Source organism: Brassica napus, chromosome C5 (assembly GCF_020379485.1).
Source record: "Brassica napus cultivar Da-Ae chromosome C5, Da-Ae, whole genome shotgun sequence".
In the NCBI taxonomy this organism is placed as follows: Eukaryota; Viridiplantae; Streptophyta; class Magnoliopsida; order Brassicales; family Brassicaceae; genus Brassica; species Brassica napus.
The window spans coordinates 4038040-4157799 of NC_063448.1; the positions used below are offsets into that span (position 1 = coordinate 4038040).

Consider the following 119760-nt stretch of genomic DNA (forward strand, 5'->3'; position numbering starts at 1 on the left):
CGTACAGTATACTACCGAATATCATTAAACTATAATGTCCTCTTGATTACGACTCCCCCCGAGATGAATGTATGATGTTCTATTTTTTTATTTTGTATACGAATGTATGATGTTTTGAGATATAATTAATGTATTTATTTTTAAAATTTAAACATAAATTAAAAATTAAAATTATGAGTGTAAAATTTTATTGATATAACCAAAAAGTAACAATTAAAATAGTGTATTTATTATTTCTTAATATGTGTGTAAAACCTTAAACATCTCTATTACTAAAATAGAAGTACTCATTAAAAAATACCTCTAAGTTTTCTAACTTATTTACATTTCCATGCCACTGAGAATTAAATTAAACTACCTATTTTAATGTTTGTCTTTTACAGTTAAATTAATGAGTTTTCCTTGATCAAATTTAAACTTAATGTCATTAAATAAACCTACCTATTTTAATGCTTGTCTTTTCCAGTTAAATTAATTAGTTTTTCTTAATCAAATTTAAACTTAATGTCATAAAATGAACCTAAAAATACATCATATTTAACGTAGTTTATTACGTATGAGTACGGCCCAATAATGAACTTGAATTTTATTTTTACGAAAACGTGAATCATTTTATTTATGTAATATTTAAAATATATTAACTACAATATAACAAATGCATATAACCTACCTATACTTTAGTTTGGAATGATCATGTTCAAGTTTTATATAGTCAACTTACATCATGCATCGATCGATGTACAATATTCAAACCACCTATAGTTTTCGTTTTCTTTATAAGATGTATCAACCAATCAATTATCCCACTAATTTTCTAAGCTTTATAAAAAAACCAATCAATAAATACAAACTCAAAATCCAATATCTTCTATTAATCAAAACAGAATATCTTCAATGTCTTATATTTAATGTACCTATTAAATATAGAGACTGTAACCATAATTACCCTAATTATAAGAATAGATTTGATTCCAACCAATTGATCTATTACTTCGGTAATTGATTTGCTTGTAGAACAGGAAACAATAAATTTAAAATTTATAAGAATATAAAGATATAGAGATTCCAACCAATTGTCTATATTTGCGTATGATTTCCGCATAATAAGCTTCAAATTGAATATTGAAAAAGATAGAGATATTTTTTTTTAATCTTTCACCGACACAAACTTAAACAAAACGAAGAGTTAAATGTAATTTTTTTTTGTTACACTTCCCGGACATAATATGGTCTTTTAACATATTAATGTTATGAACATTTAATAATTATCTTAACGAAAAACAAAGATTATAAATAATTTATTATTAATAAAATTATGAAATTATTTACAATTTGATGACTAATTCATCGCCCTTTTTTATATGTTAAATTTTTCATAGAAGCTTAAAAATCATTTTATTTTCTTTAAACATGTATAACTAATTTATAATCTTTTATGTCATACTAAGTCATAATATAATATTTCTTCATATTTTACATTAATAACCATTGTTTTTATATATCGTCTACAATTCTCTAATTATGTCTATTTGTTCAATTTTTTATTTGATATCGAATATTCATCGTAAATAGATGGTTTAAGATGCCAAAAAAAATATTTACTTGGTGAATATAATACATCAAATATTACAAATACATTATTTAGTTAAATAAATAACCAAAAATCGAAAATTCAAATCAGCGCTGGTGCGCGGATCTTGGTCTAGTCTTACGTTTAAATCCGGAAGGAGTAAAATTTAATAATGTCACCGAATACTGTGACGCGCTGTTTTCAAACCAACCTACCTAATATAACCCCTGATATTCAAACTTTTGATTTACAACCTTATTTCAACTTTAGTTAGTTGTAGATACTTACAAATGAGAATATCATAAATTTCAGGTAAATTGAACATGCATTTACGTGGGAGATGTTCTAATGTATGCCTTGTGATATTTCTTAGATACGATGATAAAACAACAATAAATGTTCTTAGAATTGAAAAAATACTATTTTTTCAAAAGAGAAAAAAGGCACGTTCGTATTTGCTGATTATTATATAGTAAAAAGTAGCCTTTTGCTTGTCGACAGTTAGGCAAAGACTGAACGCCACGCCACACTATCTTCTTCTTTTCAACAGTGTGAAGATGTGTTTGTTTCTTTGTCACTCGTTCTATTCTATCATCATCATAATAAGTCACTAGCCACACTTATGTTTTTTTTTTTCTAAAGTATTCACTGGAAAGATTTGTAAATGTATTTGATAATAATGTATATATGTAATTAATGTAATATGAGTAATTCTGAAAACTAAAGCATATTTGCTTGGTTACTTACTAGTTACTACTACTCTTTGGTCTCCGCGTGATCTTATATCATACTAATTGAAATTAAAAAGTATAATACTAAAAAGGGCTAATGCCATAAAGTCGTAAGTAGGTCCAACAAGGAGTGGTCTTATAACCTAAAAAATGTTGAAAGTAGCTTTCTTTTTGCTTACAAAAGTATATGCTATGTTTACATTTAACAATGAATTTATTGTTGACCAAAAAAAAAAAAAAACAATGATTTCAGCTGATGCATTTGAATTTTGATTGTAATGGGCCCAGCCTGGCTGGCCCAATAATCCATAAACGGGTCTAATCATTGATAAAAAGCCCCTTCAGTTTTCAACGCTAAACGCTTATTACAAACGCCAGTCGCGCGTTCTGTAAACGTTGTTGCATACTGGCTAAAGTCTCCTTATTACTGGGACAAACCATCTGATCCACGACGACGACCAAACAAAAGCTCTTCTTGTTTCGGTTTCCCTGTAAGGAAAAGAAATGTCACCATCATCGTCTTCTTCCTTTGTCTCTATCACTTTCTTCTCCCTTCTTCTAGTTTCTTCTCTGAGCTTCCCATCATCATCTTCCGATGACATCTCCGAGCTGTTCGACGCTTGGTGCCAGAGACACGGCAAAACGTACGCTTCGGAAGAAGAGAGACAACACAGGATTGAAATCTTTAGAGACAATCACGACTTCGTCACACGACACAACGGCATCGCTAACTCTACTTACTCTCTCTCACTCAATGCCTTCGCGGATCTGACTCACCACGAGTTCAAGGCCTCTCGTCTTGGACTCTCTGCTTCTTCAGCTCCGTTGCTGGTGGCTAAGGGAGAAAGTGTTGAGAACGTTGGGGGCAAAGTTCCAGATTCTGTTGATTGGAGGAAGAAAGGAGCTGTTACTAATGTCAAAGATCAAGGAAGCTGCGGTATTTTGATTTTATCTATCTGCTCATCAGATTTGATTTGATAGGAGCTTTTGAGTTCAATGAGTTAGTGTGTGATTCAAAGATCAAGACTTTAGGATGGAACTTAGATCAGAGAAGTAACAAAAAAAATTGAAATCTAGGATCTTTGAGAATTGTGGACAAGGATGCTTGATTCATCTATGTTACATGAAGACCAATCATTATGACATAGTTTGGGACTGCAATGCATCTCTTTCACGCTTTTTAACTTTTAGGAGTATAATAAGTTTTTTTACTTTTCTTTTCATAATTATAAATAGATAGATTTATAAGTAGATGTCTTGTGGTATAACTGAAACCAATTAGGAAAGTCAAGAAGCAAATATCCTTGTTTCTTCTATTACATTCATTGCCTGGGAAAGCTGTTTATCTCAGGTAGAGTTTAGCAATTTATAGAACACTGTTACTGATTATTGTTTTGGTACATACATAGGAGCGTGTTGGTCTTTCTCGGCGACTGGAGCAATGGAAGGAATCAACCAGATTGTAACAGGAGATCTCATCAGCCTCTCTGAGCAGGAACTAATTGATTGTGACAAGTCCTACAACGATGGATGCAATGGTGGTCTCATGGACTACGCTTTTCAATTTGTCATTAAAAACCATGGAATCGACACAGAGAAAGATTATCCTTATCAAGAACGTGATGGCACCTGTAAAAAAGATAAGGTATCACTTTGGATTTTTCTTCCTCCCTGTTGGCTTCCTTGATATTTGACATCAAATAACTTACATATGTATCTTCTGTTCTGCAGTTGAAAAGAAAGGTTGTGACAATTGATAGCTATGCTGGCGTAAAATCAAACGACGAGAAAGCGTTACTGGAAGCTGTAGCGGCTCAGCCAGTTAGTGTTGGCATCTGTGGCAGCGAGAGAGCGTTTCAGCTATACTCTAAGGTACGTTTGGATGATATAAAGATACACCTACTCTTTTCTCTGGACGTTTAAAGTTTTAAAATCTTGCCATTTGATGCAGGGAATATTCTCTGGCCCATGTTCAACATCATTGGACCACGCAGTGCTCATCGTAGGATACGGTTCACAGAACGGTGTTGATTACTGGATCGTGAAGAACTCTTGGGGAAAGAGTTGGGGTATGGATGGGTTTATGCACATGCAGCGTAACACCGGCAACTCGGAAGGAGTATGTGGAATCAATATGCTCGCTTCGTATCCCATCAAGACACATCCAAACCCTCCTCCACCGTCCCCTTCCGGCCCCACGAAATGCAACCTTTTCACCTATTGTGCAGCTGATGAGACTTGTTGCTGTGCGAGAAACTTGTTTGGTTTGTGTTTCTCGTGGAAATGCTGCGAGCTAGAGTCTGCTGTGTGTTGTAAGGATGGTCGTCATTGTTGTCCTCGTGATTACCCCGTCTGTGATACAACCAGAAGTCTTTGCCTAAAGGTATTCTTCTAGCTGTGACCTAGGCCTGCGGGTTCAGTTTATTCAGGTAGTTTGGGTGGTTAGTTCGGAATTCGGTTAGTTGGCGTCGGTCAAAATCTCACCGAAAAAAGTTTGGTTCAGTTCGGTTTTCGGTTAGTTTGGTTTCAAAAAAAAAATACCGAAGTTTTCTGTTTTGTGGTTTGTTCGGTTAAATCATGGTTAATTTTGGTTAGTTCGGATTTTGGTTAGTGAGGTTCGGTTATTTCGATTCGGATTTTGGTTAGTTCGGTTCGGAAATTCGGTTAAGATCGGTACTGTTTGAATTTTTTTTTTTTGAGAAAATCAAACCGAACCAAAAACTGTTTTTAACTAACTGAACCGAACTAATCGAGAACCAAATTTTTCGGTTCGGTTCGGTTAAAAATGCCAGCCCTACTGTGACCCATGGATTGTATATACTGATCACAATGCTCTACCTCTACGCTTTTGTTGACTGATGAAGCTTATTCTTTACAGAAAACTGGCAATTTCACAGAGATCAAACCCTTCTGGAAGAAGAATGCGTCCAATAAACTTGGCAAGTTCGAGGAATGGGTTATGTAAGAGAAGTTTTTTAAACTCTTCCACACGGAAGCCTCTTTGGATTCGTTATGTATAAGCTGAGAGATGATTATTTTATAGCTGTTGTTGTGATATGTATTATTAGTATCTCATTTGGATGTATACAAACTTTTGAATCAATAAAGGGTATCTGCAGGACACATTAAATAAACAAGAGTTTCCTCATGTATACGTATAGTACACAAAAGAGCAGAGAGACTAAGCTTCTTCGCTGTTGTTGTCTCTTTTGTTCAGCTCTGCCATCTCCTTCTTCTTTGTTTTGTGCAGGTAATAGAAGTAACAAGCTAAAGCCAAGACTGATCCTAACAGAGCACCTCTTCTCTGCCAACCAAAGTCATCATCCTTGAAATCAAAAGCTAAAACAACAAGCAGAGCCACAACAGGTGAAGCGCACATGTGAACAACATCAGCGAATAAACCTGACACCGAGAGCACCAGACCTAACAGCCCCACCGCCCAAACCTGCCAAGAGAGAGCTAGCCCCACCAAACTCAGACTATAGTAAGTTCTCCCTTTCTTAAACCTCTCGCTCTCTCCCTTTAACTCCTTGAACTCACCGCTAACAAACAGCCCCACAAGGCAAATGAGCGTGGCAACGAAGGAAACAAAGATTTGCATCTCCAGCACCATCCGGAACACTTTCTTATTGCTACCACCATACCTCTTTGTCTTGGCCAGGACTCTCTCGAAGCCGAGCTGCGTTAGGGAAAGGGACAAGGAGAAGGCGAGAGTAGGGAATATGAGTATCAACCAAGCCTTGATGCCGTAAGTATAAGATTCATCTTCAGTAGGAGTCCCGGAAAACGCAGGTGCGCAGAAGAAGTCAGCTGCAAGAGTGAAGATGATTGATATGATGATCCATCTGTTGAACTTGAGACGGTTTATGAAAGCTGAGAAGAGGGAGGTTAGAATCAGCTGAGCAGGTACCAAGATACCCCAACCTACGTATAATCTGGCTAGTGCGTATAGCTTGCTGTAAACAGACACAAGAACACCGAGAGAAAGGTATAGCAAAAGAACACGAAGAAAGGGAGGATGGCGAGTGTTGGTTTGATCAGAGACTGTTTCCGGTTTTGGTAAGATGAAGAAGAGTGGAATCAGGATGGGGAAGGCGACGTTTTGAATGAGAGCTTGCGTCCATGTTCCTCTGTACTGTTGGTACTGGTCATTCTCTGAGCGATTGTTTTGGACGTAGTAGAAGTTCAAGAGAAGCATGACGAGAGAGTCTCCGGTTAAGACCAAGAAGCCGCAGAAGAAAACAGAGATCCACCATTTGCGTTGGGATCGAATCTCGCTCGTGTTGTGACGTCCTGGTTCTGGACCTTGAAACTCCTCCATGAGTCTTCTTCTTCTTGGATTTTGCAAATGCGCAGATATTAATGTTATAAACCGTGGCGTGGAGGTTGGACCTCATTCCTCATGAGTGGTTAAACGTGCAGACACACATTTCAATCAGTGGAAAGAGAAAGAAGAGAGAAGTATTGGTCACGAAATTGTCATATGCTTTTGACTCAAACTTGCTTTGAATAAGTATGATCCCATCAATTAGCTGTAAGATTGGTTTTTTTTTATTTATTTATTTATGTTATCAAAGGGGGCATATTGCCGGCAAAAGACAAGTCTAAAAGTCATCTTAACTCGTTCCCAGCTGTAATTAGCTCTCCCCTTCGAGAGGCGGTAATAGAATTAAGCTAGCTAATTTTTTTTGTGATTAGACGTGCATGTTTCTGAGGAATCTTTGTTTGATATTAGCATGGACATGAATGAGTAGCAGAAACAAATGAGTCTTGTTACGTATAACATTTTGTAAGCAAACTACGTGGTCTTGTAACCCTATATTACAATCAGTATGTTTCTTGTTGTTCAATCCATATTTCTTTTTTTTTTTTTGCTAAAAGTGTAAGTATAATTAACTTGAATGAAGGTCTGATCACAATACAAATTGAAATCTGATCTGTTCGAAAGCTAATTCAGATTCTATTGGCCGCAAAAATATAAAAAACCCATAGAACCTAGAGAGAACTAAGAGTGTTCAGAGGTGAACAACACGTAGAACTAAGATTATTGCAACAAACATTAGCTATTAAAACCTTACACAAGCATTTCTTGATACCTGAGGCTGAGCCTTAAGCATCGAAGAGTAGGCTAAAACGGTGTTGAAATGCCGACGACAAACCCGGAGATTCTCTCAAGCTGCGACGACGGAGGGCCGGCAACACCCAATCCGGTGCAAGCTGAGGTGGGCTTCGTTGAAGACAACACCAATAACCGCTCGGGAAGCTCACAACCTGACTATCAAAGCTGACCACACTTGTTTTGAAACTCAGGTATCATGGTCAAGCGCATGCGGTCTTAAGTCCGGCCACGTGACCCAGAGATTAAGTGCAGACAACAAATCAGTCAAGAGAAGCATCCCGGAGCATTGCGAAGGAGATGAAGATCTGGAGAAGTCAGTAGACACCTCAAAAACAGATGAATCCGAGTGTGAGCGAGGCTCTAGCATCATGACCTGGAGGGAACACGGCGGGACTGTCCTCGAAGAACCCTGAGTATTCAACCACCAAAGAACAATAGAAAGAGACACAAGCCACAACACAGAGACAAACCATGGAAGCTAACACTTGAAGCAAAGGAAAGAGGCCCTCAACGGAGAGCCACGGCTCCGCCGTACTCAGAGAAAACAAATTCTCGAGGAGAGGCTCTAAAGAACCTTGAAGCTACTAAACCCTTGAACCGTCGGGAGGCAAGGCAGCAATGAGAAGAGAGGTAGCTACGCTCTCGAAAAGTCACCACTCTTGAGATTAAGATCTGACCCATATCTTACGCCGACAGTCGGAGGAGGCAGAGAATCAAGGCCACCGAGAATCGCACCACCATCACACCCTCGTCTGTACTCCAGAGAAGAGAGGCACGCGCCTCTAGCTTCCGATTAGATCCACCGAAGAAGAAATCCAGAGTAGCTCGACAAAGAGGAGGTAACGGCGGTCGATGGGATCGATGAAAGTGGCTGAGACGAGCAAAATAGAGGCGGAGGAGGAGACCGGCGGCGACAAGTGCCTTCGATCCCCTCAAAAACAAGATCGATTTGGTGGGATTAGGGTTTGACGGCGTCTGGGTGGAGAGACACTCGAGAGAAAACCTTTCTCTCTCTCTTGTTTTTCTTTCTTTTCATATTTCTTTTTCAGGTTGTCATGGTTTCGACATGGAAGTTATGTAACTTATGTTTGCTTGATTTGATTTTCAGAGTAAGTTTTTTTTTTAGTTATCTGAATAACAATTTATTAATATTTTATATAAAGAAATAATAAAAAATAGAATTATTGTTTGTAAAATCGTTTTTGTAATATCCTTTATATAATAAATCACAAGTCACCTAACCAATCAAAATTTGACATATGAAAAATGCTTTAAAAATGAAAAAAAACAATTGATTTAAAAAATATTTCAATCCGTAATTTCTAGCAACTCAATCTTAAATTTTCTCTTGATACCACCACGTATAAAGCAATTTCCCACGTTTTTGACTGTTGTTTCTCATATTTATTTTAGATCTACTAAATTACTTGATGTTTTCTATCTTCTCCATTAGGCAAAACAACATATCATTTCTTATCTCCTATATTTTCAGTTCTGTTTTTAGTTCTTACTATTTTTCTACAAAATTATTCTCTTGGAAAATCCTATAACTACATTCACACACAGTGTTCTTCCTCTTGAGTAAAAGGAGGCTAAAGGGACAAGTATCAAGTTTTGTCTTTGACAAAAAGGTTTGCATGTTTTCTATTTTTACTACGTTTTCCTCCCAAATTTTGATTTGTTTGATTAATTTTTTCTTTGTTGAAACAATTATTTCTAAGTATTCACAATTGCAAACGAATTCGCCCATAATACTTTTACTGAACGTTTAAAGGAGTTTGCATATCTGAATCCAAAAGCAAATTTTACTTTATTCAAGCAAAGTTGACTATGCAATTTTAAATAAAGACATACTATTTCATTATAATGTAATAAAAAAGCAAACTAAAGTTGTAAATTTTAACCTTAGAAATTCAACAAACTATAAGTATTTTATTCAGCACAACAAACTATAAGTAACTGGGTTAATTTGTTTTGAATGTGTTCTTTTTCAGAAAAATATGTTATGTAAAATAACATAAAAATGTCAATGAATTTGTTAAAACTGTAAAAAATATTAAAACAATAAATTTATTTGATTCATCACATTCAAATTTTTTTTTTAAGATAAATAAAGTATTTGTTATATTGTACGAATCATTTAATCAAATGGATCAAATAAAGTATTTGAATGATAATTTTATATTTTGTATATATCTTTTTTTTATAAAAATACTACAAACATGTTTCACTTTTATAATAATACAAGATATTGTTTTATTTTATAAAACCGCTTTATTTGGACGCATGCATCTTTAATATTTTGTGCCACTGTTTATATAACATTTAAAATATATTTATTCACATTGAAAATTGTGAAACTGATCAAATCTATCTATATATAAAGTAGACATTTTCTCTTCTTCTTCTTCTGACAAGTGGCACATGCCTAAAGCCCCAAAAGCCCAGCCACCAGCTAAAAGGTAAGAAGCACCTCACAAACTAAAACAAGACGTCCATGTCAGCGAAGAACCACAAAACTCTAGATAAAAAGGACCAAATCTCCATGAGATTAACTCCGTACGCCTATACCAAGGGAAACATGGAAAGAAAAGAAACAACCTGAGGGATCGAGAATGGAAGCCAACCACTGAGAAACCAGAGCTCAAGCTTGATACCATAAACAACCTTCCTAGCCCACCGAACATACACGAAGGAAAACACTATCCAAACCTAGAGTGGCAAACATGGCTGAAATGAGAGCTGCTAGAGATGCGAGCAGCAATGAAAACTGCAACGAGATGAGAGAACAGCGAGAGAATGGAAAACAAAATGAAATTAGCAAACCGTAGAGCCGTACTCAAGCTATGAAAGAGATAAAAGAAGTTAGATCACGAAAAAAAACAAAATTTTAAAACCAAGATGAGCAGAGACCATCGACGTCAAGCCAACGACAAGGAAAAAATATCAACGACGCCTAATCTCTGACCCAACCCAAGAAGATGCAGTCTCCAACATCAGCCAAAATTTAAGGAAGAAGAGGAGCAATCAATATTGACCTAAACAACCTACAATGCAGTGAGAAACAACCGCACAACTTGGAACTCATAGACCCGACCTACAACAAATATGAGATAATCTCACAGGACAAGACGGACAATAAGAACTCTACTCCAAAACATAACAATCATTCCTGGGAAAAGCACCGGTGAGGTAAACAAAATACAAAGATGGTGATAGGTAAAGTCAAAATATAGAGATATGGCTAAAAACATCTCAAAAAAATAATGTTCAAAATTTTGAAAATACAATAAAATATAATTTTGACTCTGAAATCGTTAACCTTAGAATCAACAAATATATAAATACAAAGTTATTAAAATTAAATATGCTTTATATGAGAGGTTCACGTCACCACTAACAAATACTATTATATACACGACAACACGTTATTAAAAAAATAAACACAAAATATATTAACATATCATTTACTAATACATAAAACAGTAAAAATACAAATAATACTTTTAACAAATAAAGACGACTACGTAATTATATCATCCAGAAAACTCATACTTATTAACAATAAAACAATATTCCGCGCGGACACCCGCTAGAAATTTTTAAAACAGTAAATTGACCCGTGCGAGAGTGATACTGGTTTGTTTATAAATGGTAATACAAATGTTATTTTTTTCGGTACGAGAGTGACAAAAAAAAGATGTCGGTAAGAGAAAAATTGGTTTTCGCTATTAGAAGAGGCAAACCGGCGGACCAAACAAATTATAAAAAGCTTGGTTATCAAAAGACTTAAACCATGTCAGACGCTAAGAATGAACACGTGCCGTGCGTAGAAATAACACCGTGTGGTATTTCGTGTGAGCGTGTTATAAGGAAGACGGAAAGTTTCGAGACAAAGTGCAGAGGAAATAAGAAAGCGCTAGAGATGGCGATGAAGACGGTTTGGATCGTACTGCTGTGTTTGTTTGTTATTGCACAGGCAGATCAAGGTGGTTTCGATGTTCGCCATCACTTATCCACCGTCACCAGGTTCCTTCACTTCCGCTCTCATTATACACTCTCAGATTTTTTTCAATCGTTGCTCAGAAATTGAATCAGGAACAACACTTACTTCTCTAAGTCTGAAATTTGTTTAACCTAATTGGTCTGATCACTGTTCGCTTATCTACATTAGCCTCTGATTAGTAAGTTGTAAAATTATTTATTTTGGATTTGGAAATGCAGATACTCTGTTTCGAAAGATGTCACACAAAATTTGATGGAGGGGTCAAAAGTCCCTAGTGAGTGTACACCTATCCACCTCAACCTCGTGGTAAGCATTACCTTTATCTCGAGGGAAAATCTAAATGAGGATTGATAAATACTGAAATGGTTGTTTTTTTAACATGTTAGGCTAGGCATGGGACTCGTTCTCCTACTAAGAAAAGGTTGCGAGAACTGGAGAGTTTAGCTGGTAGGTTAAAGGAACTTGTAAGAGATGCAGAAGCTAGAAACTTGCCTTCGGACAAGATTCCTGGATGGTTAGGGAAGTGGGTTTCTCCTTGGCAAGGGAAAGTGAAAGGCGGGGAGCTGATAAGGCAAGGTGAGGATGAGTTGTACCAGCTTGGAGTCAGGGTTAGGGAACGGTTCCCCACTTTGTTCGAAGAGGATTATCACCCTGATGTTTATACCATTAGAGCCACGCAGGTTAGTTGGTGGTTGGTTTTGCTTTAGAGTTACAAAGCAAAGTTTTCTTTTTTTTTTTTTATTATGTGAAAAACGCTCATGAATTGGTTTAGATTCCTCGGGCGTCTGCGAGTGCTGTGGCATTTGGAATGGGGTTGTTCAGTGAGAAAGGAGACTTGGGACCAGGGCGTAATAGAGCGTTTGCTGTCACTAGTGAGAACCGTGCTAGTGATACCAAGCTGAGGTTTTTCGAATGTTGTCAAAACTACAAGGTTTAGTATTTGATTGACTCATCCTCAGTCTAGTAATTATTCAGGCTATTTGCTTCTGAGGTTTACCATTTTTTTTTTTTTTAACATGGTCTGTGAATGCAGAGTTATAGAAAAGCTAAAGAGCCTGCTGTGGATAAGCTCAAGGAACCTGTTCTGAACAAGATTACAGCTTCCGTTGTTAAGAGATATGGTTTGAGTTTCACGAAACAGGACGTTTCTTCTCTCTGGTTTCTGTGCAAGCAGGTGCTTCCTTCTTGCTTTTCGTCAAAATTTCATTACCTTCATTTCCTGCGGGCTATCACACTTACTTGTCTGTGATGAATAGATTGGAATGCTAAAAGTTTTTTTTTTCAAAATTTCAGGAAGCATCATTGCTTAATGTAACTAATCAAAGCTGTGAACTTTTCACTCCATCTGAGGTACAAGTTGAAAATTCTTTCTTTAACGTGTTTGAAGATTCTTTAGTTTATGGATTTAGTGCTAGTTATGTGTAACACACAGTCAACTTGTAGGTTGCTTTGCTCGAATGGGCAGATGACTTGGAAGTGTTTATTCTCAAAGGTTATGGAAATTCATTGAACTACAAAATGGGAGTTCCATTGCTCGAAGATGTTTTGCATTCCATGGAAGCAGCTATCAAGGCCCGAGAAGGTAATGCCAACTTGAAACCAGGAATAAAATTAACCATTTGCTTATCATCTTCATAACCTTTTTTTTTTTGATCAAATCATCTTCATAACCAGATTTAACTATTTTACCCCTTTTTTTTTTATCATGCAGAAAATCTCCCACCTGGAAGTTACGAAAAAGCAAGACTTAGGTTTGCACATGCAGAAACAATAGTTCCCTTCTCTTGCCTTCTTGGACTTTTCCTTGATGCATCTGGTTAGTCCAACAATTTTTCGCTTCTCAGATTCCTGCAATTGCATTTGTTATGAAATAGATAATTCTCCTTAAGGCTTGTTCTTATAAGGAGGTTTGAAATGTTTCAGAGTTTGAGAAAATACAGAAGGAGAAACCGTTGGAACTCCCTCCACAGCCTCCTAAAACCAGGGACTTTAAAGGCAGCACCATGGCTCCTTTTGGTGGGAACAACATGCTTGTCCTCTACAGCTGTCCTGCAGCTTCCTCCCCCAAGTACTTCGTCCAGGTTCTGCACAACGAGCATCCTATTGCAGTTCCTGTAAGTTTCCATCTGATTAATAAACGCAGACCCATCTTCAGCTCTATTATGACAAAACTTGTAAGCTTCCTAACATCTCCTTACAAGTTTATCCGTTTCTGCCAACAGGGTTGTGATGGAAAAGACTTCTGTCCTCTTGAAGATTTCAAGGTACTCTGCATCATTCCCTCTGAATTTTCCTACAAATATTTACATTTTTTTCCTTTAGACTACACATGCATGACTCTTTTTTGTTCTTGCAGGCCAAAGTGGTGACCCCTCACCTCAAGCATGCTTTTGACAACCTCTGCAATGCTAATCTAGATGACCCTAAACAGAACCATCCATCAGGTAAGTTATCTTTTTGGAGCTGGCTGCTTGGGTCGAGCCAAAAAACCGAGCTCTAATTACTTCATAACTTTTGTTCTTAAACTCTGGCTGTGTCCAGTTTCAAAACCTGAAATCAGATTGAGCATTATTGTCTGTTTTTTGTTTGTTTGTCCCCTTGCCACAGTTTAAGCTAAGTTCAATCCGCTAATCTGAAATGGTTCGCGAGGCATCTCACTCAAGCTTGATTTGATCTCTGTTTCTCTTTACATGCTTGGTAGAAACCAAAAGCTCTATATTACAGATCTTAAGGACGTGTAGTATGTGTGTTCATTTTGTATAACTGAGAAAAGAATATGTATATTAATCAACTTATAAGATAGAGACTGAAAACAAATCTAAGTGAGATGACTGATGGAATCAGGACACTCGAGACGAATATAGTCATACATGAGTCCTTGAAAAGGGCTTATGGCAAGCGGTTGGGTTAGATATATAGTGTTATTCCCATGGCGGAGAGAAGAAGCTGGAACATTCACACTGTATAGCCAATAGAGTCCATGTATACCATGTCTTGCAATCGTATTATCCTTTCCTATCTCCCCCGTTGTAAACAATGGTGGATCCACTGATAAATCATTCACCCGAACCTGCAAAAAACCGATAAACCAAAAAAATATCAAATGAATGTTTTCACTTCTGTAGTGTGAAAGAATAGTGTTCAAAACCCACCTGAAGTTCTGCTACATTTGATGTGGCTAGAGCGATCCTCAGTTTGAAATTTCCAGTAAAATTTTTCATTTTATCGTTGAGTTGAAACTTGATCTGCCATGTAGTACCATTGTATCCTCCATCTGCTTGCTTCCTGCACACACATTCTTTCACGTATTAACAAAGTTTTCATATTCGTATAGGGCAGCTTTTGAGTTTGAGTTTAGAAGGAGACTAACCTTGTAACTTGCATGTAGAACCAGTTTTTGGAGTAATCATCAACATCAACATTGTAAACCATATCTTCATGGGGGTACAGTTCGGCATACCGTTCCCATAATCCATATTGTCTGTATTTATCAGAACGGTTTAGGTATAGTTTGTTAGTAAACGTCGGGTTAGGGTCAGGAATGTAGAACTCTGCAGCGGTTCGGTCTGGTACACCGATCTCCCATAGAGTTACACCGTCTCTTGGAGGTTCATACACCAAGTCGCCTAGGCTAATATTCGTACCTGGTTCCAATATTTTACTCTTTGTTAGTAAAATATATATGGAACAGTCTCGTTGTTGTATTACAGTTTACTAGTGTTGGGACCTGGAGAGATGTCGAAAACCGTCTGGTTGTGGTAATCACCGATGAATCCAGGAACAAATGCATAGAGATTGTAACGACCAGTTCTCACATTGTTGATAGAAAAGTATCCCTTCTCGTCGGCCTTTGACCAGAACTGATAACCCTGTCAATGTAATGAAATATTTTATAATTACCGTTAAAACAAGAGGGAGAAGAAGGATTCATATATGAATAGGTTAAAACAATTTACTTTGTATTCTCTTTGCCATGAGCCAACATCTCCTGGTGCAGCCAAACCAACGTAGGACCCATTCGCAGGTATATCCTCACTCCTTATGTATCTGTTACATAACCAAACAACAGCTTAGGCATGCTTTATGTGACAATTACATAAAAAAAATTTCTTTTTTTGATGAACCGGAGATATCTGGCAGGCCGATGCCCAACCGACTAATCCCGGGACAATGACATAGTTTTAAAGGAAGAAAGAAGAAAATAGTGTACCGGTCTCGGACAAGTAATCGACCGGTAACAGATCCTCTTTGGTCAGATGAAGGGTAGTCACTTGACCCTGTGAAGTTATAAGGCCATTTCTCTTCTTCAATCTTTGTCTGAAACAAACAGCCCATTCAGCTCAGCTATTTTTATTCTTACATGTGATTATCTCTATGTATGTGTGACAGACCTGGTTCTTGGCCTGAGTCCATAGCAAGAGAGGATCAACTCCTTTAGGAAACGAGTTCATATAAATAAAGACAGGTCCAAACACTTTCTTCCATGCTTCACCTTCTTCAAAACTCATGATGAGTTCTGCTCCAACATAGTGAGTGCTGTGGAATACCTGTTTCCATTTCACACACACACATCAATTATCAACCATCTTTATATGCTAACTTCCTAATGTAGAAAAAACCTATGCTCACCGCGAGGTTGGTTGGACCGACATGGGAGCCTAGGAACTGCTTGAGAGGACCAGCAGATCGGAACTCGTTGCTCGGAGTGATTTGCCAGAAACCAACCGAGTCATTTGTGCTTATCCATCCATGAACTTTTATGTCTTTACTCTCCATTGAGTATTCATACTTGTCATCCACCTGTAAGGTCAGAATCAAGATTAATAATCCTCTGTTTCCTCTGATTTTACTGCTATGGTTTCTAGAAAGAAATGAATTTTAAACCTCTCCTTTAAACTCAGGCTCGATAGGGTCGAGAAGTTGAACGGCCTCGGGGTAAGCAAGAGGTTTACCTCGAGGAGGAATCCGATCTTCTGGTAGTGGCATGTACCTTTGCCTCTCATCTGAAATCGCCATGTAATGAAACCTACACAAAATAACAAGTGTAACATAGTTATAATCAATCACTATCATAATAACAAAGTACTTCTACTATAGGAGAATCATTACTTGTCCTGGTTTAGCTTAAATACTAATCGAATATTATCGAGTTCAACAGCAGGCCACCCTTTTAGCCTCTCGAAGATGGCGTAACTGTAGAACCCTGACGAGTTTCGCAGCATTACAAACCTGAAAATAAACTCAAAATTCCATGAATATTGATTACAAAACACTAAAGCTTTTTGTTTACTTAGATGTATATACTAATTTTAACTACCTCTTGTCTATATTCAGAGGAAGAGCCGTCGTTGAAGAAGCATTCCATGTCCTTGAAAACGATAGCTCTATCTTTTCATCGCTCTGCGTTATCACTTCCATCTTTGTTGCTTCAATCCTGTACATTAGTCCAAGTAAGTTTTATACTGGAGGATTATTGGTATACATATAGATAATTATAAACAGAGAGTTATCTACCGGTCTAATGTGCCTTTGGACTTCTTAACTTTTTTCCCTGGAAAGTTCCACACTAAGTCCCAGTAACTGCAGTAATCATATCAATTGAATTTCAGTATCATGGAGTTTAGACATTCAAATTAGGGCAGTGACCGAGTCACATACATAGACTTACCCTCTATCATGTTCATTGCCGGTGTAGGCAAGTACATTTTCGATACCATTGTACCGTATTCCGGTTACAAATCCCTCAGGATTTGACAAAGTTAATTGTAAAATGCCATTGTCCACCACCACCTGTAATCAATCACATATATTAGGGTTTTAAAACGCTCTACATGACTTGCATATCAAGAAAGCTAATGAAGAAGCTAGAAACAATTTTTTTTTCATTTCCAAAGGGTGTCTCTAATAGTCAAAAGCTAATGAAGTATATTGATTAGTGGAAAAGAACATACATGTCCATCTTGGTAATGTAACTGCAAGACTTGTGTTGATTCTGGATCAGAACTTTGGTTTTGGGAGATTGCAATTTCAAACAAAGACAAGAACATGATCAAAGAAATGATCCATCCTCCCTGTTTCAATAAGTGTCTCCGGTAACCTTTTTGTCACCAAACACGTACACACACATGTTAACGTTTCGTTAAGAGTTTAGTTCTTATATGTTAAAAAGGAAATGTTGATTATATAATTCCAAAAAGAATTGTAATGATGTTTCTTTTCTGATGCGCGCTTACCTATGGTCGCCACGAGCTGGTAAACATGTGAAGACAACTTAAACATGATAAAATCAGCGGATTTGTCTTGGAGCTTTCTCGAAATGCTGTCCACAAAAATAATCAGACATGTGAAGTTATTGAGACGAGGCAAGTAAGAATTAGAAGAAGCGTCGTTTTATATTTAGGACAAGTTGAAAACATTATATAGGTTCTCTTGTAACAAGAATCTATTACCCATACAAAACCTTTGAAGTAGGACAAAGACAAAAGACAAGAGGTAACACAAAGGTGCATGTGAACCAAGAGAAAATGAAAAACAGAAAAAGGGAGGAAAAAAAAAGGGAAGTTAAGTGGTTAAGGCAACAACAAAGACTTTTCTTCTGCTATAAACAAAGAATTTCTTTTATATATAATAGCAAGAATGCATTTTAAGACTTTATTGATAATTATACACATACATTAGTTATCGTATTATATTTATAAACAATGCTAAGATTCATAAAAGGTAACCACTCCCAATAACCCTTCTAATTTTTTCTTTTTCCCCAACAATACTTAACCTACTCGGTAGATTTCTAAGGAAACTACAAACCTAATCATAACATGACATCCAGTTCACTTGAAAGTGGTTCGGCTTCTTGACGGTGACACCACTTTTTAATTATTCATTATATTCTCTAAAGTTTACTGTTGTAGAGAAAGATGTATACGATTATTCATTTCAGAGAAACATATCTACAAGAACTCTAAAGTTTAAAACATGCGGTTAAAGACATAAATATATACAACTAACTACCTTTGGATTTACAAAAATCTATCTCATGCTTATTACCTTGAATACGTACCGTATGCGACGTGACGCCCATATAAAAGCCAATATATTTTAAAGATGTATAATATGCACACGAACAAGAGAAGAAATATAAAGAATGCTGATGCTTGACGCAAAAATGTTGTTATGCGGCTTGGGTGGTTGATTTGGAGTTAGGGAAAGCACATGCATATGCAATCGATATATCATATGCAAACACATACAATATAGATTATATACGCAAAGACTTTTAACAGGTTGTTGGGCAAATGCTTCACCAAAACTTTTCACGGGTTTGTTTTTTTATATATTATCATGTTTAACAGAAATGTCTTTTTCAATGAGAAAATAAATCAAATTGATGAATAATACCAACAAATCTTTCCTCAACTACATCCCTCTATCATATCTATACCAAAAATGAACCATAACGTCACTAACCAGACAATAGTTGATCTGTGAGTCTGGATCATTGACAATACAACAAGGAAACAAGATTCTATTTAATCACAACATTGAGATGTGGTTAACAGAGAAAAATTCCAAATTTATAAAAAGGGAGTAAGATAACTTTGTTAGTACTAAATCAATGATATCTACCCATTAAATAGTCTTCCTTTTCAAGATAAATTTATAGACACATTGCCTAAAAATAATCAAAAGAAATGAATGACAAAATATAATTGTTCAAAAACATTAATATTGTTACAATCCTAATAAAAAATTACTGGAAAATCAAATTTTAGTCTTCTGATTTAAATATGATCATCATACTTTTTACATATTTGAGATTCCTCCTTGTTTTGTTCTCAATTAATTAGATTCACAAGATTGAATTGAAAAATAGTCAAATACATTTACTAATCAATGAAAATGAAGATATTGTACAACTTGTGTCACTATTGTTAGTATCTTAAAATGGATTCAAAAGAAATAAAATTTCACCAAAAAAGGTTACAAAATCGTGATAATTATGTTATTTTGATCAAGTTTTATGGCTAAACTATTTCTATTTTCCATTTACGATACCACACAACCAATAACGTATTCGATAAATACCAAAATGGATGTAAGAGTTTGTTTTAAAAATGGCTTAAATGTTGGTAAATCCCACTATAATTAAAGAACAAATGTGTAAAACTTAAAGTGGATCGTATTCGTATCTTCATACGCTGATATATATTGCCCAGACTTGTTACCATCTTTCTTTTTTTACCAGTTCTATCGAGACAACCACTTCAGAAAAGTGAATACAACCATCTGATTCGCAAATGATCACGACTGTAAAAATAACGCTACATGGTATTTTTTTTTCTCATGCAAGAACACATCTAAATTCGATGTGAGTCAGTGAGAGGAAACACTTAAAATAGCCACACAAATTTAACATAGCTTTGTCATAAAAAGACTAACCAAAAAATGTTTTGCAAACTTTAGATATACTCTTTCTCATCATGAAAATGAAAACGTTCTTAAAAAAATCTTGAAAATGAAAAAAGGATAATAATATAAAATAATTGTACGTACCTAGCGTAACGATTTAGTTTCTCAGGACTACTTGGATTGTTTGCAGTAGTTTTTTTTCTCGTCTCTTGTGTGAACAACCATCTTCACTGTTGCACATTATATGTGAGAATGTCATAAACTGAAAGATATATTTCCAGATGGGTTGATTTGGTCTACGAACTTTTTATAGAAGAAAATAAAATTTTAAGATTACTTTCTTCCTTCTCTCTTTAACAAAAAAAAAGATTACTTTCTTCTCGTCAAACTAAACTTGTATATGAGCCTAATCAATGTTATGTGAATTAGCGAGTTTCTTAAAATAATCTCAAAAACACTCTAAGCAAAACCAATATTGTTGTTACACACACTCTGTTTATCATCATAGAGAACAACAATTATCGAAATTAGAAAATTTGAAATTCAAACGCATATTAAAAAAAAAAGAATCAAATCAATCAACAAAGATTTTTGAATCAAATTGCTTAAATTTTCTGAAGAATCTTGCATGAAAATCTGATTAGCTGGGAGCTTCGAATCGGATGTAGTCATACATAATCCCTTGGAAAGGACTTACGGACCTTGGCTGCGTGAGAAACAATGTATTCTCGCCTTCTACAAGCTTAGAGCCAGCCACGTCAACATTGAACAACCAGTACAATCCATGTATTCCATGTCTTGCTATCGAGTTGTCTCTCCCGATCAATCCGCTCGTGAACAACGGGCTTGCAGTCGCATCATTTACACGTACTTGGAGTTCGGCAAAAGTAGCCGATGCGATGGCTGCTCGTAAAGTATATGTGTGATCCTTATCAATGTCTTTGAGTTCGAATTTGATTTGCCACGTTGTTCCTTGATATGTTTTGCTATCCTTTTTTCTACAAAAATAAAACCTAACAATATAATGTGCTTAGAATAGAGCGTAATAAATTGAAGAAATAAAAAATGACTGAGATGCTGAGGAAAACCTAGTGACTTGAGCATAAAACCAGTCTTTACTATAGTCGCTAGAGCCAACAACATATACCAAGTCTTTATCGGGGTATAGTTCGGCGTATCTTTCCCATAATCCATATTGTCTGAACCTGCAAGATATTAATTAAAATCAGTAATTAAAAAGAGATTATTTGTAGAAACTCTAGCTAGAAACTTTATTGGTAGATTTAAATAGTCTACAAAATGTAATAATATTTGTATGTATGTAAAAAAACCTGTCAGGGTGATTTTGATAAAGTTTGTTGATATATTTTGGATTCGGATCAGGAGCATAAAACTCCGCGGCTGATCGATCTGGAAAGCCAATCTCCCACAAGGTTGCACCATTTCTTGGAGGCTGATATACAAGATCTTCCATATACATGTAACAACCTGCACATAGTGAATTATACTAATTACAGTAATATATTTGGTTTAATTATTAATAAAAAAAAACAAATGTTTTGGGGAGTTTATAGAAAGCAAGAAGGAGAGAGGACCTGGAGTGATGGTGATGATGTCATCGTATTTATAGTCGCCAATAAAACCAGGAATCCATGCATAGAGATTGTATTGGCCTGGTCGTACTCCATTTATGTAAAAGAACCCTTCTTCATCTGTTCTTGTCCAAAATTGATAATCCTGCAAGAATTAAATTACACGTACATAGAATTATATATTATTTTAATTATAATTATTTTCCATTAAGTTCTTTTTTTACTTATAAGGATGGGGACATGTGGCTAATTTACGTCAAATGCTGAACCTTAAAACTTAAAATCTCACTTTGCATTCTCTTTGCCATGAACCAGCAGCTCCAGGCAGAGCCAAACCAACATAACCTCTATTTGCTGCAATGAAATCTCTATCTACATACCTTCAAAACATAAAATATATATCTTTTAGATGATTGGATACATGTACTTTTGTCATGTAAAGTTACTTGTCTTGAGCAAGAATTTAATATTTAAAGGTAAAAGCAAACGCAAATGCAAGAAACACAACAATGATGCTCTCTGTTGTAGTTTGTTTACCTGTCTTGAACGAGAAGTCTGCCAACAACGTTACCACGTTGCTCTGCTTTCACATAATCATCCGAAGCTGGAAAACTGTAAGGCCAGCTTTCTACTTCCACATTCATCTAAAAAAATTCAAATTTATCAATAATTTGAAATGAAGATATAATATTAGATTTGCTCTTCTAGCTATGTATATAAAGAAGAACCTGAGATTTAGCATCTTGCCAGAGCCAAAGAGGGTCATTATCATCATCAGTAGAGGAGTTTAAATAGACAAAGACCGGTCCAAACACCTTCTTCCATGCCTCTCCTTCACTGAACTTTGGCACTAAATCTTCCCCTGTGTAGTGTGCACTCATAAACACCTGAAGGATCCCACTCTAGGTTACACGACATTCATAAAAAAATTTAGAGAAAAACGTTGGAGCAGAAGAGATGTGTATTCTTACAGCAAGAGCAGTGGGTCCAACGTGAGATGTCAAGTTCTGTTTTTGGGGTCCACCGGTTCGGTACTCATGGCTAGGAGTTATGAGCCAGAAACCAACTGATGGTTGCTCCGTGCATATCCATCCATGGACAGTAATGTCTTTGTTTTCACATGAATATTGGTACTTATCATCAACCTAAAACCCCAAAGAAGTACCAATAATTAGTACAAGAAAGAAGTTAACCTCTCTTAGTTAGTACTTTACCTCTCCTTTAAATTGAGGCTCAACAGGATTAACAAGTAGAACAGCTTCAGGGTAAGCCAGAGCTTGGCCTCTATCCGGTAACCGGTCATCAGGCAATGGCATGAACCTCTGCCTATCATCAGTTATTGCCATGTAATGAAACCTACATTTTCCGCTAATATTAATGAAAAACTTAAGTGGTAAAAGATGTGTTAGGAAGTGAAGGAGTGATTTTTTTGTAGTTACTTCTCCTTTCTGAGCTTGAAGGCAATTCTAGTTTCAGCTATTGAGAAAGCAGGCCATTCTTTCAAGTGCTCGTAGATGGCGTAAGTGTAGAATCCTGACGACCCACGAAGCATAACAAATCTGTTTCCACAGTGTTTTCATGTCATAATCTGAAAAAAGTGTAATATGAAAGTTCATGCATGTCAAAGATAGTAAGGACCTTTTGTCAATGTTTAAAGGGACAGCTTTGCCTTCTTGCGATGGATCCCATTTTCTTGTGAAAGAAATCTCAATCTGTTCTTCGTTTTCTATTATTACCTCAAACTTTGTTCCTTTTATTCTGTTACAAAAAGAAAATAGTCATTAAGTAACGGTTGCTTTGAACTTCTTTGAACTTCAATTTTGTAAGCTTATGAAGAAGACTTAACACATCAAATGTACCAGCGGTTCCTGGTCCACTCCAAACGAGGTCCCAATACCTGAAGAAATGTATAGTCTTTATATCCATAGGAGAAAACAGAGAGAAGCATGCAAAAAACTATTATTACAAACATAAAGGATCATATATGTTTAAACAAAAAAAGAGGATCATATATATCACATTACCCTCTGTTGGATTCTTCATTAAGAACCTCGAGCAAGTTATCAATGCCATTATACTCGATACCTGTAACAATTCCATCAGGCTTTGATAATGTAACACGAGCAATGCCATTATCCATCACCACCTGATCAGAGCCATTAATACACCATCAATATAGAAATATTTCATCAAAAACGTTACACTCTTGTTTAGTATCTGCAGGTAAATGAACGCATAGATAAGAACATGAGAAGAAGAGTTCAAGTAAACCAACATGATTGCCCTTATCTTGCAACTGGAGTTTAACAGAAGACATTGTCAAAATGTCTTTCTCCGCTTTGGTCTGAACCTAAAAGTACATGTACACCCTTTCCTATACGTATATGTGCATATATATGGATCAAAATTAAAGAACTTATGTTGCCTTAAACGTGAGATAAAGCAAGTTGGGTATAGTGGAGATAATCTCTTGACTTCGTCGTCAAAACAGTTTGGTTAGTTTACAACAAAATGCTTAAAATAGCCGCAATGATCATCACAGTGACATTCGTGTCGTGTGTGTCTCAAGGCTATCTATCACTTACGTCTCTTCTAAAAACAATACCATTTTTGTGTGCTTCATTTAGGTTAGGTAAACTTTTCCCTCTCCCCCTTAAAAAGTCAACCTTCACTAACAAGACACAAAAGTCCAGGCCCAAGCCCAACTCTACGAGGCCCAAATTCACAAAAGTCAGAGCATCGCCATATCCTTTCGGTTTCACTCACTTGCCCCGCCTCCTCCTCTGTTCCTTCTTCTTCCCCCATTCTCACTGTCCTCCTTAAACCTTATCTCAGACAGAACTAAAGTCAGTTACTTTATCTAATGTTCTGAACTTGCTATATCGTTATCTCCATGGATTTGATGGTGTCCACAAGCAGTGTACAAGAAGGGCTCTCCTTGATTCAACAATTTCATCGCGAGTACAGTAAGCTTGATGTCCTCGGTCGTACCTCTCGTAACGTCAACTCCAGACTCTCTCTCGGGTCACGAAAAAGGAACCGACTTGTTCTCGCCTCCGCATCCTCTGGTCTCAACGGCAGAGCTCAAAAGTTCGAAACTTTGGCTTCTGGGGTTAACGGCAACGGTCACTACAGCTCTCCCAACTCCTCTTTCGCCTTGGAAGACGCGGAGAGCAACAACCATTTGCGTCAGCTCGTCAGAGCCGGCGAGTTGGAGGAAGGGTTCAAGTTCCTCGAGAACATGGTCTACCACGGGAACGTCCCCGACATCATCCCTTGCACGACGCTGATCCGCGGCTTCTGCAGGATGGGGAAGACCAAGAGAGCCGCCAAGATCCTGGAGATTCTTGAAGGCTCTGGTGCTGTCCCCGATGTGATAACTTACAACGTGATGATCAGCGGTTACTGCAAAGCCGGGGAGATCAACAGCGCTTTGTCTCTTCTCGATAGGATGAGTGTTTCTCCCGATGTAGTCACTTACAACACCATCTTGCGTTCTCTTTGCGATAGCGGGAAGCTGAAGCAGGCCATGGAGGTTCTCGATAGGCAGCTTAAGAGAGACTGTTATCCTGATGTGATTACTTACACTATATTGATTGAAGCTACTTGTAAAGAGAGTGGTGTTGGTGAGGCGATGAAGCTTTTGGATGAGATGAGGGTTAAAGGGTGTACCCCTGACGTTGTGACTTATAATGTTTTGGTGAATGGGATATGTAAAGAAGGGAGGTTGGATGAAGCGATTAAGTTCTTGAATGATATGCCGTCTTATGGTTGTCAGCCGAATGTGATTACGCATAACATTATCCTTAGGAGTATGTGTAGCACGGGGAGGTGGATGGATGCTGAGAAGCTTCTTGCTGATATGCTGCGTAAAGGCTTTTCGCCGAGTGTTGTCACTTTCAACATCTTGATTAACTTCTTGTGCAGGAAAGGCTTGCTTGGACGAGCGATTGATATCTTGGAGAAGATGCCTAAGCATGGATGCCAGCCGAACTCCTTGAGTTACAACCCGTTGCTTCACGGGTTCTGCAAGGAGAAGAAGATGGATAGGGCGATCGAGTATCTGGAGAGGATGGTCTCTCGTGGCTGTTACCCGGACATTGTGACTTATAACACTATGTTAACGGCTTTGTGTAAAGATGGAAAAGTTGAAGATGCGGTTGAGATACTTAACCAGCTTAGTAGCAAGGGGTGTTCGCCTGTGCTGATCACTTATAATACTGTTATCGACGGGCTTGCGAAAGCTGGGAAGACAGGGAAGGCGATAAAGCTGCTGGACGAGATGCGTGCGAAGGATCTGAGGCCTGATACCATCACCTACTCCTCTCTTGTTGGGGGGTTGAGCAGGGAAGGGAAAGTAGATGAAGCTATCAAGTTTTTCCATGAGTTTGAGCGGATGGGCGTTAGGCCGAACGCGGTTACTTTCAACTCTATAATTCTGGGGCTCTGCAAGACTCGGCAGACGGACCGTGCCATCGACTTCTTGGTTTATATGATCAACAGAGGGTGTAAACCGACTGAGACATCGTACACTATTCTGATAGAAGGCATAGCTTATGAAGGTATGGCGAAGGAAGCTCTGGAGCTGCTCAATGAGCTTTGTAACAAGGGGCTGATGAAGAGAAGCTCAGCAGAGCAAGTTGCAGGGAAATGTAGCAGTAAGTAGTTCAATCACTAAGAGAACGTTTCACTTGGTTCATTTCTATTTGTTATGTCTTAGGTTCACTTTTGATTTGTCAGAATTTTGGTTTTTGGAGTTTGCATATCAAATATGAAACAGCTGTTACCACTATCATTTGGTCTTATTTATATATATTCAAACACATACTATCTATCATACTGTTAAGGAGAGCCTTCAAGACGAATGTAGTCATACATAATCCCTTGAAAGGGGCCATTGCATCTTGGCTGTTTCAGGAATATCGTGTTATCACCTTGCACAAACCTGTTTCCCGGTATGTTCACCGTGTACTGTTACCACTATCATTTGGTCTTATTTATATATATTCAAACACATGCTATCTATCATACTGTTAAGGAGAGCCTTCAAGACGAATGTAGTCATACATAATCCCTTGAAAGGGGCCATTGCATCTTGGCTGTTTCAGGAATATCGTGTTATCACCTTGCACAAACCTGTTTCCCGGTATGTTCACCGTGTACAGCATGTAAACCCCGTGGATACCGTGCCTTGCAATCGAGTTGTCTCTCCCTATAAGTCCGGTTGTGAACAAAGGACGTGTTGCTTCAGCATCATTGAGTCTCACCTGGAGATAGAACAAATCTTTAATAAACAACTTGTTTATCCCTGTAGACATATGAGTTTTCTATTCTTACCTGCAACTCTGCTAAGGTTGCAGATGCTATGGCTACTCGCAGTTTGTAATTCGCCTTTTGATCAATGTTTTCGAGTTTAAACCTAATCTGCCAAGTTGTTCCTTCGTGCCCATCTCCTTTCTTCCTAGGCACATGAGCAAAGAACCAGTCTCTGCGGTAATCGCTTACACCAATTGTGTAAACAAGGTCATTATTTGGATACAAATCTGTGTATCTCTTCCACAAACCATATTGCCTGAACCTGCAAAAGTCAAGAGAGGGTGGTGCTCAGTTTGCCTAATTGCACATTCAAGCAGTAAGGTTGACAAAAGTGTAGCTCATAAAACCTGTCTTGAGGCTGGACTAAAACTCTGTTTACGAGAGTGGGATCAGGATCTGGGATAAAGAACTCGGAAGCTTTTCGGTCGGGGATGCCGATTTCCCACAAGGTAGGTCCATCTCTTGGAGGTTCATAGACGATATCACCCATTTCAATCTTGCACCCTGTGGTGTTATGTCCATCAAGAATTGGCTGATATTATAAGAGATTATAGTAATTGATAGAACAAGCTTACCTGAAGTCACAGAAACAACAATGTTGTTATGATAATCTCCAATGAAGCCAGGGACCCATGCATAGAGATTGTACTCGCCAGGACGCACATTGTCTATCGAAAAGTAGCCAGCCTCATCTGCTATCGCCCAAAATTGGTATCCCTGGTAAGATATTAAAAGTTAAAAGAATCCAAAAGGTATTGAGAATGTTGATAACTGAGAATGTTTGAGGGAAGAAGATCACCTTGCATTCTATTTGCCAGGAACCAGCATCACCAGGTGGAGCCAAACCCACATAAGCACCTTGTGCTGAAATCAAATCATTGCTTACGAACCTATACAACAATCAAGGCGATAGTGTGGAATGTTAAACCGGTAAGAAATAAATAACAGAAACAATGCAAACTAAAGGAAGTAATCTAATACCTATCGCAAACAAGTAATCTACCACGGGCAGTGCCACGTTCTTCAGACTTTGGGTAGTCCTCAGATGCCACAAAGCTATAAGGCCAACTTTCAACCTCAGCCATCATCTGCAGATTAACTCGTTTAAGTTAACCCTTCACTATAACAAGTCTATTTTTTTCTATTAAAATGCTTAGAAATGAGATTCTGAGCTGCTTCCCGCGTACCTTTATCTTAGCATCATCCCACAAGAAGAGTGAATCATCTCTAGCAGCTGTGGAGTTTAAGTAAATGAAGACAGGGCCATAGACTTTCTTCCAAGGCTCACCACATTCAAAGCGAGGCATCATTGTTTTCCCCGCATAATGTGTACTGTGAAACACCTGATATATTCACAATCACAATGGAAAATCAAGATCAAGAGTGTGCTAATAAACAGTCACCACATTGGTCATAGGGGACACTTACTGCAAGGGTGGTTGGGCCAACATGTGAGGTAAGGTTTTGTTTGAGTGGTCCGCCAGATCGGAACTCATTACTGGGCGTAATTTGCCAGAATCCTACTGGCGGATCAAAGGATATCCATCCATGTACTCTCAGATCTTTATTCTCACATGAGTATTGGTACTTGTCATCTACCTGTAAGAGAGTTTACGGATTCATGTTTTAGTAGAAAGGAGACTAAACAGTTCAAACAACTCATGGGATAATACACAAATGTACTTCTAACTTGTAAATGATTGAAACAATGTTATGGAACTCATACTTCGCCTTGTAGGTGTGGATCACAAGGAGCAGTGAGCAAGGAAGCTTCCTGGTAATCTAGAGTTTGGCATCTTCCTTTGCATAGATCATCTGGAAAAGGCATTATCCTTTTTCTGTCATCTGCCACCGCCATGTAATGGAATCTGTATAAAACAATCACCAATGAAGATATAAATATATATATAGATGAGATATCAAACAACTATTTTAATTCATATCAGACAAATATTACTTGTCTTTTCTGAGCTTGAAGGCGATTCTTGTTTCCCCAAGCTCAAACCCAGGCCACTCTTTAAGGTGTTCATAAATGCCGTATGTGTAAACTCCAGAAGAGCCACGAAGCATTATAAACCTGAAAGTCAAGAACATCATGTCAATAAATGTCTCTTCTCTACTTCTGTTTCCCGTCAAAAGGGAAACTACATAACGAAAAATGATAGACCTTTTATCGATATTCAGAGGAATGTACTTCCCCTCAAGGGATGGATTCCATGTTCTTAGAAATGAGATCTCGACCTGTTCTTCAGTCTCGACTATCACCCTGAAACTCTCTCCACTGATGCTGTATAGATACAATCAAATGATTCACCAAACACATTTCAAGGTGCATGTGCTTCTAATGCTAAAGAATGTTAAGGGTAAATGCTTTGAGGACATACACATCAAATATTCCCTTGCCTCCAGGTTCATTCCAGTGCAGGTCCCAGTACCTATACATTCAGATAACAACTTGACTTCTCCATCGAAGAAAACAGTATAAACCATCAAACATGAGTCATACATACCCTCTATTGGTCTCCTTGTTACGAATCTCAAGCACATTGTCAACACCGTTATACTTTATGCCGGTGATGATACCACCTGGATTTGAAAGTGTAACTTGGAGGATTCCATTGTCCATCACAACCTGAAACATGTTTGTCTTCAGTTTGTAATGAAAGAAAGATAAAAAAAAAAGGAAACATTAACAGACTGAGAAAGTTGCATTACATAACGGTCACTGATATAAAGCCGGACACCTTGAGAAGGCATCCTGCGATCCTGTCTATGTCTAAGACCACTTGTACCTTCACCTGTCCCTGTTGAGCCTAGTATTAGTGTAAGAACAAAAATCTCAACGCTTTTTGGCTTGTAGAAAAATTAATTACACGAACATGAGCATTCCTTCTTTACAAAGCAGAAAGCAGCAACATGAGATGATCAAAGAAGAGAAGTGTTTTGTCTAAAAATAAGGCTTTTGTAGCGGCCGTAAATATAGGATCTTTAGAACTGGTCTTTAAAACAATATGCTATACCAAATATTCTTATTAAATATTATAACTCTCTGATCGTTTAAAGTCTCTGCCTTTTTGGATTCATACGCATAGCCACTAAAGGGGAAACCTTTCTACAAAGAAACGAATCTGGTTTGATGAAGGAGAAGGAAAAACAGTTAAGAATGTCATTAGGAACTAAAGTAAAGGGACAAAACGATTAAAAAGCAGACAACAAAGTAAACTTGTTCTTTCATCTAGGCTAAAAATACAAACTTTTCTGTCGTAATTTCGTTGAACAGAGTTAATAATCTTTCTTTGTGAAGCGAGGTTAGAACAGAGGATCAAGAAGCCATTAGCAGAGAAAGAAGGGAAGAGGGAGCAATACAGTGGTGGTCGGCGTTGGAAGCGGTTTCATGGTTGGTGAAACGATGCAAGAGCCGATCAGCCAGTTTCTTCATCACTACTTGGCGCAAGCGATCACTACCGAAGCCTATCTGCGCTCACAAGTGTACGTGTTACCGATCTACAGAGAGACTGCTTTAGTGTTTGATCAAACCAAAGCGCATGCGTGTCTTTTGCTTCAGTTGCGTCAGCGTTTGTCTGAGCGTTATAACGCTCGAGTGTATGTATCTATCCCGGTTTTATCGGAATCTCAAGTTCAATTATACTTCCGGTTCAATTTCTTCAGACCGGAATTGGACCGGGTTTAGAAACCAAACCGATTACTCATATGGCAGAAGTCTTCCTTTCAGTTTTTTTGTTCCTGAAAACTCTTTTATTGAAACCAAATATAAAAGAAAGTCTCATGGTAATCAGCTTAAACAATCTTTAGGGAAGAACATCTCTGTCTCAGTAAGCATTTCAAATGTGGAGTTTGAGCAGATTTACAGAAGTACACACGAGCTATGTCTCTCTCTCTGCTTAGCTCCCCTCAGGCTTCCTCTGGAAGAAGAGCGATCCTATTAAGACAGCTATTCCCGTTATTGCTATCGTGAAGAACAGCCTTTTGTTAGAAACACCATTATCTCTTCTCCTCCTGCCGTTTCCATCTCCTTCTGCTGCTCTTGGGATCCTTCTACACATTAGAAACCATTACACGACATGAGTTTAACCAAGAGATTAAGCCTTTTGAATCAGAGTTTCAAAAAGAAAAAGAGAATGTACCTGGATGATTCAACAGTGTTGAGAACAGACCCAGGGCACTTGGTTTCATGGTTATATGTTTCCCGCAATCTAACATAGCTGTTGCATTGATAACAGAGTTCCGTGCGGTTGCCACATACTTCCTGAGTTTATGAAACCCGAGAGAATCAAAGATTAATCACTTCATTGGAGAGAAAAAAAGAGTGAAACGAGTGAAAGCTGCTAAAGTGATTACCTGATGCTCGGCAAGATCAACAGCAGGCAATGGAAACTCACAGAACTCACACGTTACCATCCTCTTGGGGCAGATTTCTTCTGTGTGACTATTAAAAACCTCACGGTCTATGGTTTCTTTGCACATCGAGCATGGTACCTTCTCATTCAATGCAGTTCAATAAGAGAAAGTAGATCATTTCGAAAATCCAGCAGCATCTCAAAACCAATATGCAGATAACAGATGATACTATAGCCACCATATGAAACTATGGAAACCATACAGTTCTCATGGATATTACTAAGAAAAAATCCTTAGATCAAAGATGATAGATGTGGAAACCAATCAAACAGAATACAATTTAGAGACTGGTAAAAAAAAAAAAAAAAAAAAAAAAAAGAAAAACCAGCGTACGTACGGGAGCATGTGTGTTCAAGAAGTGTTCCTCAGCATGCTTTTTAGGAACCATATCACCACAAATCTTACATTTTTCTAGATTCCGAGCACAATGTACACGATGCAGATCGATATTTGGAGCTGGAATGTCTCTGTCACTGAAAACATTAGGATTGTGAGTAGGCTCAAGGAGGGATCAACCATCCAAGTAAAACAACGCCCAAGAAGAACTATGGAGGAAAAACTTGACGTTAAACAAGATTCAAACAGAACATAACCAAAGTAAAGGTAAACAAAAGTTGTAGCAATGATCATCATTAATATAGCACAACCCATCCATCGAATCCCTAGGCTATATATATATAACTAGTAATCACCGATACAGACCTAGCAGGCTCATAAGTGTCTTCAATCCAATTCCCACACAAACAATTTGCAATCAATCACCGAACAATTTTCATGACTTGCGAGAGAGTCCACGCTGATTTTTTCCTTTACGGTTCGAAACGAATTACACAAAGTCAAAAATTGAAATTCGCAAATCCGATCAAATTAGAAGAAAATCAATACCAGTGGTTGCATACGATGGTGATTTCTCCGGTCTCGGTGGCCATCGTCTAGCTTACCGGAACGAAGTAAGAGATCAGATGACGATCAGAGGAAAGCGATCGCCCGATGATATGATGCTTCAAGCACCGATCTTTTTTTTTTATTTATTTATTAATTATAGAGTAATTATAGAGTATGGTTCAACCAAACTTTTAGATTAATTAATTAATTTATGTAATGAACTACTACTACTTATTTAGCGTCAAATCCAAATTGATAAGTTGATAACCTCTCAGACACTATTAACGCGCCACGCTCCTTTGTTCGCACTGAAGTGCACGCGGCTCATAATCACATGGTAGATACTTGGTAAGTATTTTTATAATAAAATCGACAACAGCCACAACGCACAGACAGACCTTGTTTGTTAAAATACGCAACAACAATTTAAGTAAAAAATTATGAATACAGAGAAATTCGCAAGAAGTAAACCTTTTTTTAATGAAAACAAAACAGAAATAACAAAAGAAAGAGTTTCACACGCATGGCATATGCCCATCCACGTTAGACGAAATGATGATAGCTACGTAATGCTTTAGTGGTTCCAATATTCAAGCGTTATGTGCATATATATATATTACATGACAACATAAACACACGAAATTCACATGCGCATGCCTTCTATTCAAACGTGTGAATGGAGGTTGAAGGTGGAGTAGCGTATTTTCTACTATTGTAAGTCGTTAATGTATATGCTTCCATGTCACTGCGCTTAAAAAATTAAGAACAAATATTTAGAAATAGCATTATACTTCAAATCTCCTTTCTTAAATCTCCTTTCTTAACGTCTTAACTTTAGTTACCTCTTCTCGAGCCGAATTGACCGTAGTTCACAATTGGCAAACCTAAACAAAAGAAAATAGATCAATGATATATCAATTCAGAAAATATCTTAGAGCACGTGAATAAACAAGAGAGTGGGAGTAGTATAATTACCTTTTAAGGTGATTATCTTCAACAGGTGTGCCAATTTTTTCATGCAGCGCACGTAGTGTTTGTTGCAAAAATATCCCATGGCTAACAACTGCAATGTCTTTCTCCGGCCTCTCCCATAACCTACATTTTTTTTAATTATTAGACTGTTACAGTAATGTTGGGAAATACATAAATATTACCTGATTTTACAATGTGTACTTGCAATTATTATGTACGTTTATAAAATTGTAGAAACTAACTCCACGGAGTTGTACCTAAATTTTGAATCGTATGTCGACTTGTTAATTATAAGCAGAACGACTATGTGGAGTTATTAATTTTGATATATGAAAATGGGTACTAATTAACTAATGACAGTTTTTGTTTAGTTTAATGTTACTTTTGTGTTTTGTTTCACGCCAACTAGTTTTGTGCTTAACAGAAAGGCAAATGAGAAAGTCAAAAGAAAAGAAAGGTATGGTGGTCACCATTTGAGAAAGTGAAGGCCTCTAGCAGAAACATCTTCCATGTCTTCCCTCTCCTCTGCTTGCCATAGAGTATCTTCACCACTCTCTATCTATAACCAAATGGATAATTAATTAATTTCTTAAGATTTGAAAATGAAAACAAGATCATTTCGAACTTCTAGAAATTCGGTGAGAGATTTAACTACCATTGTAAAGTCGATCTCTGAGAAACAAGTGCGATAGGTACCTATACTTTCTCTTTTATCACACGGATATAATCCCTGCGGATATCGAACAATGGATCAAAGTGCATAGTTATATATTTTGATTCCTTACTGGAACATATGTGGCAATCATTCATTATATATTGATTCTTTTTATTAATAACGAAGCTGTGATTCTATTAACGAGCGAGATATGTTAAGGACGATTCTATTGATTCTTCTCCATGAAAATCTGAGTGCTCAAGTTCATAGTCAATTATATAGCATTGTTCCGCTATATCTTCTTATATAATTAAAAGAAAAGTAATTCATATTTATTTCCTGGTTAAAAGAATTAATATTACCATGCGTTCTCTACAAATCTCAAGTGCTACAATTGGAGGGGAGTTGTTAGCTTTTGGAAAGATATCGGATTGATTCATATCTTCTTGTCCCCTAAATATTCCAACTGAAGTTTGCATTGCCCTGAAATTGTATCGACAGTGTTACTATCAGGGTATCGAGGAATCCTAACCCATCCAATTTTTTTTTTCTTTGCTAAAAAAAAAGATTAAACCCGAGTCTATTAAAAACACAGACCTAACCTCTGGGTGGGAGGTGTAACCCATGGATGGATCCTCTCTTGGATATTCAAATGGACCGTAAGCATGGATCCATATCCGCATGACCACATGTGAAACTAATAATTTCGCACTAGAGGAGAGTCGATCCCTAGTCTAGACCAACAAGGTAACTCTTACTCTAGTGTAAATCACCAGGCTACCCATCCAAATTTGTCGTGGGATAATATATTTTTGCGGTCGTTGACCGGTCAGCTCACCAAAGAACCACGGTGATAGAGACACCAACGTTAACCCGCCATGTTTTATGATGCGAGTCTCACGGATCAAACCACAGTTTTCTTAAAATATAACTATTTTCTTCTTGTTTCATTGAAAAAGTAAACGAACTATCTTTTACGTTTAATTTTATACACAATAAAATATCAATATGATGGATCATAGGCTTATAGTTACTTAATCAATTAAATAAAAATAGTTAGATATTTTTTTTTTAAATACAGGCAATTTTAGTTTATTTAAAACAAAACTATTAGTGAACCATCTATGAATTTAAACTACCAAATGGATAAATAATTAATCATCGTTGACAGATGTAAATGTTAGATATACCTTATCTTAGACCTGCACGTCATTTATTTCACTAATAATAATGTCTATGGTTTCCCAATTTTTTTAACTAAAATCTAAGTTTTGGAAGCTCTACCTAAAATTTCCTGACCAAATTAAGAAAAAGTGGTAGGTAGGTGCAGTACCTGCGCAATGGAGAGGTAATCACCAACTGGACAGTGTTTAGTAATCCTGATTTACTGATTTCTTTCCTCATGTCAGAAACCTACAAAATTATATCGAGAATTTCAGAAATTAACATTGATAAGGAACCTTTTAAAATTCTTAATATGAATATAATATTAAGCTCTAAAGTTTTGATAAATGTCTAAAGAATCTCAAACTAGTATATTTTTCAAAGAAGAGACTTTCACTCTTTTTTTCCTTTTTTTTGTAACACTCTTTTCGCTTTTTGTATTCCGCTTTTTGTAACACAAAAAGAATAAAATAAATAAGTTTTTTTCCCCTTTTTGTAACACTCTTTTTTTTTCCTATTTTCTATTTTTCTCATGAAAGATTCTTTTAAAATACTACTAAATTAAGACTCTCATACTTATATGCAGGAGGCCATTTCGCAATCTTCAGTAATAAAACAACAGATGCTAAAAAAATACAGGAGGGCATCTCAATTTCTTATATATATCTCCTTCTCACCTGTTGAATACCCGTTTGAGAGAGACGGGCATCGAACAGCTTGCCAGATAAACCAGTCAATTCTCCTTTCTCTATTGCTACATTGTGGATTCCTTGTGCATGTCTCACCTTTCATCCATTTCCGGTCCAACACACGATATTAGAATCTATCACATGTACCCTTTACCTTTACGTACTACATATCTCAAAATCAAGCCATGAGAATTTCTGTAAACGATGTAATTCACCTTTTATCAAAATGTGAAATTTCAAAATTCAATCTGTTGACGTCATATGACATAGGCCAACTGATGGAAGGTGAATATTGTTACCATTACTTGGTGATATCTTGTAGGTCAGTATGTTCTGACTGTTTTTTTGGGCTTACGTTTGAGTATACGGTATACCTTATTGTAAATGTGTACTTTTTTGCAACTTCCAATTTTGTTAATTGTAAACATAGACGTTAATCGCAAAGGTAAGAAATTTTAATTTTGTGTTCGCCTTTTTGTTATAGTATTTTATGCAAGCAAACAAATTGTTTAATATTTTTGAAACGTGAGTTTTTAAAAACTTCTTCTCTCAGGGAATGTAAACGCAAAAGAAAAACTATGATTGGAAAGATCGAAACAAAAGGTCCCAATCAAACATAGAAGAAAAACTACGTCAAAAATTTATGTACATTTTTCTAAAAAGGTCTCCTGGTGAAGAAGATTAACCAGTAGTTGCGTATATTTTCCATACGATTGAGACTGAAATGAAATAAATAAATGGTCAGACTAACCAAACGAAGGGTTTTGAAGTTAGGCGATGAGAAGCACAGCGTCTGAACTCCACACAATTCCATATATATATACGTGCTCACCTCTAGCAATATATACCAAATGAATATCGTTGTTTTTTTTCTTCTTCTTCTTCCTTACACATTCATATTATCATATATATAATATACCACGTACAGATCCAATTCCTTCTACTCACTTTCATGGAACGATGTCAAAAGAAAAAAAAAACTCATTTTCCTGGAACCAGCACGGAAACTTCTTCGAAATTGTAAATTTAATGGACTCCCTTTTTAGTTTTTAAGTATTGACGTAGGTCAAATGACTTGACTAAAGTCAATGCCGTGTCGACTGGAAGTGGATGGAATGTTCTTTTTTTTTTTGATAAATTATTGACCGGGTAGAATATTTCTCTAAAATTTATACCGTTCGTTTTTATTCCCCATTTTCCGTATATTATATTTTCTATTCTATTTTATAATTTTACGGATAATAAGTTAAACTTTAGGAAAATATATAAGTTATTATTCTTGTATTTATTATATCAATAATGGCTTCATAATGAATAAAAATATAAGCACATAAAAAATCTTGTAGAAATAGTCACAAAAAGCAAATAAATTTAATTTTGACATAGAAGCTTGTAAAATATTTTATTAAATGAAACAAAAAAAACTGAAACATTTTTTATAATGTAACAAATCGAGTATATATAAAATAAACATTATTTTTGGTAAAATAAATTAACACTATTTGTAGAAAAATAACATATTACTCTGAGAATCCATTTTCGGTTTTCTTCTCTCACATCTACTTGCAATAGTTAATATACTCTTTTCTTACAAGTTACAAACAACTCGAGACATTATAGTACAAAACCGGCCGTATTCCACACTCCATTGACAACATCTCACACACGCTGCAAACTCGAAAAGAAACGCAAGGACTACATGTCTGTTGAAAAAAAAAAAGGACTACATGTCTTTGCAGGCAGTAGATCTCTTTATTTTATTATCATATCCTGTGAGAGAGCAGGGCCGGCTCTGAGAGTTTGGAGGCCCAAGACCATTTACTAAAGACTTCAAAAATTTGGGAGCCTAAAAAATTTTTTTTTACAAATTGGAGGTCTATTTACATATAAAAATTTTTAAAAATTTTGGGCGCCCAAAACGAATGTTTCATTGGATTTGGCCCGGGACCGGCCCCGTGTGAGAGTGAGATTAATTTCATACTGTGTATATTAACCGAAAATGTCTATTTATTCAATACAATTTCTAAAAATGCAGAAGACGGAAAATGGATAAGCGAGGGGGCTCAGGCAAATAGAAGAAGCTCAACAATACTGAACTTCAAGAATAAAATATTAAATAAATATTAAATAACTTCTTCAACAATGGTTTTAATAAAGGTTCTGTAAACTCTTTGAAATTTCTCCTTGGAATCAATTCTCCGTAGAAGAACAAAGGCTGAAAAGTAAAGATATACTGTAAGAAATAAAATCAAAGGTCAAGAAATGGATAATTATTATTAATTATTCGAAATTAGATTAATTAAAGATCATATTAACCTTTTGTCTACAATCACAACAGTGCGAATTTCGCAATTAGCAAACCTGTAAGAAACATATAACATATTAGTTAAAAGTACACAAAGAATTAATAAGTTGGTCACTGCAAAGGATAACATATTTTTTGTATGACCTCTTGCAAAGTTCATGTCTAACTGACACGTCACAATCGTTTGCGAACACATACAACATATGCTGCAAAACTATGCCATGGCTGACAACCGCAACCTCCTTCTCTGGTCTCTTCCATAACCTAATAAAAGAAAATTCATCTTTATTTTACAGTATATGCCAATGTTATTTATAATTCGATCGAAAAGTCGATTACCATTTCATGAATTGTAACGCTCTTGCCAAAATCTCTTCCTCAGATTCTCGGACATCGGGCCTCCACAGATTGTCTTCTTCACTTTCAATCTATAATATCATCCAGAACATATGTGTTAGAGTAGAGAAATCATCATGTGTAACGTTGATAATATATTGAGAAAGCTTTATATGTAATATAGCTTTCCAAGAATAAGATTTATAAATGAAGGAAAAGTGAAAGAAGATATATGCCTGAGAGAAATCAATGGTGGGAAAAATAGTTTGATACTCGCTCACGTTTCTTCTCATATCAGGAGGGCGAACTCCCTGCGTGCATACACATATCATTTATATATTATTTACTTTAGATTTTCGATGTTTTGTTCACATGAGTTTGTTTCAAGTGTTGATTAATGTACGAGACATTTCTCAACGTATTAGTCATACATTACGGTCTCGAGCAACCTCAAGTGCCAAAATGGAAGGTTTGCTTATCATATTTGGTTGGTTATCTTCATTTCCAAAAACTCCAACCGCAGTTTGCATAGTTCTATATTACAACGAGATTTTAGTTAATCCAAGTCACTATAAAACAAAAAGGAATACAATACAAATAAAATAATCAACTTTAAAGTCTTCATTACTTCTATGCAAATACTATATTTTACCTCAACAAAGGAGAAGTTACAACTAGCTCAACCCTCTTTAGTAGCCCACTTGAAACAACACGTTCGCGGAGGTTCTCAACCTTTAGAGAAGCATTAACCGATTAGAAATAATATAACACCAATAATTTTTGTAACGATTTATTCCTCTACATGAGAGTTATGTCCACTTTCAGTTATGGATTTTACTCGATTAAAAACTTGGCAGTTACAGTTTTTTTTCACTCACTCTACTATACAGAAAAACAACGAAAAAATGAACTAAATAAAGAGCGACTAAGATAAACCTTAGAACATTTCCTACATATTTCATTTCAAAATAGAGTTTGAAGTAAAAAAAAATACTTCAATTTCACTTCATCTTTGGAATAAATCCACTTTTATTTCATTACATTATAGAATATCAAGTAGGATTAATTGAAACAATTTTTATTTCACACTCCAACATATGAAACGAAGTCGGAGATGCTCTTAGCTAGTCAATCAGTATGAACGGTCTTGATTCTATTCAGAACCATCTCGATAGTCAGTATGTCACGCGTCACACTGAACTCGATCGATTACGATCGATCCACGACTCATCAACAAAATGCAAATGTGCATGAAGATGTATAAAGGTCTAATGTTTTAGTATTTATTCCTTTACCTGTTGGTGACCATGATCAGTAAGTGGAGCGTCAAAAAGATGAGGAGACAACAACGCATTCCTATCCTTTTCGGCTTCTACATTGTGCTCCGCTTGTCCATGTCTCAACTTGAATAAACGAAAGAATAAGCATATGATCAGTACGTATTAACAAAAGTCATGTCAAAAGTTAGGTGTGTGTAGTTAATCAGTCTTGTTAATAATTTGTGATTTACCAAGTGGATGATTTTACAGCTTTCCAAGGGGTACAAGAATCTTGTATCCATTCCTAAAACATCAAATGAATAACAATATCTAATGATTTTCATTATAACTAGGTACATATATATATGTGCATGCACACATTAATGAAAACATCATTGATTATTAATAACGAGAACTTACCAACTAAAGGATACAAATTTGTAATTACAAATACCAGACCTTTCAGAGAGAAGGTATTTTGGAAGAAAAGATATAGATCTCAATGGTTTTCTTTGATCTCAATGTTATAGTTAAATGATGATATTGTTAGGCAAAATGATGGGTTTCTTTGGTTTGTTTATATACTCGAATATTCAAAGACCACACATGTGAACGTGGATTTGTACGTAAAATTTCATGCAATTATAAGTCAAAGTTTTGACTCATTCGTCACTTGGTATTGCTAAAAGCGTCTCTATCCTTAAAGATTTTTACTTTAAAAATAAAATATAACTAATTATAGAATTAAATTTTATTTAAAAAAGATATTAAACTATCAATTCAAACTCTAGTTTCTTAAGTATTTCATTAGATTATAATTAAACATTCGTTTCTTTTACCTTTTCACTATTTTTATTTTTGAAATATTCACCCAAATCCTATAAAGAATTTATTATAGATAACAACAAGCTATATTTCAAATGATATTATACTAAGAACTCTATAAATTAACAAACATGATAAATTAATAAATTTAACTAGTGTTAAGTTGGATTAGTGTAAATACACAGTTTAATAAGATAATTTTTTTTTGAAAAATCTTATGTAAATATATGATGCAGTCTAAACATAAATTAATAATTAATGTATATAAAGTTTATATAAATATAAACAATATATCTTATTGTTTTTTATGCATAGTGAAGTCTATTTTTATTTTTTAATATTTCTAAATGTATTGATGCTATTTTGTCATTTTACACTTAAAATGCATTTACATTTACAGTACATATTTTTATACACCAAATAACTGAATAACAATAATATTAAATTTTATATTTCTAAAATTTAACCGATACATATATATAGTAAAAATATCGTAAAATCAAGTATTTTCTTATTTTTACTCAAAAACTTACTTTGAAATATGTAAATCTAAAAATGAAAATTTTCTGTATATAAATAAATTTATAAATTAATAAAATATTAAAGTCTCTGAATTATTAATATACAGATTTTTTACTATAAAAATCATATAAGTAATAAACTGGAATAAAAAACATGTAATCACGAGAAATGTAATAAATTAGTCGAAATTGTTCTGTACATAAAAGTATATGGATTCGAAGAAACCATATGATTATTAAAATTTTCGGTATCTCATGACTAGTTAAAATTCTATGCGTAGCAATATAGTTTTTTTTACTTACGTAGCAATATAATTGTTCATTTATCAAAAAAAAAAATAATATATGTATATATATATATATATGTAGTTATTTTGTTCATTCAATTTTTCAATTTGGGGTCATAGAGCCAAAAAAGGTTCAAATCACGCAAAAAAGGAGACAAATAAATAAATATCGTTACTCGCTTTTTTTTTGAACTTTTACTAGAGAGATAAATAAAGATCGTTGTCGTGAAATACATGTCGAGATATTTTTCTTTTTCTTCATCACATGTCAAAATTGTTGGGATAAGCTTGAAAGAAGATGAGAGAAAAGACAATCCTAATCCTATTTGTGTTGAGATTATAAAGAGATAAAGATAAAAAGATTGTGATATATCTAGATATGATATTACTTATAGGAAAAGGATTGTAAACATCTATATATAAAGATGTCGAGAGAGAGATGAGATTTGTGAGGAATATTGTGATTGTGAGAGCTTAAGTTTTTGAGCTAGTTTTCTTAAGCTAATAAGAAGAGATACATTCTTATAATCTGTGTGTTCTTTACAAAGGTTTACAACAATATTTGGTATCAGAGCTATGGGTGATATAGTAGTCGCAAAACCAAAGGATAGAGGCTCTTCATCGATCAAGTGCCCTACTCTTACTGCAACTAACTATACCGTGTGGGCCATGAGGATGAAAATTCTACTCAAGGTTCACAAGGTGTGGGAAGTTGTCGAAACCGAGGGTACAGACGACGAGAAGAACAATATGGCTGTGGCACTTATCTTTCAGTCAATACCAGAGGCGTTGATACTACAGGTTGGAGACCTAAACAATGCAAAGAAAGTATGGGAGGCAATTCGAACGAGACATGTGGGAGCTGAGCGTGTCAGAGAGGCGAGATTACAAACGTTGATGGCTGATTTCGATCGACTTAAGATGAAAGAGACAGAGACGATTGATGATTTTGTTGGCAAACTATCAGAGTTATCGTCAAAGTCAATGGCACTAGGAAAGGAAATCGAAGAAACCAAGCTGGTTAAGAAGTTTCTCAAGTGTTTGCCTCGGAAGAAGTATATACACATCGTAGCTTCCTTAGAGCAAGTCCTAGATCTCAAGACCACAAGTTTTGAGGACATTATAGGACGTCTGAAAGCCTATGAGGAGCGTGTTGCCGAAGATGAGGATAATCAAGAAGATCAAAGTAAGTTGATGTATGCGAACATGGAGCCCCAACAACAGCAAGCTCGTGACTACAACAACAACAATTTTAGAGGCAGAGGTCGTGGAGGACGCTTCTTCAATAGGGGACGTGGTCGTGGAAGATTCAATGGACCAAGAGATGCATCAAGGCTCACTTGCTTTCGTTGTGACAAAACAGGGCATGTCGCGTATGACTCTCCGGATCGGTTACTTAAGCTCCAAGAAACACAAGAAATAGACAACTCGTCGACTCAAGAGGCAGATGAACTGATGATGCATGAGTTAGTATACTTAAATGAAGAGAAGATAGTTCCAAGCAACTACGATGGAAGAGATGGAGATGACAACATCTGGTACCTAGACAATGGGGCCAGTAATCACATGAGTGGTGATCGAAGATACTTCTCCCATGTCGATGATTCTGTGAGCGGTAAAGTCAGGTTCGGTGATGATTCTAAAATCGACATCAAAGGGAAATGATCAATAGAATTTATAGACAGAAACGGAGAACAGAGGAAAATCACAGATGTGTACTTCATTCCCGATCTCAAGAGCAATATAATCAGTCTGGGGCAAGCAACTGAAGCGGGATGTGATGTGAGAATGAAAGGAGAGTACTTGATAATGCGAGATCTCCATGGGAAACTTATTGCTAAAGCAGCAAGATCCAAAAACAGGTTGTATAAAGTTCGTATGGGGATTAAGGAGGATCTATCATTTCTGACTACAACAACATCAGAGTCAATTAAGTGGCATTCAAGGTTGGGTCACATAAACATGGAGACCATGAAATCTATGGTGCAACGAGAGCTGGTCATGGGGATTCCAAAGTTTGACATTGAGAAGAAAGTGTGTGGATCGTGCTTATTGGGAAAACAAGCACGGCAATCTTTTCCACAGTCTACCGCATACAGAGCTACAAAGAAACTCGAGTTGATTCACGGTGACCTATGTGGACCAGTTAATCCAAGCACAAGTGCAGGGAACAGATACGTTTTTGTCCTCATCGATGACTACTCGAGATACATGTGGACCATACTACTTAAGGAGAAAGGAGATGCATTTGGAAAATTCAAAATCTTCAAGAAACTTGTAGAGCAAGAAACAGGAGAACACATTCAAACTCTCAGAACAGATCGGGGAGGAGAATTCGTTTCAAAAGAGTTTAATCTGTTCTGTGATGAGTGTGGAATTAAACGACATCTTACCGCTCCGTACACTCCTCAACAGAAGAGTGGTGGAAAGACGCAATAGGACACTGATGGAGATGTCCAGGAGCATTATGAAGCATATGTCAGTCCCTAACCGACTATGGGGAGAAGCAATCAGACACTCTACCTATCTCCTAAACCGCATAGCCACAAGAGCATTAAAGGATCAGATGCCATACGATCTTTACCGTGGGAGAAAACCAAATGTGAGTCATCTGAGGGTTTTCGGATGCATAGGGTATGCAAAAGTGGACTCGAAGCTCTTGAAGAAGCTAGATGATAGGTCTCGGATGCTTGTCCATCTTGGGACAGAGCCAGGATCTAAGGCATATCGCCTCCTTGACCCACAGACAAGCAAGATAGTGGTAAGCCGAGATGTGATTTTTGATGAGACAAAGGGATGGAACTGGAAACGAGATAAGATAGAAGAAAGTAGTGATGGAGGTTTTGAAGTCACGGTCGGAGTGTTTGGAAATCATGGGATCACAGAACAGAACAATGTACACAATGAAGAAGAAAAGAAGCCAACTGTTAATGGTGATGAGACAATTACCGCTAGTGATCAAGAAAGTAATGTAGAGAGCGAAGAAGATCAACCTCAGTTAAGAAGATCACAACGCGAGACCTCGAAGCCGAAGTACCTTGATGACTACGTCTTGTTCATGGAGGAAGCTGGAGAAATACTGTTGATGTGCGTAAACAACGAGCCCTATGATTATAATGAAGCAAAAGGTAGCAAAGAATGGATACGGGCTTGCGAAGACGAGATTCATTCTATTACCATACTGGAGTGCTGGACCCTAGTAGACTTACCGCAAGGTGTAAAACCTATTGGTTTGAAATGGATCTTCAAGATCAAGAGGAACTCCGACGGAAGCATTAACAAGTATAAGGCTCGGCTCGTGGCAAAGGGCTACGTTCAACAATATGGGGTTGACTATGATGAAGTTTTTGCTCCTGTTGCAAGAATCGAAACAATACGGTTGCTGATCAGTCTTGCAGCGTCCCACGGTTGGGAGATACATCACTTGGACGTTAAAACGGCCTTCTTACACGGAGAGTTGAAAGAGACAGTGTATGTTAATCAACCAGAAGGATTCGAGATAGAGGGACAAGAAAGGCAAGGTATATAAATTAAAGAAGGCGTTGTATGGTCTAAAGCAAGCGCCTAGAGCTTGGAATGATAAGCTCAACAGGATCTTACTTGAGTTGAAATTTGAGCGCTGTCTAAAAGAGCCATCCGTCTATCCGAGAGCTGAAGGTAATAGTCTACTTGTCATTGCAGTCTACGTAGATGACTTGTTCGTTACAGGAACAAACATGAGAGCTGTAAACGAGTTCAAACTAGAGATGGGGAGAAAATTTGAGATGAGTGATTTAGGTAAGCTATCCTATTACCTTGGGATTGAAGTATGTCAACATGACAAGGGGATAACCCTGAACCAACATTGGTACGCCTTGAAGATCTTAGAGGAAACAGGTATGAAGGATTGTAATCCAGTGTTGATACCGATGGATGCTGGCATTAGATTGGCAAAGTCAGAGCAAGAGAGGGAGATTGAAGCAACGTTATTCAGGAAGACAGTAGGTTGTTTTCGATATTTACTTCACACCAGACCTGATCTAGCATATTGTGTTGGAGTTCTAAGCAGGTTTATGCAAAGCCCTAGGGAGTCGCATGGCGTGGCGTTGAAGCAATGTCTTAGATACTTGAAAGGAACAGCCTCGTATGGTTTAACGTTCGAGCGGTCGGCTTCTCACACAAGAAAGATAGTGGGCTACAGTGACAGTAGTTACAATGTAGACCCAGATGATGGAAGGAGCACAACGGGACACATCTTCTACCTTGGTAAAAGCCCCATCACTTGGTGCTCACAGAAACAGGAGACGGTCGCGTTATCATCGTGTGAAGCCGAGTTCATGGCGGGGACTGAAGCATCACGTCAAGCAATATGGCTCCAAGACTTACTCGCGGAGATCATGAGCATGTCGAGTGAAAGAGTGGTGATTAAGATCGACAATCAGTCAGCTATTGCTCTCACTAGAAACCCGGTGTTTCACGGTCGAAGCAAACATATCCACACACGGTATCATTTCATTAGAGAGTGTGTAGAGAAAGGTTTGATCGAAGTTGAACATGTTCCTGGCACTGAGCAAAGGGCGGATATACTAACGAAGGCTCTTGCGAGAATCAAGTTCAGAGAGATGAGAGAACTCATTGGAGTTCATGAAGTGAAGGAAGGACATTTCAAGCTTAGAGAGGAGACTGTTGGGATAAGCTTGAAAGAAGATTGAGAGAAAAGACAATCCTAATCCTATTTGTGTTGAGATTATAAAGAGATAAAGATAAAGAGATTGTGATATATCTAGATATGTTATTACTTATAGGAAAAGGATTGTAAACATCTATATATAAAGATGTCGAGAGAGAGATGAGATTTGTGAGGAATATTGTGATTGTGAGAGCTTAAGTTTTTGAGCTAGTTTTCTTAAGCTAATAAGAAGAGATACATTCTTATAATCTGTGTGTTCTTTACAAAGGTTTACAACAATAAAAATATTCTAGTTAGAAACTCTAACACATTTAAACATCTATGAGTAATCTAGAACCTTTGAATTTATAAACACGTTACTAATAGCTCTTCTAGTAACCAATATAAATTTACTAAATTACTTCAATACAATTGATTTTGATCAAATCTTAATCTACTAGATATATTATGGGCATTTCCTCCACGCAAGCGAGGAGTTGTGGACAGAGTTCTTGTTTTATCTCAATATTTGTTAGGGTTCTGTGAATTTTGCGTTTTGGATTGATTATTGTTTTTCAAGTTTTTTATTGTTATAGGGTTAGAGTTATGAAGATGAATTGTGTATGCACTGTTCTCCACTAATGAAAGACTAACTGTGTTAGTAATGTGATTGATATAGTTTGTGGTGTTGCTTGTTGTGTCACTGAGACTTATTCACTACAAGAGAACGTGGGAGTAGCGACTACGATTTACGACTACAAATGTGTAGTCGTAAATTAACTTCGATTTTACGTCTAAGTTACGACTAGGGTAAAGTTCGTCGTAACTTAGACATAATTTTGCTACTAATCGGGTTAGTCGTAAAATGGTCGTAAATTAACTTCACATTCTACACTTTCAGGTAGTCGTAATGTAGTCGTAAATTTACGACTAAATGACATCAAAGATCTACCATCTGATTGACGGCCAATTTACGAGAAACGTAGTTGCACATTGGTGGTTAAGTTATTATCAAATGTAAATTCGTTGTAACATTGTTACCTACCAAAATCGAAATTTCCCTATAAATATGATCTTCTCCCTCATTCTTAAGATGCACAAAAAAAAACGAAAAAGAGTAAAAAAAAATGCCTAGAAATATCTATGAGCTTCGGAGTTGGATGTATGCGCATAAAGATTCAAGGGGGAGAGTAACAGAAGAATTTCTCAACGGAGCAGAGATGTTCATGTACCAGGCCGGACATACGTCTCTCACACTGGAAACGGGTAAAATGTTATGTCCCTGTCGTAAATGCAATAATCCCAAGTTTGCTGCTAGTGAAACGGTTTGGAAACATATAGTAAATAGATGATTTACTCCACATTACTATATTTGGTTTAACCACAGAGAAGGTGATAATAGAAACGAAGCTAGTAGTAGTAATCATGTTGAAAATGTTCGTAACATAGATGAACCACATTTGCCTTCTGAAAGTTGTAACCTTCAAGAGGATCATATGGTAGATCATGATAGGATGCACGATATGGTTACAGATGCATTTCGTGAAACAAGATCAGTAATAGAGGAGGTAGAAAATGTAGAGAGGCCTAACTTGGATGCAAAAAGATTTTATGAAATGCTAGCAGCAGCTAGTGAGCCAATTTATGAAGGTTGTAGAGAAGGTCTTTCTAAATTATCATTGGCAGATATGATGATGAATATCAAAACTGATCATAACTTACCTGAAGTTTGTATGGATGCATGGGCTCAGTTGTTTAAAGAGTATTTGCCTGAAGATAATATGTGTGCTTAATCTTATTATGAGATTCAGAAACTGGTCCATAGCCTTGGCTTACCTTCGGAGATGATTGATGTGTGTATAGACAACTGTATGATATACTGGGGAGAAAATGCAGAATTGTTAGAGTGTAAATTTTGCAAGAAGCCACGATATAAACCGCAAGGACGTGGGCGAAATAGGGTGTCATACCAACGGATGTAGTACTTACATATTAAGGATAGACTGAAGAGATTATATCAATCTGAAAAGACGGCAGCAGCGATGAGATGACATGCATAACATACTCAGAAAGAAGGCGAGATCAATCATCCCTATGATGCAAAAGCGTGGAAACACATGAATTCGGTGTACCCTGATTTTGCAAGCAACCCCCGCAACGTTTATCTTGGGCTATGCACATATGGCTTTAGTCCATTTGGAATGTCTGGAAGACAATATTCGCTTTGGCCAGTCTTCTTGACGCCGTACAACCTTCCACCAGAGATGTGTGTGGAAAAAGAATTGCTTTTCATGAGTATATTGATACCTGGGCCAAAACATCTGAAGAGGTCCCTTGATGTTTTTCTACAGCCTTTGATAGAAGAATTGAAGAAATTTGTACTCCTTGACATTAATCGGAAGAACATCTTCTTCCTCAGAAGCTACCTTGACACTCTATTATGTATATTACAAATACATCTTCGGATTCGCTTAGTCTCCTGGAGCAATATAGACGATTGTAGTGCTATTTTCTTTCGTATAATGGGTTCGTTAGCCTTAATCACTTTCCCAGCCTTCTTCCAACCATTTTCGCTATGGTATTTCAACATCTTTTCAAACTATTTGAAATTCTTTTGAATTATGGTTTCGCGGATTCAAGTGAAGATTAACTGTAGATCTCTATACTTCAAAGCTAATTTCTCTTTTTAATATTTTTATCTTATATTTTATTTTATTTTATTATTGTTATTTATTTTACCGTCGAACATACTTCCAGTGGTACTTAATGAAATTTGTGCCGAGAAAAAAAAACAAATACGCGTCGTTTGACCTATACTAACCTAAAAGTGGATGCAGCAAATGTTGTTTACTTTTATTCCACCTTTTCTCTAATCTCATCCTCGAGTAACTGGAAAACAACTATTGAATAAGAGGGCTGAGGAGGTGTATTTTATGGTATTGCTCTGATTCAGAGGTTGAATGTTTTAATATTTTACTATATTCTTATTTTTAATTTGGTGATAGCATATGTGTTTACTGCGGTTTCTGGAGGTTGAACTGAAACTATCATATCCAGATATTTTTTGAAACCATGGATATACTTACATAGTGATTGATACCCATATTTATTCCCGTCCATTCTTCTCAGAAGATTAGACTTTTGCATCATTGTTTTGTGTGGATAATGAGCATTGTCTGTTCATTTTCACAGGCTTATGAAAAAAGCCCATCAAATTAACTTCCTGGGAAAACTGGGCTGCCAGAAAGTTGACGCAGGCCTAAACTTGACCAGATTTTTGAAGTCGGAAACGAAAATTCAAAACGCGTGACTTTTAAATTTAAAAAAAAAATACACGTCTCGTATCGAACAAATTAACATGTCAGCATTTAAGTAAACTTTTTAGCATTGACATGGCCAACCAAGCTACGTAGGATTTTGGAAGCTAATTTTGGAAGCAAACTATATTATTGACTTTCTGTCGATTGTGTAATTTCAAATAACTGATAACTGATGAAAATTTGGGAATCTCGGAAAAAAGAAAAAACAAAGCCAAACATATAACATCACTTCAAAGACTTGTAAGATAAAAAACAGTGAATGTTTTTTAAAATCCGAAACAGACCCAAATGAAATATTAGGGAAGAAGCAGAGCAAACTCATCGTTGTATCTGAAAAAGAAAGGAAGAAGCTCATTGGTGGTCTCTCTCCAAACCCACTAACTCCCTCAACCGAAAATGAAGCTCACCGATCGTCCTCAACACCTTAACCGCCTGCGACGAAGTAAGAATCTCCACCACTTTCCCCACCGTCGAACACCTCAGCTCATCCGCGCTGTTCATCGCCCTCGCCATCCCTCTCCTAAGCACGTCCATCGCCTCCTCCAAATCCGACTCCTCCCCGTCCACCATCCCCCTCGCCCCCACTCGCCTCGCCGCGAGCATCACCGGCGGATCCGCCACGCTCTGCTGCACCAGCGCGAAATCCCTCATCACGTCCCTCTCCCTCCTCCTCGTCTCCGACCGGAGGCTCGAGAGCCGGTCTCGCTGGTGGCGCGTGAGGTCGTCGACGGTGGAGTCCGTGAGTTTGAAGACGAGAGAAGGCTTGAAATCGCCGACCCAGAGGATGAGCCTGGCGTAGGGGGTGAACCACGGCGGGCAGAAGAAAGTGAAAATGTTGTCTCCGGCGAGGGAGACGGCGGAGGATTTCTCTTGGTAGTATTGGAGACAGTGAGATAGAAACTGGGTCACGAGAGATTGTTGCTGCTCTTGGTTGGTTTCGTCGAAGGAGGAAGCGCACGTGAGCTGTTCGACGAAATACCTGTGGCGGATCAGCCAACCGTTAACGAAGCTGCTGAAGCTTTGGGAGCTGCTGGTGACTGGCATGTTTTGTCTAATTTGGAGTAGTCACTAAGGACTGAGTGAATGAATATGTGTATTTGGAACGTGCTTTGTGTACAAAGATTTATATACTCTTTTTGGACTTGACCAGCTAAAATCTTTTTTTTCTTTCTACAATTTAATTATTATTTATATAATATATGTCGGTTCTTGGATGGAAATTATATATTCTGTCGGCCGGCCAAATGGAGTTTTTTTTTTTTTTTTTCCACTGGTGCACAAAAATCCAAATGGAGTTTTGTGACCTTTTTTTTTTGTCTTGTGGGAGTGAAGTATGGTGAGACAAGCAGAGCAACTTGAAAACATTCATTAAATAATTCGTATTGGAATCAAGTTCCGGTACATGTGTGATAACACTGTTAAGAAATCAATAAGATTAAGAATCTGAAATCCCTGTTACCATGTAATTTCCAATTAGATACTGATTAATCATGTGGTTTTAGCTACCAAAACTAAAACAGAGTATAGTTTTCAGATCTTACAAAATATTTTCGTAGTTATCGTTTATTGAATTTCAGGTTAAAATAGTGTAACTGTTAATCTGGCTGCTGTTAACAGTTCTGGTTGGAATTTTTTATTTGGGATTCTCCTATCCTAACTGGAACTGTGTCAGGGTTGCATCACAATTTTATGGCATTATATCAAAATGCATCTGAAAAGGTACCGACATATGTTGCTAAAAGAAGAAGGCACATTTCATATAAGAAAGACGGCAAATGTAAGCAGAGAAACACAGTTTTCTGACAATACTTTCTTAGAATTCAATTATTTATAGTTTTATGTGTTTTTAGTTTATTGTGCGGATTTTTTGTTGGACTAAACGAAAAGAACAAATGGTTCATCAATGCTCCAGCTAGGTCTCGCGCCATCTTTTTCTTCTTTACTAAGAAATATATACATTTTTTTTTTTGATCAAACTAAGAAATATACACATTAGTTTTAGACTTTTAGTACTATAGTTGTCTGTTGCCAAAAAAAAGTATTCTAGTAGTTTTCTTGTCTGACACTTTTTTTGGGTACGAGTCTTGTCTGACACTTAATTCTAGGAAAATATATCTACCTCCATCAACGTTGGTGTCGATAAACCAAAAACTATTCTATTAACCAGATAATTTATTGGAGAAAAGATGGTCTAGTCTCAGATTTTCAACGTATTATATAATGACTAACACAATTAACAAGTTAATCTAAAATCTAAAAGATTAATATAACCGAGCATTACTTTGTGTATGTGTTTTCTTGTATGCGAGTAAGAAGACAATGCAATGGCTGAGAATTCAGTAAAATCTAGGATACCTATGGAGTATTAATTATTATGTGTGTATGTCCGAGTAATTCACTTAATTATGTATAGTTATGTGTGGATACGCAGAGTTGGTACAGTGATGATTCTGATGAATGATGATGCTTCAATGATATTAATGCTTCCAAAGATGTAAAAATAAAAAAGGTACAAGTTGAATAAGAATGCCTGACACTTGACAGACAAAAACATATGTAAGATAAATACAGCATTCAGTAAAAAACATAGTAAAAGATTGTAAAACGTGACGACAAAGAAGTGAAAACGTTGTATACGTTTTATTCATTCAAAAAAAGAGAATATACGTTTTATTCATTCAAAAAAAGAGAATATACGTTTTGGGAAAAAAGTGAAAACGTTTGGATGGCACATGTTGGCTACTCGACGGACGGGCGTGGATCTTACTCAACTCGTTCCTTACGCGGTCATGTGCTCGTCACTCGCCACGTTTCTTTTTGCGGCCTTTTAATCTCTCTCCGCGTTTTAATTTATCTGTTCTTTCCTTAATTATTAAACCTGTTAAAGTCGGTTGCTAAGAATATTTTAAAGAAGATAAAAGGGCCCGTCTTGTGTATGGTTTCGTATTCCTTTTTGGGTTATTTAAAAGCTCATCGGTAAACCCCAGCAGAGTTTTGTTGACATAATATTGGGCCTCAATTATATGCGACCTTCGTTTGCTTTTTATAAAATGACTAGATCCTTTTTCGTATATTTAAATTGGTTACATTTATCATTTTTATTTGTATTTGAATTTTTATATATTAAATTACATATAACAAATTTTTAAATTTGATTTTTTATATTTTTAGTTTGGAGTAAATATTTCTATTATATGTAACACAATTAACTAATAAAATATGAAGAATCAAGTCCGAGATTTTAGAGTTATGTAAAAAAATATAATTATGTATAGAACATAAATGATCTTAGTTTAAAAGATCGGAATCTCATCTCGAATAAATTCACGAGAAAAAGTACTCCATTAACCTAATTAAAATATAAAACCCATTTTTCAAAATAAGCGTACTTAATAATATTTTTTTACGTGTAATAGTTGAAAACTAACAATTGAATATCGATCTAGAATATTATTTTAATATATCTAATGGTAAAATATTAATTGTAATAATTTTTTTTGAATTTTGCAATATTACATGAATTAGAAGTCTTTAAAATCTAAAATCTATTTTATTAACATAATATATTTTTTATTCATTTATTATTTTGACGTTACAGAATATTGCTTTATTTTTATTTGTATATTATTTTTTTAATAATTTAGTTTCTTTTTACGTAATTTTAAATTATCAATAATATAATATATTTAAAATTATTTATTTAAATATATCCAAATATGATGTCTCATTTTTATGTGTGTTTGCGTTGAGCATATTTAATTTGTAGTTTGTGTATTTAATAACACCTTGTTGCGTACTATTCTATGGTTTTAATAAATGTGTTGTCATTTCATTTTTATTACTACTAACATTATTTTTTAGTGATCAGTGATAATGTATTTTTAACGTTATGTATATTTAATCGTATATTTTCTAACTCTTCATGCTGAAACTTTTTTTAGAATTATTTTAATTAGATAATAGGTAAAAAGATGTAAATGAAACTGTGTATGATGTAAATTTAGAATTTTTAGTGTAACTGAGCACTATCAGTTATGAAAATTATATTATGATTTTATTTTACTAAATCTTTCTTTCTGTGTATATTTTTTGTTTTATTTTGTATTTTTACAATTTTATTGCCTTATTCTTTAATTACAGAGAATTGCTATTTCTAATTTTTGTTTCATATACCTTAAAAGTCTTCGGTTGATTTTTGTTTGTTTTCTTTCACCAATTACAATGTACAGTTCGACAGTTTTTTTTTTGGGATCAAACTACTAATATCATCAGATAGAAAAGCTTAAACTCCAAGAATAGAGTGAGTATTTGTGCTAGAGAAAACTGATTTAGCCACTAATATATTGAGATATTATAATATTAGAAGGTATGGAAACTCTTTTTTGTTATCTTACGCTGGACATAATTAAGTTGTTGTCAATTGATTCTATATTTGTGATAACAAGAAATACATCTTTATGTCTACATCATCCTTAATTGGTTTACGGTTCGACCATTTCTAATATAATGAGAGTAACATAATATTAGATGTTGATTATCTTTTTCCAATTAGGAATGCACAGAATGAGAGAAATTCAAGGTGAGACAACTTTACAATTTTGTCCTCATATCTATATAAAGTTAGTTTATAGATTACTCTATCTATTTCAAAATGTAATCAGTTTTAATTAAAATCTGTAATATTTAAAAGTTATTACGTTAGAGAACTGTCATTTAATATATAAATTTAATCAATCACACAGTAAGTTACATAATTTAATTAGCCACACAATATCCAATAAATATAAAGTTATATTGAAATATAAAAAAAATTTATATAGTGAAACAAAAAATAATTTTAAACCATTATATTATAGAACAAAGGGAATATTCAAATTATATTAAAACAATAGAATAGTAAGAATCATAAAAGCTGAAATCTCAACGTCGATCATTTACGTCGGTCATGCTTTAGACCATCTCCAATGTATTCTTCTATTTTTTCCCTAAAATAGAGAAATTTCATAATAGAGATGGATTTATGTATCTTATAACTATTTATAGTTTCATTTCCAAATTTATTAAAATGTAAGCCATTAATTAAATTCTCATGTTTTATAGTGACATCTCCCGTGCATCACATTCCTCAAAGAATCCACCAACTTCAAGAAGAGATATCAGTGCGTCCTATAACAGTATGTATAAGGTATTTGGGACATCAAAAATCACCAAACAGACAATCCCCAAATTTGCATCGGCTTCATCTGCTACGACCACCACGTAAGCCCTATATTAAAACTTTAACATATATATTTTTTTTTTCCAATTCGGCATATTTGGTTTAAACTAATCAATATTCACTTGATTGGTTCGAGACAAAAAAAATTGTTCACAACCAGGGAAAACTATTGGAAAGTCGGCTCACCAGAAACATTCAGCTAAATGACCCAAAATATATAACCGGGGGAGATATATATGAATTTTCAGGATTTTTCGTCCTACACAATTCACGACAACGAAAACTCACCCAACTCACGTATTACATTCAGATCGACCAAGAGACAAAAATGTCGAAAGTTACGGACATAGGTCAATCTTTCCAATTCACAATTTCTCTCCTCAGAATTACAAAAGTCTACTGCGCTTAGCCACTACACCTACCTACTTACCAGGTAAATCACTCAGCACAATTTTGATTAACAAACATGAATTGTTTTTTATAAATCAAAAACAATGCGCAAATGTCGTTGGCCAAATACGCATGATGCAAAAAACAAATCCATACCAACCAGAAGTAAATACAGAGGTCACAGTTGGTCTTTTGCTGAACATGTAATTCTAACACAAGAGAAAGAAACGAAATCACAATTTTCTTCACACATACGACTCTATTTCAGGTTGACAATGGTTAAGCTTATGTTGTGCGATAAGCAAGCAGCAGAATTCAGCATCCTACAAAGCAAGAAGAATACGAAATTTAAAGTTGTCATCTTCACAAGCATAGTTCCTAAACTTTTAAAAGGTAAACAATTTTTTTAAACACATAAAAAGAAACAAATCAATATTTGTTTTCCTCAACAGAAAAATAATATACAGTATTTTTGCAGGCAAACTACAACTCAATTCATCACCAGCAAAGAAATTCTACTTCAAGAAATCAATCAAATACATCAAACATTTCAAAGGACGAATAAGAGATCAAATAGAACCATAAAGTGAAGAGGGACATTGTGAAAGTCAATGTTTCTAATTCTCTTATCGGCTTAGAGTAAATCTGATGGATTTTAGCATTAAAAGATGGGTTATTTTAGATGTGGAATTGATTTCACTTGGGTTAAAACTTAAAAGAAAAATTTGCCAAAATGGAACAAAAATTGACCTTTTTGTCCCTTTAGTATAAACTTTTTTTTGTATTTTTACCTTTTCCATTTCTAAAACATAATAAAATAAATAGTTTTAAGAATAAAAAAATATGAAAAATAGAAACAATTGATGAAATACCTATATACACACACTGATATTTTTTGGGTTGAAAAACTTGTTAAATTAATTTTATAAAATTATGTTTTACGAAATGTAGATTTTTTATTCTACAAAAAAGCATAATATAAATTGAATTTCAGGTTAAACAAGTTAATCTACTTTCTTTAAAACCAATATTCTACTTTAAAATAAAATTTCAAAGTCTACACATTGTAAAGGTAGCCACATTTTGTTCTAAATGCAGCATCTACTTTCATGAGCTATTCTAAAATTCTAGGAATACAAAATTTAGACACAATTCAAAAGGGTACATATAGTAGAATCTGCTTATGAAATTGTTTTATGGTTTCTATGCAGTGTAGAAAGTCCATTCTACGGATAAGAAAACTTAATTTCTGAATATTTTGGAAGTTCAGTTGTGAAAATATTCCAAGAATATTTGTAATCTTATAACTTTCCTAAAACGTGTAGAAGCCGTTTTCCTTGTAAAAAAATTTAAAAAAAAACTTGATTTAACCTCTTCTTCTTCATCAAACCATGATTTCTCTATAGTTTTTTTTTTTGTGATTTCACAAACTCTTCTTTTATGATGCATATCTATACTCATGCGGTGTATGAGAATTAGGTGGAACAATGGGATGGTTTAGGGTTCGAAAGGGATTTGGGGCTTTTAGTTTCTAATTGTTTTTAAATTCAATTTCCTTTTAGTTTCTTATTGTTTTTAATTAAGTATAATAAAATAAAAATGAGTAATTGTATTTTATTTGATTTAAGTGTACTGATTAATATATGGTTAATTTTGAGATTATCAAAAATATTATATTAAAGAGATAACTTAAGGGCGGTATTATACTAAGGGAAAACATGCTAAATTTTGGTTCCGTTTTGGCAAATTTTTCCTTCATAAAAGGATGTTTTATGCCTTTCCCTAAACCTTCGTCAAGAAGAACATAAACATACAACTTTGTTGAATGGAGGGGGAAAATGCTAACAACAAAATGTTGATTTGGCCGAGTTGGGCCTAAGGGCGTGGTTCAAATGCCACTGTCAACACTTAGATTATTTTGATAGATTATAAAACAGTGAGGCGCCTATTGTAAAAACGTTTTTGACTTGAATTAATTTTACCTTAAGTATATATTTTAAAATAAAAGTAAGGAGTATCATGCCTTATAATTATTTACTAAACTAAACCTATTTTAAATGGAATATAAGAAGGCTGGTAGTGGTCAATCTAGCAGAGGAGAACAATAGTTCACGTTGAACAGACAATAACGATAATGTTAAGAATATTTCAAGAAAAGACATTAAAGGCCTAACCGCTTCTAGCAACCTTAATGAAGACATCTTCAAGGGTTGTGTCCGCAAGTCCCCAAGCAAACACCTTGAAACTGCTCTTGGCCTTCTCCACCGCCTGAAACACTTCTGAGATCCGAACTTCTTCCTTTGGGATCTCAAATTTCTGTGTCCCAGCAATGTTATATATCTTCTTGGCGTTTGGAGAAACATCTTGAACCAAAACCTCCACATCTTTCTCGTGTTCTGATGCTGTTGTCATAGTTAACACATAAGATCCACCATACCTTCCCTTTAGCTCTTTCGGGTTGCCTATGCATTGTAACCTTCCGTCTACAAATATTCCCAAACGGTCACAGAGAAACTCTGCCTCTTCCATCGAATGAGTCGCACTACTAAAAAATTTGTGTTTAGCTACAAATTAGTTACAAAGGAACATTCGCGGCTGTTTTTTTACCACAGATTGCTACAAAGTAGCCACATTTTTTTTTTAAAATGTATAGTTTGTAACTTAGTGGATTTTTATGGCTAAATAGCTACAAAATATAATTTGTGGATATTTGAAGAAATTGAATTACAATTAGCTACAAAATAAATCGTAGAAATCAAAACCAACTATTAGCCGCAAGATTTTCCTATAAATATATAGCCACAACATGTTTTGTAGCTATTCGTAGAAAATTTTAATCCCTAAATATACCCTAAACCATAATATTCAGTAAATTAAAATCTTAAATCCTAAACTTTTTAAAGTAAATTATAGTAATATGTCAAAAGAAAATTTAACACATATAATGAATTTTAAATAAAATAAATTTCTATCACATTTTGAACCCTAAATATATCTCAAACTATAACCATATTATAACCCCAAACCTTTAATCTTTAATAATAAACTTTAAATCTTAAATTCCACATCCCTAAAAATAAACAAAAATACAGTTGTTCTTGAATGAGCTATCAAAACATATATTGATAAATTTTATATGTTTGTATGAAATAAGATCAATGTTTCTTGGATAATATCTTTATATATAAAGTAAGCTTTGGATCCCTCCTGATGATGCCAACAAGGACGCCACGTCATCAATTCGAGGGCTCCTGTTGCGACACGTCAGAAACGCACCGTTTCATTAAAGCGTGATTCTATTGATACGGGCTTGGCGTTTGGGCTTCATGTTGCGTTCGTATGCGGCCCGACGACCACAATCTTCTGCTGGAACCCTAATCAGCCTCTACGCTCTCCTTCTTGCTCTCCGCTCTCCTTCGATCGGCGCAGATGCGATCTAGCATCTGTAACGGTTCTTCGATAATTAATGGTCTTAAATCGTCTTTAATCACCATCCCACTACGAAGCTCCCTCTCCTGCGCTGTTCACCGTCTTTGCCACCATTGACTTTTAGGGTTCTTCCTGTTCTTCGAGCTCTGAGTAGATAAACCGACATTAGAGTTTGGAAGGGTTATGTGAGACAAATCGTTATGACAAATCTCTAGATCAAGCTGTCAGACGCGTCGTTTCTTCCGGTAAACATCATCCTCACAAGTCTTAATAACGCTTGAAACTTCTTTTTCGTTGGAATGTCGAACTCATCTATCCTCCTCGCTGTTGTTTAGAATCAATCTAGATCTGAAACTCTCAAGCGTCTCCTCACAGGTTGTTTTGCTCTTCAATTATCTCATAATCTTCAGTTTGATCTATGTTTCAATATTTGATCTCTGTTTCAATAGATTTAACGATTGAAGAAACACTCGATGATGTTTTATGGACAGTTTTGTTTTTATCACATAACCCAAGCTGCAAGCTTGTGTTTTTGTTTGCATCTTTTGCAGTTACCATCACGTATCTCCTCTTGGGTTATATGCTTAGATGGGTTCTTCTCTTGCAGATTTTGAAGGCTTTAAGATCACATGAGAGCCTGAGGTTGTGATTGCACCAAGTTAGCAGCTTTACATGATCGATGTATCTGTTCTTTTAAACATGGGAGATTGTGCCATCGGAGCTTTCATCAGTATTTTTGAAAGCGTTGCTATTAATTTTGGAACAAACCTTCTCAAATTGAGACATAATAAGGTAAGCATTTGCGTCTGGCCGTACCGCTTGGTTTCATTTGTCCTCATGTGCTTACTTTGTTGGTTTGTGTATTATCAGAGAAAGAAGTTAGCTTTACATGCAAGATAATGGTCGAGAAAAGACGTCATTGAAGCCTCTTATACAGTTCAGACATGGATAGTTGATGCAACTGTTGATCAATAGAAAATGCCACAAAAAAAATAAAAATATAAAGGTGCCAACACGTCACTTCAATGATTTTAGTAATTACCTTTAGATCAAGCTCTATTTTCTTTTTTTTAAATGATTGTCTTTCAAGTGTTTCTCCTTCGTTCTGCAGGATGAAAGGAAGGATACAACCGGCAGTATGTGTGACATGCTTACCTACTACCTAGAAGAATGGTCTCTTCTCGACAGAGATCATTCAAATTCTTTGTAAGAGCAACTGAAGCCTCGCAAGCCAGCATGCTTCGTTTTCCAATTATTGAAAAAGCTGTGGTAAGTGTTTGTTTTGGCTTACTTTGTATCAGTAGAGTCTATTTTCTGAATGCTTTTTTTTTATGATTTTTGTATTGTTAGGTTGATATTCTATCCCAAGCATATTGTTAGTTCAGCTGTTGATGTCGCGGTCTGGCATCTTCCATATTCTCGTCGATATCCAAGGTGAATTTCTTTTTCTCAGGAATTTCTAATGATCTTATGAAGCTTATCCCCTTATCGTTTCTCTGTGCAACGTACTGCAGATGAGGTGGTTTTATGAGAGTTCAGAGATGCATACAATTATCATCATAGTTATTATTGGATATAAAGTGGAAACTAGCTGTTATTCGTTTTTATATGCGTATGTCCAGAAGCTGAAGGCTGAATTGTTTATTAGTTACTCGGTGTTTTTGTGGACCTTATCTAAATGCAGATTTCTTTTTATTGTTTGCTGCCATTGGTAGGTAGATGAAATGAATTCAGTAATGGCGGAATGATGAATATCACTGCACAAGAAGCAGTCTTGCGCAGGTTAAAGAGTAACAGCTATGCAGGTTAAAGAGTCATCTCTCTGCTCTCTCGGCTTTTTTTCTTCCCTTTTACATTTTTCTTCTTGATCAAGCTTTTATAAGAAAATCAATTCGTCTTGATATGTTAAGGACTGTAGCATGAATACGCACATAATACAACTAAGCTGGAAACTGACTTCACAACTGTAGAAACTGATGGGTTTTCCATGACTTTTGATGTTCTAAGATTTGTTTCAAGTTTCTCAATTTCAATACTTAATACGGTTACCACAAGTAGCCTGCTTTTTTTTTGTGCACACAAGGAGCCTGCTTAGCTTAGCTTAGCTTTTAAAAGCTTAAACATAAGAGCCTCATCAGATATACCTTCTTAAATATTATAACTACTAAATTGTAACACAAATACGAACATATGTATATTCTAAAGTAACAGGCTTATATATCTGGTATTGAACAGCATATCTCCGCAACAAAATAAGTTAATCAGTTCATTGATTACTTGACTAACAAGCTATTACTAACACCCTTCGAACGTTAAAAATATCATTCAACGACCTAAGTTTCCTCTACAAACAGTGTGTAGTACAAAAAGGTTCACACACGATTCACAAACCCCAAATAATAACTACCTTAACAAAGTACAAAACATAGTGTTACAAAAAAAAGAAATGCCGAAACAAAGAACATACCGTCTTCGTTGAGCTTGTGGAAACGAGGGAGCCGATCCCATGGATTGATTGGCGAATTCAGGTTCAGGAGCATTTAAACGATTTACAACGAAGAGACTCAGAGTACTCAACGTCTCATGACAACCACAATGCTTAATAGGTATATGACAGCTCTGCTGTTTTTTTAATTACCACCGTTACACACATTTGTGACTTGCATGTTTGTTCAAGGTTAGAAGCAACGAATGCATCTTAGGCAACACTCTTAACCAATACTCATAACCTAACCAAAACTTATATATAAGGAAGCCATTGTTAAAAACTATTCTAAAATTTAACGAGTGAATTTTATTTTAGAAAACCTAATAAGTTATTGGGATAATATTGTCTATTTAGTCTTCAAATATAGTAATATATAAAATATTCAGTTATATATTTATTTAAATATTGATGATTAATATTATGTTTTGATTCAGTTTTTAACAAATAATTTCCTATTGTAGTGAATTATATATTCATGTTCAATTATTTAAATTATTAATTTTAAAATAAAATATGCAAAAGAAATAAAAAATACAAGTACATTCAATATATACGAAATATAAAATAATCAATGTTTTGAGTATTAAACCTAACCATAACAATAAAAACTCAAATCTACTTACTATATATAAAAAAAGTTGAGCAAACATTTAACAAAATGTATACCATTTCAATCATGAAAATCATGTCATGCTAATACAAACTTATAATCTCTAACAGCAACAATAAAAATAAAAAATAAAGAAGTTTAGTTAGACATGCGAATACGATATAAAAACGTGTGCTCATTGTAAAAAAACATAACAAGAAAGAAAGATAATAACTAAAATAGTATAATGTCAGAAAATGTATTTGAAAACAAATTAAAAACAAAAACAAGTTAGAAAAATAAATGAATATCAAACGTTAAGTAAAATAATGTAATATCCCTCATCACTTATTTTTTTTTGTTAAAGAGAAAAATCATTATTATACACATCTCTTGAAAATGCAAACCTAAAACAGAAACCACAAAATCATACAAAAAATAAAATCTAGATCACAAATAAAGTATATCTTACTCTACCCTATCTAATTATACAAAGGAGTGTTTAACTTCCTCCTACGCTGTCCACATAGGATTCCAGCTAGGAAATTCGCTTCATATAATCGTGACACGTGTCTTCCCTAAACAAAACTCAGCGTTCAGTAAGCGCTTTCTTAAACTCTGCTTTTCACGAACAGCCAGACCAGCCGTAAATTTTTTTTGGGGTTTGGCGTTCTTCTTCCACAATGAATCCAAGAGTCTTTTTCTTCTTCGATCTCTGCAAGGCGGTGTCTATATTCCTCTAAAATCACTAATTCATCGATCTTTTTTTTAGAATAGAAGTCAGCCCTATTTTTTCAACCGTGGAGGTGAGATTCAAACGCGGTGGAAAGACTTTCCGTCACCGGCTGATCCGGAAATCAAGTGATTGAATCAAGAGCAGAGACAGATGGGTTTGGGTTTGATCTTGGACTCAACGAAGGATGATGAACCAGATCCATATACTCGCGGATATGGTGGGTACTTAGTCTCGGACCCGATATGCTTCTTTTTAAAGATCACTTTCTCCTCAATTTTGTTCGTTTATGTCCTCAACTTCTATAAAGGTTAGCGTTCTTTACTAAAAGATAATTTAATCTATTTTCTGTGATATACTCCTACTGGATTCAAATGTGTATTTCTTCAACTATGTTAAGAGATTAAAGACTGTGATGCATGTGTTTCTCACTTAGTTTCGTATGTTTGCATTTGGCTTTAATGCAGCATGAGCTTGATACTGAACGCATCAAGCTCCAGATTTGGGATACTGCTGGTCAAGAACGTTTTCGAACCATCACCACTGGTCAGTGTACTTTCGTTCTAATAGTGTTCTTAGCATACGTTGTCCCACTGAAAACTGAATTAGAGAGGATTAAAAGTCACTATCAGAAAGGATCTCTTTATTTTTATTTTTCTGTGCAGTCTACTTAATACTATGGATGATGCTTTGAGGATATTTAGTTTTTTTTTTAAACTGATAAGTTCCTTTGCAGCTTTATTACCGAGGGGCAATTGGCATTTTGCTGGTGTATGATGTAACAGACGAGTAATCCTTTAACAGTAACTTTTGCTTCTGTCTAAGCATAACATCTTTGATTTTTACATTTTTGCTCTGTTCTGGACCTGTTTTCTTGACCTTATTGCAGATATTAGGAACTGGATTCGTAATATCGAACAGCACGCTTCGGAAAATGTCAACAAGATCTTGGTAGGGAACAAAGCCGATATGGACGAGAGCAAGAGGGTACAGTGCACAGGAGTTTCATTTACACTTACCTTACCACTTCCTGATTCACGACTAATCATATTAATAGCGTTTACATTTTTTTGTTTCAGGCTGTTCCAACATCAAAGGGTCAAGCACTTGCTGATGAATATGGAATCAAGTTCTTTGAAACAGTAAGCCAAACATGTATCATGAAAACTTATAAAACTCCATTGGTTATTTGTTTGCTTGCGTGGCTAATAAGTCATTTCACATGACAGAGTGCCAAAACAAATTTAAATGTGGAAGAGGTTTTCTTCTCGATAGCAAAGGACATTAAGCAGAGACTCACAGATACTGACTCGAGAGCAGAGGTAAGAATAAATAAAAATGTAAAGGTGACAACACGTCACTCTAATGTTTTAGTAATTACCTTTAGATCAGGCTCTGTTTTCTTAAATGATTGTCTTTCAAGTGCTTTTCTTTATTTCTGCAGGATGAAAAGAAGTGTAACCAGCAGTTTTTGTGACATGCTCTTCGTAGCACCGTCAGACAGGAGCTAAGGTTCATAATTTAAAATAAACAAAACTTTCTCATATTTTTTTACTTCATAGTGGATGAGTATTAAGTTAGCTGGTAAGTTTTATTTTATACTTGCAACTCTTATATTCTCCCCAATCTGTTTCATGATGTTCTTGGAACTGCTTGCAGTGATGGTATGTAGGGTTACTTGACTCCATGTTCAGGGGAGACTCGCCTGCCTATATTCAAGCCCCCCAATGGAGGGTCTGGAGGACATCTTGACCAACCAAGTCATGTGAGATCACTGACCTAGATCACAGGTTTCTTCTAATGGAAAGAATGTACTCAACTCATCGAATGATACTTTGAAGATATAAGAAAAACAACATCTAATAGTGTACTTGAAGATCATAATACTCCGGAGAAGATGTTATTTCTTATGTTTATATTTTATTTTTTCTGACATTATATATTACATTAAATTCTTTAGATCAATCTATTGAACCATTACTTTATAAGGTAATAAAATAGTTCAATACTCAAACAAAAAAAAGTTTAGTTACACCAAACTTTGTAGATAAATTCTTATTATTATTCTCATATCAAATATCAGAAACGTATATTATTATCTTATATCCAACTTAAAAAGTTAAAAAAAATTAAAATTGAATAGTATATTCTAGATACTATTAAAATTATCTGATTTATCAATAATATATAAAAATAAAAATACTATTTAAATAATTGGTATGTAATCACTCATTTGTTAATAAATTCAGAAAATAGTCATTTATGGTATCTTTGAATTGGAAAAAAATTGTAAATTTAGAAAAAATATTTACCAAAAACAATATGAACATTGATTATTTTCATGAAAATGTATAGACATCAACCAAATTAAATTCTAAAAACAGACTATAATCTCACCGAAGAAAAAGGTTGTGAGAACATGTTAGAGAAGGCTATAAATCTACAAACTCACTACTTATTACATCTATCTATTTTACTACTTTCATAAAACATAAAGAATGGTATTATTTTTTGAAAAGGATATTATAGTATGAGTATCAACTAAACAACTTGACAAAAACATGTAAACAGAAATAAAAGTAGATAACCTAAAATAAAAAAAAACATATGAAAGATATACACTGTCAATTTAGAGTATAACATAGCCCAGATATACAACGCAATGAAATTTAGGTTGGATATCATGACCTCAAAAAATTTAATCGTAAAATATTAAAGATCAATAAAAAAATGATTCATACATAATATATAAGCATTTATTATTTAAAAATATATAATAAATTTTAAACAAAATATATGAATTCTCTGCATTACTCACAATAAAGCATATTATAGTTAAAGTTCTCTCTCATAATAGTAAAATCAATAGATTTTTTTTTTAAAAGTATGTTAACAGTAAATCCAAAAGAAAATGTATAAGAAAAGAATAATTCATATTTTATGTGCTGAAATTTAATCATAATTTTGATTAGTTTTGTTTATTTATTATTATAATTATAAAATAGTTACATGATTAAAAGTAAAATTTATTTTTAAGTCTATGATTTGTAAAAAGGTAACAAAATAATTTGTGAATGTTAACATTACTTTAAGAGTAAAAAATATTTTAAATATGTCTCAGAATTTAAAATATTTTTATATTTTAAGAACTAACTCTCATTAAAAAGTTAATAAGTTTATAAAAAAGTTTAAATAATAACTTTAAATTTTAAGCTAAACGATCTAACTCTTTAAGTCTCAAACTCTAAATTCCACATGTTCATGGCTTAACTTTAAACTACTTTAAATAAAAACGTACAAATGTTATAACTTACCAATCCTAAATTTTGAGACTTTAAACCTAAACCCTTTAGTCATATACCATTATATCTTAAACTCTAAACCCTAACTATACCATAAATCCAACCATTAAACTTTTAAATATTGAAATTAAATAATAAATCATAAAACTAAAATATATAGTGTTAATAGTAAAGTAAATAGTATTGTATGAAATATAGTAAAATTTTAAAGTATTTTACTGATATATATATAATTAAATGTGCATAAAGCATAATAAAAAACTATTAGTTTTTTTTTAAAAATTTCTTAGTGGCTAATATAATATTGCAAGGCTTGCTATCTCCACCATTGATTACATTAATCTAATGGTTCAATATTTCAAATCCCCACCATTTTTCCTCATTGGCTAATCCAGGACTACCAAGATTGCCATCTCAGCCATTAATTTCATTTTAATCTAAAATGCTTAAGTAGGAGTCCTTAGGGAAAAATGTGGAGATTTGAAATAATTAGGAAAATAATTAGAGCATCTGCAATGTGAGTCCTTAAATGAGAGTCTTTAGGGAAAAAATAATTAAATAATCAGTGGACCTTCTCAGAAGCTAATGATTCGATTTTTAAAATTCTTAAATAATGACTTTTTTTTAGTGAATCTTTGCACTATTTGCGGGTCCCCACGACATGTGGCGATCCGCGATTAGTTGATATATTATTTTTTATCTGAAAAAAAAATAATACTTAAAAAATTAAAATACACTTTTTCTAAGGATTTATGTTTGGATAACACCATTGCGGCTACTCTGAGGTCAAAAATTCTTTGGTTTTCTCTCCTCTCTCCTCCGACATATTCTTTCTTCTTTCTCCTCTTTCATTTCTTCTGCAAACAGAAGATATCTCTCATTCAATTGTTTCTTTCTCTTCCTCTCTCAAACACAAATGGACGAGTGGAGATTAATTGGAGAATGATTATTGTATACAAACAGTAGTATTTAACTTCAGCATTCCAACGTCTCAAGAACTGGATTAATTGGAGAATCCAGTCACACATACGTCTCAAGAACTGGATTCCGGCGGAGAAGCGGTGCCATATGCGGTGGAGGAATTGAGATCCAGGCGAGTCATCCGATAGACTTGGCGCCGTTGCCTGTAGGTAAGACCAAGAGGCTTGCTTAACCCTCTTCTCTGTTTCTTGTCATGAACTGACTAAGCCAGTATCTCTAAGGTCTTTGTCTTTGGTTATTTTTTCTCAGGATGAAGAAATGAAGAAGGAGAAGCAGAAGGTGGAAGAGGAGGAACAAGAAGAAGAAGACTACGGCGTGACATAGTGTGAATGTGTGATGGTGTACGAGCGCGACGGCGCGCTTAGGGAAATTGAGCAACACGACGGCCCTTCAGCTCCAGCCATATACTTCCTCGTGGCGGCGTTAGAGACTATCCAAGACATAGATTTAGGTTATCTTTAAAACAATTTGTAAACCAATATAAATTTGTAAACCATAATTACCATTGTTTATAAAATAAAACAATTTCTTTTGTCTAGATATTGCTGATATATATATATATATATATATATATATATATATATATATATATATATTACAAAAATGTATAATGAAAAATTGGTTTAAAATTGTATTATTATCACAAATTAATATCCATATATTTGCTCTGCTACGACTTAGTATGTTGTAAGTTGTGGTTAACATAAGAAACTCTTTCGGTGTAAACGGGTTTAGATTGCAATCAACAAGAGACAGGTTAGAGAGAGAAAAAAAGAAAAAGTTGTATTGTGTTTCTGGCCGACGGCGAGGCTTCTTAAGCCACTGTCGGTCCGATTGATGTTCTTTCTCTTTTAGTCTCGTCTGGATGCTCTAGTGTTTGGTTTTGAATAGCTTTGATCGGAGTTGTAGATTCCGATGGTTTTGGGTTCAGAGGCACGCCATATCTACGGTGGTCGTCTGATTTTGTCTCTGGGAAGCGGACGGTCTGTTCTGCATCTGCTTCGCCGGCTAAAGACTCCGGGAGACTGTAGCTTCTTAAGCATCGCCATCGCCGGCTTTTCTTCGCGTTTATCCCGATCTTTTTCAATCTATGAAATTGATATGCTACTCTGCCTCTCGATCTGAATCCTGTTACCGCATGTTGTTATGTCGGAGATAGAGGATCAATAGTAGGTGTTCGATCTTCTGCGATGATTTCATAGATCCGATGGAGTACGAAGGCTCGCTGTTGAGCTTTCGATGTTTGGGTGGTGGTTTCGTCCCGGACCTGATTACGCTGTTGACGGGTGCTGTTGAGTCGTTTGTTTTCTGGTTCCGGAGGAAGGCGTAGGAGCGGTAGGTGATGGGTTCGTTTGACCTCGTGTGTGGTAGCTTTGGTTTTTGGATGAGATCTAGATAGGTCGATGGATGCTCTCCAAAGGATTGAAGCTAGGGTGTTGCAGGTGATGCCTTGAAGGGGTGGTTATTTGATAAGTGGTCATGGTTCCTGGTGGTTTCGGTTAGTTTTTCCGGCAACGATTTCGAAATCGGTGAAGATAGGGATGGCTCTGCTTTTCCGACATGTGGTCTCTTTTCCGACACGTGGTCTCTTTTCGCGTGCGTTTTGACGCGTCTTCATGAGCTGTCGTGACTCGTGTCAGTCTCTATCTTTTGGGTTTATGTTAATGGGCTTTACGGCTGGCCCTTTAAGACTTATACTTTCGGCCCTGTTCTTTGGGCTTTATCTTTTAAGTTTGTGTACTATGTTTGTCTTTGGCATGTTAATAGTAGGGAAATTGAGTTGTATGACAAGGAAAAAAGCATAATTCACCGAGTAACCAATTTCCCTAACAGTCCTATACACGCCGTTATATTTATATAATAATACAATGTTACCCTTTCCATCAACCGGCGCAACCTGTTGAAAAATAATTAAAATTCTTAATTATTAACCTCAAAAAATAAATCGTGGTTTACTCGACTTCACATCTTCCCTTTTTACTTCTTTCGGTAACTTCTTCGCATTCGACGGTTCTCCAGCACCGATTTGCTCCAGAGCGACACCTCTGCCTGATTTCCAAATCTTTGTTGACTTCCTCTTCACTATTTTCACTCGCGTCATCTTCTACTCTTGTGACATCGTCCCCCACCGGACGGCGTTGAAGTTGCATCGGCGGATACTAACAAACCGTTCCTATTCCATAAGATCCATCTTCTTCTCTGTTGCCGTCAGACTCATTTATTTTTTCATCACCATCAGTTACTACTTACTAAAATTTGATCGGGGAAGATAATCTTTTTTTTTCTATTCTACATTACACATAATAGAAATGAAATGATATATGTTTTGAAATTATATCATTGATATTAATATTGGTTTATACGTTAACAACACTGACACAAGTGGTGTTTTGCTAAATAAATAAAACACAAGTGATTTACTAACTCAATTTTAACATTTCGTTAACCACATCCACACAAATGATTTTGGTTCACAAGTCCATTCCACTTTTGATTTTTATATGGTATAGTTAACATTATAAAATAATATATACTATTTCAGATTTTAATTTTATTCAAAATATTATAACTATATATATATTGTAGTTTACATTTGAGTTTGAGTTTAGTGATTGGATTTTAGGGTTTATTATTTAGGAATTGGGGTAATGTTCAATATTTAGGAGTTGTGAATGGAGTCATAATCTAACTTCGACCATGTGGAATAGAACATTCAATGTATATGTATGTGGTCAATAATATATACTATTTCAGATTTTAATTTTATTCAAAATATTATAACTATATATTATAGTTTACATTTGGGTTTGGGTTTAGTGATTGGAATTTAGGGTTTAGTATTTAGGAGTTGAGGTAATGTTTAATATTTAGGAGTTGTGTATGGAGTTATAATCCTATACTATTTTGGCCATATAGAATAAAATATTCAGTGCATATGTATGTGGTCAACGTGTGACGTCCATGACTCCTTCTCTTTCATGTGAAATAGTTTCTAGGCACACTTAGCCATATATTATATGGATTACGTGGATACATAAAAAACTTTTTTACCGAGTAATGGCGAAGAGAAAGGGTATAACCGGATGAATTAGGATGTAAATGTTAGTTTCTTCATTATGTCAAAATCATTGTTATTTACCTAATTTGTCTTCTAAATATGGCTGATACACAAATAAGCCCTTAATAATAATAAGATGGGAAAAAAAAAGTTGTGGTTAACATAGCCACAAATATATTTCTTACTATCTGTGGCAATTAGCCACAAAATAACGTTGCGGTTCAATCGTAGAAAAGTTGCCACGAATAGCCGCACTTGATCGATAACCACAAGCCCGACGCTACAAATTTTCTTTCGTGGCTATTTGCGGCTATTACAAATAGCCACGAAAACTTAACATTAGCTACAAAAAAAAATTATAGCTAAAAACAGATTTTCTTGTAGTCACGGCCGACCCTCAGATTTAGGGGGCTGCAGGCGGTTTTTAAAAGATTTCAGCTAAAAAAAATTTTTGGTAAATTTAGGGGCCTAAAAATAAAATTTTGTGGGCTTTTTTGATGTAATTTTTTCCAAAATTTTTGGGGCCTAAGGCCAATGTTTCGTTAGGCTTTGCCCAGGACCGGCCCTGCTTGTAGTGTCGTGAGGATTATCGCAGTGTTTGTTTTTGCGCGATTGATGACTGTCCATAGGTTCATTCTTGAAGCAGGATCAAGTCCTGTGCTCGGCTCATCCATATAGACCACCTTTTAAGTAAAGATAACAACCAGATTAAAAAAAATGGAATAGTTACAGCTCTAAACTCAAGGCACCAAAATCAGCAAACCAAATGCATTTATACCTTAGGACTTCCTATAAGTGAAATGGCTACACTTAGCCGTCTTTTCATTCCTCCGCTGTATTTTCCAGCAGGTTTGTCAGCAACTCCTCCGTGCAATAGGTTTACACTCTTAAGAGATTCTTGTACAGCCTAACATGGGTGATCAGTCATTTACGCTTTAATACTTTTTGGACTTATACAGATTGATAACATACTTGGTCAAGTTCAGCAGATGCTTCCTTCCTGACAGTGTTTCCCAGAGTAAGCTGGTTTACAACACAAAACAAAGCAATGATATAACAACAATACGATATTTCTGTATAGTTTTTTAACATAATAAAAAATGTTACTAAGATTTATTTACTCGTGTTGTGGACATACACCCATGCTGGTGTAGACTCTGTCCATATCTGTGCATATGTCCAGACCTTGAACAAACGCTGAGCCTGATGTTGGTTTGACAAGAACAGTCATCTGGACACAAAAGTACAATACTAAAACTCTATTATTCAAGTCAAGAAGCTAACCTCAAAATATTTTCTGTCCATTTGGGTACTGACCATGTTGATGAATGAGGTCTTTCCGGCACCATTGGGCCCTAACATACCGAAGCACTCTCCCGAAGGAACAGCCAGAGATAACCCTCGGACCCCATTTTTGGCGGGTTTCCATCCCTACCTGGATACACCTTCTTCATTTTGTTGCATACAATCGCATGGCTTGTGCTCTGCTCACGCATCAGCTTCTGGACTTTTTCGCTCGGATTGGAATAAAGTTTTAATGAGAGAGAGAACAAAAGAACATGGAATGTGTTGTGACTTATTCTGCGAAATACCTCCTGAGTGGCAAAAACTCATCATTTGCTAACAACAATTAAATATCTAGAGGAAAGGGTTTCACGAACGATCTAAAATTAGGGTTTGGAGAAAATAAGGAAGAGGGATCTCGCGTCGTTGAAGTGAAGGTTACGATGCTTAGAGCATCATTAACCCAAAAACTCATTTTGGGTCTCTTAATAATTTTAAAGTATTAAATGTTGTTTAAGAGATCTAATTAAGAGACACCAACATTTTTATGTTCCAATGGGAATTTTTTATTTAGGGATTCTTAAAAAAAAAATAAACTTTGTTTAATGAGATGAACATGTTACTCCATGAGATGATTCTTCTTAAGGTGTGACAAGAAGAACAAATTGAGAGCTAAAGATACAAATGAGTTGCAGGTCAATCAAGAAGAAGGTATCATGAAAAATGTATTCACGTCATTCTCTAAAACTGCTATACTTGTAATATATATAGATCATTGAGCTTCACATAATCAGGTATCCAGTGTGTCTGTTTATTGTTTTCTAGCAACAGCTCCTTCAACAGCTCCACTTGCAAAAACCTAACAGGACAAACACAAACAAACTTCAGCCTCCTAACAACGCAAAAGAATGAAACAACAAGCTCCATATGATCTTTGCTAATTCTACGTGCCATACAAATCTGATGTTCACTACTTACTGAAATAAATACAGTATGGAAATGAAAACATGGAAATCAAGATAAAGCGCCTCACTGGAACTAGCACTGAATGATGCAACAACTAAGACCTTAGCTCAAGCTCATATTAAGCAAGAAGCATACCAACTGGGAACAACTCTATATATGAGAGGAGTGTCTGATCGCCAGCAAAATGGATATGAGTGAACAAAGCTCCCCGGTTTAACAAGCCTGCCTTTGGCCTGAGATAACAAGAAATATTATTTGACAATAAGAAGCCGCCAAGAATTAACAATCCAATGGTCCAAAATGCACATAGATCCTCAGACACTTGAAAAATCATCCAGGCCTGTTAGAATTTAGGCATCAATAATTACCTTCACGGCTTCAATTATATCCTTGTCTGCATCTTTGACATACCGGTACTGAAATGGGTAATTCTCTCAGTGAACAACCCATCGTCATCAACAGCCACAACTAGATTCTCATCCTGAAAGAGAGTATCAAAACATATAGAACATTTACATTATGAGATAAAGGGAGCTCAGTAGAACAGATCAATAGAGACAAGCATTCGTACTTCTTCCCTACCAGGGAATCTCCATTGTACGATTTGATAAAGGTACGATCGCGTCTCCGGAGCCAAGATCCGAGCCGTTCTAGACAGGGATCGCCGTCGTCTTCAAGCAGCGATCGATCTCTGAAATCTCCGTTCTCCGTCACGCGTTCGCCGTTCTCCGTTACGCCTTCCCCGCCGAACTCGCCGTCGTCTGTGCACGGGAGATACATGAACCATTGCCATCAGAAGCCTTCCGTTTCGATTCCGCATCATGGGGAGTTGATGCCCAGCCCTCGGTTTCTCCTCCCTTTCCTCCATCAAGTGACGCGTGTCCAAGAAGAACCGTCTCTTGTGACGCTTAATTAGGAGACGTTGCTTAAGGTAAATAATTTTTTCCTTTTATTTTTAATCATAATTATACCTAAATATTCACATAAGAGACACCGATAATCGTGCTCTTAGGCTTGCTGTGCCATCTATATCTATATTATTATTATTAAAAAGAAAGTATCCATTAAAAATATCCATAAGTTTTATTCACATTTCTATGTCAGAATTAAATTAAACTACCTATTTTAATGCTTGTTTTTTCCAGTTAAATTAATGAGTTTTCTTTAATCAAATTTAAACTTAATGTCATTAAATGAATCTACTTATTTTGATGTTTGTCTTTTCTAATTAAATTAATGAGTTTTCGTTAATCAAATTTAAACTTAATGTCATTAAATGAACCTAAAAATACATCATATTTAACGTAGCTTATTACGGACGAATACGGCCCAATAATGAACTTGAATTTTATTTTTACGAAAACGTGTATCACTTGACTTATGTAATATTTAAAATATATTAACTACAATATAACAAATGCATATAACCTACCTATACTTTAGTTTGAAATGATCATGTTCAAGTTTTATATAGTCAACTTACATCATGCATGGATCGATGTACAATATTCAAACCACCTATAGCTTTCGTTTTCTTTATAGGATGTATCAACAAACCAATCATCTCATTGATTTCTAAGCTTTATAAAAAAACAAATCAATAAATACAAATTCAAAATCCAATATCTTCTATTAATCAAAACAAAATATCTTTGATGTCGTATCTTTAATGTACCTATTAAATATAGAAACTCTAACCATAATTACACTAATTATAAGAATAGATTTGATTCCAACCAATTGATCTATTACTTCAGTAATTGATTTGGTTGCAGAAGATGAAACAATAAATTTAAAATTTATTAGAATATAAAGATATAGAGATTCCAACCAATTGCTTATATTTGCGTATGATTTTCGCATAATAAGCTTCAAATTGAACATTGAAAAAGATAGAGAGATTTTTTTTAATCTTTTACCGACACAGAACTTAAACAAAACGAAGAGTTAAAGGTAATTTTTTTTTGTTACACTTTCCGGAAAAAAAACGGGTACAACATGGGCTTTCATAATATGGTCTTTTAACATATTAACGTTATGGACATTTAATAACCATCTTGACGGAAAAACAAAGAATATAAATAATTTATTATTAATAAAATTATGAAATTATTTACAATTTGATGACTAATTCATCGCCCTTTTTTATATGTTAAATTTTTCATAGAAGTTTAAAAATCATTTTATTTTATTTAAACATGTATAACTAATTTATAATCTTTTATGTCATACTAAGTCATAATATAATATTTCTTCATATTTTACATTAATAACCATTTTTTTTATATATCGTCTACAATTCTCTAATTATGTCTATTTGTTCAATTTTTTATATGATATCGAATATTCGTCATATATGGATGGTTTAAGATACCAAAAAATTATTTACTTGGTGAATATAATACATCAAATATTACAAATATATCATTTAGTTAAATAAATAACCAAAAACCAAAAATTCATATCCGCGCTGACGCGCGGGTGAAGGTCTAGTTAAGATTATCTTGACAGATCAGAAGTTATTCGAAGCCTAATATCCAAAATCAGTTATGACGTGGCAAAACATTGAATCATGATTGGTTGATTTTTCAATCCCATGTGGACGGCTCATATTCAACTTTTAATATTTGTTTGATTTTGATTTTTTTTTTTGGGAAGTGAAGAATATACATCTAAAGCCCAACACTGTTTAAGAAGACAAAAGGGCATTCTTGTGTATGGTTTTGTATTTCTTATCTGAGTTATGGAAGCTCACCAGTAAGGCTCAGAAGAGTTTTGTTCACATATTGTTGGCCCTTCATTGTATGCTACCTTCATTTTTTTTATAACCGAGTATGCACCGAAATGGGCCGGACTACAAACCGAAGCGACCAAAGACCTAGCTTGCACTGGTCACCATATGGGTCTCCGTGAACAATTTTCGGTTTCGGACACTGAGGTTCCGCATGTAAATTTTTCAGTGGCCGAAATTCAAACCTGGGTGACGAAACTCACAACTGTAAACTTTTTACCGTCAAAACTAGAAGTCTCGGTTATCCTTCATTTTTCTTGTAAAAAAAAGAACTGAATAATTTAAAAAAAAAAGTATTTAGCAAATGGAGAATATAAGTTTGGTATTTTTTGTAAGATCCATATTTCTCGAGTAAAATTGCTCAACTCGTTGATTTATTTTGAACCAGTACAACCATAAAATTTCCCCTAACTTAAGTAAAAGTAGGATACTCACGTAAAGCTATTAAAGTATTAAAACGAAATCTCTATGATATTATTTGACAAGTCAATTTTCTATGTGTCACTCTCACGTTAACTCTCACGGTAGTTGATTACATTAATACTATTAATGAATTAAAATATTACATTTAAAATACTATTATTTTTTTTAATTAATTTCCTTTTTAAAATTTTCCAAAAAACATATACATATAATAAAAAAATAATTTTTTTACAAAGTTAAAAAAAAAACAAATTGAAAAAAATATGTATATATAATATGATTTCATAAAAAGGGAAGTTCACAAAATAGTAATATTACATTTAAAAAATATTTTTAAATAACATAAAATATACTTTTGAAGTAATAAAATACTTTCTTTATATCTATATTTTCTTAGATGAAAATATAAATTTGTACATAATGTGATTTCATTAAAAATAATTTACACATATAATCTTGATATTAGAAAAATAAATATTATTTCTTTTAAAAAAATTTTAAACAATACAAAAACATTCAAAGTACTAGAAATATTTTAATATATCTATCTATTTTCTTAGATGATTACATAAAATAATTAAGTAACATAAACTTATATATGTTTAATTGACTAAAAATAGTTTATAATTAGTATTATTTAAATGTTTTATTTATTTTTCACATATTTAGTTTACTATAATATATTTCAATTACAGCAAAACAATATCGATAAATTATATTTTACTTATATAATATTATTTTCAAATACAATCATAATTTTGTTTACTGCTTATTTTTAAGAGATATTAAAAAAAAAACTAAAAAATAATTTAAAAATAAATATCGTTTGATCAAATAGTTACAAAATAGTTTAATGAGGTACATATATTATATTTTATCATTATTAAAGTTATTTATTTTCTTAATATTAAATTTTCTTTCATATTTTATATTTTTATGTTTGTGAAACTTAATATAAACATAATCAAAACACCAAAACAAATCAGAATTCTCATTTTTAAGATTACTTAAAATAAATTTCAGTTTCCATTCAATAAATCATAGCCATAGAGTTATTTAGAATTTATAAAATATTTTAATTATTGTAACTTCCTATTGATCATCGCTTTATTTTCTTTTTTTTTTTTAAACATCAACATATAATTTGATAAAAATTATGAAAATACATGCACATTTAAATGATAAACAAAATTTATTTGATTTGAATTAATTATAATAAAAAATAATTATACTTCATTTTGAATTTTAAAGAATATATGTAATTCAATATACTCACAAAATGAATGACTCGACTAATCAAACTTATATCTAAAATCATAGATTTAACTATGATAGAATATATAATTTTATAAGAATAGTAATTTATTTTATAAATATAAATCATAGGACAACTCAAAAAATATTAAAAATAAAAATAAAATATTAACCAACTGTTACAATTTAGTTCTTTTGTAAAATTTATATATATGCATGAAACTTTAGGATATTATCATTATATTAATTTATGTACTTTGGAATCATACACTTTAGTTTATTTTTATTTCATTTTAAGAACAGTATATCTTAAATTATGCATAATATTCATAAAATATATTTACATATCTAAGACAACAACCACCTAAATGCAAATAAAAAATTAGTCAAAAAATTTAATATATTTAGGATAAAAAATATTACAGATGAATTTAGAGATGCAATCCAATTTATCCAATGATAACTAAATTGACTATAAAAACAACAAAACTGATTAGATATAACATATATAAAATCATATGTATAATTAAAATAATATAATATTATTAATATAAATGATGCATATAAATTAAAAATTAATTTAAAATTAAAAGTAAATAGCAATCAATTATTATTATAGCATATGTATGCATGAGCAACGAAAAATAACGTAGTCTAAAGATAAAAAAGATGTTGCTATGTTAGAGTGGGGATTGGTTAAATGTTGCACCCTCTCGTGTTATACGCTTAAGCCGTAACGTAAAGCCGTAAAGGGATAAATCATGCACGTGTACGGTTCACACTGCCACTTACGTAAAGCCGTCAAGGGATAAATCATGCACGTGTACGGTTCACACTGCCACCTCGAACTCAATCGTTTGGTTCAGCTTTTGCACAAAAAAGAGAAATAAACAGAATACTTGACGTCGCTCTTGTGCCTACGTATAGTGAACGCCGAAAGTGGAAACTGACGAATGCCATTTTCCTCTTTTTGCGTGCCTTCTTTCAGGATAATACTTTTATTATTTACAAAATGGCCTCACTAAATTTAAAATAATTGAAAAACGAACCTAATTTTAGAAGTAGATTCTAAGACAACCCCAGACCACATGATGTTTATTAGTCCAATGATAGTTTAGTTGCCACCTTTTTCTCCACCACTTAGCTTTACTCTCAAACAAGTGTGAGATTCGGTTGAAAAAAGAAACAGAGAGAGAGAGAGTGTGTGTGTGTGTGAGATGTCTACTTCCGATCAACCTCGCCACCACCGACCGACACGCAACCGCCCACCTCTGCCACGACCGCCTAATCCTTCTCGTCCCGCCGTGGCACCTCGATCAAAGGTCTCGAAGCGTGTGCTTCTCCGCGTAGCTTCCGTCGCGTGCGGGATCCAGTTCGGCTGGGCGCTTCAGCTCTCGCTCCTCACTCCTTACGTGCAGGAGCTAGGGATCCCGCACGCTTGGGCCAGCGTGATCTGGCTCTGCGGTCCGCTCTCTGGCTTGTTCGTGCAACCTCTCGTTGGCCACAGTAGCGACAGGTGTAAGAGCAAGTACGGTCGCCGGAGACCGTTTATCGTCGCCGGAGCTGTGGCGATCGCGATCTCGGTTTTGATTATTGGACACGCGGCGGATATCGGGTGGGCGTTTGGGGATAGAGAAGGGAGGATTAAGCCGAGGGCGATTGTTGCTTTCGTGTTAGGGTTTTGGATCCTTGATGTTGCTAATAACATGACTCAGGGTCCTTGTAGAGCCCTCCTCGCTGATCTTACTGGTAATCTCTGCCTCTTTGTGTTCTAATTAACCTGTGTGATTTTGGAGATTCTTGTCACATGCAAAACATGGAATGTGCACAACTTTATGATTCTAGGACACTATTAGGTATTAATGTTATTATTATATACTTATCAAAAAAAAATTTATTACAAAAAAACAGTGTTCTAAAAATTGGTTTAAGCTGCTAATTATCGGATTTAGGTCAAAACTCAGTCTGTACGTTCAAAAAAATAGGTTCAGGCGCCCGCATAATCAATAATCACCTATATAATGCTTAATTACTGCCTAGGGATTTCTTGGACATTGCAAAAAAAAAAAAAAAAAACTCTGTTTTGGTTTACTTCTTGTCTAATCTGTTTATTTTTGAAAGATAATTAAAAAAATTATCAGTTATGCATTCAAAAAATAGGTATAATCAATAAAACGGTTAATTACTGTCTAGCATTTTTTTGAACATTGCAAAAATGTCCTCTGTTTTGGTTTACTTCTTGTCTAATCTGTTTCTTTTCAGAGAATGATAATCGCAGAACACGAGTAGCAAACGGCTACTTCTCTCTCTTCATGGCTGTTGGCAATATTCTTGGCTACGCTACTGGATCATACAATGGTTGGTACAAGGTCTTCCCTTTCACCAAGACCGTTGCATGCAATGTGGAATGCGCCAATCTCAAGTCTGCGTTCTACATAGACGTGGTCTTTATCGCAATAACTACCATCTTGAGTATCTCAGCGGCTCATGAGGTGCCTCTTGGGGCACAGGCCTCTGACGCACATGGGCAATCCAGTGGAACAGATGAAGCTTTCCTTACTGAGATACTAGGCACTTTCAAATATTTTCCAGGAAGTGTTTGGATAATTTTGCTTGTTACAGCTCTGACGTGGATTGGTTGGTTTCCGTTTATTTTGTTTGATACTGATTGGATGGGTAGAGAGATCTACGGTGGTGAACCGAACCAAGGCGCTTCGTATAGTGCTGGTGTGAGTATGGGTGCGCTTGGTTTGATGTTGAATTCTGTTTTTCTTGGGATCACTTCGGTGCTCATGGAGAAACTTTGCAGAAAGTGGGGAGCTGGTTTTATTTGGGGGATATCGAACATCATTATGGCTATTTGCTTTCTTGCGATGATCGCTACCTCGTTTGTTGCGTATCATATTGGCTACATTGGCCATGAACAACCGCCTGCTGGGATCGTAATTGCTGCTGTATTGATCTTTACAATTTTGGGCATCCCGTTGGCAGTAAGTTATTCCTGCAATGCATGACACTTTTACATTGATATTTTTCCTGCTCCTCCTTGTCCACATTGTGGAATTTATTTATTCTTATAGCTTTTACTGATGCTATTGTTACTCTTACGCAGATAACGTACAGTGTTCCATATGCGTTGATTTCCATACGTATTGAGTCCTTGGGCCTAGGTCAAGGTGTGCATCATTTTAATGTTCTTATCATTACTTCAATTCTACAAATGAGTGGTGTTTCTTATCGAACGCTGTTGTGTCAGGCTTATCCTTGGGTGTACTGAATTTGGCTATAGTCATCCCACAGGTATGCTCCGTTCAACCATCCTTTTAAATTTATTTGACACAAGTATATTCTTGTTTGAAGGGAGTCCATAAGGACCATAACCATGCATTAGTGAAGCAAATGGATTCTTTCTTTAGTTGTCATTAGTAAAAATCCATTTATTTGTTTTAGTTAGTTATGACAAGTAATAGGATATTTTTTTGTTTACTTTCCTAGTGCTGCCGACTGATGCATGTATTTCCTATGTTGTTTATGATTTTTTGACATCAAACTTAGTTCTATTGTTTAAATCACTGTGGTTAACTAACAATGGGATGTGTATGCAGGTGATTGTGTCTGTTGGCAGTGGCCCATGGGACCAACTATTTGGCGGTGGGAACTCACCAGCACTTGCAGTTGGAGCAGCTGCAGGTTTCATTGGCGGAATTGTAGCCATCTTGGCTATTCCCCGAACAAGGATTCAGAAGCCCATCCCTCTCCCATAACATCCTCTCTTTTTTTGCTATAAAGTATGTCGCAGTTCCCCCTTTTTCTTGTGTTACCAAACGTATAGCCAAGCACTTAAAAATTGTCACTGATTAATAAATCTTGTTAATGCAAAATAGACGAGACTTAGCGAAGGAACGCATAAAGAGTGGTGTGTGAAGGCATGGTGGAAGATTGGCAAGGAGATGCACCACTTATTGTGTGATCCTTGCTGAATTCGTGCAGTGGCCTTCTTCTCGTGTGACTAACTTAGCTGCAGCGTCTAGGACCTAACTCCCTCTGCTTCAGGGCTATGATCCTTGTGTCCACGAGGAGCAATAGAAGTTTACCCAACGAAATAATAACACATCATTCAGTTTGTTGTGAGGTATATGTTGGAACCCCCCAAATCGGGTTCTTCTCTGTTTCTTTGTTGTCTACCTAAGGTTTTACCACTTAACCACGTACTTGTAAATTAAAGTGATACCATGTCTACCAATGGAGAGTTTGTAACGGATGCTGAAATTTCTGAAAATTTTACAAGTTCTTTTTCCTGAAATAGTTCAAGAGAAGGCATCAGAGTAGGATATATAATAAACTATAGTAATAGGCATGATATGATATATCATTAGCAAGATTGATCATACTTTTGTGTGTACAATAGTACAAGTAATTGTTTTTCTGGTGTCGTCAAATCTGTAAACAAATGGATTATAAGCAAAAACTGAAAACTTATTCAAGCATGACTAAACTTTGTTGAGCTAGAGGGAATATTAAAAACACGTTGGTGTAATTTCATAACAAAAAAAATACAAATACATATGGGACCTCAGTATCTGTTGGATTTGGAGAGATCGGTCTTATCTTGTGATATAAAAGAAGTAAAAAAAACGTGGTGTTGCCAACTCAACGGAAAGAACTCTCTCATTCACAGTCAAATATGGCGGGTTTCGCACTTCAATATATAGTTCAATCCTTTCTAGAAGAAGGATACATTTTACACCTCCTACTCATTAATTAATAAATGTGACCTGCTATTACGAAAAAGATTTACGTCTATAAAATACTGTCGAATTTAACCATTTTTATACAACCATGAAATAAGTTTCGATTACACTATTACAGTACCGAAATTGTTAAGTATAATGTGTTGATGTCTTGTTCAAAACACTACGAGAATGAGAATTGGGGATATACTCTCAACGACGGTAAGAAATTAAATCCCAATAAATCACATAAGTTATGTCAATGATTGCAGTTAGCCCGGTATCGCAAGCACTACATTTTGGATATGTTAAAAATCCCATAATGTGTTATCCTTTTTTTTTTTGTAACACTTGCTCATTAATTAGAAAAAGAAGATCTCGGGCCCAAAGTATTTTAACCCAATAACGGGTCTGTTACAAGAGAAGAACGCAGAGATAGTTTTGCTAAACGATCCGCTTCGACATTTAGCGATCGGGAAAGATGAGAGAATGATATCTCGACAAAAACAGAAGAGATCCTTTGGATATCGTTAACAATACCAAATATCTCTTTTACCTGCATGTCGTTGTTGATAGTTCCGATGAGCGTTAAATTGTCAGAGAAAGCTTTGAATTTTTGATGCCCAAGTTCCACTACAGAGAGGAGACCAGATCGGAGAGCAATTGCTTCCGCTACTAGTGGTGAGGTGATCGATGCGAGGTTAGAAGATCCTTGATTGAGTTGCGTTCCGTTCCCGTCCGAGATGATCCAAGCGATTCCAGCCTTTTGTGCTCTCTTATCATAATGTGTTATCCTCATATGTGATAAAATCTTTTTGACGAGAAAAGAAAGACGACTCTCCACTTTATGTCATGTTTACATTGCATTCCTTTTTGATAAGAATTGGGTTGTTGTAAGCATTCACTATTGGCCATTGCTTCTACTTTAGTCGCCTTCGGATTACATAAGTGGGGAGTTTTTCTTTAAGTCATAACCTTTCTAGCTTTAGCTAAAAGAAATAAAGTAATTACTTTTTTGAATGAAACAAAACAATTAGCTTATATATATATATATATTTCAAGATTTTTACTTTAAAAAGGTACTTCAAAAATTTTATATCACAAAAAGTTATGTGACGTCCACCTTGTATTTGTTGATAAGTACATTTTCTCGTAATGTGCGTGCACACTGGCCCCAAAAAGTAATATATGCGCATGGTATCACAGTTCATTAATTCCAGACGGTATACACATGTGTTCGTGCAACTACCCAATAACCCAAACCAAACTTATTCGAACGTGCCGGTTACACACATTATATAAACACCACCTTGAGAACATTAGTCATTAGACTGCGATAGTCAAAACCATCCTTTTACTCTATTATATCATAGGTCCTTTTAGTATTTAGCTTAAGCGCTAGTTTGACACCTAAATTATACTATCTTATAATATCCATCCCTAGTTACATCACTTACACTTAAGTCACATAAACTCAATAATGGCATAGAAAACAATAGCAGAAAAAGTTTTCCCTTGCAAATTTTCAAAGATTTGAAACACATGTTCTTGTTTGCACTCACTGGTGTCTGCTGGCGTGGAATCAATCATTAATTGTCTTCAACTTGATCAGAATATGACCAATTTAATCAATCTCTCATTTTCTTACTCGTCCATATATTAACAAAAATATATAATTACTATTTATTTTAGTGTTTTATGTCGGAAAAGGAAGAGCACCAAAAAGAGTCCGTCAAGACTATATATATGAACATGAAATTATGAAGCAGCATAATTAAATTACTAGGTATATAGTACTTTTAGTACATTTGTTATATAATATAAATATATTTTCTGATTGTGAATTTTTGGACAAAAGTTATATATATATATATTTCCTAAATATTGAATCAAAAAATGTTATATGATTCCGTCTTAAGTACTAATTTGCAAATTCTATTATGTGTAACTTATAAAGTTGGTTTAAATTTGGTGATCTAATCTAAAGTTCTAGAATGAAATTTCATTTCAAATAAAATATAGTCATTTGGTTTAAGTAAAGGATTATAAGTCTTGCGACATTGTAACTACTTCCTAATTAACTTTGCAAAAGGCATGTAGTTGCAACTGGTGTAAATGGCGATGCATTAACAGTTGATTAAAGTTAATCCTACATGCTTTCTAGAATAACTAAATACTTAATTAACCTAAAACAAATCAACAAACCAAAATAATTGGGAAACAATGGCCCATGGACGAATTTGTCTATACAATACAAATTAGTATAGGAGACTCTTGAATGTAATTTTGGTTCCATTTGGTTTTGTTTATAGTTAAGTTTTCATTTTGTTAATATATATTTGGCATAATGTTTTTTAGTTTAGTTTTGTCAGTTGACGTTGCTTCATTATGAAAAACACTAATACATTAATACTGGTCTCCATTTCCATAACATATTATAGGTGTTTCTGAACAAGATTTTCAAAATAAACTATAACAAAATGTTTGCTTAGTCAATAGTCTATTGAGTAGAATATGATCCTACTCCCATGAACATGGGTTTCAGTTTTGTATATGAATTTCGTTAATATTTTTAAATTTCGTTCAATTTAAAGATTTCAACGAAATCCAAAACAATATATATCCCATAACAAATATGAACTTAAAGCATCTTCAGAAGAAACTCTATAACTTTAAATATAGAGTTTTTAATGAACTTCAAAACTTCAAATTTAGAGTTTTGATGAGTAAAATTTCAAATTTGAAGTTTTGAGAAGTGAAACTTCAAATTTGAAGTTTCATCTTTTCATTTGCATTTTGGAACTTATAATTAATTACACATCTCATTTATGGTTATTAAGTATTTTCTCTTTTATCGTTTTAATCTTTAAAAATTTTATTTCTCATAGTTATTTTAAATTTATTTTTATAAATTCAAGTTTTACTCATAAAATTAAATAAAAAATTTAAAATAAGATATATAATAATTTTAAACTATAATTAGAAAAAAAATACTACAAAAGAAACCTAATAAAAACAATTTTAAAAAGATACATGAATACATAATTATTACACAAATTTCAATATTACAACACCTCTAATAGTCTGTTAAATTTGTTCAGGAACCTCTAGAATCTCCAAAATATTGTCCAAATTTTTTTTTTGTAACCGAAGATGAAGCATTACGGAAATAATTTTATGGAATAATATGGTATTTGCTTGTAGTTTAATATTTAATTATGTATTCTATTTATAATTTTATATTTTACTGTAAGATTTTATTAATTAATATTGCTGTAATATTTTTATATGTGTGTTAGTTATTTATAAACGTTTTATGGATTTACATTAATTATGATAAATATAAGGATCATAATGCAAAATACAAATAATTTTGAAGTTAATTTTGAAATTTTACTTTTGGATAAGAATACTTAGAAATTTTTATATTTTTATTTTTTTTTGATGACAAAAAAAAGTTTTTTTTAGATGCTCTTACAAAGTATCTATCAAAATGCCTATTAATTCCACACATTTACTGTGACAGCGGCACAGCGCCATATATTATTACAAATTTACCATGACGCCATTGTTAAGTAAACAAATCTATATTATAATAGATGAGTTTTTGCTCACTCCTCAACGCTACACTCCTCAACGCGACACATCAGCATTTTGTGGATCCCACTTTTAAAAAGTATGAAAAAATATCAAGTTCATGGCTCAAACCCGGGTTATTGAAATATAAACACCAACATTTATACCACTAAGCTAAATGATACTTTGTACATTGATGGTCGAATCTAATATATATGTATGAAGGTCGGAAGCTCTTGCTTCTTCGGCTTCCTCTGAGGGTCGGGCCTACAAGTGCGTTATGGGTTTCATTTTTAAATAAGATTCATCACGTTATATGGAAAAAAACTCAAGTTTGCAACAATTATAGTTTTCTCATATTGTAAACTGTTGTCGTTTAACATGAGTTTGGGTTCTTTTCATCACTATCTCAAACAAGTCTGAGTTACAGAGTTGCGCCATGTGTCTGTTCGTAATCTATTTTTTCACCGGTGAACTCTTCATGTCCACATCTTAAATCGCTTGATCATAAATGTTCCTAATTTGTAGCCCCTATATAAATCCTATATATATGATTCTCATCTTTGATGAACCCAATCTGCATCTCCACAAAACTCATTGATTCCTCTTAGATTTAACCAACTTCTAGAAAATGTTTCTATCTGCCTCTCAAATTCGTCAAACCGGCGTCCCGGCGTCACTCAACCTTCGAATCTCTCCGTCTTGGTCGTAGTAGTCAAAGCATAGCATGTGGCTTCCTCGCTTCTGGGATTCCCTGAACTTCAAGAAAGACATGGAGTTTGTGGGAATCACGGTTCTCTTCCTTGATGAAAAGGTAAGTTAATCTTCGATCTATAACACTTATTTAACATAATTGTTTTAATTTATTTCCTGATTCTTTGTTGAATAATATTATTTGCAGATTCCGTGATTCATGGGTTTACTCTCGTCGGACGTGCTAATCATTATATGCCATCTTTGAAAGCTGGTTCCATTGTGAAAGTCGATCGTTTTGAGGTTTCTAGGTGCTCAAGCATGTACAAGATAACTGATCATCCATTCTTCATTCGTTTCATCTCACTAACCATTATTGATGAAGTCATCACGGGTGCTCCTGAGATCAATCTTCAGTCAATATTAGACTGTTCGACAATCTCCAAGTGATTGCGAACACAAACCTAAAACTCCCATGTATATTATCATATTGCATCTGAGTTTATATTATGTTTTGATATCATAACTGATATTTAAACTCACAGATGTGGTTAGGCAAATCCGTTCTGTCCAGGGCTCTGGCTTCACCAAAGAAACAACTCGAGTCGTTATCCGTCTCCTCATTGATCCGTAAGAAACAATCAACACATAATTTCCTTTATATTACTGTCTATATTGTGCTAACATCAATAAACAAAAATATTTCATACCCAAGATTTGTAGTCGTCTATTTATCTCCCTTACTTATCAATCTAATTTTACACAAATATTTATTTTACTGTTTAAAAGAAATCACAATAACCCAAACAATCAAAACACCAAAAACTAGAATCCCAAAAAAAGACGAATCATTAATGATCACCTCTCTTTTTGTCTAATCTTACAAATAAACTTCAAAACAAATATACCAAACCCATCAACTCAAACAAATATACCAAACCAATCAACTCAACTAAAACTCAACGACTCATACATTGAGCCAGCTAAACAAATATAAACTACACGGCCAAATATTTAACAATTTACAAACTTATTTTCACAGATGTTTACGAAGAAGATGAAGACGACAACCAAGATCAGTGAAATTACCTAAACAAAAAAGCAGAGTAAGTTACAAACTCTGATAAATACAACTAACAATGATTTTTTTTTACATATTACCCATCAAATCAAAGAGAAACAAACACAGCCACACCAGGAGATATATGAGACAATCCCAACAGACACAAAGACGTCAACAACATCTCCACCTGTTCATTCCTATTGTTTTATAAAAATAGCTTATGTGCTCAATGTCAACATGCCAACGCTATTGTCTTCTTATGAGAAATACATATATTCGTTTAAAACCCATTAAGACCTAAATACTAATTGTCACTCATTTTATAGTTATTTCTACAAGTCTTCATATATTTGTTTTAAAGGTCCGGTAAAAACAACAAGTTTAAAAGTAAAAAAACATATAACCAACCTAATAAGAATAAAAAATTATTATTTAATACACACAACTTACACAACTAAACTGGAGAAAAAATATCCAGAAACAAAAAGTGCTCTCAACAACCTTAATATAATTTATGTAATCTCATTAGTACAAGTAACAAATTAAAAAGACAAACAAACAATAAGTCTCAGTGACACAACAAGCAACAACAAGCAACAACACGAACTATATCAATCACATTACTAACACAATTTAGTCCTTCATGAGTAAAGAACAGTGCATACACAGTACATCATTACAACTCTAACTCTATAACAATAAAAAACTTAAAAAGCAATGATCAATCCAAAACGCAAAATTCACAGCTATAATAACCCTAACAAATATTGAGATAAAACAAGAAATATGTCTTGCAACTCCGCGCTCAATGCCCCTAGTATAAAAGGAAAGGAAAAAAAAATGATTTACAAATGACACGGTAAGGCAAAATTTGAATATTTAATGGTTACCACATACCAGCATCAGATAACAACTTTACTTCAAAGCGGCAAAGTCATTCTCGCGCTCTTCGCTCTCTCTCTCTCTCTCTCTCTCTCTCTCTCTCGCCGGCCAAAATTTTCCGATGTGAAAAACAAGCTTCCACTTAACTCAACCACCGTCACGCCTTATCTCCGGCTAAAACTCACAGATATGTCTCGGAGTTTCGGATTCTTCTCCTTCCTCGTCTTCTCTCTGTTCTCCTTCGTCTCCTCCAACGATCTCCAAGTCTTACTCAACATCAAATCATCGCTCCTGGACTCAAACCCCGGCGTTCTAGATTCATGGAAGCTGAACTCTGTCTCCGGTCACTGTAGCTTCACAGGAGTAACCTGCGATTCCACAAGCTCCGTTACAGAGATTGACCTCTCACGCCAAGGCTTATCCGGACAATTCCCGTTCGCTTCTCTCTGCGATCTCAAGAGCCTCGAGAAGCTCTCTCTCGGATTCAACTCACTCTCAGGAACCATCCCCAGTGATATGAACAACTGCACGAATCTCACGTACTTGGATCTCGGCAACAATCTCTTCTCCGGAACTTTCCCTGAGTTCTCCTCTCTGAGCCACTTACAGCATCTGTACCTAAACAACAGTGCGTTCTCGGGCGTTTTCCCATGGAAATCGCTACGAAACGCGAAAGGACTTGTCGTTTTGAGCCTAGGCGACAATCCCTTCGATACGACGCCGTTTCCGGAAGAGGTTGTTTCTCTGAATAGTCTGACGTGGCTCTACTTATCCAACTGCAGCATCACGGGGCAAATTCCTCCGGCGATCGGAGACTTGACGGAGCTTCGGAACTTGGAGATCTCCGATAGCGATCTCACCGGAGAGATCCCTCCCGAGATCGTGAAACTCACAAAACTCCGGCAGTTAGAGCTTTACAACAACAGCTTGACCGGGAAGTTTCCTCGCGGATTCGGCAGCTTGACGAATCTGACTCGCTTGGATGCTTCCATGAACTATCTAGAAGGCGATTTAACGGAGCTCCGTTCTCTAACCAACCTCGTCTCGCTACAGCTCTTCGAAAACAAACTCTCCGGCGAGATTCCGCACGAGTTCGGCGAGTTCGAAGATCTCGTTAACCTCTCTCTGTATACCAACAACTTAACCGGTCCTCTCCCTCAAAAACTCGGTTCAGTTTCTGATTTTGATTTCATCGATGCATCTGAGAATCAGTTAACCGGACCGATTCCTCCGGATATGTGCAAGAGAGGGAAGATGAAAGATCTTCTCCTCCTCCAAAACAATCTCACAGGCTCCATCCCTGAGTCATACTCCAACTGTTTGACTCTCGAACGTTTTAGAGTTAGTGACAACTCGCTCAACGGAACAGTTCCAGCTGGACTCTGGGGCTTACCGAAGGTCGAGATCATCGACTTAGCCGTTAACAACTTCGAAGGTCCGATCACCGTTGATATTAAAAACGCGAAAATGCTCGGAACGTTGTATCTAGCGTTCAATAAGTTCTCTGATGAGTTGCCTGAAGAGATAGGTGACGCTGAAGCTTTGACTAAGGTTGAGCTTAACGATAACAGGTTTTCCGGGAAGATTCCGAGCTCTATTGGGAAGCTTAAGAGACTTAGCAGTTTAAAGATGCAGAGTAATGGCTTCTCTGGTAACATACCGGCCTCGATCGGATCGTGTTCGATGCTCAGTGATCTTAACATGGCGCAAAACTCGCTGTCGGGAGAGATCCCGCACACACTTGGATCTCTCCCGACGCTCAACGCTTTGAATCTTTCGGACAACAAGCTCTCTGGGAGAATACCAGAGAGTTTGTCGTCTCTAAGACTTAGCCTTCTTGATCTCTCGAAAAACATGTTATCAGGTCGTGTCCCTCAGAGTTTGTCATCGTATAAAGGTAGCTTCGATGGTAATCCTGGACTCTGCAGCATGACGATCAAATCGTTTAACCGGTGCATCAACTCTTCAGGCTCGCATCGAGATACGCGCGTCTTTGTGCTGTGTATAGTCTTCGTTTTATTGATCTTGCTTGCGTCTCTTGTGTTTTACTTGTACCTCAAGAAAAGCGAGAAGAAGGAAAAAAGAACTCTAAGACGTGAATCTTGGAGTATAAAGTCGTTCCGTAGGATGAGTTTTACCGAAGACGATATCATCGATTCGATCAAAGAAGAGAACTTAATCGGTAGAGGAGGATGTGGCGATGTGTACAGAGTAGTACTCGGTGATGGTAAAGAACTAGCTGTCAAACACATTCGACGTAGTAGCACAGACTCATTTACTCAGAAGAATTTTAGCAGCGCGATGCCTATTCTCGACGAAAAGGAAGGCGGATCGAAAGAGTTTGAAACAGAGGTGCAAACACTAAGCTCAATACGTCACTTAAACGTGGTGAAACTCTATTGTAGCATCACGAGCGATGACTCGAGCTTGCTGGTATACGAGTATTTGCCTAATGGGAGCTTATGGGACAAGCTCCACTCGTGCAAGAAGTCCAATCTCGGTTGGGAAACACGGTACGATATCGCTCTTGGTGCAGCGAAAGGACTCGAGTACTTGCATCACGGATACGAGCGGCCGGTGATTCACCGTGATGTAAAATCAAGTAACATATTGCTAGATGAGTCCTTTAAGCCTAGGATTGCTGATTTCGGTCTTGCCAAGATTCTTCAGACCAACAATGGTGGTCTAGATTCCACTCATGTCGTTGCGGGAACGTACGGTTACATAGCTCCAGGTAAAGAGACTTATTAAACTCTTATTGATCAGTTTGTTATGGTGTTACATTTTTTTAACATCAAAGCCCTTCTTGTTGCAGAGTATGGATACGCGTCGAAAGTGAATGAGAAATGCGATGTGTATAGCTTCGGAGTTGTGTTAATGGAGCTAGTCACGGGGAAAAAACCGATAGAGGCGGAGTTTGGAGAGAGCAAAGACATAGTGAATTGGGTTAGTAACAATCTGAAGAGCAAAGAGAGTGTGATGGAGATTGTGGACAAGAAGATAGGAGAAATGTATAGAGAAGATGCGATCAAGATGCTGAGGGTTGCAATCCTCTGCACCGCGAGACAACCTGGACTTAGGCCGACGATGAGGAGTGTGGTTCAGATGATCGAAGACGCGGAACCGTGTAGACTGATGGGCATTGTGATTAGTAAAGAGAGTGATGTGAAGAGCAAATAAATAATTTGAGGACTGAGGACCAAATCTCTCCCTCACTGGTACTGGTTATGAAATCTTAGGTAATGTAATGTTCTCTGATGTAAACTATATGTAATTGTAGTTGCTATATCATAGTAGTTGCCCTTCCCAAAATTCTACAATTAGAATTAAACTATATCTTGTAATTGTAGAATTTTGGGAAGGGCGACTACTATGAAATCTTTTAGCGGCTAGTTGCACTATGCTTGGCTAAAAGAAATGCATATTCGGCTTATAAAATAATGACTACCAAACACTGCAAGCAATCAGTTTGTTATGACTTCTCAAAACGAAACCAAATCCAAATTGAGTTCTTGTGATGATGAAATGAAAACTATTATCGTGTAGCGGTTTAAAATAATGAAAGGATAACACCGTCACCCGTGATTCTTAAAAGTTTGTCAAATGTACGTGGGCTCAAGAATTATAGTTGCCGACTTTGACCAACATATAAAAAAGGAATTAAGGAAAAAGAGACGTATATATATGAGATATTCTCTAATTATGACACTCTATTCCTTTACTATCAGACAATAAGGCAGTGTATCAAAAGTTTCTTATACAAGAGCATAAAACATATAGTTTACATTTGAATTTTCTAGTAGATGGAGGAAATAACGTAGTCAAAAAACAAGTGTTGCACAATACCCGTAATAGAACAACCTTAATGCAGAAACCTTAATGCAGACAAACATCATAATTCCATCAGTTTATAATTGCATTATTTACAAAATATGGATAAGAAACTAATTCATCATATACCTAACACATTGCCACAAGACTGATCTTACAACTTCATATTTAAAAAGCTGTTTCCCCCACACCCATCTTTTTTGTTCCCTTGGTTTGCATTTCAATCCAAAGAATGCATCAACACAATAAGCCAATATTTAATGGAAAACTCAAAAGCATTTAACAATGTAATGCGATTAGTGTAGTGAAACACTAAAAAAAGAATATGCATTCATGAGAGTTTGTGGTTAAAAAAAAAAGAGTTAGTGGTTGACCAAAGCATGGCATAACCTTTGTTAGTGGTTTAACTTGATTTTTGTAAGCAATCATTACCATTAACGATCCAGAAGAGAATCTAGAAGCTATAATAAAGTTGAAACAATACAGAGACCAGAGTTGTGGTAAGCAACATACAAGATAACATAAAGCTAACCAAAGAACTGTCTCCTACTACTATACAACAGGTTTTAAATCTTTCTCTATCCCCAAAAATAAGAAACAACTATCCGTAAGCAAGATTTTGTCAGCGGAATAGATCTTGGAATGACCACATTACGAATCTTGCAAAGATATCAGACTCCAGGAACTCGATATGAGCAGCTCGACCGATAAACGAGTTGAGGTTACGACCATACAAGGTTGTGTCGAAGTTGACGTCGCAGCGCATGAACACTCTCTGGTGGTGAGAAGCTTTTAGTGTCGGCCCACGTATTTGGTCCATACAGTTATTAAGCATCTCCAAGAAAGCAACGCCTCTTTTTGAGTTGTCGGAAGAAGCTGGTTGGCACGACTCGATCCTAGCTGAGTGATATGGAACATACCCATCCTGTTATTATGAAAAAAAAGTATCGTTAGTTAGGAATAAATCTAGCAAGATATTTGTATTAAAAATTTCAACTAATTTTTTTTTTTCACAAATTTGGGAGTCTAAAAACTTTTTCTTCGCGCAAAGTGGGCTAATGTCTATGTAATTTTCTTCAAAATATTTCATTCGGCTTTGCTCAGAACCGGCGCTGCTTATAAATGTATTAATGGAATGTACCTGAGGAGATGACAGGAGAATTATATTCTTGAAACTGTCCAGCGTCTTTTGCTGCAAAGAGTTTCAAAAACTGACATTAGAACCAGAGAAAAAAAAATTGTTTCAAAACTGATACAAAAACTTGATGAAAATGTTAGGATCTTTATCTACCTTGCAGAGCTTGTAAAAGAAAGTGTTCTGGAGATCAGGATCATCAGTGAGCGTAAGCTGATGAATAACCTGAGTGCTCTTCAGCTTCTTCAGGAGCCAAAGTCCAGAATTAAACAAGGAGTTTGAACTGTATAGGTAACCCAAGTGTGGACCCGAAAGCGATAGATATGTGTGTAGATACTTCCTGTATGGCTCCATCAAACTATCTGCAACAACATAAGATATAATGATGAACACAAAACAGAAAATTTATCGAGATTCCTAAGAGCATTTTACCTGCTAGTGCGGCTCTGATGATGACATTGCCGATTGAATGTCCAACAAAACTCAGCTTAACGTTTTTCAAGCGACCGTATTTGGCATGTTTATCCATTTTCCTCTTGAAGAAAGAAACAACTTCATGTGCAAGCCTCTGTCCCATTTCCCTGAAATCTCCATGTGTTTTCTCCTCATTTGATTCAGACATGAGACACTCTATCTTCGGATCAATCATGAGCCACTGGTTCCGGATAAGCCTTAGGTCTAAGTGATGCCCCTATAGTAACCAACAAAAAAATCAACTTCAATGAATAAACAACAAATTTAAAAATACACATAAGCAAACGTTAAAAAGCAATTTGAGCAAAGGTACAATGATTAATCTAGAAGATACTTGCCTGGAAACCATGAACAAACACGACGATCTTCAGCTCACGCCCACTCTGCTGTGGATTATTATGTGTTCTTGACTCATTCTCGTCATTAAGTAAGCTAGAATCAATTTTATCAACATGTCTCATGGAGGATCTATCACTGAAAGTACGTTTTGGTGCATTCCAGACGCCCTCAATTATAACAATGGGAACTCTCATAGGATCACCATATATATGCATGTCCTGTATCCCCCGATTGTTTATCTGCACCCATTAGTTGTCACAGATGAATGTTTACAACTTAGAAAGCCAACAGTTAACTGAAACACTGAAAGACAAACCCGCATTTGTGCAATGCTTCGACGGTGAAGTTCAGCGCGGGTGGCTGCAACTTGCGCAGGCTGCATAAGAGCAAAAAGAATTGGATGAGTAGAGCCAAGCTTGCTTTCGGAAACATAGACTGTAAATTATAACTTACATCATTCAGTTTCAACACACTTGTGGTGGCTCTTTTGTGCGAACTGTGGTTTGAAGTATCATACATCCCACTAATAAAATGATGTGGCATTTCAACCTTGGAGTACACCATCCATATTGACCATTCAGCCCTTCGATCCCTTCTCCAGGTGTCACGAAGATATTCCAAGATCTTTGTGTTATTTTCCCTGGAAAGGACAAATAAGGTCAATGATCAGAATACAGTTTATGTTCATTTTCAGAAGATAACTTACCGATGAAACGCCAGAAAGGTATTCCAAAGATGATGGAGCTGGGTGCCTAGTAAGTGGAATGTGCGAGATAGATGCTCTTTTGAGAAGTTACGAAGCCAGTCATCACTTTCTAAATCAAATGGATTATTCAATTTCTGCGTCAAAAAAATGGAGAAACAAGCTCATATTCCAGAAGATGGTGAAACAAAATAATAGATAAAAGTACACACTCTGCTGCAAAATAAAGCCAAGGACCTCAAGATTGTTTTGTTGCTTGCCTTGTCCTGAGCCTTCTTCATCTTCAGCAGATTCAGGTAAAAGAGTGTTGTCCATAGTGGATACAAACTCAGACAAGTCGATTGTTTGACCAACTGCCTTGCTTAGTCTTTGCATTTCTTGGAGCAAAGTGTCACGCGCTTCAAGTAGGGATTTAACGAATGACACCAGCTTCTTGTCAGCAGAAGCAATCTGAACAGAAGCCAAGTGAGTTACAAAAGAATCAACAAAAGTATTGTTAGAGAAAGAAGAGGATATAACTTAAATAAAGTTCTTGTCAAATCATGCAACTTTGTAACATTTTATTAATTAACTGAAGAGTTGGGAATCAATTAGAAAATGTTTTAAGGAAAAAAAGAAGAAGCATTTACTACAAAGCAAAGAGCTGAGAGTAGTTTCGTTTGATGAGCATAAAGCAACAAATTAATTTGCTGAATCAAAGGAAGAGTTTGGCCATGATGAGAGGATAGTGAAAGAGCACATACTTTCTTGGAAGACTGAACACTGCCGCTGGCTAAATTTTTACCATTACTCGCATCACTGCACAAAACATACTCCCATATTAACTGAAGAGATGCATGAAACTCAGCAAAAGTGGAACTCAACAATGGTTGATGATGCAGAATCCAATTATAAGTAGCGTACCTTGACAAAACTGCAGGACGTTTGTAAGCAGCGGATTTCATGACACTGACGTGGACACTCACATCGATAAGAACCGCGTGTAAGGTATCAAAGTGCACCGGACAGTAAGAATGCAGGCCTGAGAGAGCTTTAGGAGGAACACGAAAATCATGCGCTGCTGCATGGAAAGCATCTATACTCTCTATAATAGGAGAGTATAAAAGCTCAAACCTCAATATAACAGCAGATGTAGCTGACCCCTGCATCATTCACAACTGCTCATTTACTCTTCTACTAGTCACTAAGATCAACAACAAGTCAGCAGCTAAGATAAGAGAAGAAAAAAGCTTTTACCTCAAATCTTTCCAATGGCATGGTGAAAGAGACCATCATGCAAAGACGAACATCCTGCCTAGCGTATTTGATGCGGAAGGGCTGTGATAAGAAACTGTTGTCTTTATCATCTATCTTCCACACTCCAGATGTGTCGTTGGAGGTTGAATCAAGAGCTGTGACCACAAAAGGCATATAGATTCTTATTCTAAAAAAGAAACTCTCTAAATAAACAAAAGATAAATGATTGAGAACAAATAGGTGATGGAGAGAAGAGTACCTACCTTCATACTGAACAACTCGTGAAGGAATCCCAGAGGAGTTGTTGTTGTTGTTATCACCATCCTCCCATCTCATGCTGATCTTTATTTGATACCATCTAAGAGAAGTAAAAGGTGATTCAATATACACTCAAAGCTGCTAGCTAAAAACAATTGAGCAAAGGTGATAGATAATAACGATACCCTTGCTGGAAAAGATCAAGGTTATGGAACCTATGGATATAAACAGCAATCTCCTGAACAGTGTCGACCATAAGCACAGGCTTAACCGCCCTGGCTGCTACGTAAGCCTCAGCATCAAGCGTCTTTGTCTGCCTACTTCTCTGGCTCAGTCCAATTAACCATCCAAGACGCCTTAACATATGGAGCCACACTCACATCACCCTTCTTATCAAAACTTGTGTGTTTCAGGATAATCAAAATCCTGAACCAGTTCTTGTATATCTCATCCTCTCAGATGCAAACTCATTTGGTCACACACAAGCTTAAACCCTGCAGATAGATAAGAAACACACACACAAAGAGAGCTGTGGGAGTCAATAAACAAGATTAATAGCGTTGACCAAAAAGTCAAAATTAGGTCAATGAGCTTGAAAAATATATATAATCACCAAATCTGAGGCGGTGGATTGCAATAATTGATAATGTCGAGAGCGAACCGCAACGTGAACCTTAAGAGATCTGAGGATACTGGTAGATAGGAAACCTAGACAAACCCTGAGCAGAAGAGGATCTGGGGAAAGTTACAGGACGATGATGGTAATAAAAGTTATCTCCAGGGACTCAATTTGATTTTTTGAAACTTTTTTTTAAGACAGATTTGATTTTTTTGTCTTTGTCGGGTTAAATGATGGATTAATGTTTATACGACCACACTAGTTCCTATGTCTTTTTGGCTCTATATGTTTATTGTCATATCGATTTTTTTTTTTTCTTGCGCCGAATCGACCCGCCATTTTAACGGCCTAAGATGAGTTAACGGCCCGTTTTATCTGCGTTATTTAGAAGGGCCATGTAAGAGTATAATGAGGGACAACTTTGATTCATATGTATTTTTTAAAAAATGGATGTAATTGACATATTCCTATAAAGTCATGTTACATTTAATATCTAATTTTATCATTTAAATTTTGGGTCTACCAGAAATTTTTATTGGGCTATCAATAATTGGATTTAAACAACAGATGATCCATTGAATTTATGGATAATATAAATTAAATAAATATAATTTAATGTTGTAATACTATACATCTATATGCTAAATATTTAAATATTTGTCGATGTTAACTTTTAAAATTATAAATATTTTTTTTAAATAACAAAAATTATATTATCTAACAATGATTAATCTTTACTACCTTAAACCAATGAAAATAATTTTTAAACTATATAGTTTATTTTTAAAATTAAACTATATAGTTTATTTTAAAAATTAAACAGAAACTAAATGTTTAATTATTTACTCGATAATATAAATCTATGAAACGAAAAGTTTAATTTTTTAAAAACTTTATAAATTTGTGAAATGTTACAATATCTTTGAATATGACAATAAAATAATATTTTACTAATCTTTATATATATAGTTATGATTTAAATAATGAAATAATAATCCGAAAATATATATATAGAAGAAGATACAAATACATGTAAAGTTTGAAAGAATCTATTCAATGAAAAAAATATACAGTAAACTTATTATGTTTTAAAAATTGATAGATGTTTTAAAAATTGATAGACACATATATATTATAATATATACCAATTTAGGATTGAAAACAAAATATTTATATAAAAATAAATGAAAACAAAAATCCGCGCGGATCGAGATCTAGTCTATATTATTAAAACCGAAATACCTTTTGGTACTGTTTGGAAACTTTGATAGTAGATTAAATGAAAGTTGTTTGTAAACAAAGATAGCATATTAAATAATTTTTTTATTTACATATTTAGTCATTGTATTTCTTTCTCATTTACAGATTCTGTCGTTTGGAAACTTGAATAACAGATTAAATGAGAATTGTTTGGAAACACAGATAGCACATTAAATATTTCTTTTTATTTACATATTTAGTTATTGCATTTCTTTCTTATTTACAAATCTGCCACTTCACTTAAAATAAAAAATTTAAATTTATTAATTACAATGAATTGTTATTTCTTTTTTGCTGAAAATAAATACACAAACTGTAATATATAATATATATTAATCTGCTGCAATACAATTTTCAAGAAAACCAAATATCATAAAATTAATAATAATTAATAAAAACCTACTGTAAAAAATTAAATCATTTTTAAATAAATAAACAAAAAATCAATAGGTTAATATATGAATATTACAATTACATCCAATTGCATCAAATTATAAAATTATAAATATAATATTATGTACAGATAAAAATTATTATCAAACATCTATATTATAATATAATATATTCTACTCTAAATATATTTTACAAAACATAAAAATATAAATGGACATTTTATAAAATGATTTATAAATTTACATTGAACGCAAGTTAAATCCAACACACGCGGTAGTGTCTAAGTCAGCCTTACTCTCTTAAAACCATTAATGAATTGAATAATGACTTTTAGTTTAAGAATTCTTTTGATCGAAGGAAATCCATGTATTATCAAAACGATGAGAATAAAATATGGGACTCTAACCAGTAAATGCAAAGGAAATAAATGAAATGAAATCCTCTTGGTGTATTTTTTCTTCTTTTTTTTGTAACACAAAATCTTCTTGGTGTATATAACAAATTCACCAAGAAGAAAAGCAAAAATTATACATTTGATTTTATCTAGTTGCTAAAAAAGGAGGAGTTGACTTTTACCTTTTTTCTTCTTTATCGGCAAATGTGAGTGATTTACGTGACAAATGCAGAGTCGCAATATTGAATGTATTTGCTTTTGTAACATGCACTGTAATTATTTTTTTCTGACCCGTGCCATACACATTGACGCTTGTTTGTGTATATGACACAAGTATCATTTACACTTCTTTAATTCAGCTTGTAACTATCTTCTCTCTTCCTCGGTTTCTCCTCTCAAAATGAAGAGCTTTGACACGGTGGAATCCGGTGACGCTACCGGGAACAACTTCGACGATGATGGTCGGGAGAAGCGAACGGGGACGTTGGTGACGGCGAGTGCGCACATAATCACGGCGGTGGTAGGCTCAGGAGTGTTGTCGTTGGCTTGGGCTATAGCACAACTTGGTTGGGTGGCAGGAATAGTGATTCTTGTAACTTTTGCAGTCATCAATTACTACACATCCACTATGCTCGCTGATTGTTATCGGTCCGACACCGGAACACGCAATTGTACTTACATGGACGTCGTCCGAGCTTACCTTGGTATGTCATTTATTAATGTTTGGCATGTTTGAAAATATAAACAACATGGTATATAGTTCATTGGCTTTGAAAGATTTACTTTATTTTAGTTGTAAATAACTAAAGATTACTAAAACCGAATGAAGTTAGTTAGGATTAGTTTGATTTTGGAGATTTTTTCCGAGTCAAAAGTTGTAATCAAAATTTTTTATTTCTGTTTCTGGTTGTTTTAATATAATTTGATTTTAAAAAAAACAGGTGGTAGGAAAGTGCAGTTATGTGGACTGGCACAATACGGGTGTTTCGTAGGGGTCACTATTGGTTACACCATCACTGCATCCATAAGCTTAGTGTAAGTTGCAACTTGTAACTTATTTTCGATTACGTTATGGTCAGTGCCGGTCTGGAGTTTTGGAAGACCGGAAGCGAAAGAAAAAAATGGGCTGCTTTCCGTATGATCAATTAAAAGAGTTTGAATATTAAAAAAAAATCAGTGTCAGAAAATATATATTCAAATACTAAAAAGATAAAAATACATTAGTTTTCAAAAATAATTCTTCGTACATTCTTATTAGCAAAATCATTCACTAAATTTGTGTTGTCCATTCTTGTAGTCATGATTCTCTTTTTAATCGATATGACTGTCAAACCATTTAATTTTCACTACTTTATTAATATGTTTCTCTACAGATTCATCAAGTGTAGAAGGTACCTTAACATGGAATCAGCCATTAAATTTGTTATCGTTTGTTCTCTTCTTTTCTCTTATTTTTGTGCATCTCTCTTCTTCTTTTTTATTCTTTTTGAAGACACTAAGTTACAAAAAGGTGTTTGTAAATTAATAAATACATTGTTATGCAAAATTAGTAAGATACAACGAATGAAAAATAACACGTAAATATGATTATATTTGGTTAATATTTAATAAATCTGGCTGCATTGATGATGATGATGGAAATTTTTTGAAACTCAACTTGGAGAAATCAATGATTAAGAGGAAGATGAGTTTGATTTGGAATAGAATGATAGGAAATTTAGATTGATGCTAAATAATTAGAGACTCATCACTAATAGGAGGAAGAAGATGACATGCCTAATGATAATGAACACTACATCAATTAAGTTTTAATTTGTGTTCTTTTTTATTCTTTTATTCTTTTATTCTACTGCATTAGATAATTTATTTATTTCCTTTATCATTAGCTTCCTTATCAAAAATATTTTTATTTCCTTATTTATAGAAAAGCATTAAAAATATACTTCACACAAATGAACAATCGTTAATAACCAAAATAAAAAAGTACATATGCGAAGGGGTTGAACCCAGCCTTGGTCCAAAAAAATGTTAAAGTGCACTTACCCATAGCCGCTGCACCAAGGCCACCTAACAAGATTTACGGCCGAAAATAATTTAAGAATTTGAGGGCCGGACGCCGTTGCTTCTACCGCTTCCCCTCAGGGCCGGTACTGGTTATGGTTACTAACGTTTTGTGAAGAAAAAATTAAGTCTTGGTTAATATGTCGTGTTGGCTAGAGCGATTGGGAAAGCAAATTGTTTTCATGACAAAGGACATGGTGCTAAATGTTCCATGCCAAATTATCCATTCATGGCGGCCTTCGGGATCGTGGAGATTATTCTTAGTCAGATTCCTAGCTTTCACAAGCTCTCTTTTCTGTCTATTATCGCTACCGTTATGTCCTTTTCTTATGCGTCTATCGGAATTGGTTTAGCCATGGCCGTTGTGGCAAGTACGCTTTTCTCTCCCTATCTTATCTTTTTGTCTTTAAAATATACATTTGTCGAACATGCTCACGCAATTTCAAAACCCTATGCAAATATCTTGGCAAGTACGTTTTTCTCTCTGAGATAAGTCTATACACATATATATTCAAAACTGATTATAAACTGGGTTGACTTGTTCGAATGCATTAGTTGTCCATCTTTTTAAACGCCCTCGATCGTACATACAAAAAGTTTGTTTAGGTAGAAACGCATCTCGATCTAAGCCTAATATATTGTAGGATTCTCACAGATTTGTAAGATGATATATGCATGTGAATTTTCTAACTAAAAAGGTGTGATATGAAAGGTGGGAAGGTTGGTAAGACGGGGGTGACAGGCACGGTGGCTGGAGTGGACGTAACCGCGTCTGACAAAATATGGAAGTCGTTTCAAGCGACTGGAGACATCGCCTTTTCATACGCTTATTCCAGTATTCTCGTTGAGATTCAGGCATGCATTCTTTCTTCTATAGATGTTTTGGGGGTCATCATCAAAATAGTGTGGCAATTTATTATTATTATAATTATTGCTTTTTATTTGCATTTAAGTTTTAAAATCATATGATATATATGTTGGTTGGGTTAATAACTTTTGATGATGGTCTTATGATTCTTATCAAGAGAATATATATATCTTGAATTTGACACAGAATAATATAAGTTTCACTTTAAATAATAATTAGCCTTCAACCGCGGTTCATACGTTAAGCTCTTAAAAAAACGGTGAATCTCATATGTTTTCTTTCTTTGTTTTTTTAGGATACATTGAGATCAAGCCCGCCAGAGAACAAAGTCATGAAGAAAGCAAGCCTTGCCGGAGTCTCAACTACAACTTTTTTCTACATGTTGTGTGGCTGCATCGGATACGCCGCATTTGGAAACAAAGCCCCTGGAGACTTCCTTACAGAATTTTTTTATGAACCTTACTGGCTCATCGATTATGCCAATGCTTGCATCGTCCTTCACCTAATAGCAGCCTATCAGGTAACTCATAAGAATATAGCTAGAGTCTCAGATCAAGGATTGCTCGATTATACAGAAATAATTAGTACCTACTACTAACAACTTTGAAGTTACCTATGTTTGAAGTTGAAAACAAACATATTGATGATGTCTTTAAAATGGGCAGGTTTTTGCACAACCAATATTCCAATTTGTTGAGAATAAATGCAACAAAGCATGGCCAGAAAGCAATTTCATCACCATAGAACATTCGATGAACATACCATTCCTAGGAAAATGTCGCGTCAACTTCTTCAGACTGGTGTGGAGGACAGCTTATGTGATTTTGACAACAGTTGTAGCAATGATATTCCCCTTCTTCAACTCGATCTTGGGCCTTATCGGGGCGGCCGCATTCTGGCCGCTAACAGTTTACTTCCCGGTGGAGATGCACATCTCGCAGAGAAAGATTAAGAAGTATTCTATGAGATGGATCGGGTTGAAACTCCTTGTATCTGTTTGTTTGATTGTTACCCTCCTAGCCGCAATAGGGTCCATCGTCGGCTTGATAAAAAGTGTCAAGGCATACAAGCATTTCCACAGTTAAGATTAGTTACTTGTAACCTAAGCTATCTGAATTTTGTGGTGACTACTTCGTTCAAGACAAAACAGTTGGTAGTAACTACCGCTACATATTGTTGTGCATGTCTATTTTGTGTATCTTATATAGTTAACGGCGTTGACTTGCACGCTTGCTTATCCGGTTTTTAGAACATTGGTATTATGGCCTTATGAGAGCAGATTTACTTTGAAGTGTTCAAGGAAACATTCATATAGTAATGTTTTTATAAAAAAAATTCAATCCTATATTGGAACTAATATTTTGTATTGTTCCATTATATTGAAAAAAAAAGAAGTAAAAGTCTAATAGAAAACCAAAATTTTGAAAAAAAGGAGGAAAACTTAAGGTCAAGTCAATAGCCTACACATGACAAAAAAGGAGGAGAGTATGAAACCAAAGGATCTAGACCTTAGATCTAAAAAAATTTCATTCACTGTACTATTCGATCCACAGCTGCGTGTACTCTCCACACCTGCTAAATCCTCTACTTTGAAATGGCTTTTGGATGTCAAGCGTCTTAGTTTGCCTACTTCTTTGGCCGAGTCCATTTAACATCCAAGACGCCTTAACATATGGAGGCACTCACATCACCTTATTGTCTTTTTGGCTCTATATGTTTATTTTCACATCATTCTATTTTTTAAAGTATAGTTTGAGGTAAAGAGTTTCAACTCTATTCTATTTTTCACACTATGACTAGAGTAAAAATTTGGTGAACAAAAAAAAAAAAACTAAGTAAAAATTTGTGTTAAGAAATCTCGAGTAAAAAATTTGGTTAACTCTAGGCCTGGGACGGATCCGGATATCCGGAAAATTTAGGGTACCCGGATGCGTCAGATCCGTGGATTTAATATCCGGATCCGGATTCGTGGTTTCCGAATATCCATATCTCGGATATCCGTCTCTATATTCTATTACCCGCGGATATTCGGATTTGGATCCGGATCTGGATCCGTAAAAATAATTTTTTGGGGCTATTTCTGTGACAAAAACTTAAAAAGGCTATTTGAGATAATTGCCCATTAATTTATGTATAAATATTAATATATAAAATATAAATATTAATGAAATTTAAAATTTTAATGTGTTTTAAAAATACGGATCCGGATCCGGACCTAAAAATTAAGATATCCGGATCCGGATTCGGCTTGGACGGATCCAAGATTTTACTATCCAGATTCGGATCCATATACCCCGGATATACTATTTTCGGAGCGGATCTTGGATCGAATCCGGATCTCGGATAATAAGTCTCATGCCTAGTTAACTCTATTTATAAATTAGATCATTTATATGTTGTTAATTACTTTATTTTTAATCTAGAATAAAGTAATAATAGAATAAAATCCAATTCTAATATAGAATTAATCTATTTTGAAGAAAAAAATGGAATGATCCATTAGAGATAATTTTATGTTACTCGTTTAAAATTGAATGTTTTATGGATTATTAAAATATCTTAAAACATCTAGAACTAAGAAGAATTCGTATTAAAAATCAGCAATATAAACTCTCTCTCTCTCTCTCTATTTGCATGTGTCTCTTAAATCCTAAATTCCATATACATAGGGTTGATGTGTTAGTCACTAGGGCTGGACATTTTATCCGTTAAATTTGATTCGATTCGTTATCCGTTTCGATTCGATCCGAAAATTCTGGCTATTTATAAACTTTCGAAGCAAAGCAAATACTAAAAATCAATAAGCGTTAAATCGAAGCAAATCACAAATATTAAAAATTTGAGAAGCGAATATCCGCTCCGATCCGACAAAGTATAAATATATGTATATCTTAATTATATTTACTGTTTTAAATGTATAAATAAATATAATTATTATTCTAACATATGATTTGAAAAATTCTATTAACATTATTATTATTGATACTAAAGTATTACATTAAAAAAAGAGAAAAAACTTATGACAATTATAACTTTTTTTCTTAAGTTTTGTCTTATTATAATTGTTAACTAGGTTTAAAATTTACAAAATATGTAGTTACAATATTTTTTAATTTTTATTTTATATATCGTGCAAAAAAATATTTTATAAAACAAATTTGTATCGAATTTTCAAGATTATTCGTAAATATCTGTAAATATCTATTTATTTTTCGGATATCCGTTTTTCCGGATGTCCGTATTTTTTTGAATCTAAAAAAATTGAAAAATTAGATATCCGACATACGATGCAAATCACAAATACTTCCAAAAACCCGGATATCTGATCTCAGTCCTATTCGTTAGGTAGTTGTGCCTAGATCTTGTGTTTGTTTGTTCAAAGTCAACAATTATTTATTCCTCAAAATGTCCCAGTCAGCCTTAATCTCCTAAATCCATTACTGAATTGAATATTGACTTTCTATTCAAAACGATGAGAATAAAATAAAGTCTAACCAGTAAAATTTAAAGGAAATAAATGAAATAAAATCTCGGCGTGGATAACAAAATTCACCATTAAGATTATGAAAAATGATACATTTGATTTTTTTTAAAGAACGAATTGACTTTACATTTTTTTTTTACTTTATCTGACGCATGCCAAAAGAGGTAAGAGAATCTCCAAAATATCATAACCATTGACGTTTGTTTGTGTATATAACATTAATGTCATTTACTCTTCTTTGATTCTGCTTGTAAATCTTTTCTCTCATCCTCTGTTTCTCCTCTCAAAATGAAAAGCTTTGACGCGGTGCATAATCCCTCTGCGGTGGAATCCGCTGACGCCAACGTCGACGATGATGGTCGGGAGAAGAGAACGGGGACGTTGATGACGGCGAGTGCGCACATAATCACGGCGGTGATAGGTTCCGGAGTGTTGTCGTTGGCCTGGGCTATAGCACAGCTTGGTTGGGTGGCAGGAACACTGATTCTTGTAACTTTTGCCATCGTCAATTACTACACATCCACTATGCTCGCCGACTGTTATAGATCGGACGCAGGAGCTCGCAACTATACGTACATGGACGTCGTCCGATCTTACCTTGGTACGTATTGTATGTCTCTTTTTTACTGTCAACGACTACGTTGGTATGTTTTAACCACGAAATATAAACAAAATGGTATATTTCACTAGCTTTGAAAGATCTAGTCTATTTTATCCTTAAGAGTACGTGTACTATGCTTTTGAAATGGAAGAATAATGAACTTTATTTAAAAAATATATATAGAACTCTAATAAGATAGGCCTATTTCGCTTTTCCCCTCAATTATGCTTTCGGCTCGATTATCTTCATCATTCTTGTAGTTAATGCTTAATTTCCAGTATGTTTTTAGCCTTTTCTTCACTCTTCTGTTTTCTTAAGTTTGTCCAGTCTGTTTTAGTTCCATCGTTTGTCTCCGGGTTGTATCTTGTATCAAGCCGGCTCGTGGTTCTGGAAAGGAATTATACCTTTAGCGGCTTTGTGTAAGAACTAATGCAAATTTATATTTAATTTAATAGATGACAACAAAGACTACATGTGGTAGGCAAACTTGTTAACTAAGATTGTTTGGTTTTCTGTGTGAGATTTGTTTTTTTGTTCTATTCCAGAAGCGTAGTCGAGAAATTGTCTTGTCTAATGAGGATATACTCGTAATGCTGCCAACCGGTTTGGTTTAGATCCCTTAAATTTGAATAATGGAAATAGTTTTTTGATGTAAAAACAACAGGTGGTAGGAAAGTGCAGTTATGTGGACTGGCACAATACGGGTGTCTCGTAGGGATCACTATTGGTTACACCATCACTGCCTCTATAAGTTTAGTGTAAGTTGTTTCACAACTTGTAACCTCCTTCGATTATAATTTTGTGATGGTGACTAACATGTTGTTTTCTGTTGCGTCGGTTAGAGCGATTTGGAAAGCAACTTGTTTTCATAAAAAAGGACATGGTGCGAAATGTTCCATCCCAAATTATCCATTCATGGCGGCCTTCGGGGTCGTGGAGATTTTTCTTAGTCAGCTTCCTAATTTTCACAAGCTCTCTTTTCTCTCCATTATCGCCGCCGTTATGTCATTCTCTTATGCGTCTATCGGAATTGGTTTAGCCATTGCCGTTGTGGCAAGTACGTTTTTCTCTCCATATCTTGTGTTTTTGTCTACTTCTGTATAATAGGCTCAAGCAATTTCAAAACACTAGGCAAATATCTTGATACATTCATTAATGTAGGCATATGATAAGCATATGAATTTTCTAACTAATGGCGCATGAAATATAAGGTGGAAAGGTTGGTAAGACGGGTGTGACGGGCACGGTGGTTGGAGTGGACGTGACCGCATCTGACAAAATATGGAAGGCGTTTCAAGCAACTGGAGACATTGCATTTTCATACTCTTTTTCCACTATTCTCGTTGAGATTCAGGTATGCATTCTTTTTTTTTTCCTATAGATGTTTTGGTGGTCATCATCAAAATAGTGATTCTAGCTAGCAATTTTTAACTGTTGCTTTTTATTTGATTTTTATTATTATTATAGAAGAATGAATCTCATGTATCTTATTCTTTATCTTTTGTAGGATACATTGAGATCAAGCCCACCAGAAAACAAAGTCATGAAAAAAGCAACACTCGCCGGAGTCTCAACGACAACTGTTTTCTACATCTTATGTGGCTGCATGGGATATGCTGCATTTGGAAACCGAGCCCCCGGAGACTTCCTTACTGACTTTGGTTTTTATGAACCTTACTGGCTCATCAACTTTGCCAATGCTTGCATCGTCCTCCACCTAATCGCAGCCTATCAGGTGGGTCTCTGACCTAGTGCCTACTAAAAACAACTTTGAAGTTACATAATTCTCAAGATGAAAGTAAACATATTGATGATGTTTTTAAAAATGGGCAGGTGTTTGCACAACCAATTTTCCAACTTGTTGAGAACAAATGCAACAAAGCATGGCCAGAAAACAATTTCATCAACAAAGAACATTCGATAAACATACCATTCCTCGGAAAATGGCGCATCAACTTCTTCAGACTGGTGTGGAGGACAGCATATGTGATTTTGACAACATTTGTTGCAGTGATATTCCCCTTCTTCAACTCGATCTTGGGCCTTATCGGAGCAACAGCGTTCTGGCCGCTAACAGTTTACTTCCCAGTGGAGATGCACATCTCGCAGAGAAAGGTTAAGAAGTATTCTATGAAATGGAATGCGTTGAAACTCCTTGTATTGGTTTGTTTGATTGTTTCGCTCCTAGCTGCAATAGGATCCATCGTCGGCTTGATAAATAGTGTCAAGGCATACAAGCCTTTCCATAGTTAAGATTAGTTACTTGTATCCTAAGCTATCTGAATTTTGTGGGAACTATTTCTTTCAAGAAAAACAGTTTGTAGTGTTGGTGCATGTCTGTCTTTCTTAAAGAGTTAACGGCGTTGGCCCAAACGCTCGCTTGTCCGGTGCGGTTTCGTCCGCTTATTTAGAATCCCTTGAGAAACATTTGTAATAAATGGTTCACATAGTTTTTGACACATGGCATCTTCACAAGCATTCCAATATTAGAAGGGTGATGTGTCGCTTGCACAGAGCTTCTCAAACCAAAATCGCATAATTAACAAAATATGTTTCCAAATTTTCATCTCACGTGAACATAAAGAGTTTTGGTATATGAGCATTTTCAGACACGTTGAAAGTTTCTCGACCTCCGATATCAGCTTCGGATTCTATACTGGAGATCATGCAAACGGTGAACCGTTTGATGATTATATGGGAACGTTAGCGCATGCGTTCTCGCCCCAAATGGACATTTCCACCTAGACAGCACCGAGAACTGGATAGTCTCCAGTTGATTTGTGGCGACGGGTTTCCATCGGAGAGAGCGGATTTGATCTTGAATCAATGGCTGTTCATGAGATAGGACATCTTCTAGGGTTAAGTCATTTTCGGTTCAACTCTTATCATTGTTTCCAACCATCACGACTGGGCGACGTAAGGTTGATTTGACGACCAATGATGTAGAAGGAGTTCATGTATGGTCCAAATCCTAACTTCAAAGGCTCTAGAACTCCAACACCGTCTATTCAACAACGAGGAGACACTGGGAGTGGCAACTCCGGTGCTGCTGTGATGATCACGGTTCTAGATCAGTTTTGAGAAGAATATTAATGTCGACAGTTAGATTGTTGCTGTTGTATTTATTTTAGATAATTGATTTCTTCTTACATGAATAGATAGGTCAATAGTTTACAGATTGTGGTACGGTTTGTTCTTTGGTTTATTTTCAGTTTGTATCTTCACTAATTGGTTCTTCATTCATGCATTTTTTTAAAATATATTGTATGAGAAAGTGATCAAGTTGACAAGAAGAGAGGAACATGAATATGATGGTCACTACAACAACCAAAATTAAGTTTTAAATCTAAACGAAGTAACATATCAGTTTTTCCGATTTAGCTATTTATCTATGCAAGACAACAGAAGAAAAAACTTTCAGAAAAAAAGACAAAAAAGAAAAATATGATCAAAATAAAGTAAAATATTGGTTCACAAATTCCCCCCATGACTTGATTGAGCTAGAAGGTTAATCTGATTATTGTGTATCATGAATTTCAAACTATTTAATTATCTTCGGCTGTAAAGTTCAAACTATTAATTAACTTAATTACTGCAATTGCTTAAAGTTGAGATTAGTTAAGATGGTAATCACAAACGAAATATGCCGAAGTGTCATCAGCTTAAACCATTCATTTGAATATGTAGTTGCATTATTTCATCAAACTCTTATTTTAACCCCAGTTTAATTTAACTTAAAACATGTAATCCTAAAACTTAAACTATATTCTACATAATTTTTAACATAAAAATAGTTGATAAATATTTTTAAGTAAATTGTGATATTAGAAATTTGTATTTGTTCATCAAATGTCAGTCAATTTAACCTAACTAATTGTACCATAAAAAATCTTAATTTCATAAAACAAAAATATGATCTACATAATTTAAAATATAAAAAAATTATAAGATGTTTCATTCCGTGCAAGGCACGGGTTACTACCTAGTATTACTAGTATTATGTGATCAGAAAGGCTTACTTTTGAAGAATGTAGAAACAGATTTTCTTTGAAGTGTTCAAGGAAACATTCATATTATCAGTATGTAATGTTTTAAAAAAAAATCTCAATCATATATGGGAATTGAACTAATATTTGTATTGTTCCTTTAAATAAAAGGTAAAAAGACTAAGAGAAGAATAAAAAATCATAAAAGGGAAGGAAAGCTTTTGTGAATAAATATATGTTGGTCAATTCAATAGTACGAAAGCCAGAAGGAGAAGGAGAAGGAGAAGGAGAAGGAGAGTGTTCAAGGGAGAAACTAGATCACTCCTTTATCTCTATGGTGTAATTTGTATGAGGGCTAATATTTGTATTTCACTTGTTGGTTAATGAAAAGTTCATGTATGAAAAGTTCATGTTGAGCAAAAGAACAATGGGAGAAGGAGAGTGAAACCAAAGGATCAAAGTTCATGTTTTTTTATACCCGAACAAAATATAAGTGTTAAATACGACTTAAACTAAAAATTAATTTGAATTGTAGACCTAAATTCTCAACCGTGGACATAAAACCTACATTGACTAACACCACGTTAGTCAACCATTATGTTAGGCAAAATGACGTCATTTTATAATGGATAAAATCTTGAAAAAGTTGCACTAGCACTACAAGAAAACACATGCTTAACGACGAAAATTAACGAGGAAAAACAATCCTCGTACATTTGCGTCGAGCTTACGACGAATTTACGTGAAAAACTAAAGTCATCGTTATTTCCTCGTAACGTAACGACAAAACTGTTTCGTCGTAAAGTGGATGTAACTTTACGAGTATTTTACGAGGAAAAACTATTTCCTCGTAAATACGACGTAAACTTTGCGTGGTATTTACGAGGGAATAGTTTACGTGTATTTAGCGAGGAAATGTTTGAATCCACCAACTTTATAGGTGTTACACGTTTTTTTTGCCCACCTAATTAATTTTCGTCGTAAATTCATAGCAAAATTACAACTACCTGATTCGAATTTTCCTATAAATATGGATGTTTAAACATCATTTTAAACACACCAACAACAAAAAACGTGAAAGAAAAAAAAATGGCTGGCTCCGGGAATATTTACGAGTTGCGGAAGTGGATGTATATGCATAGAGATGCTAACGGGAGAGTGACGAAAGAATACCTTGCGGGTCTGGAGACATTTATGCATCAAGCAGATTCAACACCGCTCGCCCAAGAAAGTGGTAAGATGTTCTGTCCTTGTCGGAAATGCAACAATTCGAAACTGGCAAACCGTGAAAATGTTTGGAAGCATTTAATAAATAGAGGTTTCACGGCAAATTACTATATATGGTTTCAACATGGAGAAGGTTTTAATTATGATCAGAATGAAGCTAGTAGTAGTAATAGCAATTTTCAGGAAAAAGAACCGGTTGATCATCATTTGCATAATGAACATAGTTACCAGCAAGAGGAGATGGTAGATTATGATAGGGTTCATGATATGGTAGCTGATGCATTCGTAGCTCATGATGGAGATGAAGAACCTAATATAGATGCAAAAAAGTTTTACGAAATGTTAAACGCGGCGAATCAACCACTTTACAGTGGTTGTAGAGAAGGTCTCTCTAAATTGTCGTTAGCTGCTAGAATGATGAATATTAAAACTGATCACAATCTACCTGAAAGTTGCATGAACGAATGGGCGGACTTGTTTAAAGAGTATTTGCCGGAAGACAATGTGTCTGCTGATTCTTATTATGAGATTCAGAAACTAGTTTATAGTCTTGGGTTGCCTTCTGAGATGATAGATGTTTGCATCGACAACTGCATGATCTATTGGGGAGATGATGAGAAGCTAGAAGAATGTCGATTCTGCAAGAAGCCACGATTCAAGCCGCAAGGACGGGGACGTAATAGGGTACCATACCAAAGGATGTGGTACCTACCAATTACAGACAGATTGAAAAGATTGTATCAATCAGAGCAGACTGCTGGAAAGATGAGATGGCATGCCGAGCATACTCAGATGGATGGTGAGATGACTCATCCATCAGATGCAAGAGCCTGGAAACATTTCAACAAAGTACATCCAGATTTCGCTAGCAATATCCGGAATGTGTATCTCGGATTATGCACAGATGGATTTAGTCCGTTCGGAATGTCAGGGAGACAATATTCATTGTGGCCAGTCTTTCTTACTCCATACAACCTGCCACCGGAGATGTGCATGCAACGGGAGTTACTATTCTTGACCATATTAATACCTGGTCCGAACCATCCAAAAAGGTCCCTGGATGTTTTCCTACAACCACTGATAAAAGAGTTGAAGGATTTGTGGTCAACAGGGGTGAGGACGTATGACTGTTCAACGAAGACGAATTTTACGATGCGAGCGATGCTTTTGTGGACCATAAGTGATTTCCCTGCCTATGGGATGTTGTCTGGATGGACTACACATGGGAGATTAGCTTGTCCATATTGTAATGGAACGACAGATGCGTTTCAACTGAAGAATGGTAGGAAGACAAGTTGGTTTGATTGTCACCGTCGATTTCTTCCCATTGGCCATCCTTACCGAAGAAACAAGAATTTGTTTAGGCACAAAAGGGTTGTGAGAGACACTCCTCCTCCATATCTAACTGGAGAACAAATTGAAGCGCAAATCGACTACTACGGAGCTAACGAAACAGTTCGTTGGGGTGGTAATTGGCATGTCCCTCGTAATATGCCAGATTCTTACGGTGTTCATCACAACTGGCACAAGAAGAGTATATTTTGGGAGTTGCCATATTGGAAGGATCTTCTTCTGCGCCACAACCTCGATGTGATGCATATAGAGAAGAATTTCTTTGAGAACATCATGAATACAATATTGAATGTCCCAGGGAAGACAAAAGACAACATAAAATCGAGGTTGGACTTGCCGGATATTTGCTCAAGAAGCGAGTTACATATTAAAAGCAATGGACAAGTTCCCGTTCCGATATTCAGATTATCTTCAGAAAAAAAGTCGGTGTTGTTCAACTGGGTGGCATCAGAAGTGAAGTTCCCCGATGGGTATGTTTCGAATCTCTCTAGATGTGTTGAAAAGGGTCAAAAGTTCTCTAGGATGAAGAGTCATGATTGTCATGTATTTATGCAACGACTACTGCCCTTTGCATTTGCGGAGCTACTTCCAACAAACGTACATGAAGCACTTGCAGGTACGTAGTGTATTATATCACAATAATTTACAAAATAATATATGACTAACAATGTGTTTAATTTTTTTTGAATATAAAAGGCATTGGAGCATTTTTCAGGGATCTGAGCACACGCACTCTTAAAGAAGAAGTTGTGGAACAGCTTCAGGAGAACATTCCCATCTTATTGTGCAACTTGGAGAAGATATTTCCTCCCGGATTTTTTGACGTCATGGAGCATCTAGCTGTCCACCTCCCATATGAGGCATTGCTTCGTGGACCTGTACATTACGGATGGATGTATCAGTATGAGCGAGCCATGAAATATTTGAAGGGAAAAGCAAAGAACCTAGCCAAAGTTGAAGGTTCTATAATTGCTGGAAGTTTGACGGAAGAAGTTTCTCACTTCACATCGTACTACTTTGCGTCAAAAGTACGTACACGGAGAAGAGCTCCAAGAAGATATGATGATGGTGGTGTTGCGCCAACATATGCAGTTGCTGGTGTTCCAGACATCTTTAGCCAGATTGGGCGACTCGGTGGGAAGTGTAAAGAGGTTTGGTGGTCGAGTGAAGAAGACGCTCATAGTGCACACACCTATATTCTACTCAATTGCGAAGATCCATTGATGCGTTATTTTGAAAGGTAACATATATTGACACTTCGAAACACATATAAGTATAATTAATTGTATAATTGCGAGAGATTCATTCCTATAAAATGTGATTTTACAGCCTATTTGTTTCTCAAGTCGAAGAAACATTTCCTGGTATATCCACAAGTGACGTAGACAAAAGGAAAGATCAACACTTCATTAAGTGGTTGCGGAATCAGGTACTAACTAAAACTTTTTTTTCATACATTATCTGTATTTCATTAACATTCTCTTTATTTTTGCAGATTATCCTAAGTGGTTACACGAAGTAATTCAATCTCCACGTGGAAATCTTACGAGGAAATGACGAGAAACAGTTTACGAGTATTTTACGAGGAAGTATTTACGAGGAAATAACGAGGAAATGTTTACGACCATTTTACGAGGAAATCATTTCGTGGTTGTTACGTGTATTTTGCGAGGAAAATCTTTCAAGGTATTTACGTGTAGATTACGAGGAACTGTTTTCGAGTTATTTACGAGGAATTGTAGCGACGCCCTTACGAGGAATTGTAGCGACATCTTTACGACGAATCGTTCTACTTCGTCTTTACGATGAAATATATTCCTCGCTAAGTTACGACGAATTAGCGAGGAAATATGTGTTACGACGGACGTGTAACGAGCAAACGCGTTTCCTCGCTAATTCGTCGTAAAGCCTCTTTTACGACGAAATAACGAGGAAAATCGCCCTCGTTAAGATTATGTTTTCTTGTAGTGTAGCTGCGGATCGAACCCTGGTCCCGACGATAACATTCAAATTTACATACTACTGTGCTACAAGAAATTATATTGTTTGATTATTAGATTTAAAACATATGTAGACTGTGATATTCTAAGATAAGAATTATTTTTGTTTACACATTTTCTTTAATTCAAATATAGTTGCATCAGTAATTTATGTATTTTAAGATTTTTATACTGTTATACATGTAATAAAATTGAAAATGATATTTCATAAATTATTCAATCTAATTTTAAAATGACATTTCTCAAATAGTTATCTAATTTCAAATATTTAAAATCAAAGAGTCTATATATAACGGTGATTACAATTTTTTCTTAAAGATCAAAACTTAATTTTTAAAATAAACACTATAAATAAATCTAAATAAAATTATATAAAACTTAAAATACATAGATTTACTTTAAGTTTTATAAATTATAATTACATCTATAATCTATGTATTTTAAGTTTTATATAATTTTATTTAAATTTGTGTAAATTGTTTATTTTAAAAGTTAAGTTTTGATTTTTAAGAAAAAAAAATAAATCACTATTAAATAAAATGTGTAAACAAAAATAATTTTCATCTTAGAATATGCAGATCACAGTCTATATATTTTTAAATCTAATAAGAAAACAATAGAATTGTTGTAGCACAATGGTACATAAGTGTGCATCATATCTTTGGGACCAAGGTTTGATCCGCAGCAAGCACAACTTTTTCAAGATTTCTTTCATTATAAAAAGACGTTTTGTCTAACATAACGGTTGACTAATGCGGTGTTAGTCAATCACAAACTTTACGTAAAACTACTTTTGTAATATTCTAATACAAAATCAATAAATGAATTTTTAAATAATATATTAACTTATTTATTAATTATATATAGATTGGAAGCTTTAATTTATTGAATCTAACATTTTTATAAAATATTTATGAAATATAAAATCATAAAGATTAAAATGATATAAAACAATTAATATAGTCATTTGAAAGATACATAACTGGAGAGATTGAAAAATATGAACCTTTAAATATAAAATTTTCAACAGTAAAACATCAAATATAAGTTTTCATTGTTCAAAACCTTAAAATTTAAATTTTGAAGTTGTTCTTAAAATGTAAAAGACTTTATATTTAAAATTCTAAAGTTACTCCTTAGAGATGCTCTTAAGATAGCTTTTGAGTGTGAAATTAGATCATTATCAATATTATCTTTCTAGCCTTATATAAACATTAACTGTATAAAATCTAGTCCAAGATAAACATTTATTGTAAAAGAAATTCCTGACTTTGAATCCCCTATATATTAATTGAGGAACATTTGAAAAGATATAACCTCAATTTTGTATTAATTAAAACATGCCTCAATGCATATGTGGCACTCAATTAGGTAGTCAATTACATTCAATTGAAAAATAAGTAGGTCCACATTCGATTTTTATATGTTGTTAGATACATAAGTTGGTCAAACTATATGATATAATGATATGATATGCTATTTTCTTTCCTTAAATAAAACCTACGGAATTACCATAAATGACTAATATATATATATGACAATTAATGATTTTAATAATAAAGATTTGATAACAATTTATATCTCCTCCATCATTTTTGTTTAATTTTATATTATTAAAATAAATTAAACAATCAAATTAGCTATAAAAGTAAAATTTAGATTTTTTCGTATATGTTATATTTTGAATTTTTAAAAACGACAATAAATGACTAAAACTATTAAAATTATTATGTTAAAAATTAATGATCAATGGTTTAACATTTTTATTATAAGAAGATACACATGATTTTAAAACCATATGAGTAAAAAATATCATTTAATAATAAAATAAATATATATATAGATTAAACACTATATACCATAAGATTACATAAATATTTTAATATTAAAACTTTCAATAAATTTTCAAGAAAATTTATAAATTATAAACTTATTAAAGATTTCAGATTGAAAATTTTGTTATCGATGATTTAAATATTTTGTTATAAAACGATATGAATGATCATAGAACCGTATGATTATAAATTCTTATTTAATAAATAACTATACAAAATATACTATTCTTAGAAAAATAGGTTGGTCCATCTTAACTTATATTACACTTTTTATTAAACTAACTATCGAATTGATAAATAACGTACCAAAAAATGTTTTGCACTTTCCTTAAATAAAAGCTACGAAATTACATAATATGATTAACGTATATGTGAAAATTAATTATTATGAATAATAAATATTTGATAACAATTTTTGTATCTTAGTTCTTTTTTTAATTTTATATTATTAAAAGATATTAAAAATCACAGTAAATATATAATAAAAACATTTATTATTTTTCTTATATGTTATATTTTGAATTTTTCAAAACGTCTATAAATTATTAGAAATTGGAAGATCCACACTCTGAAAATTTTGTGATCAACAGATTATTTTTTTGTCAAAATAAGTTACAAATGATCATAAAATTGTATTAATATTAACTTTTATTTAATATTATAAGAAGATACACATGATTTTAAAACCATATGAGTAAAAGATATCATTTAATAATAAAACATAACATTTATAAATTATAAACTTATTAAAGATTTCACATTAAAAATTTTGTTATCGATGATTTATATATTCAGTTATAAAACGATATGAATGATCATAGAACTGTATGACTATAAATTCTCATTTGATAAATGACTATATAAAATATACTATTCTTAGAAAAATAGGTTGGTCCATCTTAACTTACATTATATTTTTTATTAAACTAACTATCGAATTGATAAATAATCTACCAAATTTGTTTTTGCACTTTCATTTATTAGAAGCTACGAAATTACCTAATATGATTAACGTATATATGAAAATTAATTATTATGAATAATAAATATTTGATAACAATTTTGGTATCTTAGTTCTTTTTTTTAATTTTATATTATTGAAAGATATTAAAAAATCACATTAAATATATAATAAAAACATTTCTTATATGTTATATTTTGAATTTTTCGAAACATCTATATATTATTAGAAATTTGAAGATTTCCACTCTGAAAATTTTGTGATCAACAGATTATTTTTTTGTTATAATAAGTTACAAATGATCATAAAATATAACGCATATGAATTTTTATTTAATAAATATTCAAACTAAATAATATATATATATATATATATATATATAAATACTAATGATTTAAAGCAACAAGATTAGCTGATCAATTTAGTCGTCCAGTTGAAATCTTTCAAAAGTATGTGAAAGACTAAAGTCAAAGTAAATATGGATTTAGAATAGTAGTTATATTTTACTAACCGAAATACCAAAAAAAACCGAACCGAACCGAACCGAACCGAAACCAACCCGATATCCAGATTGAACACCCCTAATCCAAATGAAGCCAAACTATTGTTTCATTCTCCAAAATATAATAAAAATAATAACTTAATCCCGCGCAAGGCGCGGATCTTATCCTAGTTAGGAATAAAAGAAAAACGAAAGAATTCAAAGTCAAATGGTATACAAGGGAAAAATGTGAAATGGATATTTTATGAAATCTATATGAAATCCTTTCACTTATTTTCATGTAAAATAAAATGGAAATAATATTCAAATTTATTTAGTGTAGTTTTTAGTTGAGTAAATTTAATATTTCCGTTAGTATTTGTTTAAATATTACAGAGTATGATAACAAAAATTCGGGTTGTCTATAAAATTGTAATGGTGATTTTTCTCTAATAGATAAAAGTGGTTAGGGACCGGCTGCTCTCTATTCCAACTCCATCTCCATCTCATGTCTCGCTCCTGCAGCTTTTTTTTGGCCTTTCTTTGTAATGAACCTTAGTTTCGTGCTTTCCGTTTTGTTCTTGTTGTTTAATAAATGGCATGCCACATCTTGTATATCAAAAAAACAGAAAAGCTGTTATAAATCTTAACATTTACACCAAAAAAAAATTGTAATGGTGATTTTTCTCTAATAAGTAAAAGTGGTTGAACACATTTTAATCCCCATGGTTTAGTATCATGACATTTTTTAATATACTATGTAAGTATAAATCTATTTATTTTCAATGCAATATAAAATATGATAATGATGAAAATAATACTCTCTCCGTTTCGAATTAGATGTTGTTTTAAAGCAAAATTTTTGTTTCAAAATTAGTGTCGTTTTATGATTTCAATGAAAAATTTATTGACTTTCTATTCTAATCTATTTTTCTATTGGTTGAAATCTGTTAGGTGTATTGGTAATGATATTTTTATCTAATAAATAGATAAACTTAAATGTTTTATTAATCTGTGTGTCGAAATCTAGAACGACAAGTAAAATGAAACGGATGAAGTATAAATAAATGAATATCTAATTATTAACTGAATTGTGTGTGTATACAACATGTTAACTAACTTGCTATAACATATACAGTAGAAACTTAATAAATTTATAAACACGATAAACAAATTAAAAAATGATCCCAAAACTAAATAGTGTAAAATATGACATAATTAGATAAAATAATAAAATAATACTCTCTCTGTTCTGAAATGTAAGATGTCAGAATAATTTTTATGTTCAAATATATAAAATGTTCTCATATTTCTAGGTAACTTTAAGTTTACTAAAAACTGTGTAGCCAATCAAATTTAATAGTTTTATTTTGTAATTGGTTGAGTAATTTTTAGTTTATAATTTTAATGATACTTTATATGTAAAAAGTAATTTTTTTAATAAGTGTGTATTACCCAAAACATCTTACATTTCAGAACTGAGGGAGTAATATTAAAAAAATTATTAACTAAATATATGATTTCATTAAATTATTAATTAATAATTAATATATGCTTTAAAATGAATTTCAACTTTAATTTTCTTTTTCATTTTAATATTTTGGTGTTATTTTGAATTACATATCAAATTGTGTTTATATTATAGTGAAGATATGCAACATACATAAAATATATCAAATCATCTAATTATAATAGAGAAAGTTTATACCTAGAAAGTTTGATAATATATAATATCGTGAAATTTTTTTTTGTCTTTTAGAATTTTTTTTTAAAAAAATTATAACTTTAATTTTTTATAAAAAAAATAAAAATAACTCTATAAATTAATAAACTATCATATTTCTAACATGATTAATTATAGAGTTTTTACTTTAGTTTCAAAGTAATTCTTTTTTTAATGCGGTAATTCATTTATTAACTAGTATATGATTTTAAGAGTTAGATAATTATTATCACATAAATTATCGTCGGAAGCATATCAAAGAAGCACAAAACGTAGTATTTTTCTTCTTCTTTCATTACCATTCAACTAATTTCAGATATCCTCATTGTCATAAATGTTATTTATCCTCTTATGAAACTATGACTAAATGTATGTTATAATAGTTGAGTTTTTGCTCACTACTCAGCGCGCCACGTCAGCGTTTAGTGGATTCCACTTTTAAAAAGTGCGAAAAAATGTCAAGATCATGGTTCGAACCCGGGTTATCTTATACAATAAAGAAGACTTGCCTCTCTCCTCATTAAGCCACGTCATCGAGGAGAGTGGAGCTTTTGGCGACACGTGTCGGCACACTAACCACTCGCGATTTTCTGCATCCTGCCAGGTTTCTTTATTCTTTACTTTGAACTGGCTTTTTATTGATTTAAGCCCAAAATTATTAAAATTTTGTCGCTTTGTTTTGTCACTTATAGCGTAACGGGCCCTAAATATATTGGCTTCTAATTTTCGTAAAGGTCTATAAGGGCATCGTATTACATTAATAATTTTGTATCCGTTAACGACATAGTTGTTAGGCCAAGGTCCATGAAAGTAATGCAGTCATATTACTATTTTCTGCGTAGCTACAGTCGTTTCTTCCAAGACGTTGCCCTAACGTTTCAACTCCACTAAATTTGCTTCAGTTGCTAATGAATAAAGGCATTTACTCCGAGATTCCCACTACGTCTTCTTGAATTGAGACTCACCACTTTCCACAGTACAATCATTCAATCTATGTATAGACCCACAGGTAGTTCTAGGCTTCTAGCTCACATATTTCTTTGTCTTTTTTTGGTACCATACAATCTCTCTTAAACAGCACAGCTAACAATGACCAATTCTCAGCCTCTTTAAACTCTTCCGGTGTAGGCAGCCTGTTGTCACTAAGGTTTTGCGTTTTTTGGGAGGCGAAGGAAAGTTAAGAAGGGGGGTGTCCTACTTGTAATTTAGCCGAGTTTGTTTTTGTTTTAGTGTAGAATTCAAACTTATTATGTATGGTTCCTTCGGTTGATCGCAGGCTAACCCTATTCAGGCCTCGACTAATTAAGTTCCACCACCTCCTAAGCCATGTGCTATATATGAGCTCTCCAGCTTCGATGTAACAAAGAGCAACAAAAAACTTTAGGTCTCAGATTCCCACATTGCTATAAGATTCACTGAGAAAACAAAGTTCATTGAAATAGCAGAAACCATCAACCCTATTCCTAACGAGATGTTCAGGTTCCGTGCTTATGATCACCTGATCATGCTTGCAAACACTAACACCAATATATTCTAACCCCTCAATTTATTAACAAGTTCCTATGTATTTTGTCAGCAAAAGAAAAAAACGTAACCTCCACGGCAGGCAACAACACTATCTTTTACACAAGAGGACTAAGAAACCCCCTCCTGCAAGAAC

General features: G+C 34.7%; 17 protein-coding genes, 1 long non-coding RNA gene and 2 pseudogenes across 22 annotated transcripts; 10 read left to right on the plus strand and 10 right to left on the minus strand.

Annotated features, from left to right (window-relative positions):
- Positions 1-2723: 2723 nt before the first annotated feature.
- On the plus strand, positions 2724-5449 carry LOC106400902 (low-temperature-induced cysteine proteinase). Its single transcript, XM_048757940.1, has 5 exons — positions 2724-3238; positions 3711-3946; positions 4033-4173; positions 4253-4684; positions 5180-5449. The coding sequence occupies exons 1-5, from the start codon at positions 2806-2808 to the stop codon at positions 5264-5266; spliced, it is 1329 nt and encodes a 442-aa protein (XP_048613897.1). The 5' UTR covers positions 2724-2805; the 3' UTR covers positions 5267-5449.
- Positions 5334-6793, minus strand: LOC106400905 (probable purine permease 16). The gene has a single exon (XM_013841309.3). The coding sequence runs from the start codon at positions 6620-6622 to the stop codon at positions 5483-5485; it is 1140 nt and encodes a 379-aa protein (XP_013696763.1). The 5' UTR covers positions 6623-6793; the 3' UTR covers positions 5334-5482.
- Positions 6794-11209: 4416 nt separating this feature from the next.
- Positions 11210-14243, plus strand: LOC106401658 (multiple inositol polyphosphate phosphatase 1). Of its 2 annotated transcripts, XM_013842210.3 has the most exons (12): positions 11210-11449; positions 11645-11732; positions 11813-12106; positions 12199-12357; positions 12460-12600; positions 12720-12776; positions 12870-13008; positions 13138-13242; positions 13350-13540; positions 13649-13690; positions 13783-13870; positions 14034-14243. In XM_013842210.3, exons 1-12 carry the CDS (start codon positions 11217-11219, stop codon positions 14036-14038), a joined length of 1542 nt encoding a protein of 513 aa, XP_013697664.2. In that variant the 5' UTR covers positions 11210-11216; the 3' UTR covers positions 14039-14243. The 2 variants fall into 2 exon arrangements, with proteins under 2 accessions (XP_013697664.2, XP_013697661.2); XM_013842207.3 differs by having other exon boundaries at positions 13783-14243.
- LOC106401657 (probable rhamnogalacturonate lyase B) lies at positions 14159-17989 on the minus strand. Its single transcript, XM_022703252.2, has 15 exons — positions 17660-17989; positions 17378-17523; positions 17095-17216; positions 16941-17006; positions 16744-16860; positions 16536-16655; positions 16311-16452; positions 16056-16226; positions 15818-15973; positions 15637-15743; positions 15383-15473; positions 15154-15295; positions 14797-15070; positions 14579-14711; positions 14159-14496 (listed from the first exon to the last, which is right to left on the minus strand). Exons 1-15 carry the CDS (start codon positions 17703-17705, stop codon positions 14245-14247), a joined length of 2085 nt encoding a protein of 694 aa, XP_022558973.2. The 5' UTR covers positions 17706-17989; the 3' UTR covers positions 14159-14244.
- On the plus strand, positions 15746-16275 carry LOC125587448. The gene is made up of 2 exons (XR_007323725.1): positions 15746-15955; positions 16039-16275. It is a non-coding gene; the product is annotated as an uncharacterized LOC125587448 (long non-coding RNA).
- Positions 17990-20278: 2289 nt separating the features above from the next.
- Positions 20279-24047, minus strand: LOC106397523 (probable rhamnogalacturonate lyase B). Of its 2 annotated transcripts, none has more exons than XM_013838117.3 (14): positions 23703-24047; positions 23452-23573; positions 23274-23324; positions 23066-23185; positions 22867-22986; positions 22642-22783; positions 22399-22572; positions 22156-22314; positions 21965-22071; positions 21717-21807; positions 21431-21572; positions 21167-21323; positions 20924-21040; positions 20279-20833 (listed from the first exon to the last, which is right to left on the minus strand). In XM_013838117.3, the coding sequence occupies exons 1-14, from the start codon at positions 23742-23744 to the stop codon at positions 20476-20478; spliced, it is 1902 nt and encodes a 633-aa protein (XP_013693571.1). In that variant the 5' UTR covers positions 23745-24047; the 3' UTR covers positions 20279-20475. The 2 variants fall into 2 exon arrangements, with proteins under 2 accessions (XP_013693571.1, XP_013693570.1); XM_013838116.3 differs by having other exon boundaries at positions 20279-20848; positions 23703-23825.
- A 130-nt stretch (positions 24048-24177) lies between these two features.
- LOC106400864 (pentatricopeptide repeat-containing protein At1g09900-like) lies at positions 24178-26219 on the plus strand. The gene has a single exon (XM_013841256.3). The coding sequence runs from the start codon at positions 24321-24323 to the stop codon at positions 26091-26093; it is 1773 nt and encodes a 590-aa protein (XP_013696710.2). The 5' UTR covers positions 24178-24320; the 3' UTR covers positions 26094-26219.
- Positions 26211-30388, minus strand: LOC106400863 (rhamnogalacturonate lyase B). Its single transcript, XM_022703594.2, has 15 exons — positions 30110-30388; positions 29459-29556; positions 29254-29375; positions 29128-29178; positions 28911-29030; positions 28701-28820; positions 28470-28611; positions 28172-28342; positions 27931-28086; positions 27725-27831; positions 27543-27633; positions 27319-27460; positions 27091-27247; positions 26765-27005; positions 26211-26694 (listed from the first exon to the last, which is right to left on the minus strand). The coding sequence occupies exons 1-15, from the start codon at positions 30180-30182 to the stop codon at positions 26461-26463; spliced, it is 2025 nt and encodes a 674-aa protein (XP_022559315.1). The 5' UTR covers positions 30183-30388; the 3' UTR covers positions 26211-26460.
- Positions 30389-30476: 88 nt separating this feature from the next.
- LOC106400866 (TRAF-type zinc finger domain-containing protein 1) lies at positions 30477-32285 on the minus strand. The gene is made up of 5 exons (XM_013841261.3): positions 32048-32285; positions 31500-31635; positions 31103-31240; positions 30889-31010; positions 30477-30799 (listed from the first exon to the last, which is right to left on the minus strand). The coding sequence occupies exons 1-5, from the start codon at positions 32089-32091 to the stop codon at positions 30646-30648; spliced, it is 594 nt and encodes a 197-aa protein (XP_013696715.1). The 5' UTR covers positions 32092-32285; the 3' UTR covers positions 30477-30645.
- A 217-nt stretch (positions 32286-32502) lies between these two features.
- LOC106400865 (phosphoglycerate mutase-like protein 1) lies at positions 32503-36628 on the minus strand. Of its 2 annotated transcripts, none has more exons than XM_022703595.2 (9): positions 36279-36628; positions 35516-35623; positions 35008-35087; positions 34037-34157; positions 33675-33749; positions 33490-33578; positions 33023-33142; positions 32890-32931; positions 32503-32797 (listed from the first exon to the last, which is right to left on the minus strand). In XM_022703595.2, the coding sequence occupies exons 1-9, from the start codon at positions 36339-36341 to the stop codon at positions 32770-32772; spliced, it is 726 nt and encodes a 241-aa protein (XP_022559316.1). In that variant the 5' UTR covers positions 36342-36628; the 3' UTR covers positions 32503-32769. The 2 variants fall into 2 exon arrangements, with proteins under 2 accessions (XP_022559316.1, XP_013696713.1); XM_013841259.3 differs by having other exon boundaries at positions 32503-32792; positions 36279-36599.
- An 877-nt stretch (positions 36629-37505) lies between these two features.
- On the minus strand, positions 37506-39729 carry LOC106398273 (phosphoglycerate mutase-like protein 1). The gene is made up of 9 exons (XM_022703599.2): positions 39679-39729; positions 39464-39571; positions 38821-38900; positions 38600-38702; positions 38405-38479; positions 38172-38260; positions 37977-38096; positions 37844-37888; positions 37506-37742 (listed from the first exon to the last, which is right to left on the minus strand). Exons 1-9 carry the CDS (start codon positions 39727-39729, stop codon positions 37718-37720), a joined length of 696 nt encoding a protein of 231 aa, XP_022559320.1. The 3' UTR covers positions 37506-37717.
- A 1907-nt stretch (positions 39730-41636) lies between these two features.
- LOC125586876 lies at positions 41637-42725 on the plus strand. The gene has a single exon (XM_048756681.1). It carries the CDS (start codon positions 41637-41639, stop codon positions 42723-42725), a length of 1089 nt encoding a protein of 362 aa, XP_048612638.1.
- A 6497-nt stretch (positions 42726-49222) lies between these two features.
- LOC106399620 (protein RESPONSE TO ABA AND SALT 1) lies at positions 49223-50226 on the minus strand. Its single transcript, XM_013840083.3, has one exon. The coding sequence runs from the start codon at positions 50070-50072 to the stop codon at positions 49380-49382; it is 693 nt and encodes a 230-aa protein (XP_013695537.1). The 5' UTR covers positions 50073-50226; the 3' UTR covers positions 49223-49379.
- Positions 50227-53958: 3732 nt separating this feature from the next.
- Positions 53959-73426, minus strand: LOC111206541 (annotated as a pseudogene).
- LOC106397285 lies at positions 61755-66698 on the plus strand (annotated as a pseudogene).
- A 3629-nt stretch (positions 73427-77055) lies between the features above and the next one.
- On the plus strand, positions 77056-80237 carry LOC106402293 (sucrose transport protein SUC4). Its single transcript, XM_013842999.3, has 6 exons — positions 77056-77683; positions 78197-78924; positions 79047-79110; positions 79191-79234; positions 79540-79722; positions 79819-80237. The coding sequence occupies exons 1-5, from the start codon at positions 77152-77154 to the stop codon at positions 79696-79698; spliced, it is 1527 nt and encodes a 508-aa protein (XP_013698453.1). The 5' UTR covers positions 77056-77151; the 3' UTR covers positions 79699-79722; positions 79819-80237.
- Positions 80238-86880: 6643 nt separating this feature from the next.
- On the plus strand, positions 86881-90342 carry LOC106401371 (receptor-like protein kinase 7). Its single transcript, XM_013841876.3, has 2 exons — positions 86881-89612; positions 89694-90342. The coding sequence occupies exons 1-2, from the start codon at positions 87068-87070 to the stop codon at positions 90056-90058; spliced, it is 2910 nt and encodes a 969-aa protein (XP_013697330.2). The 5' UTR covers positions 86881-87067; the 3' UTR covers positions 90059-90342.
- Positions 90343-91137: 795 nt separating this feature from the next.
- Positions 91138-95712, minus strand: LOC106401593 (protein FAM135B). 2 transcript variants are annotated; one of them, XM_013842130.3, is made up of 15 exons: positions 95468-95712; positions 95040-95348; positions 94860-94954; positions 94597-94751; positions 94264-94502; positions 94104-94158; positions 93598-93810; positions 93364-93497; positions 93111-93297; positions 92974-93033; positions 92657-92896; positions 92277-92535; positions 92001-92206; positions 91851-91901; positions 91138-91634 (listed from the first exon to the last, which is right to left on the minus strand). In XM_013842130.3, the coding sequence occupies exons 2-15, from the start codon at positions 95216-95218 to the stop codon at positions 91332-91334; spliced, it is 2376 nt and encodes a 791-aa protein (XP_013697584.1). In that variant the 5' UTR covers positions 95219-95348; positions 95468-95712; the 3' UTR covers positions 91138-91331. The 2 variants fall into 2 exon arrangements, with proteins under 2 accessions (XP_013697584.1, XP_048613899.1); XM_048757942.1 differs by lacking the exons at positions 94860-94954; positions 95040-95348; positions 95468-95712 and having other exon boundaries at positions 94264-94517.
- A 2150-nt stretch (positions 95713-97862) lies between these two features.
- On the plus strand, positions 97863-101684 carry LOC106399760 (amino acid permease 8-like). The gene is made up of 6 exons (XM_013840214.3): positions 97863-98224; positions 98462-98555; positions 99738-99952; positions 100294-100436; positions 100745-100969; positions 101115-101684. The coding sequence occupies exons 1-6, from the start codon at positions 97921-97923 to the stop codon at positions 101532-101534; spliced, it is 1401 nt and encodes a 466-aa protein (XP_013695668.2). The 5' UTR covers positions 97863-97920; the 3' UTR covers positions 101535-101684.
- A 2316-nt stretch (positions 101685-104000) lies between these two features.
- LOC106399830 (amino acid permease 8-like) lies at positions 104001-106942 on the plus strand. Its single transcript, XM_013840280.3, has 6 exons — positions 104001-104534; positions 105199-105292; positions 105377-105591; positions 105746-105888; positions 106042-106269; positions 106368-106942. Exons 1-6 carry the CDS (start codon positions 104222-104224, stop codon positions 106785-106787), a joined length of 1413 nt encoding a protein of 470 aa, XP_013695734.2. The 5' UTR covers positions 104001-104221; the 3' UTR covers positions 106788-106942.
- Positions 106943-119760: the final 12818 nt, after the last annotated feature.

Bases quoted from the DNA above. Each gene is read 5' to 3' on its own strand.
- LOC125586876 (XM_048756681.1), top strand. From the start codon at position 41,637: ATGGGTGATATAGTAGTCGCAAAACCAAAGGATAGAGGCTCTTCATCG.
- LOC106401657 (XM_022703252.2), bottom strand. From the start codon at position 17,705: ATGTTTAAGTTGTCTTCACATGTTTACCAGCTCGTGGCGACCATAG. The intron at 15,744-15,817 runs GTCTGTCACACA...TGTTTGTTTCAG, and splicing joins GGACTCAGGCCAAGAACCAG to ACAAAGATTGAAGAAGAGAA. The intron at 15,296-15,382 runs GTAAATTGTTTT...TTACATTGACAG, and splicing joins CATGGCAAAGAGAATACAAA to GGTTATCAGTTCTGGTCAAA.
- LOC106399760 (XM_013840214.3), top strand. From the start codon at position 97,921: ATGAAGAGCTTTGACACGGTGGAATCCGGTGACGCTACCGGGAACAAC. The intron at 98,556-99,737 runs GTAAGTTGCAAC...CGTGTTGGCTAG, and splicing joins ACTGCATCCATAAGCTTAGT to AGCGATTGGGAAAGCAAATT. The intron at 99,953-100,293 runs GTACGCTTTTCT...GTGATATGAAAG, and splicing joins AGCCATGGCCGTTGTGGCAA to GTGGGAAGGTTGGTAAGACG.
- LOC106401593 (XM_013842130.3), bottom strand. From the start codon at position 95,218: ATGTTAAGGCGTCTTGGATGGTTAATTGGACTGAGCCAGAGAAGTAGG. The intron at 94,752-94,859 runs GTAGGTACTCTT...TTGTGGTCACAG, and splicing joins ACGAGTTGTTCAGTATGAAG to CTCTTGATTCAACCTCCAAC. The intron at 93,811-94,103 runs GTATGTGCTCTT...GCTTCTGTTCAG, and splicing joins GTGTTCAGTCTTCCAAGAAA to ATTGCTTCTGCTGACAAGAA.
- LOC106400863 (XM_022703594.2), bottom strand. From the start codon at position 30,182: ATGAAGAAACTGGCTGATCGGCTCTTGCATCGTTTCACCAACCATGAA. The intron at 28,343-28,469 runs GTATGAGTTCCA...ACTCTCTTACAG, and splicing joins ATCCACACCTACAAGGCGAA to GTAGATGACAAGTACCAATA. The intron at 27,248-27,318 runs GTAAGCTTGTTC...ATAACACCACAG, and splicing joins TGTTGTTTCTGTGACTTCAG to GGTGCAAGATTGAAATGGGT.
- LOC106401371 (XM_013841876.3), top strand. From the start codon at position 87,068: ATGTCTCGGAGTTTCGGATTCTTCTCCTTCCTCGTCTTCTCTCTGTTC. The intron at 89,613-89,693 runs GTAAAGAGACTT...TTCTTGTTGCAG, and splicing joins GTACGGTTACATAGCTCCAG to AGTATGGATACGCGTCGAAA.
- LOC106399830 (XM_013840280.3), top strand. From the start codon at position 104,222: ATGAAAAGCTTTGACGCGGTGCATAATCCCTCTGCGGTGGAATCCGCT. The intron at 104,535-105,198 runs GTACGTATTGTA...TAAAAACAACAG, and splicing joins CGTCGTCCGATCTTACCTTG to GTGGTAGGAAAGTGCAGTTA. The intron at 105,889-106,041 runs GTATGCATTCTT...TATCTTTTGTAG, and splicing joins CTATTCTCGTTGAGATTCAG to GATACATTGAGATCAAGCCC.
- LOC106400865 (XM_013841259.3), bottom strand. From the start codon at position 36,341: ATGGAATTGTGTGGAGTTCAGACGCTGTGCTTCTCATCGCCTAACTTC. The intron at 35,624-36,278 runs GTTAGTCTGACC...AATGGATGAAAG, and splicing joins ACTTCAAAACCCTTCGTTTG to GTGAGACATGCACAAGGAAT. The intron at 33,579-33,674 runs GTAGTTAAATCT...ATTTGGTTATAG, and splicing joins CAGAGATCGACTTTACAATG to ATAGAGAGTGGTGAAGATAC.
- LOC106397523 (XM_013838116.3), bottom strand. From the start codon at position 23,744: ATGTCTTCTGTTAAACTCCAGTTGCAAGATAAGGGCAATCAT. The intron at 23,574-23,702 runs GTTGGTTTACTT...GGCTCTGATCAG, and splicing joins TGCAAGATAAGGGCAATCAT to GTGGTGATGGATAATGGCAT. The intron at 22,987-23,065 runs GTCCTTACTATC...CTGTGGAAACAG, and splicing joins CCTTTAAACATTGACAAAAG to ATTTGTTATGCTTCGTGGGT.
- LOC106402293 (XM_013842999.3), top strand. From the start codon at position 77,152: ATGTCTACTTCCGATCAACCTCGCCACCACCGACCGACACGCAACCGC. The intron at 79,111-79,190 runs GTGTGCATCATT...CTGTTGTGTCAG, and splicing joins GTCCTTGGGCCTAGGTCAAG to GCTTATCCTTGGGTGTACTG. The intron at 79,235-79,539 runs GTATGCTCCGTT...ATGTGTATGCAG, and splicing joins TGGCTATAGTCATCCCACAG to GTGATTGTGTCTGTTGGCAG.
- LOC106400902 (XM_048757940.1), top strand. From the start codon at position 2,806: ATGTCACCATCATCGTCTTCTTCCTTTGTCTCTATCACTTTCTTCTCC. The intron at 3,239-3,710 runs GTATTTTGATTT...GTACATACATAG, and splicing joins CAAAGATCAAGGAAGCTGCG to GAGCGTGTTGGTCTTTCTCG. The intron at 4,174-4,252 runs GTACGTTTGGAT...CATTTGATGCAG, and splicing joins CGTTTCAGCTATACTCTAAG to GGAATATTCTCTGGCCCATG.
- LOC106399620 (XM_013840083.3), bottom strand. From the start codon at position 50,072: ATGCCAGTCACCAGCAGCTCCCAAAGCTTCAGCAGCTTCGTTAACGGT.
- LOC106401658 (XM_013842207.3), top strand. From the start codon at position 11,217: ATGTCAGACGCTAAGAATGAACACGTGCCGTGCGTAGAAATAACACCG. The intron at 12,107-12,198 runs GTTAGTTGGTGG...GAATTGGTTTAG, and splicing joins ATACCATTAGAGCCACGCAG to ATTCCTCGGGCGTCTGCGAG. The intron at 13,541-13,648 runs GTAAGTTTCCAT...TTCTGCCAACAG, and splicing joins AGCATCCTATTGCAGTTCCT to GGTTGTGATGGAAAAGACTT.
- LOC106400866 (XM_013841261.3), bottom strand. From the start codon at position 32,091: ATGGCCACCGAGACCGGAGAAATCACCATCGTATGCAACCACTG. The intron at 31,241-31,499 runs GTACGTACGCTG...TTGAATGAGAAG, and splicing joins TCTTGAACACACATGCTCCC to GTACCATGCTCGATGTGCAA. The intron at 30,800-30,888 runs GTACATTCTCTT...TCTAATGTGTAG, and splicing joins AACACTGTTGAATCATCCAG to AAGGATCCCAAGAGCAGCAG.
- LOC106398273 (XM_022703599.2), bottom strand. From the start codon at position 39,729: ATGGATACAAGATTCTTGTACCCCTTGGAAAGCTGTAAAATCATCCAC. The intron at 39,572-39,678 runs GTAAATCACAAA...CGTTTATTCAAG, and splicing joins GCTGTAAAATCATCCACTTG to TTGAGACATGGACAAGCGGA. The intron at 38,097-38,171 runs GTAATCGACTTT...TTCTTTTATTAG, and splicing joins GCGTTACAATTCATGAAATG to GTTATGGAAGAGACCAGAGA.
- LOC106400864 (XM_013841256.3), top strand. From the start codon at position 24,321: ATGGATTTGATGGTGTCCACAAGCAGTGTACAAGAAGGGCTCTCCTTG.
- LOC106400905 (XM_013841309.3), bottom strand. From the start codon at position 6,622: ATGGAGGAGTTTCAAGGTCCAGAACCAGGACGTCACAACACGAGCGAG.